This window comes from Lontra canadensis, unplaced genomic scaffold (genome assembly GCF_010015895.1).
Source record: "Lontra canadensis isolate GAN:19392208 unplaced genomic scaffold, GSC_riverotter_1.0 scaffold139, whole genome shotgun sequence".
In the NCBI taxonomy this organism is placed as follows: Eukaryota; Metazoa; Chordata; class Mammalia; order Carnivora; family Mustelidae; genus Lontra; species Lontra canadensis.
In genome coordinates, this window is record NW_022631133.1 from 272,335 (window position 1) to 416,513 (window position 144,179).

A 144,179-nucleotide genomic window follows, 5' to 3' on the forward strand; every position below is an offset into this window, starting at 1 on the left:
TTAAAACAGTTTTGGAAACTCACCTCAATTCATTTATGAATGAATTACAACAGAGTTCTTCACTGTGTCTTATGTGGACCCACGTGATCTTTCCGAGGCTCATATTTAAGTTTTGTTAGGACGGGTCTAGAATAGTCTTCAGTCAGGACAAGTGTAGCTCTTCTCCTAAGATGTGGCTTTTAGGGAGGTCTCTCTTGAATGCTCAGAAGCTCAGTGAGATGTCTCCACTCCGGGTGGTTGGAATTCAAATGTCTTTCGGCCCCGCATAAGCTCCAGGATTTGTTCAGCTTCTAACTCCCTTCTTGTTCCTTCCATGATGTTTAGTAGCTGCCTTTGTAGAGTCTCACCATATGCATGGACAGCTTTGTCATTTAGCTAAAGACTTCAGGGGATCCACGAGCTAATTCCTGGACCTCTTTCTCTATGTACATCCTTCTTCTCCAGGACTCTGCCTGCCAGTTCCCGCTGCCTCAACTCCCTTGAGCCCTGGCTTTGTCTCTTTGGCTCAACAAAGCTGCCATGTTCCACTTGGACACTCCTCCCTTCCAGGCAGAGAGCTGGGCAGTCACTGTGGTCACTTTGTTTCTCTTATCTCTCCTTTCTGTCATAGTTCTGCCCTGCCCGTTGTCTAGTATCTGAAAACAGTTACTCATGGATCTTGACTAGATTTCTAGTTATTTGCTGTACTAGCTACTCGTTTGGCATTAGTTACCTCCATCACGGTTGAAAGCAAAAGTCCTCAGCCAAGTCTCAGAACCCTCTGCTTGCTGACTCCTGAATCCTCAGTGCCTCTGCGAAAACCTAGAACATCATCCGCCCTCAGTAATAATATCTGTGGAATGAATGAACCTGCGATTCACGCAGACCTTAGCTAACTTGGAAGTGCGTCAGACTTCCAAGCAGCAGTTGGGATGATGAGGACCACCTCCCAGTCTGCAAGCTGGAGAGAGGGTGGTACTTGGTACAGCTGTCGCTGCAGTTACCAGCAATAATGACCACTGGTCCCTGCATACAAAATAATAGCAATAATCATAACAGCCACCACTTATTTCAGACTGACATGTCTCGGGCTTTGAACATGAAACTTTAGCTGTACTGTTTTATTGAACTCTCACAACAGCATATGTTCATTTTCACTTTTAAAGTGAGGAAACAATGGCTCAGATACATTAAATAACTTGTTGGATGTCACTCAGTGAGTAAGTGGGAGTTGAGTTTGGACCCAGATGATCATTGTAGAATTTACTCTCTGAAGCATTGTGATGTGCTGCTTGGACCAAACTTCTATTACACCACAGGAAGAATTATAGGGAGACAGAGATCTTAGCAAACATGGGTGGCTGATTATACCTGAAAATTTTATCTCTTGGTGAAGATAAGTGAACTGTGAGTTTTTCCCTATCCTTGTGGGGATTGGGGGTATTCATCATGGAAGGAACTGGAACATATGTGAGGATGTGTTAATGACAAACCTTATAGAGAGATAGGGGATACGGTCCTAATTATAAATCCACCTGAAATTTGCTATTGATACATCATCAAGATTGATAATATCTAAACATATCTGAGGATACCAGAATCCACATTTAAAATGGATGAAATCCAACTCAACTAATAATCTAATGAAAATGCTAGATAGAAAATGCTCTTAATTGAACTCTTTTCAATGACCTGAATTTAATTGGATAAAATCCTTTTTGAGTATTTTTCTATTAAAGCTTTGGAACAAAAGAGTTATCTTTTAAATTGAAGTTTGTACATCATTTTTATGATGGAACGCCATGTCCTCAGCTTATTTTTCACAGGACTTCTAGGTGCAACATTTTCAAAAGAAGTCAAAAAAATAAAAATTCATTTTGAAGGGAAAGATTGGAAATAAAAATGACTGTAATTCAGATTAATGGGGAGTCGTTAATTGATAAACAGCAAAAACAGAAGTAACTTGTTTTAATTTTATCATAGTCAATTACAGAAACTAATTAGCATTATCCACCTTCATATCATTTCACCAGCAGACAATTTGTTGCACGCCTTTGCGCCTTGCAGATTTTCATTTCTCTACCATTAGCTTCATCAGGGGCCTATGACTAGAACACAACACTCCTTCTCCAAAGATCTTAAACCAGAAGACTTGACCGTGATTCATGAACCTCTGCAGTCTGCCTCTTAAACTCCCAAAAGTTCTTGACTGAAAGGCTCAAGAGATCAAGAATGGGCTGGAGGTCAAGGTAGGGACATGGAGACACTGGGGGCAGAGGAAGCTAGAGAGGTGGGGAGATTTTTAGAGGGAGAGCATAAAAAGCAGGAAAGAATCCTTGGACATAAGCCTTTAGCAAATATCAGCATGTAAGGGGGAAAAATAGAAATATAGAAGTCTATAAAAGAGATTAAGAAATAATAGCCAGAAAGGTAGGGAAAAGTGAGCCTCCCAGAAGTCAAGGTCAGAGGAAACTTTCTAAAAAAAATTTAAAACCCAATGTGTCTTTCTGTCCAGATGGAGGTTTCAGCATTTTTGGGTGAATTCACTGTGAGGAAAGGTTAATTTTTAAACTTTTTTACTTAGGATCCAGGAATATTGATTGATGTTTGCAAAATGTCTGAAACTTATTTATTGTTGGATATAATATATGTTATCTAGAGTAAAAAAAAAAAAAGCAATGGAAATTTTTGTATTTCTTTCAGGTAATTTCTTTGAAAAGATAGGAAGGTTTTCTCAAAAAGTTGGCTGCCTATTAGTCTCATAATCAATAAAATCATCTGCATTTATTAATGTTGTTTCCTTCCAGTACTTTGACAAAATCGGAAATAATATATTGCCCAATAAAAGTCATGTCTACTGCTTCTCATTCTGCCCATTAAAAACCAAAGTCATACCTATTGGGCAGGCTCTGCTGCCCATTAATAGAATTTTGTTTGCATTTACTAAAGTTCTAAAGTAGGCAAAATGTTATTTGGTACTTCTAGTGGTATGAGAAGGAAAACACCAATGAGTTGGTTCTCCTTTCCTCTCCACTTCCCTCCTGCCCTGCTATTAGTCATTTGACAAATATTTATATACGGTGACAGTTACTGTGCTAGAAATTGGGCAGCATTAAAGGATAGAGTGCACTATGACTTTCAAGAGCAAGAGACAGATGAAGGGGGAGCACTGCCATTTACTGGGACCCCATGTATGCCAGGCACCTTGCTAGGCCCTTTATATACCACATCACCAGGCAGATCCAGGATTTTGCAGGTTTTAAACATACAACATGAGGGCTTTCTTTAGAAAAAAAGAATACAAAAGTACAAAAACAAAAAACAGAATTACAAAAAAGGAGGCCTGAATAAGATCACATCACTTTCTTACCCATAAGTCTATAATTTAAAAAAAAAATCCTTTCACACTTGGAATAAAATTCAGTCTTTCCATTTTGGCTTTGAAAGTTCTATATCATTTGGCCCCTTGTGGAAGTCCCTTTTGGGGACTCTGTACTAAATAAGATTGTATATATTCCCCTTTGAAGTGTCAACCGACGTCTGACTGACAGGGAAAAAAATCGCTAGATAGTTGCCCAAATTCAATTTTCAGAAGACTATTTGGAGCACTCTTTCAGCAAAGAAAATGTAACTGATCTGGGTGGCCTCTGGAGGCTAGGTGCCCCAGATAATATACTACATAATTCAAACAGATGTGGTAGGAAATAGACCTAACAAAAAACCAGGATCTTCAATATTACCTCACATATTAAAATGAAACATCCCATTTGTTCATACAAAATAGCAATTTGAACCAGCAATGACATTTATTTTAAAGGTATTATTCTAGGATCTCTTCATAATGAGGCATGTAAATTTCTTTGAAAGAACACAGAGTAGTCACTAGAAAAGGATTGGGCAGGGAAATAAATGCCTTTCTAGAAAGAAATAGTGGAAAAAGAGGTTGATAGTATTTTTATTTAGAAGGGGGAGTCCTGCTCGGTGCCATCCGCTCGACTTCATTAATTTGTTCTCTCTGTCTTTGCCACATTCACCCAAAATCATATCATAAAAGCCAGCTTCATCTTCAAATGTAATATTTTTCTCTTATTGAGAATGCCATCCAACAAGACAGATGGCAAACTGGTCATAAAGAACAATGAACATATTAGAACAAATATTGCCAAATGTTAAAAGTAGAACATTTGACGAATCCCACAGGTACTGGTCAGTACCAACTACCGTTCACCCAAGGACAAATCCACATGTTCCTACCTCATTCACCTTGAAACAGACATAAATGCAGAAAAACAACCAAAAATCACCTGACATTTCAGGAAAATCAGTATCATGAAAGAGTAACACTGAACTCAGAAGAACTGACAACTGTGGAATCCAAGCTAATAGTGGACATGAACAATGAACAACCTCCAAAACTTTCAGGAAAATGTTGACCATAGGCAAGAACATCAGCTCTGACAAAGAAAAAATCAACTCTATACAAAGGATTTTTAAGAGAAGGGAACTCTTTGAAGTTTTAATTGAATGAATGGCTTTTGACTTCACTTATGTACCGGTAAAAATGTCTTTCCTCATGAGTTCTATAATGTCCTTAGAGGCCTTGTGAACTAGAGCAAATGTCAGAAGTAGAACACCAAAATGAGTTAAGGGTGGGCCTTATCCTTCTAACCACACTGGGTATCTGAAATTTTTTTTAAGACTTTATTTACTGGGGCACCTGGGTGGTTCAGTAGGTTAAGCCTCTGCCTTCAGCTCAGGTCATGATCTCAGTATCCTGGGATCAAGCCCCACATCGGGCTCTCTGCTCAGCAGGGAGCCTGCTTCCCTTGCCCGCCCCCTAACCCCGTCTGCCTCTCTGCCTACTTGTGATCTCTGTCTGTCAAATAAATAAATAAAATCTTAAAAAAAAAAATAAGACTTCATTTATTTATTTGAGAGAGAGAGAGAGCACGAGGTGGGGAGAGAGCCAGACTCCCCACTGAGCTGGGAGCCTGATATCCTGGGATCATGACCTGAGCCAAAGGCAGACGCTTAACTGACTGAGCCACCCAGGCACCCTGGATACCTGAATCTTGACTAAAATTATCTATTGATGTATCGAGGTATTTTCTGGTAACAATAACAATATTGGGATTTTGATTTGAGGCTCTTAACAGAGAACACCAAAAACTAGGGCAATAGAAATACAGACATGTTTTGAATAAAGACATATTTTGAGCAAAGTAATTGAAATGAGACCATAAAGCTTCTACATTAATCTGTATGCTTTCACAAGGGAAGTGATCATAGACCTTAAGTACCACTGGTTTCTAATAGCTTGCTACCCCAGATCTAGGCAATACTATATCATAAGAAGATCCATACTTTTTAAATACCTGTGGGAGAAATCCTATCATAACTGTAATTTTCTTGAAAATGCCTTTTTTTCTCCAGTGCTTTATCTTTGCATCTGTGAAGATAACACATGCACATTCTCTTCCTCTTTGCCCTTAACTCCTTGCTTCCCACTGATTAAACCTTAAAAAACCCTAAATTCTTTCCCACTTAATAAAAATGTCTTGCAAACTTAAAACTACTGAGAAATAATCTTGAAGTAGGAAATGTGGCTGGCACAATGTGAAAAAAACTCAACATAACCCTTTGGGAATTAAAAATAAAAATAACTTGGCAAGATTAATGAGTCTAGCACATTATGCCAGAAATAATGAAGAGGGGTTTGTTGTTGTCGTTGTTGTTGTTGTTGGATGAATAATACATAATAATTTTTTTTTTAGCTCAGATTTCTCCCTCCATATTTCTTCATTTATCTTTCATAAAGAGACATAAATTAGTTATCAGAATCACTCTGCTGTGTATGTTAACTGTTAGCTATAAAGTTTTAGAAAAAGTCTAACAGAAAAAAAAGCTTAGTGGAGAACTAATACCCCCAAAAAACAGAGTATCTGTGTGAATTAGGACCTGAGAAAGAGCAAGTAACGTGGACTCCATGGGATGTCCACCCTCATTGCTGAACTAAAACTCCTGAGGTTATCTAAGTGCTCAAAAATGACATTATTGGGCTTCTTGCTCTTTGAACTTCAGTCCTGCTCCACAAAGAACAGAATGAGATGTACTTAAGAACATGAAGGAACAGTCAAACCCAGAATGAAGAACTATAAACCCAACCTTCATTAGTATTTCAAAGCTAAGCCAGAGATGACTGAATTCTCTGTATCTTTGCCACCCAAGTGAGCCTTCTAGAGCTCTCCTACAAATATAAGGTTATCGCTCTAATCTGAGATCTTGCAAGCATCTATCCTAAGCAGTCTCTTAAGTACTTTGTTATTGGTGAGTGATCTGTTGACATTGAGCCCAGGGGCAGATATGAATTCTGCAGGACTAAGACCAAAGGAATCTTCCAGATATTATCTTCCATGTCCACTGGCTGCACCAGTGTTAAGACATCCACAAAAACATTTTTGGAAAGCAGATCAACTGTGAAGAGTACAAATGGAAAAAAAAAAAATAGAATCAGAGCAGACAAGGAGGGGAAGAGAAAAGCCTACTCATCTTTCAGGCTATTTTATGGCTTTACAAAGATTTCCTAAAGCCCTCATACCCCAAGTGGAACTGACTTTCTTCATGTGAGGCCCACTACACCCCCTTCTACCAAAGCCATGTACCCTTTTGTTGTGTTTATTGTTTACAAGTGAACAAAAATTTTCATAAATGAGGAATTTAAAAAACTGAATGAACATGGGGTGCCTGGGTGGCTCAGTGGGTTAAACCTCTGCCTTCAGCTCAGGTCATGATCTCAGGGTGCTGGGATCAAGCCCCACATCAGGCTCTCTGCTCAGCAGGAAGCCTGCTTCCCCCTCTCTCTCTACTTGCCTCTCTGCCAACTTGGATCTCTCTCTGTGTCAAATAAATAAAATCTTTAAAAAAAAAAAAAAAACAACCTGAATGAACAAACAAAGAAGAATGTGTTTTCATTTTCAATATCTTAAACTTAATATTCTTGCATGGAGTTTTTTTTTTTTTTCCCTCCAAAATAATCATGACACATTGGGAGAAGATCAAACTCAAGAAAATAGAGTGTCAGGGGCGCCTGGGTGGCTCAGATGGTTGAGTGGCCAAATCGATTTCAACTCAGGTCATGACCTGGGGTCCTGGGATCTAGGCCCCTGTTAGGCTCTGCACTCAGCAGGGAGTCTGCTTGAGGATTCTTTCTCTCCTGCTGCCCTTCCCTCTGCTCATGTGTTCTCTCTCTAAAATAAATAAATAAATCTTAAGAAGAAAAGATAAGATAAAAGAAAGGGGAAAAAACAGAAAAGAAAAGGAAAAACAAGGGCACCTGAGCGGCTCAGTCGGGTAAGCATCTGCCTTTGGCTCAGGTCATGATCCCAGGGACCTGGGATAGACCTCCACATTGGGCTCCCTGCTCCGAGGGGAGGCTGCTTCTCCTTCTGCCTGCTGTTCTCTCGCTCTGACAAATAAATAAATAAAATTTTTTAAAAAATGAAAAAGAAAACAGTCTTAACATTATGAATTGTCTTAGTCTGGACATCAAGGGAGGGCCTTTCTGTTAAGTTTTTAAATACAGCTTCAGATATTTCAATGATTTTCTCTGAATCCAGTAAGGCATATAACTTAGTACGTCTCTTTTTTTGTTTCTAGTTGGAACATTGCTGGAGAGAGAAATTTGGAGGTATTACTTAACAAAGGCGTGCTACTACCCAAGACCCTGATGTTTATAAGCCTTACAAAGACTTGGTAACTGGAAAATATTTGTTCAATATGACAAATGGCAACTGTGTTTAATTATTTGATATCTGTTTATCTATAAAATTGTATAACATGACTTGCTAAATATGAAAATATGACTATCTTCCTTTGGTGAGAATGAGTCTCCAGGTATTTTATATTTTAAGAAATGAGTGTGTAATTAACCATTGTAGACAAATCCAACAATAGTTCAGTCATTACAGACCATCTGTTAACTGTCAAGTTAGAGCAAGTTTCAGAAGCCATAAATAGCACAGTCGTGTTCTTGCCTTGGGACTAGAATATTCTGTGTGTGTGTGTGTGTGTGTGTGTGTGTGTTGAAGTAGTGATAAAAAGTAAGTGAAGGGGAAAGACTGGTATTCCAAACTGGGCATAGAAGCAGAGGAAGGACCAGGGTTTTGCTCCAATGTTTCCAAGTGAATTGATTTTCTCATCTCACACTTTTTTTCCCCCCAAACTTTTTCATATTATTGAAACACAGGGAAGCAAAAATATTCATTTATGTATAACATATATATTATATATGTTATACTTATTTAATATGTAATATTTCTGTACTAACTGCTATCTCTCCAATATTTCTCTAGTAACTGCCCCTCTAAAGTCAAAACTCCTTGCCCATTTGGTTTAAAAATGGAATCACCCCATGTTGGTGTTTCTGTGTTGAATTGGGGGACTGTCTATCCACAGGATGTTCTATAACAATAACTTAGAGTATGAATCTCAAAGTGGGAATCTAAATTGGTATTCATGGAAGTTTGAGGGTTCTCTGAGAAATGTTAAAACATTTTTTTCCATTCATTATAATTCTTCCCTTGAGGAGGCAAACATTTCTTTAAGAGAACATGGAATGCACTAACCACAAGAGAGAAAATCGATCAATCTGAAATTCATTAAAGTGAAGAACTTCTTTTCAACAAAAAACAAGACACCATGAGAAGAGTGAAAAGGCATCCTGAAGACTGGGAGAAGATATTCACAACACATGTGTCAGTGAGAGGACCCATGATTAGAACAGAATTGCCACAATCAACAAGAGGACAACCCAACTTTTAAAACACAGCAATGTGTTTAAGTAGACATTTCACAAGAAGATGTCACGTGGCCAATAAGCATATGAAAAGGTTTTCAACAGAGTTAGTCACCAGAGAAGTGAAAATTAAAACCACAGGGAGCACGTTGGGATACAGTCTCCAAAGGGTTACAATTAAAAAGGCTGAGAATACCTAGTCTCTGGTGGTCTGTTGCTATGACTTTCAGTTGTTGGATTTTGAATATATATTTAGTGGTACAAACTAATGTCGAGCTAAAGCAGCCAGACCCAAGTGAGTGTGTTCTGTAGGGTTCCACTTAAATAAAGTTGATCAACAGGCAAAACTAATCTACAAGGATAGAACCAGAACAGAGGTCACCTCTGCAGGGTTGGGCATTAACTAGGAGAGGACATGAAGGTGTCTTCAAAGATTCTAGAACTGTTTTCCATTTTAATCAGAATGATTGTTACATGAACATATGCAGATGTAAAAATTAATTAATCTACACACTTAAGATGTGTGCCTGTTTGCATGTTTGTAACTCAATAGAAACATCTTTTTTATTTTTATTTTTTTTAAGATTTTATTTATTTATTTGACAGGCAGAGATCACAAGTAGGCAGAGAGGCACACAGAGGGAGAGAGGAAGGAAAGCAGGCTCCCTGACAAGCAGAGAGCGATCCCAGGACCCTGGGATCATTACCTGAGCCCAAGGCAGAGGCTTTAACCCACGGAGCCACCCAGGTGCCCCTAGAAACATCTTTCTTAAAGAAAGGACAGAAAGTAAAAGCACAGTAGAATCCCTCCATTTAAGAAAATGTGCTATAGCAAATATACTATATTTATGTGCAGGAGAAGAGAAACATTAATATTGAGGAGAAAATTACTTAAAAAAAAACTAGAAATGCATGATGTTATATATTACCTTGAAGAGAAAATGAGTTGGCATTATAAATATTCACTATCTGTTAGAATATATTTAACATATTTAAATAACATTCCCAATTCTCTCACAATTATAAAGGCAGTTTATTTGCATAACCTGACTTTCGCAAGGAGCTCAGTTTCCATCCAGAATAAATCTGGATCTGTTCCCTACGTCATTTTCACTTCATTAATTAACATCTAATTTATAGGCATCTCAGCAGTTGAAGCATTTTTGCAAATAGGGCAAACTAAAATAAGTCTGGATGTATTTAAACATCTTGGCAATCCAAATGGCCCTTTCCCTTCCTATTTCATAATTGCAAAACCCCTTCCCCTATGAAGCTTTCCTGACCTGCTTAATCACAAGTAATCACTCCATTCTTCATGTTCCTGTAACATTTTGTTCTAACCTCTATCATCGCACCTGTCTCTTGATAAATAATATTTGCTAAACTGAGATCTTCGAGGACAGAGAACAAGTCTTATTAATCTTTTAATGCATTTTGCCTTGTACTCTGTGGGCATTCAATAAATGTCTGTTGAATGACTGAACGCATTAATAGACCATTCTCTCTAGAAACTGCTGAGTCTTGGAATGCAATCGCCAACTTGGAAAATAAAGACTGAGAAACTCTGCCACTGGTCCCCGAACTTCATGGTCTGGCTCACGCTGTCTTTCAGCCTGGCATGCTTTTATCCTTCCTATCCACCCCCTCCTAACTTCTCCTTGCTCCCCACAATTCGGCATGGCAGTCGAGAGCCTCCGATCATTCATCTCCGGCTGGGTTAGACGTCACGAACACGCGTGTCCGTGAAAGCAGATGTGAGACTCTAAACTCACCTTTTAGCAGACCGAAATGTTTTCTGCTTTATATATCTGCTTCCCTGCTGTACTCTGCCAGACCTCAAAATCCCAGTCCAGGCTTGAGGGCCAGCAAAGGTGCAAAAGGGATTCAGAATAAAGGTACAATTGAGTAGCAGTGCTGCTTCCTGGTGCCTGGCTCATTATCAGCAAAGAGCATCTCAAGGACACAGACAATGGTCCCCCTGGGGTAAAAAAGCCTCTGGGCTAGAGAGCTCAGAGCCCTGGGCTCAGTCTCTCCTCTTTCCTGGGGGAAGAGCCTTGCCAGCACACCAGGGGCTACTCTGTACCAGACAAAACACATTACTGCCACCACCTCAATTCAGGGCCTTTTGCGGGGACCCACCGGTGAGGCACCGCAGCTCACACTATCACTGCTCACTCACTACCAGGGCACAACTGCAGGTCCTGCACTCCTTACCTCAGGCTCCTTTTGCACAAGGGCTTCCCATCCCTGCCATTACTCCCAGGCATACACTCCCTAACCTTGGACCTCTTCCATTCTTGAATTTGACAACAGCTTAGAAGGGTTATGACCACCCTTTGCCCCTTTTGCCTTAACAAAGGGGCTCAGGCCTCTTTCCGAAGACAGAGCTCTGGGCATAACTGACCAGCTCCACTAGATGATCATGACAGCATCACCCCTGTAACCGAGGCTCCCCGCAAGTCAACTAGCCCAGCCCCGGTTACCGTGCTCATGCATGGTTCTGCGTTAGCTGCTGCTGCAAGTCTGGATGGATGTTAGTCCTCGGAGGGGAGAAGCCACAATCCCTGGGCCTCCTCTCCCATGGGATGGGAGGGACCCCTGGGGCTTAAGAGAGAGGTTGTGACAATCAGCAGCTGGAACAACGCTCAGGAAGGAGCTAGGGTCACTGCCACCAACAGCATGGAAGGAGACGCCTCTCTTCCCAACCTGGCAACCTCAACCATGTCCTCCTTCATCCAAACCTTTTCCAAATTATCTGGATTTTGCTTCTATTTGGGGCTGGCCACAGGGGGACTGGGTTGTGACCATGGGTCTTCTACCTCAGTCTCTGGGCCAGAATGCTGTGGGCTAAAGCAGACCTCCCTGGAGGCTGGGATGGCCGACTTTTACCCCATTCTTTTCACTCTTGCTAAAGTGCACCTTTTTCTTGCCAACTCGACTGACTGCCAATGAACTGCACCAGGCAATACACAACTGGTCCAAGATCAAAGACGGGAAGAGTGACAATTAGTATTTCAGCTGCTTTTACTTTTGTTTTCCTTCAAGCGAGTAATGAGGCTATGTAACAGATAAAGTTATAGAGAATGAGCTGAGTGGCCTCACCTCCCCACAGCCTCCCCCAGTCCTCAAAGAGGTGCCCCAATAGGAGTCTTGGGTAGGAAATTACCGGTCATGGGCTTGGTGGGAAGTGCGTGAACTTGTCTTTTAATCATTAGCCTGGAACCCCAGGCTTCACCAACCATGAGATGAGGCAATTCGGTGCTCTGATCAACGAGCCTACAGGTTTGGCCCTGGACAGCACTCATGGGTCTCTGTCCTTCAAGCTTCTTGAAGGAAGGGGAGCCATGTCTTGTATCTCTGTATTTCTGGCCTAACACTCCAACAAGCCCATAGGAGGGGCCCTGAAAATGTTTGTTCATCAAATGAGCTGACTGTTCTGTTTTAGTTCCATACCCTGGAGTATATGAAGTGTTCCTGGAGAAGGTGAACAAAACCCAGGATCTTTGGTCACATGGCCATGGGGGTTTCTCCTTTGCACTAACGTTTCTAGATCTCCATTATGTAGGAATAGCAGCTCGGGCTCTCCCACAGCAACAGCTGGCCTTCAGAGACCTGAGGAAGGAAATTTGTGTCCTGAGCTAAAGTCACTCCCAGGGCATGATGAGCTTTGCTACAGAGCCAAATGGCAAGAGGGGGACAAGGACAGGAAGACATGGGGGGATGGGCCTGCAGACGCTGCATGTAGCTTCTTTTTTTTTTTTTTAAGATTTTATTTATTTTATTTATTTGACAGACAGAGATCACAAGTAGGCAGAGAGAGGAGGAAGCAGGCTCCCCGCTGAGCAGAGAGCCCGATGTGGGGCTCGATCCCAGGACCCTGGGATCATGACCTGAGCCGAAGGCAGAGGCTTAACCCACTGAGCCACCCAGGCATCCCTGCACGTAGCTTCTATGAGGAACTTAATACATTAATTTTCCTTTTTCTTTTCTCATGAAGCCAAAATATCTCAAGTCCTGTATCCCTCTTGCTTGTCAAACATTTTCCCATAGTATTGGTGTGAGATGAAGTTTTCACAGATTTACAGAAAAATAATAAAATTAAGGATATTGCTTTCATTAAGGAAAATGTATTCCTTTTCAAGAGAGTTACTTAATATAGAGATATATATTTCCTTGATTGGGGGGGAAGGGGGAGAAAGGGAACTGTTCTTTGCTGTTATGTTAGTGGGTAGCATTTTTAAAAAATGTCTTTAGTTGACAAAAGTTGGCAAACTTTACCAATTTCCCAATTGTTTGTTTATCTGTCTTAAGTTTACTGGTCTGTGATATCTGAAAGTTTGGGCACCGCTGATATGACCTTTCTTATAGATTTTATTTTGAATCTCACTTGTATTTGAAGACCTTCTACAAACTTTAGACATATTTTCATCATTGGCTTCAAGTGCAGAGCAGCATACAAAGATTTGCGTCCAGCTATCTTCTCAACATCCTCAAAGGCATCCCAAAATTAACATGTCCTAAACTGAATTCATAATCTCTAATGCCCCAGAGCTTTCTCCTCTGGCCTTCATGTATCTGCGATGACACTGTTATCCATCCAGTTGCATAAGCCGGCGACCTCTGAGTCTCCTTTATCCTACACATCCAGTCCATTGCCTAAATACACCTTGAATCCGACTTGTCCACTGAAGCCAGATTTAAACCTTTTTAAAATGCAAATCAGATCATGTCTCTTATTCTTAATCTTTGAATAAAGTATATAAATGATGCACCCTGAGTACCCATATTTCTTCTCTGTAATAGTTCTCTAGAAAAGCAGTGTCAATGGGATTATACACACACACACACATACACACCACACATACACATCACACACACACATACACACACATAAACATACCACACCACACATACACACACAAACACACACACACACACACACACACACACCGACACACAGAGAGGAAAGAGATTTATGTTAAGGAGTTGGCTCATTATGGAAGCTGGTAAGTCTAAAACCTTTAGGGTAGAGGCTGAAGACCCAGAAAGAGCCAACTTCCATGCGCTCTCCAGATGCACCCACTCTCCCAGCACCTCACGTGTTCACCACCCCAGTCACTCTCCAGATGCCACACTATGGGATTTTTATGAAAGGCTTCATCACATAGGCATGACTGATCAATAACTCCCTTCCTAGGCCCTTTCCCCTTTCTGGAGAATGGGGATGGGACTGAAAATTTCAAGCTTCTAATTGTGATTTGGTCTTTCTGGTGACCACGCCTGTACCCAGGAGCCCACCAAGGGTCAGCTCATTAGGACTAAAGATACTGCTATTACCCAGGAAATTCCAAGGGATTTAGGAGCTCTGTGTCAGGATCCAGGGTCAAAAACCAAATAGTAGAACAAAGGATGATCTTAGCGCTCTTATCACTTAAGAAATGACAAGGATTTTAGGAGCTCTGTGCCAAGAACTGGAGCCATATATGTGGTCTATCATATCATAATAGCATGACAGAAATATCAGCAAGTTTGTCTCTAATGAAATAATAATGGCCACATGATGGCTGTCAGCTCATTCCAAATTAATTTTTCATGACCCCTAGGTTAATGATTAATTTTACTGCTCATGATATGCACAATGCTCTGCTCATTATAAAGTAAAAATCTACCAGATTGATTTAAGATATTATAAAAATAAACTAATATCTGTGAGATGCTTACTTATTGATGAATATCAGTCCATCAATAGCATGGGTTTGAGAAATTACTTCTGACAATATGAAATAACCTTCATTTTACCTTAAGGTAATAATCAATGTTACTTTAATAAATAATATATTAAAATAACATTTTGCCTTGCAGTGGCTAGTTTTCTATTCAGAATTTAGCAAAGACATGACAGTAGTCCAGCTAGGAATAGTCCCTCGGGCCGTCTGCCCATTAATAGGTTCATGTTCCTTCCAGAAACAATGGACTCTTCCCCCTCCAAACAGAAATCTCAACTTGTTTGGTTTTTTTTTTTGGTTTTGTTTTGTTTTTTTTTTCAAAAAGGAGAATGTTTGAGGTTTAAGCATCCTGGACATTTAAGCATTCTCTATTTTCATGTCTCTAGTAACTTATGCTTCAGGGATACAACATGTACCACCAGTTCCATTTGTGACTGTGACTTGTAACTCTTCTTTTCATTAACCGCATCCTTCCAGTGATTTGCCTAAGAGCAAAGGACAAATCTACACCGTTCATGGTGGGCTAATCGAGGCCACCCATTTATAATAAAGGACAAAATATGTTTATCTGATGGTTCCTCCTAATTCCTTGCTCATTGGACTCTTGCTAGCTGCAGAGCTGTTTGCAGGGTCATGCCAAAAAAGAGTCTTCCAAAGTCAAAATGGAAATTTAGCTAAAACAAATTTTAGCTGCAAGCAAGTGAAAACACCTAAATTATGTGCAAGATAGGTCTGTGTGCACACACCTACACACACACACACAGAACTGTAGCTGTTGGAATGCATAGACACACACTTATATCTTAGCTTGGTCCGCTAAGAAAGCCTGGTGTGAGCGATACCACAGTTGCAAAAAGGACACCTTGCACCCAATCATTGGTTTCTTAAGAGCACTGTCTACCCAGGACACCTGGTGGCTCAGTGGGTTAAAGCCTCTACCTTTGGCTCAGGTCATGATCCCAGAGTCCTGGGACTGAGCCCTGCATGGGCTCTCTGCTCAGCAGGGAGCCTGCTTCCTCTTCTTTCTCTCTGCCTGTTTCTCTGCCTACTTGTGATCTCTCTGTGTCAAATAAATAAATAAAATCTTTAAAAAAAAAAAAAAGAAGAAGAAGAAGAGCAGCATCTACCCTTCATTCTTAAATACCTGAGTAGAGCCCTGAAAGTTATGATACTCCCTGCTTTGCTCCGCAGGTAGGATATTGATATATGAAAAGCTAGAGGCTAAGAAATGCAACTAAGACACAGAGCGAGTCAATAGAGGGAGCTGAGATTTTAGGAAGCCTCTGACTTCTAAGCAACTGAGCCTTGATAACCTCTGACACGTGCATCCTCTGTCTTGCTTCGAATTGATGAGGACGAATTCATGTTCCTGGGCTGAGTTCATTACTTACTTCACAATCAGCGATTCCTTCCATTATCTCTGAACAGTCCCATCCTGATGCTTTCAAAGAATGGGATGAAGCTGGTACAGCCGAAACATATTTAGAAGTTATTTCTACAAGACCCGTCAATGTCTAAGAGCAGGAGGCATTTGGATAAAATGCAACTCACGAGAAAGACATCATGTGTTTAAGGTAAAAGCAGCCTTTTTTTCAGAAATCCAACAAAGTGAGCAGGATTCCAAATCTCTCTCACTTCCTTTTGAAGCAAACCCTAATTCCCACCCAAATCTGAACTGTAATTCCCCCTGGAAATCCCCTCTTGGACTGCATGTGAGGAAGAAACAGGCTCCCCCTTATGCAATTAAGGTCTGGGGGTTAATAATTTGTAGTGATTATCCTTCCATGATTGATGGAAAAATTGGTACATACCGCTTAACCAAAACCTAAAGTCTAACTTGCGTTCAGGCAGTGAGAACGGGGAGATGCTGAGAGAACGGGGCGGCGGGGGGGGCGGGGCAGCCTGAAGATTCAGGTTGGAGTGGGAACAACACATTTCACCTGGATGGTAGTCCCCTGGCCATGGCACTAATACTTCTGCACCAGTTATATGAAATATCTGATGTTAAGCTATCAAAATACTGGCATTAACCATGCCTAACATTAACCTTAGATAGATATCCTCACATTGCCTAGAATTGGCATTTTTATCCGAAATTAGGTGATGATGTAAAATAAATATATAGTGACTGGCATTTTAGTTTATAAAGTATTCCTATATTGTATGCCATTTTGAAGATTCACATTTCCAAAGTCAGAAGATTTATCACGATTGTAATAATATGCCACCAGACTTTTCTATTCTAGTTACATGAACATAGTGCCCTTTTTAGGAACATAGTCTAAGGATGGCTATTCTCAGTGAGCCATTATAGAAAGCCTTGTGTTATGAGTTCTGAAAAAAATTAAACTCCAATTCTATAAAACATCCCTGAGTCAGTTTGTTATTCCATTAACTAAGATAGAACAAGACAGTTACGGCTTTCTACAACTCCTTAAACCAGTATTCCTGCAATTGTCCATTTACTGGCACACATAAAAAATGATAAAATTACATGACCCAGTGGAGAAAATGGAGGAATCTGCTCGCAGACTGAGATGAATGAACTCTGGCCACCTAAGTCTCCCCTGGTACAGATTAACGAGATCAATAGTTTGGCATATCTGTTAACGTGCTATGTACCATCAGATGAGAAAGTCTGCTATGTGCCTGAGATACAGGATTAAATTAAAACATTAAGACTGTACAAATGCCCATGAAAAGATATACAACATCATTAGTCATTAAGGATATACAAATCAAAACTGCAATACGATACAACTTCACATCCACTAGGAGGTCTGCCATACAATAAAATTTAAACACAAGACAAAAGATAAGTGTTAGCAAACATGTGGAGGAACTGGAACTTTTGTATGTTGCCAATGAACATGTAACATGGTGCAGCCACTGTGGGAAACAGTCTGACAATTTCTCAAGGAGTTAAACAGAGAATCACCATATGGATTTAAACACAGAATCACTGTAACACAGGGTCATATGGTGATTCTATGTCCAACCCCCAAAGAGTTGAAAACAACTCGTTCTCAAACAAGAATATGTACTCGTGTTCACAACAGCACTATTTAGAATAACCAAAAGGCAGAAACAACCCAAATGGCCATCAACAAAGAGATAAACAAATTGTGGTATGTACACTGAATGGGCTATTATTTGGCTGTTGAAAGGAATGAAGTCCTGATGTACAATGTGAATGAACCTCCAAACATTATACGAGGTGGCGTGATTCCATTTACAAGAAATATGCATAACAAATCAGTCCCTTGCCACAGAACACAGATTAGTGGTGCCAGACGGAGGCTAGATGGAAAGACGGCTTCATGGGTTAGGGTTTTACTTTGGAATGATCCAAATGTCTTGGAACCAGACAAAAAATGGTTCTTGCTTGACACCGTGAGTCTACTAAATGCCAACGAATTGTCCACTTAAAAATGATTAATTTTTTCTCATGTGATTTTACCTTGATAAATTATTTTTTAATTATACAAGTGAAGTAGAAGTGGAGATTTTACATTATACAAGTGAATTACAATTATAATTACAATTACAATGATACAAGTGAAGTAGAAGTAGAAATTTTAAAATTCTCCAAAAATTTGACCAATAAATGCTAAGGCCAACAACTCAGGTGCAAATTTTCTATAAAATGTATCTGTATGTTCCAAAATGTCTTATCCCATTAACTGGAAAAACTGTGTCAAAGAAAAGATTGATTCCACTTCATTCAAGCATACTTTTTTTTTTTAACTTTTTTTTTTTTATTAACATATAGTGTATTATTTGCTTCAGGGGTACAGGTGTGGGATTCATCAGTCTTACACAATTCATAGCACTCACCATAGTACATACCCTCCCCAATGTTCTTAATATGAGTTATTTTAAAAAGGAAAAGAGGTCAATTTATTGAGGTAAATGGACAAAGTAATGAAAACAAAGTACACTGGAGAATAGGAAAACCATGCATTCTCTACTTATTTTCCTACCCTTTTCCTAAAGCAGGACATGCTCATGGTCACTGCATTTGGTTTTTTTCATGGAGCTAGATAATGTTAGAAATAAATGGGGCATTAGAAATCTCTCTCGGACTATAGCTTGACTATAGCCAGGCTCCACTTTAAATTGCTTCTTCCATAGAGAAACAAATAGTGGTTGTATCATTTAAATTCATGAGAAGCAAATAAAATATACCCCACTGTGATGGTTAATTCTTCATGTCAACTTGGCAAAATATGGTGCCCAGCTGTTTGATCAAACACTAGTCCAGATGTTACTGTAATGGTATTTTTAGATGTGGTTAATATTTATAATCAATTAACTTTAAGTAAAACAAATTACTCTCTGTAATGTGGGTGGGCCGCATCTAAACTATTGAAGGCCTTAAGACCTAAGACTGAGGTTTCCTGGAGAAGAAGGAATTCTGCTTCCAGACTGCAACATACAAATTCTGCCGGAGTTTCCAGCATTTGACTCAAGACTGCAAATCTATTCTGACATGTGTCTAGCCTGCTGGCCTGCCATTCAAGTGTGAGACCTGTGGTCTCCCCAGTCACTTGAGCTAATTCCTTAAAAGTAATATCTGGATAGAGAATGGTAGATCCATCAATTGACTGATCCTATTGATTTTGTTTCTCTGGAGAACTCTAATACAACCATTTCAACCTCATCCTCTTATACTGATCTGGGGTGCTGCTCCTAGCTATTAAGCTAAGGCACTGCCACCTCACCAGTATTCATCCCCCACCCCCCACCCCCCACCCCAAGGCCATTCTATCAAAAGCCAGGGTTTAGCCCTCCCAGGTTTATTCACCTAAGGCTCACCCAGAGAAACCAGGGCTTTATTATTTCTCTTCTTTGATTCATGCTGTTTAGCAAGACAAGGTTTAACAATACCAAACCACGGAAGGGTGGTGTCATTATGTCTCAGTGACAGCACACTTTAAACCAAAGTATATTCAAAGGCTAAGTGCATTCAATGTAATATTAATTCTTCAAAGAAAATAAATTACAACATTCAGAAGGAAGTGGCTGACAGCTATTTTCTTTTCATTATCCCCTAAGATGAGATAATAACAAATAGAATTTTAACAATCTCCCCTGTGCAGACTGAATCAAAGGAATTTGGAAGTGGTCAGAGTTCTACTTCATCTTATTTGGGGGAGACAGAAAATGTGTAATGCAGACATGTGAGAAAAAGAGCAGGGATCTACACTTACGGGTGGTGTGTAGTAACTCAGCCAGCTTCCTCAGGGGGAAAAAACCTTCAGAAGAGACCAAGAGAAAAATACGGTTTTTAGGATTTTTATATAATTCAACAATGAAGCTTTTTGTCTATGATGCTCAGTGTTATCCGTAGTCACAAAAAAAAAAAAAACAATAAACTGGAAAAATAATGAAACCTAAAAGCCATCTGATCATTTCAATAGATGCAGAAAAAGCTTTTGACTTTTCTTGACTTTTATCTATTGACTTTTGACTCTTTTTGACTTTTCTTGACTTTATCTATTCATGATGAGAGCCCTCAACAAAGTAGGTCTAGAGGAACATACTTCAGCCCAATAGTGGCCAAACATGAAAAGCCCACAGTGAACATCATACTCATTGGGGAAAAACTGAGAGCTTTTCCCCTAAGGTCAGGAACATGATTGGGATGTCCGCTCTTACCACTGCTGTTCCACACAGTACTGGAAGTCCTCGCCTCAACAGTCGGACAACAAAAAGAAATACAGGGTATCCAAATTGGTAAAGAAGAAGTAAAATTTTCACTATTTGCCAATGACACAATAATATACATAGAAAACCTTAGACTCCACCAAAAAACTGCCAGAACTGATAAATGAATTCAGTAAAGTCGCAGGATACAAAATCAATGTGCAGAAATCTGTTGCATCGCTATACAATAATGATGAATAAGCAGAATGAGAAATTAAGAAACCAATCCCATTTACAATTGTGCCCCAAAGAATAAGATACCCAGGAGCAACCTAACCAAAATGGTAAAAGACCTGTACTCTGCAAACTATAAACCACTCATGATAGAAAACTGAAATGACACAAAGAAATGGGAAGATAGTCCATACTCATGGATTAGAAAAACAAATATTGTTAAAATAGCTATACTACCGAAAGCAATCTACACATTTAATACAATTCCTATCAAAATACCAATAGCATTTTTCACACAACTGGAACAAACAATCTGAAAATTTATGTGGAACCATGAAAGACCATGAATAGCCAAAGCAATTTTAAAAAAGAAAAGCAAAGCCTGAGGTATCACAACTCCGGACTTCAAGTTCTATTACAAAGCTGTAGTGATCACAGTGAACACAGCATGCTTCCGGCACAAAAGTAGAGAAATAGATCAATAGGACAGAATAGAGTATCCAGCAATAAGCCCACAACTATATGATAACTAATCTTCAACAAAACAGGAAAGAATATCCCATGGTAAAAAGACAGTCTCTTCAACAAATGGTACTGGGAAAACTGCACAGCAACATATGAAAGAATGAAACTGGACCACCCTTTGCACCATACACAAAAATAAGCTCAAAATGGATGAAAGACCTGAAGCCATAAAAATTCTAACATAGAGCACGGGCAGTAATGTATGTGACATTAGTTATGCAACATTTTTCTAGATATGTCTCCCCAGGCAAGGGAAACAAAAGCAAAAATGAACTACTGGGACTATCTCAAAATAAAAACCTTGTATACAGAAAAGGAAATAATCAACAGAACTAAAAGGCAACCTGTGGAATGGGAGAAGAGATTTGCAAATGACATACCCAATAAAGAGTTAGTATCCAAAATATATAAGGAACTTATACAACTCAACACTCCAGGAAAAAAAAAAAAAAAGTCCAGTTAAAAATGGGCTGAAGACATGAAAAGACACTTCCCCAAAGAAGTCATACAGGTGGCCAGCAGATGCATGAAAAAATGCTCAACATCCAACTCATCGTCAGGGAAATGCAAATCAAAACCACAGGGAGATATCATCTCTCACCTGTCAGAGTGGATAAAATCAACAACACAAGAAACAACAGGTATTGGGCAGGGTGTAGAGAAAAAGGAACCTTCTTATTCTGTTAGTGGGAAAGCAAACTGGTGCAGCCACTCTAAAAAACAGTATGGTGGTTCCTCAAAAAGAAAAAAAAAAAAATAGAACTACCCTATGACCCAGCAATTGCACCACTGGGTATTTACCCCCAAAATACAAACACTAATTCAAAGGGATACATGCACCCCAGTGTTTATAGCAGCATTATTTATGATAGCCAAATTATGGAAGCAGCCCAAGTGTCATCAATGGATAAATGGATAAAGAAGAGGTGATACATATTTATCATATATATGTGATATATATTTATATATATATATGCATACATACATATATATATGTATGTATGCATATATATATATAAAACCCTTATTCGGGATATATATAATAATATCCGTATTTGGCCATAAAAAAGAAAAAAACAGTGCCATTTCCAATGACATGGATGGAGCTAGAGTGTATAATCTTAAGTGAAATAAGTCTGTCAAAGACAGATACCATATCATGTCACTCATATGTGCAATTTAAGAAACAAAACAAGCAAAGGAGAAAAAGAGAGAAAGAATGGCAAACCAAGAAACAGACTCTTAACTGCAGAGAACAAACTGATGGTTACCAGAGGGGAGGTGGGTGAGGGTTGGGCAAAATAGGTGATGGCAATTTAAGGAGGGCATTTGTGTGACCAGTAATGGATGATGTATGGAGCTGTTGAATCACTATATTGTATACCTGAAATGAATATGACACTGTATAATAACTATATTGGAATTAAAATTTAAAAATAAAGATGAGATAATGAAAAAAATTAAGCCATTATCACCTATCAGATTTATAAAAATTAAAACATTTATAATCACAGTGCTGATCAGGATGTGGTAAAACTAGCACCTTCACACACTAGTGATATCAGTTTCTATTGTTAAAACATTTTGAAAAAGAAATCCATCACTGTCTATTTATTTCTATTAGCACTTACAATGCACTCACTGACCTAATGATCCCACTGGGAAATAAAAGTGAACATGAGGATCTACGGACAACAGTTACTTTTTATTTCTTTAAGATTTTATTTATTTATTTGACAGACAGAGATCATAGGTAGGCAGAGAGGCAGGCAGAGAGAGAGGAAGGGAAGCAGGCTCCCTGCTGAGCAGAGAGCCCAATTCGGGGCTCGATCCCAGGACCGTGGGATCAAGATCTGAGCCCAAGGCAGAGGCTTTAACTCACTGAGCCACCCAGGCACCCCATGGTTATTTTTTAAAGCATATGTGTAGTTACTTAAAAAATACTGAAAATGATCTACATGTCTATAAAGAAAGAATGCTTGAATAAATTTGAGTATCCACCCTATAACATATTAACCATCTATTAAAAATAATGAGTTACACCTGCAATTATTAATGTAAAACAAACACAGTCAACTGAGAGCATAAGTAGCAGAGAGATATATAGGGTGCGATTCCATGTTTATTAAAAATATCTCCTCCATTTGTGTCAATATGTTTGCTTTCATATGTTCGCAGAGAGAAAAATGTGGAAGAAGACACACCAAAGAGCTAACTTTACTTCAGATAAGGTGTAAGGGACTTGGGGGAGGGCATGAGTGAGATTGTTAATGTTCCATTTTTAAGCTTCTATATTGTTTGACTTTCTATTATTTATATCTAAACATTTTCTAGATACTATGCTTTGACATCTTAAAATGTCTTTCTGGCTGAAGAAAGATAGCCCTCCCTGGGCTAGCCAGTCCTGGAGATGGTAAAAGGCTCAGCAGGAAATGAGCCTTTGGTGAGCAAACTAATCAACTCAGAGACACACCTCCTCTCTCTGGTCCCTGTACACCAGGGGGCAAGATCCCTCTGCCTTCATTACCTCAGGCCACGCACCTAAGGACCATCCCTATAAGTTTACAGCCCTCAGAAAGTATTCAAACTAGTCAGTCCTAACATGTTTCCCCCTCCCTGCCTTACCATTCCTAAGGAATGCCCAATACAGGCTCTGGGTCGGGTTTCCCCTTTGCTCCTGCTTTCTGTCTCCTAACTCCCAGGAGATGTCCCCGTGGCCCTGCTGGGGGTGCTGCGCTTCCTGCTTCTCAGACCTGTGAGAATAAGAAACTCTATTTCCCTGAGCCTGTCCCGTGTCCCCCTTACGACCCTACCTGACTGACCATCACACACCAAAAAACACAGAACAGACCTGTTACACAACCACGTATAATTTCTGTCATTTAAAAAAATGGAATATTTAAATAAAATAAGCTTTAAAATGAAATGCTACTAGATACATTTAATATACAATTAAAATGGAAGGTGGGGATTCATTTCTACCTGAACAATGAATCTTAGAGTCTTGGGTTTTTATGACAAACGACTAAACAATGGACACCACCATGAGGCCTGTGGATTTGCATCTATCCAATCTCTTCTCTGTTCCAGAGACGGCACAGCAACCCCGCAACTCCTCCACCCTGACTCCGATCCCACTAACCTGTATTCTGCTGGGAATGGTGAAAGGCACCAGCTAGGGATGTTCTAACATCATTAGCACAGTTCCCCTCTCTGGGTCTCACTTCTCAACTAAAATGGTGGCTACAATAGAAGACCTGTGTCTCGATGCCCTCACTAATTAACAGCACCCCTTCCATTGAGTCCTTGATACAGGATTATTTCAATAGAAGTATAAGCCGCTGGTAGAGATATTTAATTTTAGCCTCTCATTCTTTAATTTCAGTATGATTCAGCCTATTTGTCTCAAGCTTTTGGCTTCATTTTAGGAAGCAGATGTTTAACCTCCTGTTCCTTGAGCTAGTAATCTCTATAATTACGAGTTCTGAAAGAATACTGGAAGGGGTACAACCTAGTTCTTGGATAAAATTATATCTGCGCGTGGGAACTGTGTTTCCTTCCGATTCTTTAATTATAATCTTGTGCGTCTATAGCATTTGTTCAGCCTTTACACTTTAACAACAACAAAGCTCCGCTCGAAAAAAATTGCAGAGTTTCTTGAATGACTTCTTCCAAATTCATCTTTTATTTTCAGTTACATGTTTGCAGCCAGTGAATTTTTATGGATTTTCAAGTTTTAAACGTTTAACAGACTAAGCTAGGCAATGGCTTGGCTCTGCCACATGAACAACCAAACCCCGGAATTCGAGTGTCCCCAAAGTGAGGTAAACCAGTTGACCCTCCTCACTTTCAGATGGTGCCATCTGGTGTACAGGGCCTTCAAGGTCACCCTAGTAGGGCAAGAACAGGTGAAAGGGGTGTGTGAGATCTTTCATGGGCCAGGACTTCAAGTGATTTGCTTCACTTTCCCCCAGATTCTAATGGGCGCAACCCAACCGCAAGAGACGCTGTAGACATGTAGAGGGATATTTGTTAATCCCAAAGATTATCCAGAAGAAGCAGCAATGGGTGGAGGTCAAACAGAGGGGGGCTATGTTTATGAAGCACTATCAGTTTCTACATTAGATCGACATATTTAAAATCAGTCCACAAAGTAGAAGAACAGAGTAGGACAAGGACAATTTTAACAATGTGACTTTTCAGTTCGTTTGATACTGTTCACTGGATTCCAGTAAGGATACCAGGAGCACTGATTTTTACTTAGACTATGTGAAAGGATCAGGGTACCTGGATGGCTCAGTTGGTTAAGTGTCTACCTTCAGCTCAGGTCATGATCCTGGAGTCCTGGGATCGAGCCTTGCATGGGGCTCCCTGCTCAGGAGGGAGTCTGCTTCTCTCTCTCTCTCTCTCTCTCTGCCCCTCTTCCCACTCATGCTCTCTCAGTCGCTCACTCACTCTTTCTCAAATAAATAAAATCTTTAAAAAATGCACTCCATAAAAAAATAGGATTTGTGAAATGATCAAATTTGGTGGCTACATGTAGAGCAGTGAGTGTGGGTTCAGTTTCAAATGAAGTGAAAGTTATGAGTGGCCCCTGCATAGGGTGAAACCAAAGGAAAATGGGCTATAGTGTTGGTGTATGAAAAGAGAACATTATTCAAGTAGGAGATTTACAGAAGTAGCTAGATTTTCAGGTTCAGAAGTTTTGCTTTACACATTGCCCTTTCCCTCATTTTTATTCCTTATGATTGCTTCAAATTGCCCCTTTCCATTTCTCTACTTCCCCAGCCTCCCCTGATTGGTCATAATTTAAAAAAATTGAACCTTTCATCCAAAGGAAAAAATGTAGAAGATTAGAGACAAACTAATGTTGCCCCAATTTGTATAAAGAAAACAGTAATACAACCAAAAAACTCAGAAAATGAAGCCTGAGGTTCACTTCTGTCATAAAATATGATGAATAAAAATAGTCCCTTTCCTGAAGTGGTTCACAATCTCATAGGAGGAGGGGAACTGTGATTATCACGTAATATGACATGGGACCTAAGGGCTCTATAAACAGAGTACAATGAGAGCTTAAAGAACACAGCAAGGCTGCCTGCGGTATGGGGACTCATCACGGGACAGATACTGGAGTATATCGCAAAAAATGAGACACATGCAGAGTCAAAGAAATCTGAACTAATGTGACTTGGTCTATAAGAATGAGCCGAGTTGGATGGGGGGATATGACGGGACAATGCTGGAAATACAGGCTGGGGTAACAGGCTGCCAGCCTCCCCAGGCCAAATTAAGATATTTGAACACTGGGACACCTGGGTGGCTCAGTCAGTTAAGCATCTGTCTTCGGCTCAGCTCATGATCCTGGGGTCCTGGGATCGAGTCCCATGTCAGGCTCTATGCTCAGCGGGGAGCCTACTTCCCACTCTCTCTGCCTGCCTCTCTGCCTACTTGTGATCTCTCTTTCTCTGTCAAATAAATAAATAAAATCTTTTAAAAAATTTTTAAAGATTTTATAAAAAAAAAGAAAAAGAAAAAGAAAAACTGACATCTCCATTTCCTTGCTGGTTATTGAGCAGGAGTTGCTCTGAGCTCCCAGAGGTCCCTTTCACATTCCTTTCCCATGGCACCCCCCCAGACAGTTCACAGAATGGTTGCTTGCTTTCTTTTAGGCCAACCAAAATACATTTCTCTCCTCTCTTCTCTGACCAGAGGTTCATGTGATTGGGGCAGGCCCACCTGGACAATCCTCCTATCTTAAGGTCAACTGATACAGGAGTTTAATTGTATCCGCAAAACCTCTTCACTGCAATAAGGCAATCAGTATTTGATCGAATAACCCTGGGCCAGGAATCTTGAGGATCTGGTTTAGAATTCTGCCTACCACAACAAGCAACTTTTTTCATCAAAAATCTTTTAGAGTGGGGCACCTGGGTGGCTCAGTGGGTTAAAGCCTCTGCCTTTGGCTCAGGTCATGATCCCGGGGTCCTGGGATCGAGTCCCGTATCGGGCTCTCTGCTCAGCGGGGAGCCTGCTTCCCCCTCTCTCTCTGCCTGCGTCTCTGCCTACTTGTGATCTCTGTCTGTCAAATAAATAAATGAATCTTAAAAAAAAAAAATCTTTTAGAGTACCACAAAATAATGTTCCCACAGCCACCCAGTCTGGTAAAAACTGGACTGAGTGTTGTAGAAAGAGCACTCTGGAAATTGGAGACTGAGTGTGTGCAAAAACCACACTAAACATCGCAGGTATGGACACATGGAAATCGGTTAAGAGGCTCTTGTGGTTATCAAAACAAGGCAAGGGGTGCCTGGGTGGCTCAGTGGGTTAAAGCCCCTGCCTTCAGCTCAGGTCATGATCCCGGGGTCCTGGAATCGAGCCCCTCATCGGGCTCTCTGCTCAGCAGGGAGCCTGCTTCCCTTCCTCTCTCTCTGCCTGCCTCTCTGCCTACTTGTGATCTCTGTCTGTCAAATAAATAAATAAAATCTTTTTTAAAAAAGGCAAAATGAGCACCTTAACTAAAAGAGTTTAGAGATAAAATCAATATCTCTTGATAAAAAAATAGGAAAAGGAGGAAACTGAAAACTTTCAGGTTTTCAACCCAAAAGATTAAGTTAATTGTGCTGAATCAAACATAGTAGAAATGCAGAATATAAAGTGTTTTTCAGTATATTGTTTGAATTCTGTGGTAAAAATGGGAAGAAAAAGTTTGAAACCTTGCGGAAAGGGAGGGACGGATGATATACATTACGGAGTCATTACAATTGATGAGAGTCGCTAAACTAAGTGACCCAAAGGAGAATGGAACAGGACTGTGGTTGGAGTGAGTAAATAAGTTCACTAAAACACAAGCAATGAATGCCAAGTTAACCCCATAAAATCATTTCCTTATTAGGAGACTGCTATAGTCAACTTTATGTTAATACCAACAAAGTATGTTACAGAAGAATCCATGATATCCTTGCAGGTTAAAGGAATGCAGGGGCTCTAAGACCCGCACTGATATCTGTACTCAAACAGGGATGATTCATGATTCATTATCAAAGCAATCAGTGAAAAAAAGCACTGATCTTGGAGTCAGGGAAGACTCTGGGCTCTTCCACTAACAGGGAATTCACATAATAGATTAAACAACACACACACACACACACACACACACACACACACACACACACACACATCTTAAGTAAATGAAAGATGAATTGCACGCCCTTGAACCCACTTATCAGGTCAATATGAGTGTTGCATTAGATATTCTGAAAAATGCTTTTATCTCCAAAATTGTAAGGATTATGAACTCCAGGGGGTGAGATGCCTTCCTGCAAAACACCATGGAATTCTCATCTTTGTTCTAAAGTGTTTCGTATTCTAATCTGAGATTTGGATAAGTTAACTTTTAGCAATTATTTGGTTGAAACAAATCTGAGAGACACACTAAGCAACAGATGGCAAAAATCAATATTAAGTTGTTGGCAGGAATCTGGAAACAAAAACACAAATAATTAGCCAATACTCTGACTAAATAAAGATTGTTGTTGGAACCTAGACTATATTTCTCAATAAATATAATTTCAAAGATTGTAATATCCTAAAGTCCTAATTGGTCAATGCCTGAGCCCTGGGTTACCCAAGCTCATGTTCTATGGGCTCCCGTGGAGCTCTGGGTAGAAACGTCACCTCCCATTCCCCTGAGTGTGGTCAGTGTTCTCCATCCCACTGCTTCTCATGCTCCCAAATCACTTACTATCTCATTCCTTCACGCATCTTACCCCTCAAGTCAATATTTGCATCCAGTCGATCTCAACTAGATGTTCTTCCAAAATACTTTATTATTTTTAAAAGTCGTAAGTGATCATGTTAAGACAACGGTTACACCTTCCTTGTTAGCAGTGGGTTCTAAAGTTAACATGTAACTAAAATATCCTATAGTCAAAATTACCACTGAGCGTTCTGCAGGAAGATACCACACTGAAGACCAGCCCATGGTTATTTTGTAAGCCGGGCCTCGCTATCCCTCCGTCATTGGAACACACTGTTCTTTCTTCAGTTAAGCCTCCGATGAAGCAGTTGGCTTACATTCAAGGGCCAAGTTGTACCAAAAAACATACCTCTTAACCTATTCAACCCACACTGAGCTGCGCACAGCCAGGGGCTCTTTCTGGAGGCCACTGGCTTTTCAGTCCCTGAAATTATTGAAATCAGTATCTATCTTCTGTCCATCTCAAACACACTCCTAACGGGGTTGCCCTCTACAGGCAGATAAGGGAAAGTGTGTGTGTGTGTGTGTGTGTGTGTGTGTGTGTGTGTATTTTTTTTAATGTGTCCGGAAAACAAGTTGGTATGCTCTCAATTGAACAGAAATTATGAAAAACCCCTAAAAGGAGATGGGATGTTGGACCGAAAAAATCACAGCCTGAAATACAAGTGAGAGAGCACTGCAGGGGAAGGTGGATTGAAACGCACTTTGAGGTGGTTAATCGGAGAGCTGGAGGCAGCGTTGGGGCAAATATCAAGGTAATGGTTGGGGAACAGCAAAAGAGCTTTCAGGCTAGTCAATCTCTTCCTTTCTCCCCGGTGCGCCAAGGAGTACAAGGCAGAATCACCTGTCCGTGTCCACAAGTCCTACGACTGGCGTTCAGGATCCTGCGGCCCATCCCAACCCTCCCTGACAACCCTTATGGATAGGCTATGGTCTTTTTAAAAAATACAAAACTCACCAGGTTAAAAAAAAAATCAACAATCATCTAACATTTAGGGAAAATTTATATAATAAAAATATAGACCAAATTTGAATTTTTTTTGCTTCCAAATTTGGCAACTTTAAAAAATGAGTAATATCATACACGGTAGGGAATGTGAAGAAATAAATTCTCTCTTAGAGTATCGGTGGGCGTATGATTATTACGGACATTTCTGTGGGCCGCTTAGCAGGATTTAAAAAACGTTAGAAGACAAATATTCGTTCAACTCTGCAACTTCCCTCTGTTATATGTATCAAAGAGAACATCTCACACAGGTGCACAAAGAGAAAGTCTTACAGCTGTGCACAAAGAACAATGCACAAGAAATCTCACTGTGGCATTATTTGTAAGAGCCAAAAAAAAAAAAAAAGTGAAAAAAAAAAACCACCAAAAACCTTAAATCGTTAACAAGGCATTGGCTAGATAAATTACAGTACTTTGTTACTATGTGTATTAGTTTGCTCAGGCTGCTGTAACTATGTACCCCAAACCCTGCCTTGCATGACTTCAGCCACACTTTTCTCACAATTCTAGAGGCCGGAAGTCCGAGCTCAAGATGTCGGCTCTGGGGAACTTCGCAAACCTCCTTCCCTGGCTTGCAGATGGCTGTCTCCTCCGTGTGTCTCACTGCTGTGTAGGTCTGCTTCTGTGGACACTCACCCTAATTACCTCATTTTAACTCAGTTACCTCTTTAAAGACTCTATCTCCAAATACAGTGATATTCTGAGGTAGAGGGGATTAGGACGGCCACACATCAATTTTAGGGGGACAAAATCAAGCTCACAGTGCTACTGATGCTGTGTAATAGTTAAAAAGCAAAAGAGGTGGGGCTCCTGGGTGGCTCAGTGGGTTAAAGCCTCTGCTTTCCGCTCAGGTCATGATCCCAGAGATTTGCTCAGCAGGGAGCCTGCTTCCTGCTTCTCTGCCTACTTGTGATCTCTGTCTGTCAAATAAATAAATAAAATCTTTAAACAAAACAAAACAAAAAAAAGCAAAAGAGGACGTGTGCAGACATGGTTTTCTGTAGGGTCTAAACTTAAGTCTCTGTGCCGATGGTTCCCATTTACCCAAAAAAACAGCATTTGTTTATGAGGTGATAGCTTCTTCCTCAGAAGGAGAAGCTGGGCTGGGAGAGATGATCAAGTTTGTTTCAAATGCATTATTTGAGTTTTTATGAGGAGACGGTATTTCTGAACTATTTGTGAATCCTTCTCTGAAAAAATTCCAAAACCAAACCAAAACAAAATAATACATGCTCACTGTAAAATCTGATTTGGAAACAGAGTCAGTAAAGAAGAAAAGTTCTCCCCTGTGACTTCTCCAATGGACAGTTTGGAGTGGACCCTCACACTCGGCTTTCTACACGAGCGGACACAGGCAGGGAAAGGCAGCACAGGATTGACTGTCGGAACTGGGACACTTTCAAATGTGGAAGGGGCAGAAATATTAATTTCACTTGGAGAAAAGGCAAACTGTGAGCATCCTAGCAGACCTAGAAGAAAGGTTCCTCTGCATAGCTTTATTATTTTTTTTTAAATTTTAAACATTTTATTTATTTATCAGAGAGAGAGTACGCACTAGAGAGCACAAGTAGGGGGAGGGGCAGGCAGGGGAAGAAGCAGGCTCCCCGCTGAGCAAGGAGCCAGATTCGGGACTCTAGTCCAGGACCCTGCGATCATGACCTGAGCCGAAGGCAGACACTTAACTGGCTGAGCCACCCAGGCGTCCCATGTGTATGATTCTTTGCCCCCTACATAAATAAGATCATATTATCTAAATATACTGGAACTATTCTGGTCATTGGGTGTACCTCCCAGAATCATTCCTACAGAACAGACAGGTCATCCTTCCTTACTCGCCCTTTCCAATGGCCGAGTAGTATTTTCTGGTTCAGATGTACCGCAATTTATTTAAGCTGTTATTGATGAGTGACCTTCTAAAATTATTTAGAAGCTTTTAAAATGGAAAGTAAGATTCTCCCCGCCTAGTCACATTCTCCTGAAGTCACCCCTTTCTCCAGCTTCTATTTGACAGTGTTTCTGGTGGTGAACTTCATAATTTCACACAATTTCATACTTGGCTGATTTCCTAGATGAAAAATTTGGTATTTATATGAAAGACGAGAAATAGAATGGGTTTATACTGCCTTCCACAACCCATCCCTGCCTCCAATTTTCCAGCATATTGACATATATGGTATATATCATGTATCAGCTCGGACTCTCTTTACCAATGTATATCTGTCTATCCATTTACAAAGAGTATGGGGAAAGGGATGGCAAGACTCCCCCAAGTGCCCTCCATCATCTCCATAAAAGTTACTGCTTATGCACACCTATAGGCATCAAAGCTGCTTTCATGGAGTCTGTTTTATAGAAGTCAAAGCCCGAAAACACCACTGGTATTTCAGATGTGTGTCCTGCCCAGTACAAAACCTCCCCATCAGAGAAGGGAGATGACTCAAGCCCTAGGCTTGTCAGTGTAATTAGATTTAGAAATGAATGATTGCATTAAAAGGATTACAAATCTTTTCAGTTACCTTGATTTAATCTTGTCTATTAACTTAATAGAAATCTTGGGCAGAGGACTCAATCCAGAATATTATGTCATTTGCTAATGAAAAAACTGCATCAAAATAACAAGAGAGATATGCCCCCGCTGAATGTATACAGCTCCGGCACGGCATAGTAATACAGTCTTATTTGTTCCTTTTTACAGATTTAGGAAGGAAGGGAGGAAGGAAGAAGGGAGGGAGGAAAAAAGGAGGAGGGAGGAAGGAAAGAGGGCAATAAAGAAACAGTTTAGCTAAGAGGATTCCTTAGCCCTCATAACTACTGATTTATGCAGCTAAAATTATGCCTCACTAATCCAGCCCTTGAATGAAAGGGGATTTCAGGGTAATATTCTAGAAGTTTCATATCCCTTAAGGATCCTGATTCTATGGCTCACACACAGATGTATCTTTGTGGGCTTACTATACATGTGGAGTTGGGTTGACGGCCCAATGAGCGTGTTGACTGGACCGAGTTTCCTCACTTAAGACCAACAGAGGATGTCCCTTGGTCCCAAATGTGTGGACCCTGGACTCAAGAGAGGAATGTGTTAAATTTGAAAAGGTGACATTTGAGAGCTAGAGCTAGAATAGGTAACTCTGAATGCAGGGCCACATTTCAATAGATTAAGAGAGTCTCTGAGGACACCACGTTTTCTGCGACAAGATGGACGATCACAGGGCACGGCTGGTTTTAAATTCTTACATAAAATCTTCGGTTTGCATCCTGAGATGTTAAGATGTAAATGCAGGAATCTTATTTCAAAGTTGTAAACACCTTCAGGGGGCTCCAAATTTTGGGTTTCGTCAGTATTTGATTTCTCCTTTATGCTTAAATATTTGTTGAGTTCTTTCTACCATGTGCAAGGCCCTATGCTGTATATTCCAGAGGCTAGAAAAATGAAAAAGGCAGGGAGGTCTTCAGATCTGTCTCCAAAGGGAAGATGGGGACAGATCTGAAGGGCAAGGAAGGGAACAGTATTTGGGATACTGGAGGGTGGCAGAGATAATGCAGAATGGTGGCTGGATGTGACTTGGCAAGCCAAAAATTCCGGGTCAGAACCCTCACAGGTAGGTGTTAGCTTTAAAAAATTATCTCAGCATCGGATTGTTAAGGGAATATATCCCCAGACCTGGGGGCTGAAGAGAAGATTGAGGAGCGAGGTTAAGTTAAAAATCCATTTCGGTGTCTGGGTTCCACGTACCGAGTTCTGCCAAGTACTATCAATATCTTGAATCAATAGTTACCTCCTCTCTCTGTAGGCAAGTGCACGCTTCAAACGTCACAAACGAACTGCTGGCTGATGAGGGCTTTCAAGAAGTACCTGACCTGACAGCTGAATCCCTCCAACAAACTGTATCCAAATCAAGGTCTTCACGGACCAATGAGACGAGTGCATTTTAATATGTCCTTGCTGGAAATCGTCTGACAGAAGCATCTCTGTGAAATTCCTGGAACCGAAAGACTGATAGACTTAAATATTTTACTGGCTGTCAGGTTGGAAGGCTCTTGGAACATTGAATTTAAGCTAGAACATTAAGTTTAAGCTTTTCAATCTCTTAGCTACTGGGTAGGAACGGACTGATTAGGACAGTGAGATGGAAATGAAAATATATCAAAAGAGCTTTCGATCGTCTTTACTATACTTTGATCCATCATCCTGTTGCCTAATGGTCGGCTCCCAGGGCAACCAGTGTAGGCAATCAGAACCCACTTGTGAGTCCTTGTCAACCATGTCGAGAGGGCAAAGAACACCAGGCCGAGTAAGACTGCTTCTTTGGGAATGCTACCCAACTGTGAATTAGATATTTTCTAAGACTCTTCTTGGGGGGCACCTGGGTGGCTCAGAGGGTTAAGCCACTATCTTCAGCTCGGGTCGTGATCTCAGGGTCCTGGAATCGAGCCCTGCATCGGGCTCTTTGCTCAGCGGGGAGCCTGCTTCCCCCTCTCTCTCTGCCTGCCTCTCTGCTTACTTGTGATCTCTCTCTCTGTCAAATTAATAAATAAAATCTTTTTTTAAAAAAGACTGTTCTTCTAACAGAATAAGCTAAAATCATCGATCACAAAAATTGTGATCTGGGAGTAGGGAGGAGTAAAAACAGATTTTTAGGCTGTATGTCGGGCACCAGGCTAAGCACGTGACATTTCATATCTATTTACTCCTCCAAACACCCACAAAGGTAGATGGTCTTACTACCTTGTTGGAAGACTCAAGCTAAATGTTTGCATCCTTTTAAATCCCTTGAGTGTTACTCAGTGTAAATTCTGTTCACCTGAGAGCCCGACGTTGGCTGAACTTGAGATGTGGCAGAAGTACTACAGTTTATAGGGAAGATGTCCAGGCAGAGAGCTCTGCTTAGGAGAAACAGAGAAAGAGAGGAAGCATAAGAAGAGTGGAGGAAAGGGAAAGAAAAAGTTGCATGGGAGCCCATCCAAGGATGAAGGGAGGAAACAAAGAGGCTAGTGCCGAGAAGAGGTATCAGGATGGAAAAAGAATGTTTGTAGGATTTTAAAATGGTAATTCACTTGTTAAATGATCACATTGTAAACCATTTCCTCCATCTCTACTCCCTTCTTTAAAAAAAAAAAATAATAATAGAGTTGACCTTGAATTTGCTTTGTGGAGAAATGTGGAGTCTTGCTTCAAAGGGGGTGTGGAGTGGGAACAGAGGCTGCCAAGGCCGAGGGGTGGGGAGTAAGCAGCTTTTAAAACTCACAGAGTTGGGGCAATTGAGACTCTAAGAGCTTTGGTGACCTCCTCAAGATATCAGACATAGGAAGTGAAGTCCATTTCTCTTTTGTCAAACCAGTGGGTCACTAGCACGGCCCCCCGGACCTGCCGTAGCAGCAGCAGTAGAATGCGGGAACTTGCTAGAAATGCAAACTCCCAGTCCCCACCTCGGGCCTGCTGAGTCAAAACTCCAGGGGTGGGACCCAACAAGCTGTACTTTAACAAGCCCTTCAGGGGTCCCTGAGTGGCCCCATCAGTGAAGTGTCTGATTCCTGATTTTGGCTCAGGTCATGATCTCAGGGTTGTGAGATGGAGCCCCGCAATGGGCTTTGTGCTCAGCTGGGAGTCAGCTTGAGATTCTCTTGTCTTCTTCTCCCTCTGCCCCTCCCCTCACGTGCATGCATTCTCTGTTTCTCTCCCTAAAATAAAATAAAATTAAAAACAAAAACAAAAACAAGCCCTCCAGGTGATTCTGATCCAAGCTCAAGCTTAAGAACCACTGTTCTACAGTAAAGACTACACCACACTGTCCTCCCTAGGGATTTACGCATCATCAAGGTCAACCTCTTCATCTACAAACAGAAAGCTGAGATTCAGAAAAGTGAGTTGACTTGTCCAAGGTCAAATAGCTAGTTTTAAATAGCTGAAACTAGCACTCAGATTTTTTTTTAAAGTTTTAATCCAGTTAACATTCCAAATTCTTGTCAAAGTCTCCAAAAAACTCGATATTGCCAAGTCAGATGGGAACTTCTCCATTGCATCTAACCAGACCTCTTGGCCATGTTTTAAAGAATTGGTCACTCTTCCCTTCTTGAATCATCTTGATCTCTTGGCTTTGATGACAACATATTCTCCTGGTTCTCCTTTGAGAAAGAGGAAAGCCACCCCTGGTGTCTGGGAGCTGGCCTGATGTGGCCAGTCAGGCCTTGCTGCAGTTTAGGACCTAGACCTGCATTCATAGCTGAGCCCTGGTGTTCCCCCTTGAACATGAACCGTTTCATAGAACATCAACCTCAGACAAGGTCACTCTGTGACTACTAGGCATCAAAACAAAGAAAGAGAACTGCTTCATAAATGTGGCCTTAAGAGAGCCCCTCCACGTGAACACTGTCCAAACCTACAAAACCCCAAACATCCTCTCTCCTGGCTACTCCAAGGGACCGCTGCCTCTGTATCAGTGACAGCCTTGCCCTGGCTCTGCCCTTCCCTTCTTCTCCAGAGATTTGTTCAGAAATCTAATCATAGAATTCTCCTCCCTTCCTGACAGCAGCTAATCAAAGCCAAAAAGCCTTGCTTCACTCCCCAAAGTCACCGGACACAAGCCCGAGTCTTATAAGACAGTCATTCTAATACTCCTATTGAGATGTCCGTGGTTCCCCAAGGGGGTCCTTTCCCCTTGCTGCGATGGGTAATTAACTCTACTTTGTTCAGCTACGGTCATGTCCCTGGTGTCTTTGGTTGGAGAGCATGGACACTGCATACCTCACTGCTGGTTTTCTCTGTCTCTTTGCTCAATCACCTTCCTCTTTCTGATGTCTAGTGTTCTGTTTTTCTGCATACTCCCCTCCCATGCCCTCCCCTGCTCTTCTCTTCTCTCCACACACCCACTATAGGCAATCTCATCCATCATAGTATTTGCGTACTGATGATGCCCACATTTATATATTCTAGTTTTAGCCTTTCCCATAGACTTTGATCTCTTGTGTTCACCTGTCTATACCATATATCCATGCTCATCAGATTTTTTTCCCTTCACACCTGGCCTACCCTCAAAGTTTGGCATCTTAGAAAATGGTACCACAGTTAATTCAGTTGTCCAGGTTCAAAAGCCTTGTAATCATCCTTGACCAACCTTAGTCTCTTTCACTGAGCATCTAAGTCATCAAAATCCCAGAATAAAATATATTCTGAACTAAACACTTCTCACCACCCTTCCCTGCAGCATCTCACCCTCATCTGTTTTGCAAGGGTAAACAGCCTCCTAATTAGGCTTCCGATCTCCACCTTGGTTCCCTCTACGGAGGCGGAGACCAGAATCTAATCTGTGAGCCTAGCAGAAAGAATTTTACAAGAAGGCATTTCAATGGCTTGCAGCATCAGTAGGAAGACTGAAGAAACAAATGCCAGTTTGAGCCCCCATCAAAACTTGGATGATCCCCTGCGGAACCAGGCCACCAAGGGAGCTATTAGCACTTCCGTAATCACATCAGCTATCAAGCACATGCGTCCAGCACTACACTGCTTTGCCGCAAACAAAAAGCCAGCGTGATCAGGAGAAGCCACGTGTCCTGGCAATGATACTTCCCAGTGGAAAATAGAAACACCAAATGGCTCATGGTCTTTCCCTTACTAAATCTCATGCAAATGCATCTGACTGGCAGAACCTCTAAGACGGGGGATGTGGTTTTTAGCCTTCTCGTCTCTGCAGAATGGGGAGGTTCTCTAGAAAGAGGGAGGGATGGATACTGAGCCCCAGGCCCCATTATACTCCCTTATTTCACCACTCAAAAGCCAGAGCAATTCTGTTAAACATAAAACTTTTTCATGCACCACTCTGCTCAGTACCATCACAAGTGGGGCATCATCATGCTTGAATAGGATTCAAGCCCTTCCAAGTCCTTCCAAGACTTGATCTGGCAGTAGGCTCTTCTTCCGTGCTTTTCCTTGCTCTGTCTGCTGTAGCCACTCTGGCCTCACAGGTCCTCAAACACGCTAGAACATCCCTGCTTCCAGACCACCTGCCGTCCTTTGTGCCCAGAGCAGCCTGCAGAAACTTACCTTGCTTGTGGCCCCACTTCACACGTACCTCTAACCGAAGGCCAAGGCAGCCTCCCCTGAGTACCCTAGTGAAATCACACTGCCCCTCACCCTCCATCCACACCTCTCCTACCTCACCCTATCCCCCCGATCGCACCTCTGTCATTTTTATGTGTATATCGTGCTTCAGTTTTCTTCATATTTGGGACTGTATTTATCTGCTGAAATGCTTATAATCTGCCTCACCTCATTAAAATCTAAGCTTCACGGCTTTGTTTTTGTTTTTTGTTTTTTTTTTTTTTATACTTGGGAAAGAATGACAGGACCTGGTATGTGGCAGGTGCTCCGTATATACTTGTCAAATAAACGGATTATTCAGTCCTTCAAGATAATCCCCGAAATGTGTGCTACAACATGTAGGTATCAGTAACGAAGTATGTGTAGTGCAGATCTACAATTCCTTATCTTTGATTCTGAACTGGAAAAACCTCTATTAATGCAAAGTTTGATTTTTAAAAAATAACTCATCTACTTTGCTTATGGAGCACTATTTTTTTTTTAAGATTTTATTTACTTATTTGAGAGAAAGAGAAAATGAACGGGGGGAGGAGCATGGGGAGAGGGAGAAGCAGGCTCCCCACTGAGCAGGGAGCCCCATGTGGGACTCCATCCTGAGTCTGAGATCCTGAGATTATGACCTCAGCCAAGGGCAGACGCTTAACCAACTGAGCCACCCAGGCGCCCCATGGAGCAGTATTTTTACTTGAAAGAACCAATTATAGAACACTACGGTTACTTAGACTTGGGTATTTGGTAAACATTTTCTTGAAAATGGAAAGAAGTAGACCAATTGCTTCAAAGAAAACAACTGACAGTGTTTATTGCTCATGACAAAATTAAAGCTTTTAAGTTAAAGCTTTAACTTAATTTTACTTAATTTAACTTAACTTTAATTTAAAAATTAAAGCTTTTAATTAAAATTAAAACTTTGGAGAACATGTATTTGCATACATTACCTTATCAGCTTTCTAATACTTGAGAATTTTTCTGATGATCTCAGTGGTGATATTAATGAGTAGAATTTTTAAATTTTGTTTAAGAAATGTGTTAATATTTGGAAGGTCAACATAAGTCAATAATGCCAGATGACTTATGCATCATGTTGCAAAAAGTATGGGTAAAACTCTAAGTGCAAGGCAGATCAATGGATTTTAATGAATTAGACTACAAAAATTTCATTGATAACATTTCAGATTCCACATTTTTACTAACCTCATAAAACTACTATATGTCAAGTTGTGGTGCAGTAGCAAAGAAAAATATTCACACTTATCTGAACATGTTATTAAAACACTTTCCTTTCCCAACTACACATCTGTGTGAGGCCAATTTTTTTTTCACACATTTCAATCAAAACAGCATTATCACAGTGGATTGGATGCAGAAGCAGATATAGGAATCCTACTCTTTTTTATGAAACCAAACATTAAAGAAATTTTCAAAAATGTAAAATATTGGAGCCCTTGGGCGGCTCAGTCAGTTAAGTGTCTGATTCTTGATTTTGCCTCAGATCATGATCTCAGGGTCGTGAGATCAAGCCCTGCATTGGGCTCAGTGCTCACCAGGAAGTCTGCTCAGGATTCTCTCTCTTCCTCTCTCTCTGTACCTCCCCCCAGCTCCCTCTCACTCTCTCTAAAGATAAATAAATAAATCTTTTAAAAAATATTTTAAAATAATACCACTCTTCTCATTATTTTTTGTTTTTATTATTTTGGAAAATATAGTTCTTCTTTCTTCTTTTTATTTTTTTAAAGATTAATTTATTTATTTGACACAGAGAGAGAGAGCACAAGTAGCGGGAGCAGCAGGCAGAAGGAGAGGGAGAAGCAGGCTCCCCGCTGAGCAAGAAACCTGACATGGGGCTCAATCCCAGGACCCTGGGATCATGACCTGAGCAGAAGGCAGATGCTTGAGCCACCCAGGCACCCCCCCAACACACACTCTTTTTTTAAAGATTTTATGTAAGGGGACTCTTTCTCTCTAAAATAAATAAAATTTTTAAAGGAATTTAACAAGGAGGATGTAGATTTCACAAAATGTTACAGTGAGTACGTGAAGAAAAGGTTCCAGGCTGCATTTCCAGGAATGCCTACCAAAGCCACACCACAGAACTAAACAGCCAAGGGAATGACGCGTCAACTGCAGGAAGAGGCTACACAATCTGGAAACTATGAGCGCAGCTGTGGCTCAGAACCATGCCCCTTTGCCCTCGCAGCAAGCTGCCAAAGCAGGAATCTATCTATTAGAACTAGGCGCATTCCTGCTGCTTCTAGAAGTTCTGCCTCCACCAGGATCCAAGCCTGCAGAGGAATGCCTATGCACTTTTCTCTCTCTCTCTCTCTAAATAACTCAATTCAAAATACAAGTCTTTTCTAAGTACCCCCTATTGGTAGAACTAGACTCACATTTCCAAACTCTGATTATATGGGAGTTTAGAAGGCGGGTGGTATGGCCATTCAGTGAGGCATTCCTTTCCCTGTGTTGACCACAATTCGTATCACACACCATAACAGCAACAATAACAAAGAGGCATTATAAGAAAATATAGGCAAAGATTTTATAAGCCAAAATACAAATCCCAGAAGCCATTGCTCAAAAGATTGATAGTTTTAGGGTTTTTTTTTTTCATTTTTTTTAAAGATTTTATTTATTTATTTGACAGAGAGAGAGACAGCGAGAGAAGGAACACAAGCAGGGGGAATGGGAGAGGGTGAAGCAGGCTTCCTGCCTGGCAGGGAGTCCAATGTGGAGCTCAGTCCCAGGACCCTGAGATCATGACCTGAGCCAAAGGCAGATGCTTAGCAACTGAGCCACCCAGGCGCCCCAAGATGGCTAGCTTTAACTACCTAAAAATTTAAAGTTATTAAATGACCAAAGATATAGAAACAAAATTAAAAAGACTTGTAACTGGGAGAAAATATTTGCAACATTTATAGCAAACAAAGGTTTATCTAGAATTTACTAAGTCTCTTTCAAATCAGTAAGAAAAAAAAAAGGAAAACCCAACCCAGTAAAATCAGAGAAAGTAAAATGAGTAAGTAACTCACAAAATAACTATTATATGGCAACAGAACAATTAGAGGAATGCAAATGAAAGCAACAATGAGGGTTTTTTTTAATCTAGAAAATTGGCAAAAAAAAAAAATATATATATATAAGGATTTTTAATGTCCAGAATTGACAAAGGAGTATTCTCATACTAATTGGGACAATTCATAGGTGGGTTTTTGTGGAAGGGCATCGAGGACCATTCACCAAAATTTTACATATACTCTTAATATCCTTTGATATTCATACAGATAGTCCACTTTTCGCTTTCCAGTCTGCAGGGATCCTCATACACGTACACAGACAAATGCAATGATTTTTTCATTATGGCAGTTCATCATGATAAAGTCAGAGATAATGTAAATCTCTATCAGTAGAGAGATTCTTTTTTTTTTTTTTAAGATTTTACTTATTTATTTGACAGAGATCACAAGTAGGCAGAGAGGCAGTCAGAGAGAGGGGGAGGAGGGAAGTAGGCTCCCCGCTGAGCAGGAAGCCTGATGCAGGGCTCAATCCCAGGACCCCAAGATCATGACCCGAGCCGAAGGCAGAGGCTTAACCCACTGAGCCACTCAGGTGCCCCAGTAGATTCTTAAATAAAATGTTGCAAGTCCACACAATGGAGGCCACGCAGCCATTAAAAAGAACGAGGCAAAGCTACGTGTACGAATTGCAGAGTTTTCAAGACACGGGTTGTGGACTAGATAAAACAAGCTGCAGAACAATACTTGCAGACACAGGGCATTTGGGGAAGAATGGCTCCCCATCGCACCCGTCACGTGTGCATAGGCAAACATGCACTGGTGACCTCAGAGGAGTCCAGAGTGACAACAAGCACCCTTACCAAAGGTTACTTCTGGGAAGAAGAGTGTATGAGGTGAGAAGGAGTTTGTGAAAAGGGCTTTTTTTTTTCCTGTATCTCTTCCTTATTACCGAAATATTATTATTATCTCTTCCTTATATACCGAAATAATACTTGGATATTAGTTGTGCCATTAAAATGGAAAAGCTTATTTTGCTGTCCTTGTAATATTTGGCAATAGAAACATATTTCTACATTTTAGGGCATAATTTGGGGCTGTTCAACACAGCCATTGCCATGATGGGCATTTTCAAGGGTTAGTTCTGTTCCCTGAAATCGGATTGTGTTTATACTTTGGATAATGGCTCTATTTTCCATAATTAATTTCATGTAATTTTCACCACCTTACTTATGAGATATATATTTCTTGATTTTTATAATTGGAAAATACGTCATATTTTCTTTTCTATTTATAGGGCTAATTACTGAGCCTTCAGTAGCAGACCCAGCATTACCTACTGCAGCCTTCCTAACTTCTCCCCAATAATTATATTCCCATTTTTCCACCTGCATACAAGCAAGAATCTGTGATCAATTACAGAAACCACTCAGGGAAAGGAATATATGATAGAAGACTCTAAAAACCTTGTCTTTCCTGAAATCATGCAGTGGTATTGATTTAGAGCAGTTGAATCATTACTATCTCTTCTGTAAATACATCAGTCAGACAGAAATAGCTTATGAGAGCTGAACTTCCTCCTGCTCAAAAGTGCTTTGAGTGTAGGGTAACCAAGAATCATGGAAGGCTTGAAATAATTTAGTGATAAATTTCCCATCTGTGAAAGTTATTAAATATTTGAAGAATTCTAAAACTCCACTGAACACCTCATCTAAGAAAAAAAAATCGCACCTCTATCATTGTCAAAGGCACATTAGCCATTCCCCAAACATTTATTAAGTGCTTCCTGTGTGCCAAGTTCTATGCCTGTCACTGGAAGTGTAAAGATAAATGAGCCCTGATCCTCACACAAAGAATCTGTTAAACCTGTGGAAGAAATGAAACCCACTCATCTCTCCTTCCTTCCAACCATCCTTCCTTCCATCCATCCATCCATCCATCCTTCCATCCTTCCATCCATGCATCCTTCCTTCCATCCATCCATCCATCCATCCATCCTTCCATCCATCCATCCTTTCATCCATCCATCCTTCCATCCATCCATCCATCCATCCATCCATCCATTTGTTGACAAGTATTATTGGGTGCTAATAAAGGCCAACATCCCACCAAGCTCTAGGGATACAATGGCGACCGACACTCACCTAGGAACATAGGTAATATAACAAAACTCTGTGACAGTTTAGAAAAACTATTCTGCCTCTGATATGAAACAAAGCTTCAAACAAGGGACATTTGTGCTGAGTCATGTGTAGGCTTTTAATGTGTGAGGACATGGATGGAGGGAACATGGGTGGAAGAAAGAGTAGGAGCCAAGGGAAGAGAAACTCGGTAGGAGAGCACATTCTGGCATGGTGCTTCACTGAACCTCAGTACACGATGAACACGATAGGATATTTGATGCCACACAAACAACCCAAGCCTCACAGTCAAGTTTAGTATGGAGATCCACGAACCTATGATTCTAGGAATTCTGTTTTCCATACAAATTCTGTGTACATTTGTGTGTGTGTGAGAGAGAGCGAGAGAGAGAGACAGAAAGAGAAGTCACGTCACAGAGGAGGCTGTAGGGAGTAAGGACCAACACTGCAAAGGCATACATCACTTCTGTCCACATCCTTTTGGCCAGAATTAAGTCACAGGAACATGGTCCTGCTTAAGAGAAAATGAGGCTGCGCTGAAAATGAGGCAGTCCCCCACCATGTGCCAAGCAGATAAATGGAGCTGGTTTGTTGATCACTAAGCATTATCTCTGCTAGACTCAAGATTGTCTATAAAGGCTAATTCACATAAAGGTACCACTGGTTGGCATTTAAGTATTTAGGATTAAAGAACTGCTACACTCAACAGAATCACCATCGTGCATATTGCAAGCAAATGTTGAATAACTCTTCTGCAAGATGGAGTGCTAGATTCAGAAATGCAAGAAATAATATAATCTGAAGGGGTTGACAGTTGAGGCCGGGATCAGGACTAACACGATGTGAGATATGGTAAGTGCCAAATTACACAGCAACACTTCATAGGATTTCAGTTTATGAATCATGTCCTATTACTATAAAAAACTGGAGACTGTGTTCACTGTGTTTCCATATTTAATTATAGGGTAGGCTTATCGTACTCCCTGACACAGAGACCAATGTATTGCCCATTTAAAACTCAGAGCTGTGAAAAAGAAAATGGAAGATATTGACCAGAGAGAAGTATTTGTTCTCTGAGGAAGGATGCAGTTCGCAAAGCTGTCTGGTGATTTGTTTGTTTTAGAAAGAGAGAGGGAGAGAGAGAAAGTGTGTGTGTGTGCCAGTGCGCACTGAGCAGGAGTGGGGAGGGGCAGAGGGTGAGGGGGAGAGAGAGAATCCCAAGCAGGTCCCACCCTCCATGTGGAGGCCCATAGGGGCTGATCCCACAACCCAGATCAAGTCACGGTGATTTATCCCATAGACTTCTGCAGGAAATTACTTGATTGCTTGACAAGCTAAAAAATGGTTTTCGACATGTACTTGGATCATTTCCATTTCTCATGTAGGGATGGTCTATTGTCATCATTGAGAGCACTGGTGTTAGAGTTAGAACCAAATTGTCTCAAGGCACAGCCTCATCGCATATCGGCTTTGAGTGAGTTACTCTACCTCCCGTACCTCAGTTTCCTCATTTGTGAACAAACAAAAGAAGGACGGTAGCAAGAATGATAATCACGCTGCCTTGGGCTCTCCTGCAGATCACAGGAGTTAATGCCTCATTATACTGTATCCGTCACCCGGCCCATGATGCATATTTAAAAAATGAGATATGATGACAATGTTAAAATCAATGTTTTTGGAGACGACTTAACAGAATGAAGATGTTGCACAAAGATACAATTTAAAGCAAAAAAATAGATGTATCATCCTATTTTTGATTTTAAAAATATCAGATGGACAGAGACAGACAAGAACGAAATGCACCAAAATGTTAACAATGCTGTCTTTAGGGACACCTGGGTGACTCAGTCGGTTAAGCGTCTGCCTTCTGCTGAGGTCATGACAGGCTCCTGGGATTAAGCCCCAGAGCGGGTTTCCTGCTTAGTGGAGAACCTGATTCTCCTTTTTCCTCTGCCAGCTGCTCCCCATGCTTATGCTCACACTCTCTCTGCCAAATAAATATACAATCTTAAAAAGAAATGATGTCTTTAACTGGTACGGTTATGGATTTTGTTTTGTTTTTCAAATAATTCTAAATTTTCAGATCTTCTAAACATTTGTTTCTTTCACATGCTATTATCTCAAAAAGCCCTTACATCTTTTAAACTTAGTATGCACACATAATTACTTTATTAACACTATGGGATTCTTTTATGTTATTTTCTCATAAAGACAGGAAGACTTCCCTGAGGACACTCTTTGCTTTACTCTTATGTTAGTATATTTGGCCAGCAACATTAAAAATTAATCCCCTAAGAAGCAAATAATTTTGTTTTGTTTGCTTTCAGATTTTTATAGCTCCATGGTAAAGAACTAAAATATGATTTCAAGTCCTTCTTTTCCCCTTGTTTCTCTAATATGCACCTGGAGTCTTAATCAATATGTGCTGGAATAATTCCAAATAATTTCTAACGTAAACTCTAACAGTTGAACTTGACCATTGGAGATATAGAGTTCTAGAAAGAACTCTAAGCCATTTCAGATTTTCTTCAAAGCTGAGGCTTTAATACACTGAAATTATGTATATACTATAATTTATGAATTTAGGTATAAATTGAATATATATTATTCAGCGTATTAGGTATAAATTGAATTTTGGGGGAAAAAAGTTTATTTTTATTTCCATGCAAGATGACTTTCTCTTTCAGAGGAACATTTCTTCAGTCAAGTTAACTCTCATGTGAAGAAGATTCTGTTAACATGCATTCAGTTTGGACACAGAAAATTGTGCTTGACATTGCTCTTACCTCGTCCTCTTCCGCTTCTGCTAATCTGATTTCTGATCAGAAAGAATTGAGCTCATGAGGGAAGGCTACCGATATTACATTACACTTGCGTGTTTGTAGCCAGAATAGTTAGTGTGGGAAAGCTTTTGCCTCAGGGATGGAAGAGCCACTGTTGGAAATGACGGGCACATTCTATCCTGCAGTAGTAGAAAATGCACGGGCAAAGGGCTTTCCTACCTGTCTGGCCCTTGCCAGTGACTTAACCTCCAGGCCATTTCACCTGCAACCTTCCCCTTAGAAAGACATCTTCCCCTGGCTCATTATTCTTGTTGGGTGATAGCTATTTAATTTTGCTTTTAGACAACACAACACAACAGAAAACCCCCCCAAACCCAAATATTCTAATTGGGCTTTTTGTGATTGTTTGGCTTGCTCAATTGGATTTTTTAATGCTTTTAATCACCTTCTTACTGATTATTTGCCTATTTTATTTCCTTCTCTTTTTTCACGTTAAATGAGAAAAAGGAAGTACAAATTCCGGGTCAGCAATAAGAGCACCGTCTTACGCCAAACCAAGGACATGGTTTCCCCTGACTACGTGGGCACAGGGGCTTTGTGGCTGCTAAAGCATATTCCTTGCTCTGGTCTTAGCCTAGCTCTTTTTTTTTTTTTTTTTTTTTTAAGATTCTTATTTATTTATTTGGCTGAAAGAGAGAGAGTACAAGCAGGGGATGCAGCAGAGGGAGAGGGAGAAGCAGGCTCCCTATTGAGAAGGGAGCCCAATGCAGGGCTCGATCCCAGCACCCTGGGATCATGACCTGAGCAGAAGGCAGAGGCTTAATGACTGAGCCACACAGGCACCCTCAGCCAAGTTCTTAATAATGAGCTGAGACCCCTTCCTATGTTCTTTTATATCTTGGCTTGACTGCTGTTTCCAGACATAACCAGTGTCATTCCCATAATACAGAAGATGAAATCATCTGGGGGAGGAAGGAGAAACTAGACTTGCAAAGGCTGGGGTGTGAAAATACCAGCCCCATTCTTTGTCCAAACACCTGAACAGACTTTGTATTCTGCCACGGCTCAACACCCTTTATCAACAGCACATCAGAGAATCCCAGCTCTGGAAAGGACTCTGAGGTTCCTCTGCATGGCATCTTCTCTGATGTGCGGATTTCCTCTGCGAACACAAGCAGTAAGTGAGCTGGCCTCCTTGTCTGCCTGTCCAGTGACAGAGAAGTGCAACTTTTTAAATTTTTTTAAAGATTTTATTTATTTGTCAGAGAGAGAGAGACAGAGACAGAGACAGAGCACAAGCAGGGAAGTGGCAGAGGGAGAGGGAGAAGCAGGCTTCCCGCTGAGCAATGACCCTGATGTGGGACTCAATCCCAGGACCAGAGACCCTGAGATGGTGACCTGAGCCAAAGGCAGACACTGACTGCCAATTGAGCCACTCAGGCATCCCAAGAAGTGTAACTCTTCAAGTAGCCCTGCTTTCAGGCAGTTCAAAGTTCAGAAATACCTTCCTCTTGTTGAGTCTAAGTGTTCTTCCCTACAATTCACTTTGGCTGGCCCGAGTCAGCCCTCCGGAGCCTCTCAGAATTTGTCTTTCCTCTTCCACACTTCAAGTTCTTCAGAAATTCTTCTCATGAGTTAAATAGAGGCACTACCAATTATTAACTCCACTTCTGAGACTTTGAAATCCAGCTTGGAAGACAGGAAGCTCCTGCTCAAATTTCTCCGACTCGATCTACTTCTCCATTGTTCTTAGAACTGACTTGACTGTAAATGAATAAGTTAAAGAAGGCACCAGATCCCTTCTTAACTTAAAACTTACTAGATCCAAAGAAAAATGCTTTCCGTTTTGGGGTGCCTGGGTGGTTCAGGCATTGAGCATCCAACTCTTGGACTCAGCTCAGGTCCTGATCTCAAGGCTGGTGAGATGGAGCCTGGCACTGGGCTCTGTGCTCAGTGGGAGTCTGCTTGGGGTTTTCTCCCTCTACCCCGCCCCTGCTCTCATGCGCTTTCTCTCTCTCAAATAAATAAATAAACCTTTTTTAAAGATTTTTTTTTTTTTAAAAGAATGGTATGGGGCCCTCAGTGATCCCATAATTTAACTCTTACTTTTCAGGTAAGTAATCTAAGATCCAGAGCTCCTCGTTCAGATTAGGATTAGAGAAATCTGTTTTTTTACTAGGATTGTGGTAGCATGGTATTTATTGTGTTGCTTGTTCTCAGAAGATAATAATTGTACTTTGACAACTGCAAATAGTTTTCTAATAAAGTTTTCTTATTGTATAGTTTTTGAAACTATTTTACAGTAAGTTAACTTCTGGTAGCATAGATAAGTACCTAATCTTAAATGTAAATTTATTCTAATTTTTTAAAAAGTTGTAACCCCAAAGGTTCCAAAAATATCAAAGAAAAATAAAAACAACCACATCAAAAGTCACCTGTCTTTTTCTCCAGACTATCAAATCCCCAGGAACACACACACACACACACACACACAGAGGGCACAGATAGGCACACATACACAGAGAATCTACTCCATTTTTCCTAAAACTGACTTTCATATGAACTCAAGACTACCATTACTAATAGGTAGATGCAACCAAGCTACTTAGCCAGGGAGGCAACATTTTACTTACCTGACAAACACAGTGTAACACGACAAGTAGCTGAGCTACAGGACAAGATGGGGGACATAGGCTGTGTCTTTGACCTCACCATGAGTAGCTTTTTGGTAAGTGAATGCTGTGGTATTGTGAATTCTGTATTTAAAACACACAGACTTACTTGCACTACTGCACTCGAGAATGTAAAGTAATATTAAAGAAAAGGAACAAGACAGCTTTCCACATGTTGATACTGCTTCTCACATACTTGACTGGAAACAGCAGGGATACAATATCAATGAAATCCATAAGGACAGAGTTGTGGCTACAAATAGGAATAATTTTTGTTCCCAAACTACATATAATCCCTTTCTTTTTAAAAAAAAAAAGGGGGGGGGGCGCCTAGGTGGCTCAGTGGTTAAAGCCTCTGCCTTCGGCTCAGGTCATGATCTCAGGGTCTTGGGATCGAGTCCCGCATCGGGCTCTCTGCTCAGCAGGGAGCCTGCCTCCTCCTCCTCTCTGTCTCTGCCTGCCTCTCTGCCTACTTGTGATCTGTCTGTCAAATTTAAAAAAAAAAAAATCTTAAAAAAAAAAAAGTATAAAAGAAGGGCATGGCTCATTTGGTTAAGTGTCTGCCTTGGGTTCATGTGGTAATCCTAGGGTCCTGGGATCGAGTCCTCCTTTGGGCTCCTTGCTCAGTGGGGAGTATTTCTCCCTTCCACTTTGCCCCTGCCTTCCCCTGCTTAAACTTGTTCTCTCTCAAATAAATACGATCTTAAAAAATGTACAGAAGAGTACAAAAATGAAAATTCCATCACCTAGAGGAAACCACTATTAACATTTTGGTGTCCTGTATTTGCCCCATACATATATGTAAATATGCAATGTATACAAAATAGTGATCAAAATGCTTTCTTATTCAGCATTATATTCTATTTCCAGGTCACTAAATTGTCTTTAAAATCATGGCTCTGTATTTTCTCTACATGCTAGATTTTTTTTTTAATAGAACACATTCCCTGTTGTTGAAATTTATTTTTTATAGTCTTTCTTTCCCTACCATGATGAAAAAAGTCATCTTTCCCATTTCCTCTCCACTCCAAGCCAAAAGCAAACAACACATATCCCAAAAAATCATACCTGAGATTCTGTATCTGAGAGTGCTTCTTGCAAAAGAATTATGCAACAGCACAGTGAAAGAGAGAGAGAGGGAGAGAGAAACAGACCAGGAGACATGTGTCACTCACTGTTCCAGCTAAAAGCTGACTCCCAAAATTACAAGATTACAAACAGAAGCTTATGAAAGAGCAAAAAAGCAGAAATTAGAAGAAGAACGCCGAAGGAATACCCAAATTATGCCAGAGATGGGGAGGAAGTAGGAAAATGACACAAAGGATAGTGGAAGACGACACAGGTGCCCCCCCACGCAAAAGGCACAAGGTTGTTTTACATCCTTGGCAAACATTATAAATTAGAAGGAAGAAGGATGGTGGGCTTGTGCTGGTAAGAGCAGCATAATATGGATGAGAGTGAGAAAGAAAGTTCTTGACAACACCGCTAGAAGCACAAGAATTTACATGTTGTCCTGCCGGCAGAGAAACAGGGTGCATTTGGAGATGGATGACCCTTGGATCTGTGGTAACGGAAACAAAAACAAATAGGTTAAGTGGCGGCATGTTGAGACCAACATCCGAGGAAGCACCTGCTGGTATTTTAATCCATCGCTGTGTGATACAGAAAGCGTCTCACACTCATACATCAGAAGGAGATGGAGCTGTCCCTTCAACAAAAGCTCATTAAACACCTGGATTGTCATGGCTCCAGGCTAGCCTCTGAAGGCACAGGATGAATCCATCTCCCGAGTTCTCTTTAGGGAGAGATGGGACACAAGAGTTTTGATGACATTCTGTAACCTTCCTTTCAGGGACTTGATTCAGCTGGGAACTACACATTTTTTAAAAAGATTTTTTACTTATTACTTGACAGGGGGGGTGGAGAGAACACAAGCAGGGGGAGCGGTAGGCAGAGGGAGAGGGAGAAGGAGGCTCCCCGCTGAGCAGGAAACCCAACATGGGGCTTGATCCTGGGACCCTGGGACCATGACCTGAGCTGAAGGCAGATGCTTCACCAAATGAACCACCCGGGTGCCCTGGGAACTACACGTTTTCTTTGTGATGTCTGTAATTATTTGATTAATTTTTTAACAATCTGATTAACTATTTGATTACTGGCCATCATCCCACAAGACCGTAAGTTCTATGGGGGTATATTTTATCCATTTTGCTCACTGTTGTTTTCCTAGCGCAGTGCCTGGCACATAATAGATGTTCCATGAATACTTGTTGAATATATTAGTGAATGAATAAGTACTTTTTATAAAATTTATGATAAGCATCTTATATAGGATATACATAAAGACTGCTGAATGCTCGGGACGGAGGTTAATTCCAGATATAAGCTAAAAGGTTTTGAGGAAGAGATGGCCTTGTAAGTCAGGAACCCAGATTCAACAATTACTATACTCATCTTGGTGAGAAGTAATAGGACATCAACATCTAGAGTAGAAACAAGAAGAAGACAGAGAAGTGGATAAGTGAAAGTATTACAAAGGCAACACAGGCAGATGGCGGCTGCCAATGGGATAAGAAGGACGAGGAGAAGCCAAGCATGCAAGGGTTTCCGGGAAGAAAGCAAAGAGTCACTGTCTTAGGTCAACAGGGCCTAGGGTCTCAGATGCAAATGTACTGAGGTCCCCCCCCAGAAAGACGTCAAGCAGAATGCCAGCAATGTGGATCCGGAGGTTTATGAGAAGACCAGCTCGGAAGCAGATCTTTTATTCATCCACACAGAAATTCTGCTGGCAGTTATAAAGGTAGATGAACTGTCCTGGGAAAGACTACAGAGAGAGAAAAGCAGAAAACCAAGGACACGTGCTTGAGAAGTATTGCAATTTGGGGCAGGGCTATTGTTTCCATTCAGAAAGACAGAAGGCCAGACAGAAGACAGAAGGCCCATAAAACCCTATCAGATCAGACACTGTCCCACCCTCCATGCTGGGAAATTCACTGTTTACCCCAAGGAGGCCTGGGGCCCTATTCTCCTCGGGTCTAGAGAATACCAGTTCTTTGGTTAAAGGCAGCAACTCCAGACTCTGTTGGCCCCAGAGTGGCTGGGGACGTGAACGGTTTAGGACGGAGGTGGAGGGCGTACTGAACTCCACCATCCTCGTCCCAAATGCCAAGGACAGCTTCTGGTTATCGCTTCCATCCCTAGGATGTGCTGATTTATAGTATCAGTGGCGGTGAGCTTCTTAATCCCCAGGCCAGTCTGACTGGTTTATTATGGGGAATCCTTTGAAACCAATGAGGCCACAAAGCCTTTTCTATCCCTGGTGTCAGACTGTTTTATATCCAGTCTCCTCCGGTGATCATTCTGGAAGCACGGCTCAATTTCTTCCTGTGATCTGCACACAGCCCACCTCATCTCTGTTTATAATTCTACCTGTTGAGAGCTCCCATTTTCTGATATACCAAGATATTATCATACTAAGCTTGGGAAAATCACTCAAAAATACAGAATGACTTTGAAAGGAGGAGCAATGAAGGGAAGATAATTTCTTTTGTAAGTCTCCATTATGGTAATAACAGAGAAGTACTCAGACCAGAGATTTTCATGTAGCAGGTACCCAGAGCTGACATGACTAAAATAGTTACATAAGTATCATGCAGTATAGTTTGAGGCTTATCGTGATATGTGCAAATTAATTAATTCAAATAAATGCAGTAAGCTCTAACTAAATGCTAAGAACAGTGACAGGCAATGAGAACCAAATGAATAAATAGTCGCGGGCGCTAAGAAAATAGCTGACAGAGGTAAAATGGCGGGCTGGTGGTGAGCGGCTGTCAGGAATGAAAACAGATATACCTTGAAGAAGATTTTAAAATCAGTTCCTCTTCAGATCATCCTCTTTCATACCACCTGATAAGCATCTTGATTCACCATGGCGTTAGCAGCAGTAAAATGGGTGATATCAAACAGAACTATCTGGAAATATTTATTTCCAATTCAAACCGGAGCTTTATATTGTGTTTGTCATGAATCCACATATTCTTCTCTACCAGAAGACTATAATTGCAAAGTAGAGCTCGCTTTGACATCTGATGGCAGGACGAGAGTGTGCTACCACCCTTCTGTGGACATTCGTAGGAACATACTCAACTTATCCCTCGGCCAGCTCCTCTGCATAATAATGAAGAAACACATGACCGAGTGCTGAAAAGCAGAGTAGAAGAAAAAAAATGGGCACTTTGAGCAATGACCCGTGATAGAACAACTTAGCAAAATGTTCTTTACTACGAAGCACCGTTGGTATCCTCGTGGACAGTATCATAGATGTCGTAGGAAACGATCCTCCAAAAGACAGATGATACTGAGGTTTTCAGGAATCGAAAAGATGTTATCTTGTGTCTCATTTGCCATTTGAGAAAATGCATTGAGTACATTCACTAATATGTTATATAGCAAAATAATAATAAAATGTGTTCCTCTATTTAAAATAAAAGAAAATAGCGGACATGCATTTGTACATAAATGCCATAACTTAAGAAATTAGAGGTGTGGAATTGAGGGCTGAATAAGCTGGAGAAATCTCTAGAGAGGTAGGTCGGGGCGAGGCTGTGAGGGGCTCTGTGGCCTGTTCTCTGGGACATGTGGTATTTAGAAAGCAGCGCAGTGTTGCTCTTGGATCTCAAGCAGAAGGGAAATACAGTTTTAGGATTTATCGATCTATTAGATTCCCGCCCCCCATGTGTCCATTATATCAATGGTGAAAAATAATAACGGTAAATTCTGGATATAATTTTCAGAATGGTGCAGAGAAAACAAATGTCATTTTTTGAGAAAAAAGATTTACTGTACTAGAAAGATTTTCAGTTAACAAATGCGATTTGATTAGCAGAAATCTGTTTTCAAATGACATCTCTAAGAACTCTTCTGTTTCTATAGGAAAAGAAGACCACTAAAAAAACAGAGCCACGAAGAGGATTGTTAGAGCTCTCCTCCGTGTCACCGCGGTGCCATGGACGGCCAGGATGCTGTCATACAGTTGTGCTCATTCAGGTTATAAAGAAGAGGAACAGTTCTCTACATGGATATCAGTTACTTATTCTGAAGTGACACAAGAAAGTAGGGAAGAACAAGCAGTGCTCTCCACAGCCACAAGCAATCAGAAGGTTCTGGAAGGTCTACAAGGAAATGCAGCCCCAGGTAGGGTAGGGTGAGTTCCTCAGCTGTCAACGCATTCCTTGCTGCTCCAATGTAACTCAGTCATGTGTTTGGCTCAGTTTAACTCTGTCTTTGCCTCTCTAGGGGCGGTAAACAGAGTGGTTAAGAACACAGGCTCTGGAGGCCACTGCCTGGGTTCAACTCCAGGCCTTGTGTCTAAGACACTCAGGAAAAGATCTCATCAGGCCTCATCCTCTTCATCAGGTGTCTATCTGGCAGCATGCTCCCAGCCATCGTCTCACAGGCCACAGGACAGACTAGACAAATCCTTTAAATGGACACGAGTCCTTTGTTGGGTTTGTCATGTGATGGTAAGTATGTTACCCATGTGTGAGGAGCCCTGTCACTGCCCTTCTCCAAAGGGCATAGGACAGATCCTGAGAGACCCTTGGTCTGCCATCTGCTCCTCAAGAGGCACAAGCCAGACCCTGAGTTAATTCATAAAGGAACTGAGCTGATTAAGCTATGTAATTAAGCCATGTAATTAAGCTATGTAATAATCACATATAATAACATAGCATAGTACATAATAACATATAACAGACAATATCATACATATTTATATATTCACATTACATTCACATTACATATTTTATGTATTTGCATTCATTATATATAATATAGTCACTTATATTTATTTTATATACAATACATGGAATGTAAAATGTGATATATAAATATATATAATAATGAAGGAATTTAACAAAGCAATATAAAATGAAGTTATGTATAAATTTAAAAAGAAACAGAATACTTGCTAAATGTTCCACAGTGGTCTAACTTCCGTTAAGACCATCACCAATACTCCTCATAATCAACTGCAAGAGAAGACCTATTGCTTCTAGATAGAATCTACTTATTAATAATACAGTCATTCCCCCTTCTCAACTGGGGCTACCTTCCAAGACCCCCAGTGGATGCCTGAAACCGGGGCTAGTACAGAACCCTATGTACACTATGGTTTTTCTTACATACACGTCTCTGGTAAAGTTTAATTTATGAGTCGGGCACAGTAAGAGACTGACAACAACTAATAAGAAAATGGAATAATTATAATGATATACTGTAATAGATGTTACGTGAAAGGCTGTCTGGCTCAAGATATTTGATTGGTCTTTACTCATCCTTCTTACGATGAGGTAAGATGAGAAAATGGCGGGGATCGGAGAGGAAGTCGAGAGAATGACCCCAGCGCCCGGAAGCAGCGTCAGGTGACCACTGATGTTCTGATGCATCAGGAGGAGGACATCTGCTTCTGGATGGCAGTTGATGGCCAGGTAACTGAGACCACGAGAGCTGAAAATGTGGATAAAGCGGGACTACTGGAATCTTGGGTATGGCATCACTGTCATACTGATATTTTTCCTTCAAAATTTTTTAATATAAAATTTCTATTTTAAGGGGCACCTGGGTGGCTCAGTGGGTTAAAGCCTCTGCCTTTGGCTCAGGTCATGATCCCAGGATCCTGGGATCGAGCCCCGAATCGGACTCTCTGCTCAGCAGGGAGCCGGCTTCCTCCTCTCTCTCTTTCTCCCTGCCTCTCTACCTACTTGTGATCTCTGTCTGTCAAATAAATATTTTTTTTAAATTTCTATTTTAACAAGCCAAATTAAGAAATGTCATAGAATTGGTTATGTCTACTGGAGAGTAAAAATTAATTAAAATTTTTTTCATGATAAATATCCAACATCACAAATAAAGAGACGATAATCCAATACCTGGGCCATCCTCTCCCTCCATGTTCCCACCTGCCATCGACAACAGCCAGTGTTTGACAGTCATATTTTTGTTTATCTTTTTGCTGAGAGATGAAAGTGAAATTCTCAGGTACAAAAAGAACACAAATACTATGTCCTAGCTTCAAGTTCCTAGCTATACTTCTCTAGTGTACAAATTTCCTTTAGAGCATACTTTCTTTCTATTTCCTCAGTCAGTACCCAAATGCTGTTGGTGGCCATGGAAATGCCTCTTATGATGGCCTAAAATAGAATAATCTTTTTATTTTTCTTCCTGCCTCCAAACAAGGAAATGGTAACTCAAGTCTACAGACCTCTAGGGATTCCACAGATCTGCTTTAGCCAGTGTCTGAAATTCCAGAAAATGTATGCAAATCTTTTTACATTTGCTCTTTATATAGGAGAGTTCCAAAGCTTCTCTCAGATTTTTATATGAACCTATTACCTACAAACTGTTAAGAACCTCTGCCTCTGCCACATCTCAAAAGCATAATAAACAGACTTTCTTACTTCCATTCCTTAGCTGATTCTCCATATCAAGATTCTGTACCTGTCACCACCTCTAGGATGCCTTCCCTGACTACATCATCTATAACCGATTTCCCTCATGCTTTCCTGAAGAATTTAAAACAGGCCACTTTTGTAGTTATCACAGTCTGTTGAGACCCCATTTGTCTGACAAATATTTATTGGGCATGTATTATGTGCAGGTCACTATACTAATTGAGGTATGCCTTGTTCTCTGCCACACTGTCAGAAGATGGCAAGGAACATTCCAGTATCCAGTATAGATCTTGCACCCAAGGACATATTGCATTTATAGCTCCATTGAATAGAAATAAAAATGAGCAGTGGCACTTTAGTGGGCTGACATCCAGCTCAAGAAAAACATGTAAAATCAGGCTCATGATTTTTTGTTTCCCCTTTTAAATGCAAAAGGCAGAGTTCCACAGAAAAAGGAAAAGTCAATTTATCCTGAGCATGGTGATAAAGATACCCAAGCAAAGGTTCCCTTCCCTACCCCAATACACTCTTGCACTACCAAATTATTTCAGAATCACAAACTATGTATGCTGATTTCCACCAGCCCTTGTAGTAGCATCTCAAATACACCAGTGTCCATGCGAGCCCTATAGTCAGGTCCGCACAAAAAAAAACACGCCTGGAAAACAGCTCAACATGAAGTTCCCTTCCTCCTGCTTGGAATCAGAAACACCAAATTCATACACGAAGGGCAAAAGAGTGATTACTAAATATGTTGATTTTTCAATTTTGGGAACGTGCATTTTTTTTTTTTTAAGTACTCAGGCCTCTCATGATTAGTGAGTTGTCTACAATAGGGGTTGACGATTATCACCCTAAGGACCTGGCAGAGAGTAGTTAAACCCTATTGTCACAGAAGCAAGGGGGTGTGCTTGGGGGTGGGGGAGGCGATGTGTCCGATTTCAGCACAAACTTCTAACCTAAATCCCTTCCCTCCTTCTGATAGATGCTATTTTGATGGGGACTAGTTTTGCAAAACTCTTAACAGATTAAGCACCCTGTTTCAATAAAAAGATCTGGAGACTCTAGCACCTTGGACTTAATGCCTTTGATTTTCCATTATCCCACAAACCCGATGGGCTCATCTCCACGGAAGTAGGTGGTTGCAAGAATCAAAGGAGAAAAGACGCGCTAAAGCGTCACGTCGTTGTCACCCCAGGTACTGCGTTGCGGTGCTCCCCGCCGGCCAGGTGCACTCGCTCGGCGGCGTCCTCTCCCCCGGAGGACGGGCCACGCCGGGAAAGACAGACGAGAAGAGCCTGGGAGGAAGGCAAGAAGGTCACCCCCATCCCCAGGCCGGGCGGGAGTCGCAGAGCCTCACTTCCCGGGCACGTTCGGGAGGGGCGTTCCCAGGGCACCGGGCAGGGAGGCGACACTCCCCGGGCTCCGCTCCGCGCCCGCCGCCCCTCCGAAGCCGTCCGCCTTCCCGGCCTGGAGGCGCCTCGGGCCTCGGTCCCCGGACCGCCGGAGCCCGAGCGCCGCCTCCGGAGAGGTGAGGGCGGGGCGGGGAGGCGGGGATGGCGATGGGGGCGGGGAACCGCGCGCCCGGGGCCGCGGGCTGTCAGGCCCCCGAGCCCCGGGAACGGCGTTTCCCGCGCACGGCGCGCGCGTAGGAGGGCGGCCGAAGCCTGGCGCCGGGCCGCGGCGGGAGGAGCGGGCGGAGGGGCCAGCCCCGATCTCTGCGCGCCGAGCCGCGGCCGGGAGGCCTCCGGGGCCCTCGCGGTAACTTCGGAAGCCCCGGCACGGCGGGCGCGCGCTCCCACGCGGGCACGCGCGTCCCGGCGCCCCGCTCCCCCGCGCGCGCTCCGTCTGTTTTTCCCGGTTGCTTTCGCTCTCACACTCTGAAATAGGTCAAGGGGTGGAATTTACACCAGGTACGGCCCCCGGCTCTGATGCAAAAGCGGCTCTCTCTCCCCGGCTCCGGGAGAGCCTTGCAACTAGTCGGTTCCCTAGAGCCTCCCGCCCCCATACCGTGCAGAGAGCGCCGGCGACCGTGGCGCGGACCATAGTCTGCAGCGGGGAGCCGCGGCGAGCCTCGCTCCCACCCCAGCTCTGCCGGCCCTGCGCCCGCCCTCCCCCAGCACACCCGGAGGAGGGGGCGCGACGGGTCGCTTCGCGCGCTCGGGTCCCCGCGCCCGGGGTCTGACCGCCTAGGTGAGTTCGTGCTCTTCCCCCGCCGTTCCGGTCGCCGAGAGTGACCTGTTTACCTTGAAAACTTAGACGTGACCAAAACGGGCGAGCCTGCCCTGCCGTAGGGGGTTGCGGGGTGTGCTTCAGATGCGAACACCGGGTAAATCAGAGATCAAGAGCTGCAGGGGACATGTTTAGTGCCTCAAAGGTGACAATGAATTCGTGTTTTCATGGAATACACGCGTCTCTCTCCCTTTAGAAGCTACCACTTGGAAACTGCTTTTTAACTAGCAGGAGGCGGTGAACTAAGATAACTTAAAACCAGAAAGTTTATCAGAATATGTTTTAGGTCATCTGAAAGAACTTGCGGAGATAGTCAAAGCCAACAACAAAAATACAGTTTTAGAAGGAATTTCAAAACGAGATGGTAGGATTTGCATAGTATTTGCCGTAGGTGTATCTCATGGTATTACCTGGGTTCTTCGTGGTGAATATCGTAAGCATACAAACGCTTTCTGTAGAAAGAGGGTAAGGCTGAAAACATCCACCTGCAACGCTTTACATCCTTTGGTATGCATGAATTTAAATGTGTATTGAACATTTCGTGTGGGCAGAGAGCTAGAAAATATATCGTGTTGAGGTTTAGGTTTTTAGCAATATAACAGGCAATGGTTGACCTTTAACTCCTTTCAGTGGTTACATGTAGAATCCGTCATGGGACTGAGTTGCGTCTGGAATCCTTGACGTGACTGGCTCAGGAATGGTTAATCTGGCCTGAAGTTTAGAGAAGGGAGGACTGTAGGTTTTTCTGTCCTTAATGCCTGACCGAAAATGCAGTGTAAAGGACTCCAGTGCTGGTGAAGGATTTTTAAAGGAGCTCAAAGGGGAAGATCATTTGAGAGGAATGAAGGTGACTCCCTGATGGCCACTGATGGCACATACCTTCTTCTAAAGGACAAGCTGGAAAACGTCTCCTCACTAAGGAAAGCACTCCAGAAGCTACTGCTTTCTTAATGCATTTGGTCAGACTTGAGAAGGGAGTTCTCTATAGGCTCTTCTTTTAGTTCAGAAGAAAGCCTGTCTCTAGAAATGTTCGATTGCTGTAATGACGTTCTCTGGAAATAATTTGTCCTTTTGCGTGTGTGTGTGTGTGTGTGTGTGTGTGTGTGTGTGTGTTAATATATCCAAATCTCCAAGGCAGTTCAAGTTTTTAATAAAATTTTACTTACCGGCAGGATATGAGATTGATAATACTATGCATGGTTAATTCTGTTTCCAAGTGGGAGAGGCAGACATGCTTTCCCAGTAAATTTTAGGTCTCTGTTTATGTGGGTTTTCTAAAGCCAAATCTTACCAGGGATTAAGAGGACTCTAAAGAAGGTATTAATGCTTATGGTATTTCCGGCAGGTGGATACGTGAATACTTCTAGGCTATGTCATTGTAAATAATTCTTAGGCACCTTTAGAGAACTAGTATCCAAAATTTGAAACACATTTTGATGAAGGCTCTATCACTGCTTCGAAGAAGGCACAAAGCACCAGACCCGCTTGGCAATATACAAGACCTTAATGCTGAGAAAAACGTGCAGCTAAGTCTTTGTGTTTACTGCATGGTGATGCTCTGATGTGTATTTTAAATAGGAATTGAGTCAAGCTGTCATTGTGATTTAGCTCTTGGTCTGATGCATTTTTGAGATGAGGCTGTCAGCACTGGTCTGGGCAATCTTACCTTTCTACTTACAGGTAAATGAGAAAGCGCTCTAAGACTGGCATGAAAGTATTAAGATGCTGGGGTTTTATTTAAGAACAGACCCTGGGCACCCGGGTGGCTCATTCGTTAAGCTGCCGACTCTTAGTTTCCATTCAGGTCATGATCTCAGGGTTATGAGATCGAGCTCCAGGAAGGACTCCACACTCAGCAGGGAGTGTGCTTGAAGATTCTCTTCCTCTGCCCCTCCCCTGACTCACAGTCTCTAGATCAATCAATCAATTAATCAGTCTTAAAAAGAAATAAGAACAGACTGAAGGAATTAAAATGGAGCCCAATTCTGGTATAGTTTGGGCCCTAGAAGGTCTGCAAGCAGAGTGGTGCTAAGTGGCCAACTGAAGGCCCTTCGCTGTTGTGAGTTTCTTCTCTTGATGCCGTAAGAGCACACATAGTAGCATCAAGCCCCTAGCTGAGAGGTATCCGAAAGGAGTTGACATCATTCACCTTGGGTACTTACTTTCCATCCAGGCAAACATCTAACCCCTCAAGAGAAGGAATTTAGAGTCCACACTGGATCACCTGGAGTGAATCCCATCTCCAAGCCATTTCCTCGTCTGTGAAATGGCCACCATGACACTTCCCCACGTGGCTGTGAGAAGCAAATGGAATGATTTGTAAGGAATGCCGAGCATGTAGTCAGCACACTGTGAGCCGTCCTACAAGGAGAAATTTGTTGAGTTCGATGTCATCTCCTGGGGGCTGCGGAGGGGTAGCTGTATAATTGCCAGGAGCACTGATTATTCAGGTCAATGGGTCATTCTCCTGGCCTGATACACTTTGTATGCTCTCCTAGTATACACTATAGTATAGGCTAGACTACCAGGATTAGTGTCCCTTGGGAGCTAGAAGCTCACCCTGTCCAACTTGCATATCCTCCACCTTAGGCCTTTGGCTTCTCTAGGGTTAAAGAAGTTACGGGTGGTGGTTTTTTGGAAATAATGATGAGATAGTAGGGGGAGGATGAGATGACCAAGTGAAATTGTAAAATAGAATTTAAACATGTTTGTGTTTATGCCATTAGTAGTTATGGCCCTCCTCAAATGATGATAATTCCAAGTTTCCCCAAGGGCAGTTATGCATTTTGGGGTATTGGACTTCGGGGACGGGGCAGCAATAACATTCCGTCAGCTTTTCAGTTGTTCAGCATTGCCTGGGGACGTAAGGCACCACACTTAGCCTTCAGAAAGCAAGAGCGAGAAACACAGCCCTAACCGCCCATGGGACACAGGTGTGCTGCGAATACATAGGTAAACCTGTAATTACACTTGTGCTCAGTGCAAGGCAGGAAAAATGTCAAGGGCAGAAACAGGGAATTTGACCTAGTATGGGAGGGATGTCAGGAATGCTTGCTTCCGGCAGTGATGTTGGGGTTGTGAAGGGAGATCCTTTCTTGGGGGAAGGAAGAGACTTTAATGTGTAAGGAAGAGCCCCAGCAGAGACCCCCCATGATAGGTACACTGTAGGGGGACTCTGCACACTCAGGTACTATAGGGGGACTCTGTGCACTCAGGTACTATTAGGGGGGACTCTGCATGCTCAGGTACTATAGGGGTGGGCCGAGGAGAGCACAGGGATCTTTGAAGAAGGGGCAATGTTGTCAGTGAAGCTGGAACATAGACCTCTGCTGTTGAGACTCATTTTCTTTTCTATCAAGGATTATAGCCTCAATAGAACTCATAATTGTTCTGTGTAAACATCTTACCTTAGGCTTTGAGACTACTCTATTGAATTATAAAAATATTTACAATCATTTTCTTAAGCAGATCAGAACCTAAACCTAATTGACTAGTTTGTCAGCTCTTTGCATTACTAAGTGTCTGACTTTAAAACCATTGGGATTAATTTCCTTTTTCAAAATCTAATAGATTTGTGTTTAATATATGAGCTTTACATATTTCCAGCTATCCTATATACGTAGATACAAATTGATTTGTCCTGTATTTGTATACAGGAGAGCTGGACGTAAACAAAACACATATATTGATCCAGAGTAAATCTATAGATCTATCTGAGAGCTCTCAGGACTGATTTGCTTGCATTTCTCCGTGGAAAGGCCTCCTGAGTCTGGATGGGGGAAGCCTGAGCCCAGCTCTGAGAAGCTGTGATGCAGGCTGCGGGCAGTGGTGGGGAGCAGCGTGTCTCCTTGGTGGATTGCTTTCCAGCACCATCCAGGCAAACCGAGTAAAGAATCTGGCGTCTGAGTCTCTCCACCATATGCCTGGTTTTATTCGCTCTTATTCCCTGTTCCCTGTTTTTTCCTTCTCCTTTCCCTTCTTTGCCATTTTTTCCTTTATGTTTTTTTTTTTTTTTCTCTCTCTCTCTCTTTACAGTCCCCCATAATGATTTCTCAGCCTTTATAATTATGCTCTGGCTTTAACCTCAGGCCCTACAATGTTGGCCGCATTTGGGTAGTTCTGAATCATACAGCCCTTGACCTTCCTGTTCTTCATGGGTAACCGTAGGTCTCAGACGGACACAACCTTTTCCTTCTTGCAGTTCTCCTCAGGTGGCAGATGTGCTGCCTTGTGCACTGAATGCCCTCATCTCTCCCTTCTTCCCTGGATCAGGGAGGCTGCGGATAATGGAAACTATCTGAGTTACTGGAAGCAGAACAGGGTTTCATATGGGAATTAGGCGCTCACAAGAAGGTTGGAAGAAAAGGTTGCCAGTGAAAGGGGAGAAGAGGATCCAGGCTGGGCTCTTAGGGTGACACCCAGACAACACAGCTGAACTGGGTGCCCCCGGGGCTGGGGGCAGGGGATCTGCTGCCATCACTGCTGCCTTGTGGAGGCTGAGAATCAGGGCCACCTCTGGAGCTGCTGACCTTAAAGAACACAATGATCAGAGAAGCTGCTACAAAGTGCCACTCCACCCAGGAAGCAGGGAACTGAACACAGCCACCAACAACAAAACAAACTAGCAGACATATCTTTTTTATATACTCTCTCCCTCCCTTCTCACCCAGCTTATCTCCCCTGCAGAACCTGATCTGTGCCCGGAACCCTAACTGCAAGGAACTCTGGGAAATGTAGTTTCTACCTTCCCAGCCTCCCAGATCAAGGAACGCATCTTTGAAGGAGACAGGAAAGAATGCGGAATGACACCCCATCACATCTTACATATATCTAAAACATATTTCATCAGAGCCTTAGCTAGCATATTTCATTCAAGGCAGGTGGATGATATATTGTAAGAATCCAAAAAGGATCTAGTTGCTAACCAATTTCCATTTCAAACAGATGGATATTATAGTCATTACAGTCGAAATTGCTGGAAAAAGCATCAAGCAAATAGATAACTAAAAATTAGCAAGCTCCTGCCTCTGCATGTGGTTCTGTTTGAATGTGAAATAATTTTCCTTTGTTTGGGTGTAGTAATCAAAGCCAAATACAAGGAGAATTGATTACTAAAAAAGTTCTCCCCACCAAAGTCCCAGATAGTCTACGTTTAATAAATGGCAACATAGAGGAAGAACACAATGTCTGATAAGAGAAATAGGTCCCGACAGCTGACTCTTTCATTAGATGAATTATCTATGTATCTCTGTTTCTACCGAAATCTTTCTTTAACCTATAAGTTGAATGGTGCTTTTTTCCTTTCTTTCTTTCTTTTTTTTTTTTAAGGATAACAAAGATAGAAATGATCTATTCATTGGAGATTAAAATAAGAGTATTGACTCTAATCACTTATTTCATACGCTGGTGCATGTCAGGTTCTGTTCTTGCATTAAAGTAAATATGGCTGACTCTCCATAGTTAAGTAATAAATTATCATTTATCGGCAGTCAGAAATTCCATTTGCGCATTTAGGAATGAATCTTGATTATTGAATGAAGTCATTTTGTATTTGCCTCTGATATTGAGAGCTCGAAAACGAGAGCAGAGTAGCCGAAACCAATGGAGTAACCTGGTGAATTTGTCAGTCTATGACATGTATCTATTTTTAATTGATTTTTATGTCTCAAAAGGCAACACTCCATTCAGAAATCTTCTCTGGTAGATGATGAAAGCATTTAAATGCAGATTTACAAATGGTGCCTGGGGTAAACCACCTTATAATATGAAAGTGTTCTTCCAAATACAATGGTCACTCCCAGAGTTTAGCCACTACTCTCCAAGCCACGAAAACTAAACATAGTGCTTTTGCTCTGTAAATGCAGCTTCAAGACAAATCCACTGTCTTCTATCCTGACCCCCCTCCTAAGCCCCACTTACCATGTGTTCTCAGGGGGGAACTGTTTGAATCTAATATTACACTATTACTTGATTAATTGTAAAGGAAAGTAAGTAGTATTAATCTATATTACAGTAACACATTAGGATCTCTGATTCCCCCTCCCCACAGTTTTTCTCTTTCATTCGTATTTGAGTAAACAGTCAAGAGAAAAACCCGGATTTCCCTCCCACTGGGTTATGGGGGGATGGGTTCTCATCTTCAGCTGTATGGAGCTTAGTTGCAATTTACGTTGTAGGTCACACCTCCTTTTATGGATTGAAAATCAAAGTCTTTTGATTTTCCAAGTGTATTATAAAGTCAGAGAACATCCAAATCTGAACTCACTCTCTGGTTAGATCATTGATGGACTAAATTGAAATGGGAGGTGGGTAGAGAAAGCATGGTTTTGGGGTTTTTTAAAGCAAAATTTGAGGACCATCAAGCAAGACTAGTATTTGAACATCATTAAATGATTGTTTAGTCACTGACTCAAGATGTGGATGTTAAGAATCTCTTTTGTACCAGGATTGGTGCTGGGTTCTAAAGATAGATGGCTCTGCCTTTGAGAGACTGATACTCAGAGAGAGACAGTTATAAAGGGTTATATTAGGTAAACTGGTACTCTTATTGTGAGTATGGAGATTAGTGGTTTTCTCAAAGAAAAAGTGGGACATTTTCTCATGGTAAAGTGAAAGACAGAGTTAATTGAAACCTAGACATATTTCTGATTTCAAAGAATATTTACTGATATTTTTGACAACAGCAAGACAATAAAAAGGCAGCCAAGAGAGGGAAAAAAATGTCAACTGTCTCAGATGGGGTCTTTTATCTCCTCCTTTTAACCTACAGAAACTGAAGTGAGCTTGTCACAAGTTAGAGGGTTTTAGTGTTTAAAGAAATAATGAGTTTATAAGAAAAGAGGACTGCTTTTGGTTCTTTAGTCAACATTCAGAAAGTAGTCTTTTATCTTTAAAAAATTTAATTTTTTAATTAATTAAAAAATTAATTTAATTAAAAAATTTAAAAAATGTTAAGGTTAGTAGTATGGAAAGGGGGACCTCAATCCTATTGGGGACTTCCATCCTATGACTATAAGAAATTGAATTCAATTCCAAAAATGGGCCTGGAAGTAGATTTTCCTCCCAGAGCCTCTTATGACAGCTCAGCCTGGCCACTCTCTTGATTTCAGCTTTGTCACATCCTGAGAAAACTCAGCCATGTTGTTCCAAACTCTGGACCTACAGAACTGTGAGCTAATAAATGGGTGTCATTTTAAGTTTAAAAAGAAAAAGATCAGAACCAGTAACATTCTATAGGACATTGAATTTATAATTAGAGTACTTGAGAAAATGCAGGCACATTCTGAATATTAAGACATCTGCAAATGAAAAGGTCAATGCAATGATTTATGCAATTATGAAACAGATCTAGGGTGACCAGATGACATGTTGTTCAATCTGGGACACTTTTAAGAGTGAAAGGAGTACTATTAATGATTGCCCTGGGAAAAGAAGCAGAAATAGGGACCGAGGCCAGCAAACCAGGATTTATGGTCACCCAAGATTAAGATGCTGGTTGTATAACATTATTGCATTAACTGCAATATTGATTTCTTAAAAATTGTGGTAAGTATATACATAACATAAAAGATTTAAACCATTTGAAGTGTACAATTCAGTAGCATTAAGTATATGCATACTGTTGTACAGCTACCATCATTCATCTCCAGAATTTTTATCATCTTGCCTTGCTGAAACTGTACCTATTAAACAGAAAGTCCCTGTTCACCTCTCCCCTTCGCTCCTGGCAACCACCATCCTACTTCCTGTCTCTGAATTTGCCTACTCTAGGTACGTTACATTTGTGGAGTAATAAACATTCTGTCCTTTTGTGACTGGCTTATTTCACTTAGCATAATGTTCTCAGGTTTTATCCATGCTGTAACTTATATCAGAGTTTCCATTCTTTTTAATGATGAAAACTCTTCTACTGTATGTATTTCCACATTTTGGTTATCTATTCATTCACAGATGGGCACTGAGTTGCTTCCACCTTTGGCTCCTGTGAATAATACTGTTATGAACATGGGTGTGCAAATATCTCTGTGAGCCCTTTCTTGCTATTGTTTTGGGCATATACCCACCATATTAGTTTTTAAGTGGAGAAATTAAAAATGGAGGGAAAAAGAGCATTCTTTTTTTTTTTTTTTTTTTTTTTTTTTAAAGAGCATTCTTTACAGGATCTTTCTGGTTGTACTTCTTCAGTACGGTACTCTATCAGACCAGAGTCCAGCAATGCCTCTATAGACGTCATCAGAAAAATCCATTGTTACAGATGACCTGCTGAAAAATACACCCAGGGGTTCAAATTCCATCAGCACACAAGAAAGGAAGCTAGTATTTCTGTCTCTGCTACCATGATGCATTGATCTCGGATGTTTCTAAGTGAAAAGGGCTGGCATTTAGAACGCCAGAATCTGAGTCAAGTGAATGGACTTCAGCAGCATAAGGAACCAGAAAATGAACAGCATGAGACTGAACAACAGGAGGCTCCATGTGACCTAGAACATCTTTGTAACGCAGGGGACCATGAACTTCCTGGAAACAGGCCACAGAACCAACTGCCATCTGTTGATTTATAAGCCGAGATGAAAGGAGACAGGCTACAGGGGAATGTGGACCTTCCAGATACTGAGAAAAATGTTCTCTTGGCGGTAGAAGTAGATATGAGAACGTCAATGTCAAGAACATTGGTCCATCTGATCTCAACTTAGATAATCCCTTCATGGAAATGGGAGCATCAAAATATAACTCTTCATCTCAAATTTTAAGCATTTTCATTTCCACCAGGGATTTATAGACCTGGAAAGTAATGTCGACAAGTCTGGAACAAAAAAAGAATTACCACATGCCTCTCTAAGTCTCTTTGGCAGATGTCAGCCTTCTCTGCAGTCAATAAAGAAACTAATTCATCTGTAACTGCAGCCTTGAGGGAACTTGATAAACCTTTGGTCGTCGGTAAGAGCCAAGCTTCAGAAAATACATCTGCAGAGGTTAAACTGCCAATCAGAAATGGTAGCCGAGAGCCCAACAGGTATTAAGGAGCTTTGAGTAAAATGGACCCAAAGTAAACATCTTACAGCTTTCCAGAATGAACAGTGCCTGCCCACAAGTCTGTTCTCACCAGATCACGCCTGTATCAGTGGGGGCTGAAATGCTACCAGGCAAGTCCACATGAAAACCTGCACACAAATGTTTATGATCTGAATACCCCCAAATTGCAAATAACCAACATGTCCTTCAGTCGATGAATAGACAATCTGTGGTATAGTCATGCAATAGAATGATACTCAACGATGAAAATACCTATTACGCCATGAAAAGACTTGAAGGAACCTTAAATAAATATTGCTCAGAAAAAAGAAACCATTCTGAAAAGGCTAAATGCGGTATAATTCTGAATATAGGACATTCTGGAAAGAGTAGTATATGAATCAGGATCGAGATAGTAAAGAGGCCAGTGATTGCCAGGGATTTTTAGGGGGAGATAGAAGATCAATAATGGAGGATAGGGGACTTTCAGGTCAGTGAGACTATTCTGGACGATACTGTCATTATGGACACGAGACATCTTGTATTTGGCAAAACCCAGAACAGTACAATGCGAAGAGTGAACCCTAATATAACTATTGGCATTTGTTAAAAATCATCTATCAATATCGGTTCATCAGTTTTAACCAATGTTCCACAGCAATGCAAAATGTTAGTTAAAAACTGCATAAAACGTGTCTCAAAAAATGAAGACACACTTCACTTGGTGTTAGTGCAGAAGATGTAGCAAATGTTACCCGCGGGGATCCGGGTGGTGGCATGTCGAGGGCAGGGTAAACTTGGCTTCGAGTCAATGAAGGGAACAAATGAGAGCAGTTCTGTCATCGATTCCCAGCTGAAACATCTACTGGCTACACTGTACCAGACTGTTCACCCAAACTCTTACCAGCTGGCCTCTGAGCAAACTGCTTCCCTCCCATATCAGTTAAAGACTTGGGTCTGGGCCTCCGGAATCCACTGACACATCTGAAACCAGAGAAGACGGGAGTCCTGAAGAGACCCAGCCATTCCCCAGGTCCTGCCCACAGACTGCCATCAATTCCCCCCCCCCCAACCCCCGGATGCTGGGACCCCACTGAGATTCTCTGTGCTGGCTCTCTGTGGGAAGCTCTTGAGCCCTTGCGGCAAGTGAACGGAAATGCAGACCCAGCTTTTCCTGTTTTTCTAGCAAGGAATGGGGTCATTCCTACAGAGCTCTGGCAGAGTGGGCTAGCCCATACACCTTGAAAAAGCTATATAGATACACACGCACACCCAGATGTGTCCATATATGTAGAAACCTGCACGCAGCATATCGAGCTGGGTATTTTTAGGTTTTTGTGATTTATTTTTCTCCAAAGTAATTTGTGATCTTTTGTCTGATAATCTGCCCTACTTGTGAAAATTTGAGCCTTTTGAAATATATGAGCAGTATGTGCATCCAGAAGCTTTTAATTCTCATGGAGATGATATATTCTGGCATAAAAGTGATGGTTTTGTGTGTAGCATACCACCTTACAATGATCGTGAATCTTCGAAAAGTGGAAACTACTAGAAATCACACCGCATGTGCAGCTGAAAGCAGATGAGCGGAACACTGGCTCTCTGTGCTGTGGGCAGGGAGTGCCCTGTTGACTCAACTGTCAGCTTGTAAACTTTAAACCACACAGTTCGGTGTTTTGAAGGAGTCCCGGTGCTCGGGGGGTTAGGATTCATGCAGGGGAAACAGGACATCAGAGAATAATTGGTCAGTAAAACAGTGAAGGAAAAACAATGCTCTTTTGACACAAAAATGTTTATTGTAGGTAAACAGAAATCACTAAAGCATTTTTACAGGTTATTGGATCATCTGTGCAACAGCTGCTTCAGTCAAAGCCGGGACCGAGTCACTCCCATTTTCCTGGATCTGTTTAAACTAGACCATAGTGGGTTTGCTGGGTCTCTGGATTGATAGGATCAGTACATGCGGATTCCTGTCCATAGTCCTTAAGAAGGTTATACGGTTTCCTTTTCTTTACCAGTTGGCTCTCAGGTGTTTATAGGTGACACCAATGGCGTTAGTTTGCACCTACTCTGACACAGAACTTAAACCTCTTTCCGCGCACACAGCTACTGGCCCCACCTCAGCACAATGCTGTTCCCTCTGGCCCTCAGGCCCCGTGCCCACCTCCTCTCTGCCTTGCTCAGCATCCGGGGTCCTTCACTTGACATTAGCCGGGTGAGGCTTCCTGCTTGCGGGATGACCAATGGCTTCAGAAAGAGTACACTGTGGTCCCTGTCAGTCCCCAAAGTGCCAGTAGAATGACCAGCCTGTGCAGTTTCACCACAGTTTTCTTCAAAACCGTGGTGTTGCTATAAAACCCAGTGTTGGAAGCCTGCAGCAGGAAACCGGAGGGTCTATGGGGGTGGAGGGGTGTCCTAGAGCAGAGGGGCTGCAGGGGGCTGAGAGAGGGATGAAGGACAAGGAAGTAGGCAAGGCTTGCGGACGCCTCTTAGAAAGGAGGAAAAGCGGGGTATCTAAAGATTGTGGGCAGGTGGGGGGCTGAGAATGGTTGTCCTGGTGTGTGGTTTTCTGTTCCTGTATCAGGAGAGAGGAGGTCATTGGGGGAGAGGCTGCAGGTGGAGAGAAAGGATTGGCCAGGGGCCAGGAAAGATGAGATCAACAGAGAGATGCCAGCCTTTGAGAGGCATCTTGACAGTCCGGGGAGGAGAAGGGATGTGAGAGACCGGGGGTGGCAAGGAGGGAAACTGAAGGAATTTGCATTTTCTTAGAGAAGGAGGAGCCAGAGTTAGCCGGATAAGGCACTGTTTTGTCAACATCTCAGGCTTTCTGGGGAAATTGAATTAGGATCCCAATGCAAACGATACAACCTTAAGCTCTGGTTTTATATCTCTTTGCCCATTTTTTGGCTCTCGTTTTCTCACACATGAGCTCTGCAGCATCTCATTCTCTAAAGGTTGAGGAGGCCTTAAAAGAGGGATCGGCTGACTGAAGCAGACAATTGGCCTTTCTGAGGAAAAAGCTGCGTTAAAAAACTTAAGTCGTTATTGTCATCTTCCTGATTTGTGTTCTTGAAAAACTCTTTTTCTAAAATACCGTATTTCAACTTTGCTTTTTTAACATTTCTTGTTTTAATGACACAGAAACTGGGGCACGGCTTACAGTTGAGGGCGTCTTATCCACTTTCTTGGCACAATAAATATGCGTGTTACAAAATAGATGGTGTCTTAGGATGGGCGACCCGGACAGAAGAGCACAGACTGGGTGCCTTAAACAGTGGATATTTATTTTCTCACAGTTCTGGAGGCCGGAAGTCCCAGAGTAAGGTGCCAGCCAATCTGGTTTCTGGGAAGAGCCGTCTTCCTGGCTTGCAGATGGCCAACAGATGGCTACCTTCTTGCTGGGTCCTCTCATGACCTTTCCTTTGTGTGCACATGGACAGAGAGCCACCCACGCCCGACCCCTGGTGTCCTTGCTTGCATTCGTTCTTAAAGTAGGCTCCACAGCCAGCGTGGGCCTTGAACTCACAACCCCAAGGTTAAAAGATGCATGCTCTACTGAGCACACCAGGTACCCTTCTGGGGGTCTTGTCTTCCAAGAACATTCTAAGGACCCCACCGTTATGACTTCATTTGACCTTAGTTACCTCCTCATAAGCCCCCGCTGCAAAGACAGCTGCATTGCAAGTTAGAGCTTCAACATGAATTTTGGGGGAGACACAAGCTGTCAGGCCATGAAGACAGCAGCCTACACTCCATTAAGGAGTGGATGGCCGTCACCAAGAAATACCTCCCTCAGCTTCAGGTTAAATCTTTGGTCTTATTTATTCTTAGTTTTTAACTTGGAATCAGACCTCTTATATTTATTTTTTTAAGGAGATTATGATACAACCCAGTGAAGGTTCAAGAATGGTATTTATCATTGGAAATTTGCAATAATAGGCTGTGCGTCCTTATAGGCTTATCTCTGAAGAGACAAACACAGTTATAAAACGGGGTCTGGAAACAAAAAAAAATTAAACTTTCTGAAACAGTCTGATTTATTCTGGGCACAGACTTAATAACTCCTGCTGCTAGAAGAAGTACAATTTACTGCCACAGCAAAGCTTAAAATGTCAAACATATTCTTACAAAATACAATGCAAGCTGCCTGCAAATTAGACCATCCTCTTAGCTGGCGTATTTCCTACGTCTCCGCAGCTTTCATAATTGTGGCACTTACTGAGAATGGAAGGCCTCTGTGCGTGAGGCAAACATTCTAACTCCAGTAGTGTGTCAGTTGCCATCGGTATTGAGCAGGTAAGGGTTGCTACACAGACCCTGGAGGGAACTAAGAGATCCAAGCTATTAGGAGCTCCGGATAAAGGAGACAGAACTAGCACGGAAGCGAACACAGCAAGGAGATGGTGTCAGAGAGCTCGGGTTACAAAGCAGAGGCTGCCAATCAGAAGGCCAGGAGCCAGGGACTTGGCAGGAGGTCACAGCAGCTGCGGCCTTTTCCAGCATCCAGCTCCGACTCAGAGCCCACGAGGGATGAGAGTGGTCAGCACAGATGTCACCAAATTGGTCTATCCAAAGCTGACCCTTCTGATGACTCAGAAGTCTTTTCTTCCCGTTTTAGGTAGGATTTAGAGGTTTAGTTGCCTGATTTCTGTTAGGCCAAAAAAAAGAGTGAGAAGTGCCGACAGCCAGGGAGGACGGAAACGGTGAAGAAGTACTCCAAACTGTGCCACTCGGTGTAGGGGCAGACACTCCATTCAGCCCCGGAGAGCATCACTCTTACACTCTGTCAGACTTAGCGCTCACGTTGCCAATTTAAAAATAGGCCATTTAGGGGCGCCTGGGTGGCTCGGTGGTTTAGCCTCTGCCTTCGGCTCAGGTCATGATCCCAGGGTCCTGGGATCGAACCCCGCATCGGCTCTCTGCTCAGCAGGAAGCCTGCTTCCTCCTCTCTCTGCCTGCCTCTCTGCCTACTTGTGATCACTGTCCATCAAATAAATAAATTTTTTTTAAATCATTAAAAAAATAGGCCATTTATAGGGGCGCCTGGGTGGCTCAGTGGGTTAAGGCCTCTGCCTTCGGCTCAGGTCGTGATCCCAGGGTCCTGGGATCGAGCCCCGCATTGGGCTTTCTGCTCAGCGGGGAACCTGCTTCCCCCTCTCTCTCTCTCTGCCTGCCTCTCTGCCTACTTGTGATCTCTGTCTGTCAAATAAATAAATAAATAAAATCTTAAAAAAAAATAGGCCATTTATAGGCTATTCAGGAAGACCTCAAAAGCATGTATATTATGTTAGATTTCCATAAAAGTCATTAAAATAAATATAATACTTTGATCAACCTCAGCTATTTGTAATGTTAAATTAGGTGATCTAGGTTTTCATTTAAATTGACCTGATTTGGAGTTCAGCACGTATTTATTGGACACAGGCCTTCCCAGACTCCTACAGGAGAGGGACGGCACATGTTAATTCCATCCGGCACCATCCCAGAGGAGGAGCAAGATGGTGCAGAAGCTCAGAGTGACCCTGCCATCAGGGGAGTCAGCCCCTCCAAGATGAGCCAAGCCTGTTTGTTCAGAAGCTGGGCACAGTGAGGAGGTCCACGGTGGAGGGCTAAAAGCTCCATTTCCCTAGATCACAGGAGCGGGAAATAGAGGTCACAATATGTTCCTTACCGTGTTTTCATTTTACAGTGTTCCTTTTGATTTTATGTCATGAGAATATAAAGGCATTTTAGGATCGCCTAACATTCCTTATCAGCACAGACACCCAATGGTCGATACTCCAGAGGTATGGGAGGTACAAGTCATAAAATTCTAGGTAGCATGAAAATAACCTTTTTTACAGTGCCTGAAAAATTGGATTGAGAAGCAGGAATGTTCTGTGGGTTCTATGTTCGAACACTGGTTCATTCTAGGGTTCTGGGTAAATCATTTCCTGTATTTATTTTCTCTCTGAAATGATCGTCTAAAGATACATGCGGTGCCCTGAAGTCTTTATCAGCTACATACTAGCATGTCGGGCAAAAGCATGTGCAAAAAACCACCCAAAGTCTCAGGAAAAAGGGTAATCCGTAATGGGATGAGGCAGTGGCAGAGCTAGGTCTTGACCTCAGGACCTTGGGTCTTCAAGGTCACATTCTCGACTCCTGCTCTCCCCTACCGCTTGCACAGACTGAAGCTCTTCAGATCACAGTGAGGTCATGGGGACGAGGATAATGATGGCTTGCTGACCCCAGGGGTTTTTCTTGTGGTAGAACTGACATTAAAATGACTTTCTCCTCCTGGCATTTGACCCATGTAAATTATTTTAAACTTTTCTTTACTAATGCACGACACCTAAGCTTATTCCTTTCTAACACGAGCTGTCCTTAAACATCGGTAATTTCCAGGGAAGGCAAAGCCGCCTGAGTTTTCAATTTTTCTTGTTAATTAAGTATGGAAACTGTCACTCTCCTAGGAGAATTACCATCACCAATCCACTTAGAATGCTAGCAGAGTATTAAATATGTTTTCAGAATATCATCTTAACTCCGAATGGTGTGAGTTTTGAATTTGTTTGAAGCATTGTGACACGTCATTGTTCAGGTAGAAGGATCTTGTAATACAGCTTTCAAAAAAGAGTGATAAAGACGAATTTCTATTTTAAATGAGATGTTCCTCAAATCACAAAAGACATACACTCACTAAACAACTATAAAGGTCTGCAGAGCTGTGTGACTGTCTTGGGACACTGCCTGTTTGATGAAGGTGAGGTTGGGAAGGGGACTGAAATGGGCAGACGTTCCTGATTTCTCTTCCTTTAATCTGGAGAGCCACCGGCTTGCTCTATGGAATTTTCTTTTCATAAACGGACATTAATTCATTATCAATTTCTGATTCGTGTGTCCTGGAGAGCTACTATAGTTTCTAATTAACTATCAAAATCTCTTCATGTCCTCTGGTCCGAGGTCTGAATTTTTATGGAATGCCACCAGGCTGCGAGGAATCTTAGACAGTGACATCTCGAGGTGTGAACTGGGCTGCATGTTGATGTTTAGCTGCGCCTTCCGAGGAGGACCAGTCCTCAGGATGGTGAGGACGGCCAGCCCACAGGGGACACCGGGCTCACAGGGGACAGCGGAAGTGCACTTTCTGATTTAACAATGCCTGTTAGTTGGGGTGCGTGGGTGGCTCAGTGGGTTAAGCCTCTGCCTTTGGCTCAGGTCATGATCTCGGCGTCCTGGGATCGAGCCCCGCATTGGGCTCTCTGCTCAGCGGGTGTCTGCTTCCTCCTCTCTCTGCCTGCCTCTCTGCCTACTTGTGATCTTTCTCTCTCTCTGTGTCAAATTAAAAAAAAAAAAAAAAATGCCTGTTAGTTACTAGAAGAGCGGAAGCATGACAGACATGCACCAAGCCCTTTATTCCCTGTGCTGGCCTCACCTGACCAGTGTCCCTGAGAGTCAGCAGGGATGTGTGCTCCTACTTATGGAAAACCAAAGTCCCTCCCCTTGGGATTATAGCTGGATTTCCATCCGGGCTCTCTGTCTATACAGAGAGAATTATTTGAGATCCTAGGCTCCTTTACTGATACCAAGAATCTCTTCCCTTTAATTTTGTCCTGGTGATATTTCCAGTAACTACTTAGTTTTCTTCCAGGTAAGAAAATTGTATAAAAACATCAAAAAACGAACTTAATTGTTAACTTTTGGGGACATCTGTTATTAGTAAGGAGACAGGTTAGTTCTTTCACTGTCCTTGAACTTTGGGCTCTGAGATCTATTTTTTATGTGACCCTGTTTGTAATCTGTCCTCACTTTTTACTTCGAAAGTAGCATTTGACTGGGTTTTTTTATTGTACCGTATTCTTACTCACACACAACAGTCAAGAGAACATGTCGATGGCAGTGGCAGTACTTAGCACTGTCCCATGGTCCCAAAAAGCCCTCGAGGCTCTGTCTTGGCTGCAGGGCTCCTTCCCCATGAACATGAGCTCCAGTGTTCGCCTCCCGCCTGGTGCCTTCTGCAACCTTTACCTGTCATTGAAATCCAAGAGTTGGCTGCCCTGACCTAGTCTTCTTTGAGCTTTGTAACGTATTCCAGTGTATTAGACATTGAACGCAGCTGTCAATGGTAATGCTAGTCCACAGATTCGGTTCTTAAAAGTAGCGAGCAAAGTTGAGAAAATATCTGCCGCAGAAAATGATGACCTCATCTGGAACATGAACTAGGACCCGGCACCGGAGCTGCTTCTGAGATGGCCCTGCTGCCCGTCACCGCGCCCTCCTCCTGGCTCCCACCGTGCGGGGTAATGTGTGTGGGGACTGACAGGAGGGGAAGTTCAAGTTTCACAGGCTGTCGGCGCTTGACGGTCATGTTGCAATTTGGGGATGTTAAGGCCCATTTCTATGTGACAGTCAGAATCGTAAGAGGACAGGCACTCTGTATGTAGGAGGAAGTACCGCAGACCTGCAGAAGCTAAACGACTTGCCCGAGGGCGCGCACTGGGGGCAGAGCTGGGCCTGGGCCTTCTCCCCGAGACTCTTCATCACAGCGAAGTGCTGAGTTCTGCTCCTGAAGTTCTGTTTGTGAGGATGCATGCATTCAGGCTTCAGCTTTCAGGCTGCATGTTTTAGCAACTGAGTGAACGGGGAGGACAGACACCCTCCCGGGAGGCTTCTCGGGGCTCAGTGCCGCCTCCACCTTGCTTCCCCCCAGATGTGTGGCGCGGCTCACATGTCACGTGATTCTGGGACAGCAGCCGGGTGCCCCGCCATCACCGTCTACCTGGAGCTGGGCTCAGATCCCACAGATTAAGGCTGCAGTCCCACAAGGCCGCCCCCTGCCCCCACCGCCGACCCCAGTTACAGGTCCAGCTCGTGTCCTGTGCGCCTCAGGTGTCCCCACCGCCACCCCTTCTGGGCTTTGGCTCATTTGCTAGAGTGGCTCACAGAACTCAGGGAGACACTTTACCTACCAGATTCCCGGTTTGTTTTTTTAAAAGATGTAACTTAGGAACAGCCAGATGGTTGAGCTGCCCGCAAGGCCCGGACCTCACTAAGGCCCCAAGCTTCTGTCCCCTTAGAATGTGAGGTGCACCACCCTCCTGGCACGAGTGCGTTCTTGTCCAGCACAGGGCAGCTCTCTAAACCTTGTCCTTCGGGTTTTTATGGAGGCATGACTGATTCAATCATTGGCCACTGATGTTTGAACTTAACCCCCATTTCCTCTCACTTCCTTGGAGGTCTGGGGGATGGGCCTACAAGTCCGGCCCCTCTGCTCCCCTGGCAACCAGCCCATCCTTACGGGTTTTCCAAAGGTCACCTCATTAACATAATGAACTCAGGTGTGGGGGAAAGAGGCTTGTTCTTTGTTAATAACAAAGGATACCCATTTCACCTTTATGCTCTGGAGCTACATCAGGAATAGCTAGGAACAAAACCCTAAATATTATAACAAAAGATGTCCCTAGGGCTCTTTAAAGTTCAAGGGTTTTAGGAGCTATGTGCCAGGAGCAGTGGTCAAAGACCAAACATTTGTTTCTTATTCTAAATCACGTATCCTACTGAATGACTGTCTCATGGATAATATGCCCAGCCACACAAGAAAAAAATTGGGAGAGACCCCCACTTACTAAATAACTAAACAAAGACAATGGGGAGGAAAAGGGGCAGGAAAAGGATATTGTTAAGATTTTCAGAGAGTTTTGTAGAGATCCACTACTTATTTTCCTCCAAATATTGGCATGTGGTTATGATGTTTGCATATTAGAAGCCTATTTTCATGACCAAAATTATTTTGTGTTTTATGTTTGCATGAAATATGTCCCATTCATTTATCCAGTGAAGATGACTGAGCATCTGTTGTATGCCCAGTGGTGCTCAAAGTGCTGTGTATACATCAGGGAACCCCAAACACCTGATTCCATGGTGTTCACAAACTAGTTGGGGGACGCGGTAGTAAACAACTCCAGCAGGATGAAGACATGGAATTTTCTTGCTTTCCCTTTTTGCATACGAGTGCAGAAAGACAGCAGTGTCATCTTCCGTCCCCTCCCCCAGTCCCTGGCAGCCACCATTCTGCTGTCTGTCTCTATGGACTCAACTACTCTGGGGACCTCAGATAAGTGGGTCATCGATTTGTCCTTCGCTGTCTGGCTGTATCACATAGCCTGTCTTCAAGGTTCATCTGTGTTGTAACATGTGTCCAAATTTCCTTCCTTTTTAAGGCCTAATACTATGAAATCTGGTTTTGTGAGCCTCAGGCCAACCCATGTTGAAGAACTGGGACACGGTTGAGGATATATTTAGAGAGAATTTTTCGGCGTACTGTGGGTGCCCCTTTCCGTGTTCTCCCTCCTCCTCTCTCTCCTTCTCCCTCTCTCACACACACAGACATACCCACACACACGGCATCTTGGGAGAACAGATGGAGATGTTTCTCCCATCCTCGAGGCAAGTGGCAGGACTTCAGGGGAACCACACAGAAATCTTGGTCTGTGACCCTGAGGGCGCAGGAGTCTGGGGTCAAGCACACGCTCGAGAAATGGAGAGGTTGGTCAAAGCAGCAGAGCAGGAGGTATTGTTTGGGAAGTACCAGCCCTCTCACTGAGGAGGGATGAAGGGTATTTTCCTGGGGCCAGAGGTGGGCCACACAAGATAAATGGCATTGGCCTAGCTGCTGCACACAGTCTGGTGCAGGCGGCTGACAAGATGGCGGGTGAAAATGCGGGAGGCCTAGAGCAGGAGACCAGCTGCTGAGAACCATCATAAGCTGCCAGGGCAAGAGTGGGCTCCTGTCAGGAAACGACAGGTCAGAGGTCTGCAGTGATGAGGGTCTACAGGAACCCATGCAAGTGGTCCGTGCAGGCCACCAAATGCTGCGTGAAATAGAGAAGCAGCCTTCGGTTCCCTGCATGCCCAGAGATCATGGACATCAGCTCTTGCCAGTTTCTGTCAAAAAGGGACTTTCCTGGCTCCCTCACATCGCCTTGCCAGTCGCCCCTCCGAGCACTCTAGCACTGGAAGTTTTGAAGCAAGCTGGGCCAGAAAGTAGGTCCAAAAGAACTATCACTGCTCTCCACCTTTCCTGCCACGGATTTCACTACGACAGCGGGCCCAAGCTGGGAAAGTTCCAGAATGCAGTGCAATACGGAGTTTGCTCTTACACTGGGCAGGGAACCTTCACTTCAGAAATCAGCATGTTTGTGGCAAAGCGAGCTGGAGAACAAGAGCAACGGAAGTATGAGTGCCATTGAGTAGGTCTCTGGGGACATCACGTCACCTGCATATCCCTCTTGTTCCACATGACAGTTCTGCTAAGGCTGGCGATGACACAAAGCGGAGTGTTGCAGTCTGTGCTCAAAGCCATGACTTGGGGTTGGTGGAAAGGGACTGGCCCTCTGATGCATTATTGGGAAAACGAAAAGCATTTTACCTCTTTCTTGCATAAAAGGGGGAGAAAAACCATGAGGGACTCTTAATGCTAGGGAATAAACAGGGTTGCTGAAGGGGATGGGGGGATGAGGTAACTGGGTGATGGGCCCGTGATGTGATGAGCACTAGGGGTCACATGCAATGGGTGAATTACTGAACGCCACATCTGAAACTAATGGTGTACTGTAGGTTGGCTAATTGAATTTAAAGAAAAAAAATTGGGGACAACAGCAGCAAAGTTGGTTTTTTTTTTTTTTTTTTTTTTTTTTTTTTTTTTTTCCCTGAACGTAGCTTCCCTGACTATTCCATTTGCTGGGTCCAGCACTGTGGTCTAGGGTTAAGAAGTGTTTTATGATCAGTATGATGGTGGAAAATTGGGCAATAAGAGGGAAGCCCATGAGTAGACACAGCGTTTTTGAAGAATTTTGCCATAAAAGGAAGCAAGGAAATTAAGGCTTAAACTGGACAGTGATCTGTGGTCATGCCTGGGAAGGTTATATCTTTTTAAGAGACATTAAAAGATATTGAACCATATTTTTATATTAATGGGAAAGATTTAATAGCAAAGGGAAAGTTTTGTTTTTTAAGAGATATTGAAGCATATTTTTATATTAATGGGAAAGATTTAATAGCAAAGGGAAAATTGATGGTTGGCAAGAGAGGGGAGAGATGTGCAGGATGGAAGCTGTTGAGCTGTCAGCATATAGCTGGTAGGTTTGTTTTCTAGGTTACTATGAACAGTTCATCCCTTGTCTTTCTTCCAGGAGGAAGGAGTGTATAATAAATGCAAATAGGTTAGCATGAGCCCATGGAAATCAGAATGTTCCACACATCCCCAAACAATTTATATCATATGGGTATCAAGCATTTTGTTGAACATATAACTGTTGAATATATGTAGACCCCAGGATAAAATTTAGAACTTATCCAGAACTACATCAAAATAAAAGACACAATCTTTTCTGCATCAAAAGACACAATCAACAGAGTGAAAAAGCAACCTACAGAATGGGAGATAGTATTTAAAATTATACATCTGGGGGCACCTGGGTGGCTCAGTGGGTTAAAGCCTCTGCCTTCAGTTCAGGTCATGATCCCAGGGTCCTGGGATCGAGCCCCACAACGGGCTCTCTGCTCCGCAGGGAGCCTGTTTCCTCCCCTCTCTCTCTCTGCCTGCCTCTCTGCCTACTTGTGATCTCTCTCTGTCAAATAAATAAGATCTTTAAAAAAAAAAAAAATCATACATCTGATAGGAGGTTTATATCCAAAATATATAAAGAGCTCCTACAAATGAATAACAACAAGGAAAGAAAGAAAGAAAGAAAGAAAGAAAGAAAGAAAGAAAGAAAGAAAGAAGAAAAAGAACAAGCTAGATCACCTGACTTTAAAAATGGGCAAGGGCGGGGGGGCACCTGAGTGGCTCAGTGGGTTGAAGCCTCTGCCTTTGGCTTGGGTCATGATCCCAGGTCCTGGGATCGAGCCCCATGTCAGGCTCTCTGCTTGGTGAGGAGCCTGCTTCCTCCCTCCCTCTCTGCCTGCCTCTCTGCCTACTTGTGATCTCTGTCAAATAAATAAATAAAAAATAAAAATAAAAATGGGCAAGGGAATTGAATGGTTTTGTTTTTTTAAGATTTTATTTATTTCACAGACAGAGATTACAAGTAGGCAGAAAGGCAGGCAGAGAGAGGAGGAAGCAGGCTCCCTGCCAAGCAGACAGCCTGACGCGGGGCTCAATCCCAGGACACTAGGACCATGACCTGAGCCGAAGGCAGAGGCTTTAACCCACTGAGCCACCCAGCTGCCCCTTGAATGGGTATTTATCCAGAGATGACATAAAAATGGCCAACATGCATATGAAAGATGCTCAGTATCACTAATTACTAGAGAAATGTAAATAAAAACAATGAGATACCACCTCACACCCAATAGGATAGATAAAATTAAAAAAAAAAAAAGAACAGAAAATAGCACATTGGGAGGAGGTAGCACCCTTGCACACCATCAGCAGGAGTGTAAAATGATTGAGGCACTCTAGATAACAGTATGGAATATCCTCAAAAAATTAAAACTATCATATGATCCAGCAACCCCATTTCTGGGTATTTACCCAAAGAACAGAAAGTAGAATCTTGAAGAGCTTTTTGCACACCTATGTTCTAGCGGTGTTGATCACAATACCCAAAAGGTGGAAGTTACCCAAACGGCCATCAACAGATGAAAGGATAAACATCGTGGTGTGTACATATAATGAAATATTGTTCAACCTGAAAAAAGGAAGGAAATCCAGAGGTGAAACTTAAGGTCATTATGCTAAGTGAAATAAGCCAGTCACAAGACAAATACTGTATGAGCCCACTCATATGAGGTATCTAAAGTAGATAAACCCTTAGAATGATGGGTGGTTGATAGGGATTGGGGAAGGGGAAAAGGGGAATTATTATTATTTAATGGGCATAGAGTTTCAGTGTTGGAGGATGAAACCTTCTGGAGATCTGCTGAAGAACAATGTGAATGTACATAAGGCTACTGAGTTGTACACTTACAAGTGGTTGAGATGATAAATTTTATTTCACATGTTTTTATCACAACTAAAAATAAAAAATTTTAATTTATGACTTATTATTTGCCTCTTTCCTTTTAAAAGTTGTGAATCTAACAAGAGATTTTAACTGATGCTTCTAGCTATTTGGAAGCACTCATTCCTTCCCTTGGCAATTGTCCACCACCACCAAATCTGCCAGATACAGTAAGAGATATTATGGGTAAAGAGATGAGGCAGGGATGGTTCTTGTCCATACAGAGCTGAAAGTTAAGTTGGAGGAAATAAACATAAACACGAGTACAGTATTGTCTTTTCAGTTCCGTGTGATCCGTGCTTCCTGACAAGCGACAGAAACGGACATTGGTGATCTATTGGCTGATTAGGAATTTATTGGAAGGATATGGAGGTCATAGAAAGTCAGAGAATCAAACTTGGAAAGTAAGTGCACCCTAGGGCAGCTCCAGAACTCACAACCCTGAGGTTCAGTCATCAATCTGACCAGGACTCACTACCACCAATGCAGAGGCCTCCTGCCACACAAGGCTCCGTGGCCATAGTAATCGCTGGAGTGTGAGGACCTCTAAACTCGCAAACCCAGAGCCATAACAACAGAGAGAACATATTTTAAAAATAATTAGATATAATTATATGTAATAATTAGATATAATTATTAGCAGCATCACTCTAAATTCTCCCTTCCCTTCTACCTCATTTTCCCAAAATGGACCTATAAGAAAAAGAGAGTGTCACGTATCATATAGATCAGAATCATATATACAAGCCCCATCTCGCAGTCACAAGATATTGTTTCCATGTGGACCTTAAGTAAGTCTTTCTTAGGCCATTCTACTGTTTAAAAAGGCCCGAAATTTCTAGGTCCATGGTAAGATCAGTGATAGGACATCATTTATTACTTCTTTCACTGTAAGGTATGTTTCTTGGTCCAAAGCAATGTTGTGTGAGATACCATGTACTTGTTTCATGAACACCATGTGAGGCAGCCAGGATAGACCAAATAGTGGCCCCCGTGGTGCTGGTGTTGATGTGTATCCATGTCATACAGGGGGAGGAACAAGAGGGCACAAGGTGGTGAATCTAGCTGGGGGACAGGAGAGCCTTCATAGAGAATATGGCACAAACAGACCCTTCCAAGATAATTGTGTCTCCCAGGTATCCCAGGGGAGCAAGGTAGTTCCAGGCAGAGGGAGCAGATGAGAAAAACCATAAAGACATCAAATGTCTAAAGCATTCAGAGAAATTCAAGTCGTAAAGGTACAGCATGACATGAGCTAAGGAGCTGGTCCTGGACCACAAGTCAGCTAAGGATCTACACCGATTCCTTTATTCTTCATCACAGCAAGAATTTCTCAATGAAAGAAGCCATCATTGGTTTAAGTTCCGGTGCCAAGTCCTTATGGCAACAAGCAGTTTGCTGACTGGCTACTTTGAGTGGAACATCATAGTGGGAAATGCTGAAGCATAGGCTGGGGTCACATCTTGGAGGGCTTTATGTGACATGCTGAGGTATTCAAACTTGCTCTTTAAGTCCGAAGAGGAGTGAGATGTGACCTTGACCAAGCTGTTGAGGACACATTTTAGGGCACAGAGCTGTGAAGCCTGGGGGACTGGTGGGTCTAGAAACCATTGTATCAACCTGGTCCCCAAAACTCAGCCCTTTATTTCAGTGTTGGTTTGTGATCAAGCTAATGGAATGAGAAAATTAGAGGAGGTTTAGTCAGTTTTCCACAAAGCTAAATATTATTCAATATTAAAGATATTTCTTTAGTTCGAAATTGTGGGCCTCTCAACTTTCATGGGGGTAAATTATCCATTCATCTATGCAATTATGGTGACAGTATAAAATTGGTGTTAAAAATGTGTGTGTGTGGGTGTGTGTGTATGTCCATCCTAGCTTCAAGTAAAGAACCAGCTGGCCCCTCTGGTTCTCCAGATGTCCGTCTGAGATTTTTGGGAGAGGTCTGTGAAATCCATAAGAGTAGGAATTCCAAGCTGAGGCATTGGGGAAGGAGTGGGAGGCACATAAGAGGTGAGATGCAGATCGAATCTGTAGGAAAAGATGCTTGACCGTCCAGATCTTACTGTACTTTGTGTGCATGTGACCCTCTTCCTGAATCTCAGATAATCCAATTTTTTTCATGACAACCCTATGAATACCACTTTTGGATCAATGGTATTATAAACACCTTTTTATGAATGCAGAATACATCTTCACGTTTATCCCCTAATCCTATTCTTAGAGAATCATCAGATGGTATCTCGTTTTACATTGACACCATAGCCTTCATGTCAAATTCCATCTTGAACCATCATTTGACAGTAAGACCAGTGTGGAATTCCTTATCACCTGACCTGCCAAAACGTTCTTTCCTACGAGTAAAGAAGACGGGTCACATTCTGCTTCTCTTCTGGTGTTGCCCTCCTTCAGCATCAAAACAATTTTCTTCCAAGTTGCCATTCTGGAGATTCTATTATGTTTATCTTAACGCAGACCAGAGCTGGTTTTGTCAAATTGACACCCGCAGCAAAGGCCTGGAGGAAGCCGGGTGTTATAGTTTCATTTTTCTTGAATCTCATATTTGACTTCCTGGCAGTCTCTAATCTACAAAATCAAAATAAACCATAATAGAGCTCAATGAAGCAGGTCTAGTCATTCATTGCATGTGGAGGTGCAGCCTTCGGGAACATATCTCATCATCAGTACTGTGCTGGGAGCTCTTTGTTCCCACTTTGTATCCTCCTCCCGTAACCACCCTCCCTCCCACCCACACTGACCCTCTTCCCCAGACTTTGAGGACCTTCATTTCTGTCACTGAGACTGTGGAGATGGTATCCTGCCCCTAAATGGAGTCAAGTTAGACATGTAAGCTTTGAAATTTTTCAAGGAAAACAAAGTATTCTTGGGAATATTTGGTCTTTGTCCCAAGATAGATTTCCCTCACATCGTCTGCTTTCTTTGAACCTACACTGACTCTGGGGTGACCTTTGGACCCTGTTGGGATTCTGAAGAGTGCCATACTCTCCTAGGGCTACATATGATGTAGTTTGGAGGCCCTGAGTTTGTTCTGCTCATGAGATTTTAATTAGCAAAGCTAGTTGTTCCTTTTCTTACCATTTCTTCTATAATCTCTCTGGTGTGTCATTAAGGGCTTCTGTGTAGGATAGGGAATATTAATTAGAAGAACATCCTGTTTCACTTGCCTCATTACGTCGAGGGAATAATACTCAAAGTGTCACTCCAAATTATAAAAGCTAATATTACTCGCTATCTATACTTTTTATCAATAAATCATGGGCTTGCTTCCTGCTGCTCTCATTCAGTGATTGTTCTGTGCCTTCTATCAGCCTGGAGCTTCTTGAGAGGAGGGACCCACCCATTTTCTGCTCCTCTGGTAGCTACCAAAGCACCTGTTCCCTAGTAGGGGATGTATGAGGTTAAATATTTGGGATCCGTGGTGTTCTAATCTCATTCCTGTTCTCAACTCTGCATAATTTCTTTTGATTTGATATATTCCCATGGTCCTAACTGCCAAGATGTAGGATAATGATTTTTAAATGATCTTTAGTCCAGCCTGTGCTCTGGAACTCCATATCCATCTTACTTTGTTGTCTTCCAAACACGAAGGAAGCAATATATCCAGCCCTGAACCCTCCTTCTGATTATTTCCTCTGATGGTGAACCTTAGCACCATCGAGAGGACCATCTTTTTTATTCTTCTGCTCTTTTCTACACACATGTATACGACAGACTTTTATTGAGCACTGTGTAATTTGCAGTCCCCATCAAAGACATCAGCCATCGTGATCCTAAGCTCTATTGTCCCTAGCTGGAAAACACTGCATTCAGAGACCATAAGGAGTATGGACAAACAGCCCGTGCCAGAACACGGAATATAACCTGTTACTGATCATGGCAGTTCAAAGTCAGTTACCAACATCCAATCCCTCTTCTATCCTATTTCCCGTAGATGCATAAATCTTAACTAACCTTCTTTGATATATTTACATGTATTCCAAAAAAGGTTCATCAGTTTATATCTGGTCATTACCAAAGTTTCATTTTGTTCGGCTTTCGTTGTCTCTCCCACTTTGTTTTAGGATGGTGGTGGTCCCTTTTACAATGTCAGCATTATTATTACTACTGCTTCTTCTTTAGCATGCTCTTCCTCGGTCCCCCAGTCCTGCTAATCTGATCATTTCTCCTTACATAATATCTTTTATATTTGGCCTTACACGCTTAATATCATACCTAAAATATTTAACTGGGTTCTTTCTCTGTCTTCATTGTGAACTCAGCCAGGAAACATGAGCCTACAGTATTGCCAAAGGAGATTTTCTGAAAATTTAATCCCAGTATTGTTATCATACAGTGTTATGTTAATTTCAGGTGTACAATACAGTGATTCAAGAATTCCATACATCACCCGGTTGTCATCACAAGTGTCCTCCTTCATCCCTGTCACCTGTTTAATTCATCCCCCCCACCCACCTCCCCTCTGATAACCATCAGTTTGTTCTCTATAGTTAAGAGTCTGTTTCTTGGCATGTTTCTCTTTCCCCCGCTTTGCTCATTTGTTTTGTTTCTTAAATTCCACATACAAGTGAAATCATATGGTATCTTCTCTTACTGATTTGTTGCACTTGGCATTATACTCTCTAGCTCCATCCATGTCATTGCAAATGGTAATATTTCATCATTTTTTATGGCTGAATAATATTCCTGAGTGTGTGTGTGTGTGTCCTCTTCTTTATCCATTCATAAATCAGTGGATATTTGGGTGGCTTCAGTATCTTGGTTATTGTAAGTGATGCTGCTGTAAACATTGGGGTGTATGTATCCCTTTGAATTAGTGTTTTGGTGTTTGGGGGTAAATAGCCAGTAATGAGATTACTGGATTATAGGGCAGTTCTATTTTTCACTTTTTGAGAAAATTTTCTACTGTTTTCCACAGTGGCTGCACCAGTTTGGATTCCCACCAACAGTGTAAGAAGGTTCCTTTCTTTCTACATCATCCTCAACACCCATTGTTTCCTGTGTTTTTTATTTTAGTCACTCCAACAGGTGTGAGGTGATAGCTCACTGTAGTTTTGACTTGTATTTCCCTGCTGATGAGTGATGTTGAGCATTTTTTCATGTGTCTCTTGGCCATCTGTATGTCTTCTTTGGAGAAACATCTGTTCATGTCTTCAGCCCATTTTTAATTGGATTATTTGGGGTTTTAATGTTGAATTATGTAAGTTTTTTTATATATTTTGGATACTAACTCTTTATTGGATATGTCATTTGCAAATATCTTCTCCCATTCCATAGGTTGCCTTTTAGTTCTGTTCATTGTTTCGTTTGCTGTGCAGAAAATAAGTTTTTTACTACTAACTATTCCAGAGATATATGCCATATGATAAAAGGACTCATCTGAATTCAACATTTTTAAAAGACGGACACTATCCTATTTTGTCTTTACCCAGCAACTTCTTGGAGAATACCAAATTCACATTTTCAGTGGGGGGATATTTGGATCATAATTTAGTAAACATAAGGAAAGTCAATTACACATGTAGGTATTGAAGGCATGATTTTGGCGTACAGAAAATCTTCCCCACCCTGCTCCCATCCAAAGAGCTCACAAATGCCTTCTGCACTGTCTACAATTCCTTTCATTGGCTAGTGTTACGGACTCATCTTCAGGGGCATATTGGAGAAGGTTAATAGATGTAGGCACTAATGCCTGAAGGAAAGGCACATAGCCAAGTTGGCACTCCACGGAGGGCCTAGGTCAGGGCACACAAGCGTGGATCTAAGTAGAGAGCATTTCTTTTCAGGACTAGCATGAGGGCTCAGTAAACCACATCATCTCCTTTATGATAAAGGCAGGCTCTAAAATTGCCAGAGGAAAGATGAGGTCCAATGACAAATAGCTCTCTCAAGACCCTTCTTAAATGTTCTTCCTAAAAAGTCAACCCTTGGGGCTCTCAGTGGTACAGATCATATATTTGATACAGTTGAGAGATGACTGGGGTTTAAATGTATAGACATATTCTGAAGACCCAAAATAAAGCTTTCCAAAGCACCCCCATATCAGTGATTCTTAGATAGGGACCAAGACTGGGGTGGGTAAAGAGCAGGGGGAAGCCACGTTCATGTCACTCCATCATCCTGAGATCACTGCCTACAGTAGGAGGTGCAATCTGTGGCAGTGAGATGTACATATAAGGAAAATGAAGACTAGGGAACATGGTTAAGAACTGTGATCTAGATTAAGGTCCATTTGCTTCATTTACAGACAAGGAATCAGGTCCCCGAGTATTACAGAATTGGCTTTTCCTATCACACCAGGCAGTCCTCCAGATCTCATTTTATACCCCAAGACTTCTATATTACGAAGTGCTCTTTGGCATACAAGGCCCATCTTTATTTTCAAAAGTAACTAAGAGTCTTCTGATGAGTTTCATGACAGACCCACTGTGTGATGAGAAAAGAAAAGAAATGTGAACAACGAAGAATAAGTAGCAGTACTTCTCAAAGTGATGCTGATATTATGAACAAATATTGAGCAGTTAAATTGTACTGGAATGATTTAATGCAGTTTGATAATGTTGTCTTAAATAGCATACATTTCCTTAAGCCATGGGATTCAGAGTTGACCCTCAGTGCTTGTCATTTTTCTAGGAACAAGATGAGATCAATCAATGTAATTTTGGGAGAAAGTACTGCATATTTTATAGAAAGCTTAGGAATTAATTCAGAAACGGCTCTTACCATGGCTGGAATTCTCCACATATTCCCAGTTCTTTCTAATCCCTTCTTCTCTGGGTAATTTATACATGGGTCAAGAGGTCAGCCTGAGCTATGGCTGGCTCAGTATTTGTCTTATGTAAAATGACATTGAGCATTTGTGCTTTCCCGAATAGGGCCTGTGTTCCCTTTGGAGACTCATGCAAAGTGCGTCATCGCGTGAAGGACCTCGCTGTTGGATTTCACTCGACTACTTTTCATTTACATTCCACACTGACAAAGTCATGGGCAAAAACTGTCACTCTCTGAGGGTAAAAACTGCCATGCTTCACAAAGGCAAGAAGTAATTTTCCTGTAATCACAAGATGACTCAGGTTAGTAGCTTTTAGCTCTTACTGTAATTCAAATAACAGAAGGGCACTGGGGCACTGGGCAAACCTCATTAGTCCCTATCTCGATAATTTTAAATTTATGATAATGTGATATAAAGTAAGTTGGAGTTTATTTTTGTACGAGGTGGTAAAAGAATTTAAAAATAGTTACATAGGGTGAGGTCAAATTACAAGAAAGCATGTAGTATTTTTTAGATGCGAAATGCTTTTCTAGTAAAGAGCATTGCTAAGTGATAGCTGTCATCCTATAAAAGTTTGCAGTATTGTCTGTACTTGAAAGTAATACGTAGATGTTAAGTTTGAAGGATCATGGATTAAAAGGTAAAAAAGACAAAAAACCTGTATCTTGTAGTTAAGTCTTTGGACTGTCCTGACCAACTTGTATTGTTATGTTAGACTTGCAGTTGGAGGGGCACCTGGGTGGCTCAGTGGGTTAAGCCTCTGCCTTCGGCTCTGGTCATGATCTCAGGGTCCTGGGATCGAGCCCCGAATTGGGGTCTCTGCTCAGCAGACAGCCTGCTTCCCCCTCTCTCTCTGCCTGGCCTCTCTGCCTACTTGTGATCTCTCTCTCTCTCTTTCTCTTTCTCTCTGTCAAATAAATAAATAAAATCTTCTTAAAAAAAGAGAAATCAGAATCTCCTAGGGTATTAAGCAGAAAAACAAGGTGATGTAGCTCAGTCTGGCAAACTAATTAGGGGGAAAAAAAGAATTGCAATTGGAGTAGGTTTTTACAATTTAGAGTTTATGTTTGCTTTTTTTAATATTGCATCCTCTGTGGCATTTATAATGGGAGAACAATCTATATGCTTACATTTGCTTTTAGTTACAAAAATGTGACTTCTGCCTGCCTGGGGTACATGTGTGAAACAGCCTCTGCCAGGGCAGGAAATCATGAAATAGAAAAGACAATTGGGGAAAAGCTCGGTCCTTGCCCTGTTTCCTGTTGGTCTCAGCAGGGCATTTATGATTTCTGACCCCGTACTTGAGGGCCAGTTTGTCTGGAGTAAATTACCATTGTCTTGCAGAAGGAACTAAGCAACAGTCTCACAGATGCATTGGTTCTGCAGGTAGATGTTGAGTGACTGCTCTGTGTTCTGCATGATCCAAAGACAAAGAAAGGTCCTAGTCCCGTTCCTGCCCTCCTGGAGCTTCTAATCTCATTAGGCACATATACGAAGTTGAGAATTCAAGATGGGATCAGGAAAAATGTGAGAAGAGTGATATAGATCATAAATACGCAGAACACAGGAAGAGTGGGGAAGGCTGGTAAATATCTATGGCTCTGCCTCAAGTCTTTATGGAGGAGGAAAAAGTCTGCTAGACTTCAAAGGCCAGGTAAGATTTTGGAAGGGGAAGGTGATAGAGCATTTCAGATGACAAAGGACAGTCTGCTGGCTTTGGCAAAGACCCGAATGAGGAGCTGTGGGACACCCACTGACAGAAGGGTGAGAAGGGGTCTTCAGGTAGAAGCTGAAAGCTTGAGACGCGGTGGCTCTAGGAGAGAAGACTGGGAGGACAGACTGGGACCAGGTTGTGGAAGGCTCTGAATGCCAGACAGGGGAGTACAAGCTTCTTCCCACAGAGAATAGAGACCCCTGAGAGGCTTTCAACACTATTAAATGGCTTTTATCCGTTATCTGGAAAATTATCCAGGATTGGCATGAAGCAGAGATTCTAGATTGCTTTTCTTGAGCTCATGGAGGGAAAATGACAAATTGCACCATCAAGCCAGGAGTAACACTCATACTTTGTAGTCCCTGCTGTCCCCTTTTACCACAGGGACGCACAGGGTCTCCAGCAAGCAATGATTAATGGAGGAAGGATGGTGCAAACTCCCAGCCTTAAGGATATATAAGATGTGGGGAGTGGGAGAAAGGCCAAGGGGCGGGGCAGAAAGAGTGGAACCTGTAACAACAGCTCAGATACTAGGTTGTGGCCGTGCAAAAAGAAAGGCAGAGAGACAACAAAGATGGCAGTGGTAGTATCACAACTCTGACCTCTAGGCTAGCGCTGGTTCCCAGAAGACGTTGCCATCCCAGCATGTTCTAGTGCCGCCCAGCTCTAGCAAGGGTCTTTTTGTCTATTTGTGGCAAGTCCTATCGGGAACTCTGGTGGCCACAACGCGATTCGTCCACTGTGACACCCCCTGAGGTGGGTGCCGTGGTTGCAAAGACCCATCCAAGTCTGTGATAAGGTCTGTTGGCAGCAAACATCAAAACAAACTCCTCCTCAGGCAAGAAGGAGGGATTCATTGGCAATGTACTAAGGAGCTGGCAGAAGAAAGAGCTACAAACCAAACCCCAGGAAAGGCAACAATTGGAAGAAACCTGGGCATCTTTGGCTTGTGCCATCAGGAACTGGGTTCCAACTACCTCTTACCAGTTTCTCAGGGGAGAGAGAATGACTGTCCCAGATTGGATTATATGTCTACCCCTTCGCCTTCGCCTATGTGACCAGCAGCCCCGGCATCATTGAAGTCTGATATGGGCAGTTCCTCAAAGGAAGAGAGGATAAGCAGAAATTTCTAAAAAGTATTTAAGCTCTGAGGCGCCTGGGTGGCTCAGTCAGTTAGGCATTTGACTCGTGATTTCAGCTCAGGTCATGATATCAGGGACCTGGGATCAAGCCCCATGTGGGGCTCCACGCTGAGTGGGGAGTCTGCCTGGGGTTCTTGCTTTCCCTCTCCTCCCCCTACCCCTCCATGAGCACATGTTCTCACTCAAATAAATAAATAAATAAATAAAATTTAATTTCTAAAATGTCTGGGGATACAAATAATGGTCATAAGTGTGTGGCCTCAGGCTTGGGGAGAGATCAGCTATTTCACAGAATCTCAGATTTCCAAAATGATTTTTTCACAACTACTTCTGCTCTTTCAAACTAAAGTCTTACTGTTTATAAACAAAGAAACAAACAGATACTGGCCAGAAATTATCCTCAGCAGTAACTTCATGCCTTCATGTTTTGGGTTCCACACATTAGTGTCCTTTCTCCTTCCCTCTCTCCTTCCCATCCTTTCATAGCAGTCAGACCTTCAAACCCATCGGGTAACCTGAAGTGATTTGATTTCTGTGCCTTAGCTATGATAGAACCTTTAAGTTTGAGAGAGAGAGAGAGCACACAAGCAGGAAGGGCAGAGAGAGAATCTCAAACAGACTCTGCACTTAGCGTAGGGCCCGAGGTGAGGCTCAATCTCACAACCCTGAGATCACAGCCTGAGCCAAAACCAAGACTCAGGACATTTAACCGAAAGCACCATCCAGACGCCCCCAAAGGGCTTTAAGAAACACAGTGGCTTGCCCAGTTTGGGTCAGTCTTTGAATAGATACTTATTACAAGTGCAATTAAATTGAATTCTAAGGTGACGATCCCAATTTCTCATGCATTCATTTGGGGATGTGTTATTCTACATGTAAGCAGGGCTCATAGACAGTTTCCTTTTTAACAATTTCCATTTACTCTGGAAATGAACATAATATATTAAACTCCAGCATACTACAATTCTAGACTTCTAGAGCAAGAGTTTTTAAGCTTCTTTGGTGTGATTTTGAATTTTAATTTTTTTTTTGAATTTTAATTTTTTAATACAAAGCTTCAAGCAAATTTCAGTTACAAGTTGTCAAATCTGATTTCTGTTAATGATTGATTAATGGCAATGCATTCTACAAACAGTGAATATTAGAATCTAAATATGTAGTTCTGAGTCCTAATTGGAATAGATATAAATTAATAAAAACATACAGCTATGTATTTTATCTCTTCTTTATTTTTATCCCTATAAAGTTGGGACTCTTAGATCTTTATCTACTTTTCCCACTTCCCATGTCTTGCTTCTTTTGCATTAACATATAGGAAGCACATGAGAATCATTCAAAATATATTTGTTGTCCATTTTTTTCTCCTTCTTTTCTCTTCCCCTAGTGCCTTTCCCCTTCCTTATCATTCCATTTTGCTCCCTTAAAAAGAAAAACTACAGGGGTACTTGGGTGGGTCAGTCATTTAAGCATCTGACTCCTGATTTCAGCTCAGGTCATGATCGCAGGGTCATGGGATCGAGCCCTGCATCAGGCTCCATGCTCAGTAGATAGTCTGCTTGTCCCTCTCCCTCTGTCCTTCCCCCTGCTCTCTCCCTCTTGAATAAATAAACAGAATCTTAAAGAAAAAGAAAAAGAAAAGAAAAACTGTATTGGCACATATTTTTGTCTCCTTCTTTGTTTTATGGGGAACACTGTTTCTTCTATTACAACTGTGTTGTTTAGGAGATTAACCGTCCACCTATCGGTTAGGCTCCAAATTGCTGTTTCCTTGCTTCTAAGGCTTATAAATATTGTGAAATCATTCTGAAGGATTTTATTCTCCCATAAGCTCGGCAGGTTTTTCCAGTAAGTGCCCTTGCAGATAGCCACATCGACAGCTAGCTAAACCTTCCAGCTGGTCAACATAGGAGTAATAAATCAGGAAATTTCAGTTTGTCCAAACATGTCGAACAAGGCACTGACATATCCCAGAATTTTCTTAATGGGTAACAATAGAATAACAGAGTAATTAGAGAATGATTGTAAATAAGAAAAGGACCCACATGCTGTTATAAGCTAAGGCTAAGGCAGCATCTTTCCTGGATTCTTTACATAATTTCTGTCCCCATCCATTTACTGAGATCCACAATCCTCTTATATCATTGTAGCTGTGCTTCTTGGAGGCTGGAGCTAACAAAATTCATCCTTAATTTCACGTTGAATATTTAGGTAAAGCTATTCAGTTATCTAGTAAGCACATGAATCTAGGGTTGGTAAAGTAACTTTCTTTTCTTGCAGCAGACCAATTAGTCATTAACTTGCTGCCCTAATATGACACCTTTACTGAGGGCAAATGGACTTTATTCTTCACTGGTTACTGGATAACCTGGCATGAAACATTATCTTATTTAAATTAGTACAAAATCCTCAGAAAATTTCCCTATGCCATGTCCTTAAGGGTTATTTGTGAATCAATTTTTAAGTGTGTGGTTGTTGAAGTCAAGTTGGGTCCACATCCCAAGCATTGGGTTTATTTCTATTTGTTCAGGTCTTTTTTATGTTCGTCGAAAGTTTTATAGTTTTATTCCAAGAAAAAAGAGGAAAGGAAATCCTTAAATTTTGTCCTTAAATTTCTGACCTAAAAACTCTCTCAACAGTTTCTGTATATATTATTACATAATCTAATTTCATGGGAATACTGCCTCAACATAGTATCCTAACTCATCTTCTACCCTAGTGATCTCCAGTTTCTAGGTCTCCCCCAGGAGGCACTAACTAAATGACATTCATTCATCCTGGCAATGGCAGAACACAGCTGAGAAAGGATATTCTGCTCAGCTTTGAGTTTTAAAATGCTTTAAACCTCATAGCAAGACAATTGTCTGAAAGTGAAAGGATTTTCTTACATTGAAATATACAGGGAAGTACATATAAGTGTACACTTAGGTGAATTTTCACAAAATAAGCACACTTGTGTAACCAGAACCCAGATCAAGAAATAGAATATTACCCACACCTGGGATGGTGCTTCCCCTGCTCCTTTGCTATTACCACACCCCCAGGTAACCACGATTTGATTTCTAATTGCACAGATTGTTTTACCTGTTTCTGTACTTTGCATAAATGGAATCCTACACTCTCTATTCTTTTGTGTCTTTCTCTTTTCACATTATATTTAGGAGACCGAGCCATCTCATTGCATACAGTCACAGACTTTTTCATTCTTATTACTCTCCAGTATTTCATCATATGAATCCATGGCAATCTATTTGATCGTTCTATAATGATGGACTATTGATGATAGACATAATGCATGGTTTCCAGGGTAGTGCCATTTTGAAGAGTGCTACTGTGGAAATTCTAGACTGTCTTTTAGTGAACATTCATGTGCATTTCTTTTGGATACATATACACGTACATAAAGAGTACAATCTCTGGGCCACAGGATGTGCAGATGTTTGGCTGTAGTTGTCTCTTGCCAAACAGTCTTCCAAACAGGCTGACACGATTTATACTTCTACTAGCAGCGTATTCTAATTCTGGCAGGTCCATGTTCTCACCAGGACCTAGTACCCTCTGTATGTTTCCTGTTAGCTGTTCTCTCACTTAGAGTGTGGTATCACACTGTGGTTTTAATCTGCAGCTGTCTGATATGAATGAAGATGAGCATGTTTTCATATGTTTCCTGTTCATCTCCTGCCCACTGTGCAGTTCTGTGGATTTTTTGTCCATTTTTATATTGGGTTGTTTGTCTCTTGCTTAATGATGTGGAAGAATTCTTTATATTCCGGATATAAATTCTTTGTCAGATGTATGTAGTGTGACTATCTTTTTACATCCTATGGGTTGAATTTTCACTCTCCTACTGATGTCTTAATTTAATTTATTTTTAAAGATTTTATTCATGTATTTATTTGAGAGAATGAGAGAGGGAGGAGTGTGAGTGGTGGGGTGGGGGTGGGGGACAGGCGGGGCAGAAGGAGAGAGAGAATCGTAAGCAGGCTCTATACTCAGCACAGAGTCCTGATGCAGGGCTCAATCTCATGACCCTGAGATCATGACCTGAGCCAAAACCGAGAGTCAGACACTTAACAGACTGAGCCACCCAGGTGCCCTGTGATGTCTTAATTTTAATAGTCCAATTTATTTATTTTCCCTTTTATGGTTAGTTCTTTCTAGGACCTGTTCAAGAAATCTTAACCTACCTCAAGGCCAAACAGAAGCTCTCTTTTTCCTCTAAAAGCTCTATTGTTTTACCTCACAGCAAAAGGGTATAATTCAGAAATGTCACCAGTAGATATCTGGAGACAGAATTAAATAAGAAAACAAATGAGTATGTTTTCCATTGAGCCAGAACATGGAGGACTGATCAGAGAGAAAATAATGGTGTAGAAAGAAACTCCCATCACAAACAAAAGACAAATCCCTTCTGGTTACTGGGCTGTGAGCTTAGAACCTATTCTCCCCATCTCTGAGCTCCCTTTCTAGGCGTGGTTACTATAGGAACTGTCCTGAGAATATGCGGCTATGGTGACCCCTCCCTGGGGACAAGGAGACACTCAAGGGGACAAAACAAGGCCTCTCAGAGTCCTCTGTGCTGTGGGTCAAGTGCAGTGTCTCATCTCCTTGATGAGCTACTAAGAAAATCTTTTCTCAGAAAGCCTTTTCAGGTCCTCTGAATGTTTTTACTAATTATACATGCATGTGATAGGCATAGTTTTACAATGGTCATTAAGAGCAGTCTATTTTTTTTGCACCCACTTCAAATCTCAAAGTTACATTTGAAATTGTGGGTGTCGGACATGTCTCAATGTGCACCATCTCTCCTTGGTTCTTTGCCCAGGAACGTGGCATTAAGAAAGACTGCAGGGTGAGAGGGATGGCTTACAGACGGGCATAAGGAAACTTTATGGGTGATGGCTACATTCATTATTATAATTGTCTTGTGGTTCCCCACGTGCATATGTAGAAAACTTAGGAAACTGCACACATTAAATATGTGCAGTTTGTTATACTTCAATTTTACCTAAACTGTTAACAATAAAATAATTTAAAAATATTATTAATTTTCCTGGATTTTCATTTTTCAATTTACTCGTTAAACATGGTTAGTGCTGTTATATTTAAGACTAATGCTACATACCATGGGCTGACCAAAGATGCATATTTAATGTTGTTTCCTGAGCATTCAGAAACTGTCAGGAATTAGTAGATTAAGTAGAATTACTTAAGTAACTACTTAAATCATTGTAATACTTTGTAGACTATGAAACATTTCAGGTCCTGTGGAATTTAGGGATGAAGGAAGTTACATTTATTTGAGAAGTCTGGAGAAAACCACAGGCAAAAGTTGCTTTGTGGCTCACAACATCAAGTTTTAAAAGGCAGGATACAATACTGTATTCCATTTTCTCCCAGTTTTGTTACATCTGTAGTAAAAAGAAAATGTTAATTTTATGAAGAAAAAAAAAAAAAAGACACACTCACATAGTAACTCCTAATAGAATATGACTGATAGTTTTTACTTTTTCATTACCTATTCAACATTTCTTAGGTGAGCTGTTTATTCCCTTTTTTTTGGCTTAAAATGCCCATGCTGTGTTTCCATCAAGAGCAGTTGCTTGGGGACTTACGTGGCTGTTTCCATGATTTTGCAGAGACATGGAAAATGGTGCTGGAGCTACATGCTGGTCCTAAAGCTTCTGCCCAGACCCAATCCACATTTTTTTTGGTTTTTTTTTTGTTTTTCCTGCTCATATTTAATGGCCAACATCCAGGCTTTCCCCGAATAAAGTTAGGTGGAGAAGTGTTTTCTTAATCACATGCCCAGAACAAGACAACCAAATATTTGTGACTTCTTAATGATGACCCTGTTGCTAGAAAAATTGCTGAGATCCTTGTTTTTGTTCCTCTCTCCATGGGAAACACATCAGGCCACTGACCTCTTTTGTTAGTTCCCTATCATTTTCTTGCCTCTCCCATTTTCCAAGGAATACAGGCTAGACACAGAACAAAAACCAAAGATCTTAGTGTAAGAAGTAAGGCTGGGTTAGAGAGGATGCTTGTCGTGGTCAGGTCAGAAACGCCAACAAGTGTGAGTGCAAAGGGGAACTGATGGATTCCGAGGTGAGGAGGATAAGGAGTAGCCCCCAAGACTGTGAGAGCCAAAGTCTCAGGGAGTAGAACCGGGATTTTACACGTGCCATGTTTCCTTTCCTCTCTGTGTTTGTCTCTCATCCGTTTGCTTTGCCTTACTTCATTCTCTTTCACCTAAAGTCAGCTCTTCTCTGCATGGGGGAAATGTAGCCATGGGCAGCCTGACCTTCACATCTTTCTAGCTCTGGGATGCCAGACACAAGGCCACTGGTTCTTTTTTTTTTTTTTTTTTAATGTATTTATTTTAAGAGGGAGGGAGAGGGTGTGTGTGAGAGTGGGACTGGGGCAGGGAGGGGCAGAGGGAAAGAGAGAATCTTAAGAAGGCTCCATGTTGGGGGCTCGATGCCCTAGCCCTGAGATTAGAACCTGAGCTGAAATCAAGAGTTGGACGCTTAAGTGACCAAGCCACCCAGGCATCCCAAAGCTACTGGTTCTTTAGCTCCACACGGAGATCTCTCCAGGAAGGCCTCTAATTGGCCCACCTTGTATCACCTGCCCACCTTGGACCAATGATGTGTGCAGGGATACGATACCATGATCGGCCAGGCCTGGGTCACATGCCCATCTAGGAAGGACAAGATAAAAATTATCAGAATGAGGGGACTGGTGAACATGGTTGGACAAATATAAATAATAGCTACTCTAGTCTCCTTAGAATTAGATACGGCAAGGTCAGTCTTTTAAAACTGTAAATATTGTAAATCCAATCATGTTACCCACCCCCAACCCATCTACCAATGAGAACTTTCTACTTCCCATGGCACTTCAAGTAAGACCCAAATCAGTTCTTTGAATTTTCAGTGGTCCACTTCCTCTGTCTTCTCCTTACCTTTCAAATTATTTTGCCTTCTCTTCTGACTCACCAGCAGGCATCAGTTAGCTAGCTACAAGGGCCTAGAGTTTTACAGCACACAGGTTAAGAAGCCTGGCTAAACGAAACCCTATCTCCCTAGGTTCCCCTTGAACCCTGTGTTTTAGTACTAATCTCACAAACTTAATCACATTACCTCATTCAGAAGGATTCTCAAGGAATTCTCCTCTATGTATAAAATCTACATGAAAAATATTACAGGAAATTTAAATCCTGTGTTAAAAAAATATCACATGGGAGAGCCCCGACTCTACAAATCAGTTTCACAGTCAGGTCTTTACTCTGCAATATATAATCTTAACTGTAAAATACAGTAAAAACAAAATGGATTTCTGTTGTTCACACACTTTAAAATAGCTCTTTGTTTACCGTAGAGGCTAAGCAATTTGGGAGAGGACTTAGAGGAAGGTCTCCAAAGGGTGCTGTTCAGATACTACAAATTCTGAGCTTATAGCTGCAGCCTATTGAAGATAATCGAGTTTATGTTGTTTGCCACTTAACGTGTGCAAATACAAGAAAGTTAAATGTATTTGTTCTGGGGTTCCTCAAAATTGCATTGCCTGATTTGATTCCTCCAGGGGGAAAATGTTAAAGAGACTTAAGTTTATGGAGATTTTGATTAAAAAGAAAGGCACTCCGTGTTTGGGTCTTTCTGCTGTGGAGGCAGTTATAGACAGCCGTATGTTTACTTTGTAAATTGCAGTTGAGGGAGTAACATAAGCTGTTTCCAGTTTGGGTGGAAGTTGTGTCAGACCTCACAGATGAGATGTGTACTCTGTTATGAGTTTGCCAGATTTTTTGCAGGGGCTGTGGGCAGGTCCATGGTAATTAAGGAGAGTCTACTGCTAATTTGTTTTCTTAAGAGTAAATCCTGAACAGCTCCTCCTTGCAAGAGAAAGAATGATGGAATTAGAATATCATCATTTGGTGATGACTGTAGTACTAACTGTTTTGGGCAAGAATCACTGAGAGATAGGATGCTAAAATTAGCTGACAAGACTCTGAGAAACAGGATATTTATGTAGTCTCAAAGCATCTCTCCACAAGATATTTCTTAAATGCAAGGGGGAGTAAGAAGGGAAAGGCACTTTGTAGTTCCTAATGAGACAGCATCTTACTCAAGGGCTTCCTACTTTCCAGGGTGGGGGTGGTGAGAGGATGGAGGGTGGGGAGAGGCACACAGGGGCTGTCTGGAGACTATGCCCTTCTCCTGTGGCTCTCTCATCTGCCAGCTTGTGAGTGGAAAGTCCCTCTCTTCCCATACTCCTCAGGGTTACTCCCTCTTCTCGAAAAGCCAGTGCCACCTTCTGTACTCAGGATTAAATTCTATTCTGGTTATGTTTGTTGATTCGTTTATTGAGGGTCTGCTGTGTGCCAGCTCCAGGGGATTCAGCTTTAAATAAGACAAGCCCTTGATCTCGAGGATCTTCCTGCCACTGCTAGATGAAAATACCAAATAAACTATTGTAGCCCTTTGGATCTGTTGAAGTATGCATGAGATGCACAGGAGTATACAAGGGGCAGTAGGGCCCTTAAATGGTTGAAAATACTTTGGGGGCACCTGGGTGGCTCATTGGATTAAGCCTCTGCCTTCGGCTTGGGTCATAATCTCAGGGTCCTGGGACTGAGCCCCGCATCAGGCCTTCTGCTTGGCGGAGAGCCTGCTTCCCCCACACAGCCGCCTGCCTCTCTGCCTACTTGTGATCTCTGTCAAATAAATAAATAAAATCTTTTTTAAAAATTAAAAATGGAGCACTGGGTGTGGTGCATAAATAATGAATTCTGGAACACTGAAATTTTTTAAAAATTAAAAAAAAAAAAACTTTTATATTGACTGGTAAAAAGCCACACCCTGGACTCCTGGCCACTTCCCTGGGATACTCTTCATGGACAGGCCTCAAGAGAATAATTAAAAGATTAAACCCCAAACAGCAGAGGCCTCTAAGAATGCTTTTACATTTTCCCACTCCTTTTGATTGCCTAATCCTGCATGAGAGGTCAAACAAGGCTTTCTGGAAGAGGCAATGTGTGTGTCGAGAATGAACACAGGTAAAGCACAGGGTCTGTTCAGGCCCCCGGATCAGGCAGAGAATATGTCACATGGGAGAGACCAGGGTTCACTGAGTGGAACAGCTCATCTGATGGGGGGAAGGGTGGTGAGAAATGGCTTCAAGAGGTAAGTTAAGGCCAGATCAGAAAAGCCTTATCTGCCCTTCTAAGACACCTGAACTTGATTGGACAAGCTAGAAAATGCCTCTGAAGATGAGAAGCAGCACAATTCGATTTCTGTTTCAGAAAACCAGCTGTGGTGTAAGTGAAGGAAAGGGATTGAAGGGGAATAAAACAAACAAACAAAAACGCTGTTAACAGACTGTGGAAGTAATTCAGGCAGGAGATGAGCACCTTTTCTAAAGTAGAATCAGTACGGAAATAGAGAAATAGTTGTAATCCAAAAACATTAAAAAGGTAGAATCGATACGGCTTTGTGATTGGATTGGAGTGATGAGCTACCTGTTATAAAATTTTAAAACATACTTAGCATTAGACAGAATGGTTTTATCCAGAGTGAACCATTTGGTAAGCCTTTTACCTATGCTTCCAAAATGAAGAATTGATCTTGCGCAGAAACTTACAGTGACTGGCTCATTTACAAACCATTATTTTTCGAAGATCTACAGATAAAAACTGTGTATATTTGCTAGTCTCTGGACAATTATGGTGGGTTACGGTGCAGGTTTTGTCCTCTGCAGTGTACAAGAGAGTGTAAGGACAGTACAACCTTGACGCTTGTAGGTTTCCAACTTTAGGAAATGCACATCCCCCGTCAGCTGTCTCTGGTGCGTAGTCTAACCTGCATTTCTTGGGCTGGTCCCATTCCCAGGATGGATCATGAGGCTGCCCAGCTGGAGAAGCAACACGTGCATGATGTGTATGAGAGCACCGCACCTTACTTCGGTGACCTGCAGAGCAAAGCCTGGCCTCGTGTCCGCCAGTTCCTCCAAGAGCAGAAACCCGGCAGCCTCATCGCTGACATAGGTAACCCAGGCTTGTGCCTTGTGGTTGGAAATATGTTCTATTGTACCTTTCCTTTTCAGATGCGTTTTACATTTCTGGTCTAACCAGAAGCCTGAAATTGTGTCCTTGGCCTGCCAGTACCTAGACTATTCAACCTTATAGCAGAAATTCATCAAGTCAGGAAGTAGGAAACTTTCTGACATCTATATGTACACAGTGGCGACCTTTTCAAGAGCCTCTGTGCACATCTTCCAACGAAACTGACCTGGCATTGAATGAATAAATCATGACTGAAATGACTGCAGGCGAAATTGACCATTTAAAATTTGCAAACATTCACATTTATAAATAACAGTTGGTGGTTCACCTTTACAGGCTCTCATGTCTTCTACAGAAGATCCAGAATTGTGGGATGATACAAGAGGTCCCCTAACCTCTTATTAGTCTCATAGATCCTTTCCCTTAATGCTTCTGTAGGTCTTTCCTTATTAGAGCCTATCTTTAATTAGATCATAGCTTCATAATCACAGATTTGTCTGGAGGACTTTGGCTCAGTACCTTTCTGAATCAAGGAGTGGTAAACCACAATCCAGTAGATCTAAGAGTAAGGTGTAAGAAATGCTAGGATTCCAACTCAAGGCACAGCCACCCAAAACTGCTTTCCAGCAACCGCGTGCAGACTGTGCCCAGAAGAGTCCTACATCTGCAGTTACCAATCCCATCTGATTTGACATTTACTCTAAAAAATTTACTCTAAATATTAGTAAGAGAAACAGATGTGTGTCCATGGCTTTTAGCATACTAAAGATGGTATGAGTAGGGTGGGATCTGGGAAAGGGGAACAGTTCATGTAGAAATAGAGAGACTTTGAAAACTGTTTCTATCATGTCAACTTTTAAAAATTAACTGTGGTTTCAGAAGAACAGTGAATTTGGAGCTCTTACCACCTACAAGATCAGCAAAGTGCCAGAATCTTAAAATCAGTTAGGAAGAAAAGGAGCCAATCCATAAGTAGCTTTGGGACAACAGTGTAATTATATGCTTTCTCATGCCTTACCCCCCAAAATCCAAATGAAGCAAAGATTTAAGTCTGAGAAAACAAAATCGTTATAGGATTAGATGACTGACTAGATCATTTTAAAAAATATCCTCAGAGGCAAAAACCCCTTCTCTGTGTAACACCAAGGAAAGTCAGAAATCATAAAAGACAATTGTCATTATTCAAGCTGTCATTATTCACAGTCCCTAGGTTAAGTTGATAAAATTGCCATGAACATTAACTTCATGAATTCTGAATTACTGTCCCTAGAGGAAATGCAGGCTCAGGTTCCTGTGAGTCTCTGGTCACAGCATTCTTGTCAATGATCAACACCTATCCTTGTTTCATGCTTCTGTCTACTTAAAGACACACCATGACTATATAGTATGGATCTTTAACACTGAACTCAAGGCCAACACACCATAACTCATGCCTGAACAGAGTTTCCTGAGCACACATATCTTGTCCATTAAGCTTGTCATAGCCATCCTGGGCTTAGGAACCCCTCACAGCGCTTGAACCCTATACCCATCCACCGTCATCCAAAACCATGACGTCACTAACACAAAGCACAAAAATGCAAAAACTGTGGTCCTAAATAGACTACGTAGAGGGTCCTTGTTGATAGGATGAGAACTGAAATAAGACACAGGTCAGGCACCTCAGGCAACTCGGATTTTTCCAGACTGGTTGCTGCTGTGTGAACAGGCTTGTCGGTGAACCACTGCCCAAGTATTTGAGCATTGACGTGGGCTGGGTGGGGGGGTTGGTCATAAACTTTATCAAGTAGGTGAATATGCAAATATGGAACCTGTGAGTAAAGAAGATCGACTGTATCGATATCTTTGACCGTATGAAAAGTTGTAAGTTCTACAAGGCAAAAATCTAGACAAATATATAAATGAAACAAAAATTTAAAATATCTACAACTGGGGCACTTGGGTGGCTCAGTGGGTTAAACCTCTGCCTTCCGCTCAGGTCATGGTCTCAGGGTCCTGGGATCGAGTCCCACATCGGACTCTCTGCTCAGCGGGGAGCCTGCTTCCTCTCTCTCTCTGCCTGCTGCTCTGCCTACTTGTGATCTCTCTCTCTCTCTCTGTCAAATAAATAAAATATTTAAAAAAATAAAATAAAATATCTACAACTTATCTGATAGAAAATTAGATAACTTTCTTAATCTACAGACATTCTTCAAAGTCAGTATGAAAGAATAGGACCAAAATTTCCAAAAAAAAGAAAGGATAAGAACAAACAATTCAAAAAAGGAGGCATACCGATCGCTTAAGATTGTTTTGCTAGGTGATGACCTTACATGGCTCAATAACAAAGGTACCAAAGGGTATTCAGTAAAAACTACACCATCCCAGTCCTACAGCACAAAGTTAACCCATGCCAGAAGCAATTAGCTTCTTGTATGATCCTGAGACATTTAAGTAGAAGCTATGGGTGAATTCTCCTTTTTTGATTACACAGATGGTGGTCTGTAATATAAACTTTTACACACGTAGCTTTTGTTTCCTCTCATATATTGTGGAGATCACTCCATGTTTGTACTTCTAGAGCTGCCTCCTATTAAAACCTACATAGCAGCCTCTGATCATAGCACCATGTTAACTGACCTATGTTGTCTGCTCTATTGTGCTACTGCAAATTATGGTGCAAATAATATTCCTTAGAAGCCCCTGTGCAACTCCATAATAATATCTAGCAAATATTTCTTTACCCATTTGTATCTTTTGAATTTTGTGCTTTTACTTTTTTTTTTTACTACTCAATAAACAAATTGTACTACTTTGATTACACAATGAAGGGGTTGTTGTTTTTTTGTTTTTCTTTTTTAAAGATCTTATTTACTTTTGGGCACCTGGGTGGCTCAGTGGGATAAGCCACTGCCTTCGGCTCAGTTCATGTTCTCAGGGTCCTGGAATCAAGCCCTCCCGTCAGGCTCTCTGCTCGGCAGGGAGCCTGCTTCCCCTCTCTCTCTGCCTGCCTCTCTGCCTACTTGTGATTTTCTCTGTCAAGTAAATAAATAAAATATTTAAAAAAAAAATAAAATAAAGATCTTACTTACTTTAGATCAAGAGAGGCATTTTCTAGGGAGAAAGAGATTGAGAGTTGAGAGAGGGACAGAGAGAGAATTCTAAGCAGACTCCAAGCCCAGCATGGAGCCCAATGTGGGACTCAATCCCAGGACCCGGAGATCATGACCTGAGCTGAAACCAAGAGTCAGATGCTTAACTGACTGAGCCACCCATGTTTCCCAAAAGATAGATTTTTAAATAAAAGTGAAGTTAAAGAAAAAAATAAATGAAAAGAAAAGAAAGAAGACCAAGGAGATTAGAAGAAAGGAAGGTAGGACCAGGACACCTGGGTGGCTCAGTTGGTTAAGCATCTGCCTTTGGTCCAGGTCATGATCCCAGGGTCATGGGATCCAGTCCCACATTGAGCTCCTTGCCTGCTTCTCCCTCTGCCTGCTGCTCCCCCTGCTTGTGTGCTCTTTCTCTCTCTCTCTCTCTCATTCTCCTTCTCTGACAAATAAGTAAATAAAATCTAAAAAAAAAAAAAAAAGAAAGTAAGATAATTTGACTATCCCCAAAAGGAAATGTTTTTCTTTCTAGGTTTTCCACTTCACTAAAATCAATTGTTTGTTATGTTGGCAACTTGACCGATCATTAGATTAGCAATTTATACATAATTACTAGTAAAACTTTGCATAAGTAATAAACATCTGGAGGTAATTGGGTTCCAGTTGCCCATGCAGTAATATCCTAGGCTGTTTTCACTATTTAGGCAGTGCAACTTTCAGTTGACTAAAATTTTATTAACCTCCTCCCCCGATTCCCCAGTTGAGCTGATTTGCTGAGATGTGGGGGACGGGTTCCTGATGCAACCAAGTCTTCAGGGCAGGTATCAGGAATTAAGTAAACAGGAACTAGAGTCTAAGTGAAAAGAACTTCGATGATTCAAAGACAGAAGAAATCCCAAGTCTCTCAGGAAATGCTAGGATCTGTGCAGTTGTGGCAATGCCATTACCTAAAATGGGCTAGTCACTAAGGACATTAGATGGGGCATGGAGGGTGTTCTGGGGTTTGAGAGTTTTACTTAGATTAGTTTAGGAAGCAGGAATAAGACCGGAGCCTGATTCTTTTTGAGAAGGTTACTTTTTTACCTGACATCAGAGACAAATGTCTGTCCCAATAGTATTGAATAGTATTGCCTTTGGGGGTACATAATAAAAATGAACTTTTCAATAATTAAGATTCCCTTTACCTCTTGGCTGTATGTTCTTATTCCCAGTCTCTGTGCTCAAATTTGATTCGCTAAGTCATTCTCTATTTGCCATTCCTTCATTGAGTCAATGAAAATGTAGACCCTCTGATTTGTGGCCAGGAACAGAATATGCCTACAGAATAAAACATATCCCTTCTTCTCTGGTTTTAAAGAAATGTATAAAATGGGGGCACCTGGGTGGCTCAGTGGGTTAAAGCCTCTGCCTTCGGCTCAGGTCATGATCCCAGGGTCCTGGGATTGAGCCCTGCATTGGGCTCTCTGCTCCACGGGGAGCCTGTTTCCTCCTCTCTCTCTCTCTGCCTGCCTCTCTGCCTACTTGTGATCTCTGTCTGTCAAGTAAATAAATAAAAATCTTAAAAAAAAAAAAAAAGAAAAAAGTAATGTATAAAATGGGAAATAGACTATATATATATTTTTTTTCTTCTCTTTCCCCTGGGAAAAGAGAATCCTCTTTCACATGATAGTCTTAGCAAAAAACAAACAAAAGCCTCTTAATTTAAAAAATGTTGTTGTTCCTACAAACTTGAGAGGAAACATTCAGATTAGTTATTTCTAGCAAACACTTGCGCACCATGCGCCAAAACATTTTGTGCAACTGGGGCAAGTATCTGTTTTCTACTCTGAGTGTGGTGCAGAATGGAAAAAAAGAGGGAATGCAAGCCTGCAAACACTTTCTGTTAGCTCGCTTCAATACCACGGAAGGTTGTCCTTTCATGAGATTTTGTAAAGCAGCATGAGCGTTGTGTACTGGAGCTTGCCACAGTATCAGAAATGTTCTGATGTGCTTCTTGCACATTTAAGATAATGGGGTCACTAGGCTTGGCAGTATTCCCCATCTCATTAGGATAAAATCTTCCTCACTCTGGCATCCCAGTGTGTGCAGCTGGAAAATAAATAATGGCATCATATTTGGGAGATCCGCCACCATCCTTAAGGCTGAGTGCCATCGGAAATGAATCTGCAACTGGGATGCGCCTGGGTGGCTCAGTTGGTGAAGCGTCTGCCTTTGGCTCAGGTCACTATCCCAGGGTCCTAGGATGGAGTTCTGCATCGGGCTCCCTGCTCAGCGGGGAGTCTGCTTCTCCCTCTTCCTCTGCTGCTCCCCTGCTTGTGCTCTCTCTCTCTCTGACAAATGAAATCTTAAAAAATAAATCAGTAAATATGGGATAAATCAAGGGTACACGGGACCCAGAAGCCTTTCAGGAGATGATGAGATTTGAAAAGGCCCAAGTGGGTTCAGTATGCCTGATGCCCTCGGAACACCTCCCTCTAGCTTGAATGGTCCACAAACCTATTTTTTTTTTGTTTTGCTTTTAATTCCGGCCTCATTGATGGACAGTGTTATATTAGTTTTAGGTGCACAATGTAATGATTCAGCTGTTCTATACACTGGTCAGTGCTCATCATTATACTTGGACTCCTAATCCCCTTCGTCAGTTTCACCCATCCTCCCCCTCCCACCCCCCATAACCAGCAGTTTCTCAGGAACCTGTTCTTCCTTTGTGTCTCTGTAAGTTTCCATTTTTCTAAACATATCCCCTGAGCCAATTAAATTGAAAAAGCAAATGGATTTGCAAGACTATTTTTCTTCAACTATGACCATCATCTTTGAAATACTCAGGCTGCCATTTTAAAACACTTTGTGATTCCTATTTTCCCCATAACTCCCCTCAAATATTGGTTACTTTTTCTCATAAGCATTCTTGGGAACAGTGGCTATGAGATCTAAACTATTTCTAAGACCCCAATTGTTACACTGAAATAATCACATTGGGAATCTTATTTTTTATTCACAGACTCACCACTGTCTCATCTGCATTGGTGAACTTTAATTATGCTTTTAGTGTCTCATATAATTTTGAATGGCCTATTAAGAGGGAGTTATTAGAGCATTGTGACATATTTCAGAAGCAGTAAACTAAACATCCTTGAACAGTGGTAGATTTTTTTTTCAGGGAGAAAAATCTAGAGCTAATTCCAGTAGGCACGAATATCAGCTCTAATGATATCTTTAAATATTTCTGGAAAAGGAATTAGCTGCTATGTCTGTGGAAATATGATACTAGGTATCAGATCCTAGAAGGCTTTGTTTCAAAATGATTGCTCACTCCTAGTACTTCCTCCTCATTGTAGTATCAGATCTGATTGGTCTAGATAAATATTGAATTCTTTGGGTCTCTGCCACCAGAAAATGAATGTTAAAAATGGTCTAAGAAGAAAGTAGTTCTAAGAGTTGCATACTGAGTCAATAGAGATCGTTTAAAACCTAGAACTGACATTAGATTGGACGCAAGATATTGAAATTCCCTTTCTTTCTTTCTTTCTTTTTTTTTTTAGGATTTTTTAAATTTATTTATTTGACAGAGAGAGAGAGAGCACAGAAGCAGGGGGAGCTACAGGCAGGGGGAGAGAGAGAAGCAGACTCCCCGCTGAGCAGGGAGCCGGATGCGGGGCTCCATCCCAGAATCCTGGGATCATGACCCGAGCTGAAGGCAGACGCTTCACCGACTGAGCCACCCAGGTGCCCTGAAATTCCCTTTCCATTCAAATTCAGCATTTTTGAAAAGCATGTTTTATTGTATAAATTATTTTATTTATAGCCAATGAAAAAAGGTTGGGCAGTAGTTTGTTTTACACAGAAAGCAAGTGGGAAGAGGAGCGCCTTGGGTGGCTCAGTGAGTTAAGCATCTGCTTTGGCTCAGGTCGTGATCCCAGGGTCCTCGGATCAAATCCCACAGTGGGGCTCTCTGCTCAGTGGGGAACCTGCTTCTCTCTCTCCCTTTGCCTGCAGCTCCCTCTGCTTGTGCTCTTTCTCTCTCAATTTGTAAAATAAATAAAATCTTTTTAAAAATGTCTGGAGAGATAATATGAAAATAAACACTATCACGTACAGACCTTTGTATAACGGAATATGTATGTGAAGGCAGCTTTTGTACAGGACTGAGCCCCACTCCTGGGGTCCTAGCAACTCTCTTCTCCTGCTGTGGGCCAGCTAACAGTCTTTGGTTGTGCTAGCACACTAAACCCTGCGGGCACAGCCTCATTAAATGTTTGATAAATATCATTTTCTTTTTCCTGATTCCTCTCCCTCTTCTGTTACAAATGAAAACCTGTAAGTGCCCTCTGAAGGTCTTTCTTTGGCTGTTGTGAGTACCTTCATGCCGTGCTCTCGTCGGTCTTGGTTCATTAATACGAAGTTATTTCTCCCACTTGTCATAAGAAAAACTGAATGTTCCACTTCCCAGAAAGGACGGCACGTAACACAGGCTTTTCTCTTACAGGTTGTGGGACTGGAAAGTATCTGAAAGTGAACAGCCAGGTGTATGCCCTGGGCTGTGACTACTGTGGGCCATTGGTGGAGATCGCCCGGAATAGAGGATGTGAAGTCATGGTATGTGACAACCTCCATCTCCCCTTCCGAGATCAGGGCTTGGATGCCATCATCTCCATAGGAGGTAAGGCAGCCTGGGCACACATTCCCTCTTCACCTTGAGAATGACCTTACGTGGTGGAGGCCCTTCTCGCAACTCAACATGCATTCTTTGTCGCAATGTCTATGTGATTCATGTAATCTCATTTAAAAAAAAATTCCAACTGGATTATTGGACTAATCTCAAAGGTTCTTAATGGTGGTACACAGGATCGTATTAATGAGTCAAACCTTTAAACTGGTGTTGTGTTCTCTCCGATGACTCCTTTCCATTTCTTATACTTACGAGTAAGGAAGAAATAGGGGAATTTTACCCACTGAAATATTTTGTACTTTGGTATACTGAAATGAAGCCAGATTTTTCCAACATGAAGTAGAACATTAAAAGTCATAGTACCAACTTTAGGTCACAAGTGTGTCCCTTATTAGTAGATGCTAAAAACTGATGCACTGAAGGTCACCAGGCAGGATGTGTGGAGTAACCTACCGCTCACTGGGGCGAGGGCACCGGGGAAGATGGCCCCACCGGGTCCCAGACAGCATTGTTTTTATAAAGCCTGTCAGCTCTCTTAATGCCAGATTGTTCAGAAGTCCAGGGAATGTGCCACTCCCAGCAAGAGTGCCATACACACACACAGGCCACAGACGAAAAGAAACAACAAAAGCCCGTACCTGAAACATACACAGGTAAGGCTCATTTTACCCCGTACGCGTAATCCTGAAACCTAGTACATTAGTCATATTTAAATACGCCAGGGAAACGTGCAGCACTTTCTTTTTTGCAACGAGGACAATCTTTGGCCAAGCAAATCATTTGCTCCTATCCACTCAAAAAATGAATCTGTTTGACTCTAACAAACTTCGTCAAAGCAAGGTGAGCCTGCATAAAAGTGATCAGATTAAAAACTCATTATCAGAAAAAATACAGAGTAAGACTGCTCTCTCCTGAAGGAAATGAGGACTCCATCTGTTTGACCTTAGATGGGGACTGTATCTCTGCTTAACGTGGGAAGGCAGGCCTGGACGCCACAGCCCGGAATGTCCTTAGGACAGGCAGGAGACGGTTGCCATGGAAACCCACTCTAGGACAGCCCCGCTTATTTGCTGTTGAAACTGTGAAGTCCACTTGGGGCCTAAACATGAAGAGAAAGGATTCCTGCTACACCAAGCAACTCATTACAGTGTTTTGAATCTTGAGTGGAAAGAAAGTTTTGGGGTTGTTGGTCATCTCACCTAAGGAACGAGAAATCGTGGAAGGTCAGAGAAGTGGATTCTCCACTCTTTTTGTTTGTTGGCATTAGTTTGAGAGTCTGCGAGGCTCCCTGCGTCCAGGCCGTGCAACTGAGGCACAGGTGCGGGGTGGGGGGGGTTACTGCCCAGCTTTCCTGCGTCCGGGAAACACTCCGTGCACACACAGTTAAGCTTTTGTCAACTCTCAACAGAAGTCTCACCCTTTGTCCGCAGGAGAAATGTAGCACACCTGGTTGCCATCTTCTGAAGAAAAATGCTTCCTTGGGTGGAAACACACCATGTATTTTAGGAACTGTAACTATAACGTGACGCATCATTTTCAGCTGGGTTTCACATTTAGAACCATATTATGAAAAACTTTGATAGTTTGTCTGTCTTATGTCCATATATATTTACTTCCCTGTTTAGAATTCTGTATGTTGGCACTTTTTGCTAATCTTCACATGAAGAAATATATATTTTTTGCTTTTCGATGTCTCAATAATAATAATTTGAAAGGTAAGCATCATACCTAATGATACGTTCATTGTGTTTTATTGGCAGATTGCAAAAAGAAACACGCTTTCCACTTACTTTTAGAACAGCTTGACAAGTCTATGAAAATTTAGTGATATATTAAAACAGGGCCAATCAGCCATTTACTCTATGTCAGTGGTTCTCAACTTGGGGTGATGTTGCCCCCGCCAGCCTTAGGGGGACACCTGTCCACATCTGGAGACATTTTCGGCTGGCTCAGTTGGATGTGTGTGTATGTACAACCTGTTGCCCCTAGTGGGTGGCCTCCTACAACAAAGAATTATGTAGCCCAAAATGTCAGGAGTGCTGAGATTGGAACGCCCTGCTTTATGCTAAACCTCTTGATTCTGAATGCTTCTCCACAGAGATGAGACCTGTACACTTGAAAGCTACATAACAATATGTCATAAAATATCAATATATAACAGGACTTTAAAGACGATCTTGTGTAACTTCCCATTTAGTTCTAGAATCCAGTAATTGAATTCAACCTGCCTATTTTCTGGGGTCTCAGCAGGAACACATTGCTATAGGATCCCTCTATTGTGTTCTTTTTGCCTTTAAGTTGTGATTATGATTTTTACAACAAAAGGGGATTTTTTTTATCCGTTAAAGATTCAGTATAGTTTCCTGACATAATTGACGTAAATGTATCTCACATCCCATTTTGGCTACGTTTATAATGTTTTAAAATAGAATATACATATGTGCATATATAATACATTTTTAATATAATGAAGTTGTAAACTTCAGTTGTAAACTTTTCCCCAAAAAATTGGCCTAATGGTTACTTAGTATTACATGTAAAATATAAACATAAAACAATATAGGAGTGCCTAGGTGGCTCAGTTGATTAAGCATCTGACCTGGGCTCAGGTCATGACCTTGGGGCCCTGGGGTCTAGCCTCATAGCAGGCTCCCTGCTCAGTGGAGAGTCTGCTTGTCCTTCTTCCTTTCCCTTGCTAGTATTCTCTCTCTCTCTCTCTCAAATAAATAAATAAAATCTTTAAAAAAACTAACAACAATCTAAAATATTGAGATATTTCCTGGGTGATATTATGCTATTAAAAATGAGTCATCATAGGACGCCTGGGTGGTTCAGTTGGTTAAGCAACTGCCTTCGGTTCATGTCATGATCCCAGGGTCGTGGGATCAAGTCCTGCATCAGACTCCCTGCTTAGTGGGGAGCCTGCTTCTCCCTCTGCCTGCAGCTCTCTCTCTGTGGCAAATAAATAAATCTTTGAACAAAATATTTTAAAAAAATGAATCATCACAGAACAAATGTTTAAAAAATACGAAGTTTTTCCTCCTTTAAAAAGACTTCTCTTGAAGCCCAGAATCCTGAAATGTTGAAGACTTCTGTCTGAATCTGCTAAAAGAGATTATTATATTAAAGTAGTCCAGTTTTAAAGATGCTTTTTTTGGGGGGGGGCCCAAAAGGAACATGTCAACTCTCATTATTCATAGTAATTTTATTCTGTTAAGTCTCTGTGAACATTTCATAGTGAATATGGAGCCATGGCTCCCAGGGGAACTACCGGACTAAGTTCCCGTGAGCCTCTGGTGGTAGCATTTTTGTCAACTGATTAATAAACAGCCTTGTTTTACATGTGTCTCTGTTTAAAGACAACTTATTTTTTAGATATATTCTTTATTTTTTAATTTCCATGTATTTTTTTTTTCTCAGAGAATGAGCAAGCAGTGGGGAGGGGGGGGCGTGCAGAGGGAGAGGGAGAATCCCAGGCAAACTCCATGCCAGCCTAGAGCCTTGAGGCAGGGCTCCATCCCACAACCCCGAGATCATGACCCGAGCAGAAATCAGGAGTTCGATGATCAACCGACTGAGCCACTCAGGTGCCCCTAAAGAAAACTCATTTAATTTGAGCTCATGCCAACAGCCCGAACAAAGCTTCTATAACCCCTCTATTTTCTCTCTGAGACATATCCCGCCTTCTCATGCACTATGCTCAGGGATCATTTTAAGCAGCGAAATCACACACAAAATGCACAAAATGCAAAAAAACATGGCACTAAATAGACCATGAAAGGACACGTGTTGACAGGAGGCAAGACAGAACAAGGAAGCAGGGGTCACCTGGTTTGATCTCAGCTGGGAAGGTACACGCTGGAGTTTTTTGCCACCATGGGCATGTCAGCAAATGACCACGAAAACACTGAGAGTGTTACAAGGGGGCTACAAGTATATTTTGGCAAGTAGCAAAATTTGCAAATACAGACTTCACAGATCACAAGGACTGACCATATTTAGAAGATACACCCACAGAAGTTCTCCAGTGAATTAGGTGCAAGTCATGGGAGATATGAACAGCCATGAATAGTCCTAGATATGAACATTAGCATCATCTTAAGTCTTTGTCCCCCTGACCTCTGTGCCTCCTTTTAGCTTAGTGACCTAGACTCTGTCTCTCAAAATGTAAGCTTTCAAATGATCCATTATTAATGGCTCTGTGGGGACGGGGGTAGGGGATGGAAATTTGCTCTCTCTCTGCGGCAGGTAAACTAGAGATTTAAAACCACCACTAGCACCTGGATTATGCTGAGGGTTTTAGGAGCCGTCCTGGCCTCCCCTCCATCTCTCCTCTCCCTCACTACACATACCTGTGTAGCAGTGTCCAGACTCCCCTTAGAACCAACTTCCTACCTGAGACATGGGGTGGGCCATACCCCTGCAGGTGGAAAACAATCTGATTGTTTCTCTTGACATGGTACCGTGATCAAACTCCTCTTGGAACTAATAGACTGGCGCTTTCCACAGATTATTTGATTAAAATATGCCTAATAACATGGGACACCTGGGTGGCTCAGTTGGTTAAGCAGCTGCCTTCAGCTCAGGTCATGATCCCAGCGTCCTGGGATCGAGTCCCACATGGGGCTCCTTGCTCGGCAGGGAGCCTGCTTCTCCCTCTGCCTCTGCCTGCCATTCTGTCTGCCTGTGCTCACTCTCTCTCCCTCTCTCTCTGACAAATAAATAAAATCTTTTAAAAAAAAATATGCCTAATAACACACTTAAAGCTGGATAAAGGCAGTCCTATTTGAATCTTACTTTAACTTTGCAGGGATTGGAAGCAAAACAATGACATAGGTGTTGATTTTTGTTAAATACATACACAACCAATTTGTATCAATTTTTTTTAAATGATAAGCATTTATTTGGATTTGGACTTGGCTGGCTTATCTTTGCATTATCTAAATAGAAAAACAACCTTTAACATTCACTTCTATTTGCTTTATTAATTTTATTAACATTGATTAGTGGCGCTAACATTTTGGTGCTTTAGAAGTACCAATCATTCATGAAAGCAAAGAATTATTTCATAGTTCTTTCACTAGGGAAAGAACTTACCTAAGGTAGCGCTCCCATGAAAATTTCATTAATTCACACCAATTATCCTTCTAGTTAACAAATTTCATAGGATTTTGGAACTAGTAGGATTTGGAACAGACATATTATTTAAATGTCTTATTACAGGCAAAAAACCTGAAATCCATAGAAGTTAAATAATTGCCCCAGATTGTCTAAAAAGTACAGGAGCCAGAGATAAAAATTACGTCTCCCCTAAACCAAGGCTGTGCTGTTCCTACCATCTGTCCTGCCACATAGAAAATGAGGAGGTTTTCCTGCATGTTGAAATTGCATCAAGATCGTACAGAAAATACTAGTATCTGAATGCATTGGTTTACTTATGTGTGTACATACTGAGATCTAGTTTTTTCTTTTTCAGTCATACATCATTTTTCTACAAAACAAAGAAGAATCAGAGCAATAAAAGAAATGGCCAGGGTCTTAGTTCCTGGAGGCCAGCTGATGATTTACGTGTGGGCCATGGAACAAAAGAACAGGCACTTTGAGAAGCAAGATGTGCTCGTTCCATGGAACAGGGCCTTATGCTCGCGGCTTCTCTCAGACCCCAGCCAGCCGGGGAGAAAGCCATGTGCACATCCAGAAAGAAGCCGTCCCTACCATCCTCCATGCTCAGTCTGTAGCTGTTCTGTTTGTTTTAAAGAGCAGGGTCATTCACAGAGGTCCCACAGCATGGACTACGAGCCACTGATGGCTGGAACGTGTTGTACAGAAATTTCTAAAGAAGGGGAGGAAGAAAATGGATTCTATAACACATTAGGAAGATCTTTCCGCTCCTGGTTTTTCTCTAGGTCTTTGGATGAATCAACTCTGAGGAAGCAAATTGAAAGAGCGAGACCCTTGAAAAATACAGAAGGTTGGGCCAATAGCACTATATCCATCCAGCCTTCCAGACACTCCAGCTTGGACTTAGGACACCAAGAACCACTTTCAACAAGAGAGCAAAGTTTAGATGAAGACGTGTTTGTGGAGGCGTCTCAGAAACAACTGGAGTGGCTGAGAGCACCAGCCACAAGGAAACATCTACGTGGGGACCAACAAGGAGAAGTGAGGAGAAACGGAGATGGGAATTTTCTGGAAGGCGCCAATACTAGTGAGAACTGCGTGAATGAGGATGATGCGGAGGAAGGTCACCCTTCTGCTAGTAAAATCCTGAGAAGGATTTCTGCACTTGACTCCACAGATTCCAACTCGGAGGAGATGATTCCTGTTGAAGAACAACAGCCCGGCGTTTTGGATTCTAGAGCCTTTATGCGCTACTACCACGTGTTTCGAGAAGGCGAGCTCTACGGCCTGCTGAAGGAGCACGTGGCAGAGCTGCATGTTCTGAGCTCAGGGAATGATCATGGCAACTGGTGTGTCATTGCCGAGAAGAAGGACAACTGTGACTGACTGGGTCATTTTAGACAATGCCTCCAAAAGGTGAACCATATTCTTTTCACTGGGTTTGGTACATGGTTACCTGAATTTGTGTCCAATTTTGTTATTTTTAATCCATTTATGCTTTGGTTTGTAGAGATGATGAATCGGTCATCTAGTAAGTCTTTGGATGAACACAGAGCCTGGCATATAAAGCATTTGACAAAGGGTATTCGTAAATTATTAATTATAAGAGAATTAAAGGAGTAATAGGAAATGAACTTCAGTACAGATGGGATCTTCTTTTCCCTGCAAGGTGAAATTTTTATGAGGATACATGTATGTCATTTGTCAGTATTAGATGCTGATTTTAACAGATTCTGGTTGTTGACTTTTTATTACTATTGAAGTTGAGTCAACGTAAAATGTTATATTGATTTCAGGTGTACAACATAGTGATTTGACAATTCCATACAAGATTCCATTTTCATTTTTATAATGAAGGGGGTGGGTGAGTTCTGCTTCTCAGATTACACTTTAGATCCAAATGCAAGATAACAGGTAAACTGTTCCACCGTGCAGATGTAAACTGAATCACGTGATACATTAATTTGTTGCCGAGGCCTTGCTCTTACTTCAAGTCCTTCAAAAAGTGAGAGATGGTTGACAGAGATAAGAGGTGTTACAAGGACTTTTCTAAAGGATAAGCAGACTTGCTTCCAAATATATAAATAACAAGGTTTTCAATGTTGCAAGGAAGGTTTTTAAAAGCACTAGGAGTGTGTAGAGAGTGGTGGGTGTAGGTACTAGGCACGTGGCAAGTACCCGGGTGGTATCTTCATGACCTCATTGAAAGCAGGAATGTCTCGTTAAGATAAGACCAAGACTGACTAATGAGGAGTTTTCATCTAGAGTGATGCTTTTCTTACGAACGGAAGCGGTTTTTAGGAACTGAGAATCTGCTTGAAGCATCGTTTGATTTTGGTTCTCATTATAAATATACTGTTAAGGGGCAAGATATCTGTCCTTGATAGAGGATCTATTGTTGGATTGTTTAAAAAAAAAAATCTGGGCATTCATCTTATTGGAAGCGACATTTTATTCGTTATGTTAGGGATTTAGGCAGAATTAAGTCCGATTCGAGGTTGAATTTCTGCCACTTTGAAGGCAAACAAGTAGACTGGGTGTCATACGGTCACTGCATCTGTTTCGAGTACCCACGGGTCCGTTTAAATCTATGTCATGGGTCAGGAGACAAATATAATTGGGAATCAACATTTGACGGAAGTCTTTTTAATTTATGGACCACTGTAATACTAGACAAATATCCAATTCTTGTTTTGTATAAAATTTCATTTGTTTTGCATTCTTCTTCCCTTCCATGATTGTGCTCTATCTTAAGATAATGCTGCTATGTTCAGAGAAACCTAAAGGATTATTTTTAATGCTTATCTGGAAATGACTGATGTGTATTTCTCTTTTGGCTTCCAAATGAGATCCATCATCATCTTTTGCATGGGTGAGATGGTCTGTTGGACAATATGTGAGATATAGGATTTATAGTGTTTGGTGCACAGTTTGCATTAGAGGGACAATGAAAACAGACCCAGAAATGGAATATAAATTAAAGGTTAATTTAGTGTCTTCCATTTCTTATTTTAAACTTTAGGTAGTTAACATACAGTGCAGTATTCGTTTCTGGAGAATTCAGTGATTCATCACCTACGTACAACACCCAGAACTCATCACAACACAGGCCCTCCTTAACCCCCACACCCATCTCCCCAACCCACGTCCCTCTATCAACCCTCAGTTTGTTCTCTAACATTAAGAGCTCTTACAGTTTGTTTACCTCTCCTTTTTCCCCTCTTCCCATATGTTCATCTGTTTATTTTCTTAAATTCCACATATGACTGAGATCATATGGTATTTGTCTTTGTCTGACTTATTTCACTTAGCATAATATGCTCTAGTTCCATCCTCGTCATTGCAAATGGCAAGATTTCATTCTTTTTGATGGCTGAGTAATATTGCATTGTGTGTATGTGTGTTGTATTTTTATATATTTTATATATATGTGTGTGTATGTATGTGTGTGTGTGTGTGTATATATATGTATATATATATATGTATATATATGTGTGTATATATATATGTGTGTATATATATATATATATATATATATATATATATATATATCCTTTAAATACCACATCTTTTTTACCCATTTATTGGTCAATGGGCACTTGGGCACTCTCCATAGTTTGGCTATTGTTGATAATGTTGCTGTAAATATTGAATGTACCCCTTTGAATCTGTAGTTTTGTAGCCTTTGGGTAAATACCTAGTTGGGCAACTGTTGAATCATAGGGTTCTATTTTTTAAATTAGGACATTAAACAAGAGTATAAGTGGTTTTCTTGGTAGAAAGAAAATATTCTCTGAGTTGGAGAAGTTCTTACAATTAAGTCTTGAAGGCCTTTTTGTTCCAAGTGGGGTTTTCCTCTCCTTGAAGCTTGTAGTCACATGTATATTTAATGCCAACCTTGCTGCTAGAAATCTGCTTGAAGTCATCTCTTTCTAGGGGGAGTGTACCAGTTACACGGAACCCCACCTATTAGGCTGCATCGAAACAGCCGTGCCCTCACCTGTGTGAGCGACCTCCTACGTACACATCCTACTTTATATAAGATGATTCCTAGAATGGTTCTTGAGAAAGACTGGCACATAATTTTGAAGGGATGTAAATAAGAAGCCACCAATAATAGCAACCTTTTGTTCTTCATCTGCTGAGCACAACAATTCTCTGCATCCAGACATTTTTCTGTGTCCGAATATTGAACACTCCATGGTTGATACCCTCTCTTTGGTGTATTCACAGGGAAAGTGCTCTTAACTCTGACTTCCATCTCTGGAGATTATATATGTGTATGTCATCGAAGAGCCAAGCTGATGTAAATATCTTAATCTTTTAAAAACCTTGCTGATGTTGAGGATTGTCCTCAAAAGGAAATACAAATCATAAGCGATTTTAAGCACACACAGCTTACTTATGATTATTCAGTCTGCCTTAACTTGCTTAGCTATAGATTTTGCTGATCTGAAGTAATATGAAAACTTGGACTCCATTATGAGTACTGGATCAAAGAGTGTCTTCCCTGTTCCTTCTCTGTTCTTTGATGGAATCCCTGCAGAGTCCCAGTGTCTGAAGAAGCAGGAAGTGTTTGCCAGATTACCCGAAAGGTCCTCCTTGAAAGCCTTTGCTGGCTGGGGCTCCTGGGTGGCTCAGTCGGTTAAGGGGCTGACTCTTGATTTCAGCTCAGGTCATGATCTCAGGGCCCTGAGATTGAGCCCTGCCTCGGGATCCACACTCAGTGGGAAGTCTGCTTGAGGATTCTCTCTCTCCCTCTCCTTCTGCCCCACTCATGCACTCACTCTCTCTCTTCCCAAATAAATCTTAAAAAAAAAAAAAAAAGCCCTTACTGGCTTACTGATGCCTCACTGGCCTATTTAAGGATGACACACAGTCCAATGATTAGGGTAAACTGCATTAACATGTGGGAAATGATGCAATCAAAATAACATCACAGTGGCAGCCATGCACGTGATCTATTTAAACTATGATTTTTTAAATTGTCACTAAGGTGACGGAGTGACACCAGTGTGTCATGTTACTAACAAACCATGTGACAACTGTCTCAGATTATCATGTCGATCTGGTCCTCCTCTCTTGCCACACTGCCTGATACAGGATGCTGTAGGATTCTCGCTTCCAGTTTGCCCTTCTACATTCTTCCAAATTCTAGAGGTCAAGAATTCCTCAATGTTTTAACTGATCCTCAGCTGAATGGGCAAACATTGGAGGTAATCCAAAAAGAAAGTGATTCAAATCCAAATCATCCAGGAACATAAATGTAATTGTATATTCATAGCCACACAAAAAATAAGCACTGCTGAATTTTTTATAAAACTAAATGGGTTTGGAGAAGGACAGAGGGGCTAACCCAAGAGTTATGGAACTTGGTCACTTGGTTGGGGAAGGTACTCCCTAAAACAGAGCTCAGTTTGGGAGGGGAGGAGGAAACAGGGTCTAACCACTAGCCAAGCGGCTGCGGCCTAGGGTTGGGGGGAAATAGGGCAGGCCTGAGCTCTTCCCTGCTATTATGTAAAAAATATAAATGAATAAGAGCAGCTAACTTCCCTTGATATCTAACCGGAATTATTCTAGCTCTAATGCTCGTCACAGCCCTCTGGGACATAAATATACTTACTGTTTTCTAGGGAAACTGAGACAGAAAGAAATGAATTAAATTGCCTAATATCACACACAGAGCATGTATCCCCCATGTCGTAAGCGACAGGGTTGAGATTCAAGTGCAGGCAGGCTGGAGGCAGGCGGCTCCCGCCTCTGTTCTCAACCGCAATACTCTATGATCCCCCAGTCACGGTGCCGGGCAGATGACACGAGCCTTTCAAGGTAAGTGGGATCATCCCCTCTACAAACGAACGGCAGCAAAGTTAAGCAAAGATGTCACAGTTACACAATAACTGGATAGTAATCCTTGACATCTTTTACACCTATTGTTTTCTCACTTGTAACCCTGTTTCTATTTGACATTAATAAGAAAAATAGTCTGTCCCAAAATGCTCCGTGATCACGTCTCTTCCCAACTCTTCAACCCTTGAAATACTGTATTATTGTGTTTCCTTCTTAAGGATGAGAAAATTGAGGGCTACTCATTTTACTTGGTGACAGAACCCCGCTCTATGTATTGATCCTAGATACATAGGATATGAGGCCATGAACATCAGGTGTGTCGCGTATACGCAGAATATGAAAATTAAGTGACCCAAAGGAGCCAAGGCAGAACAGTTTCATTTTCGTTGTATACCTACCACCTCGTTGTACTTGAAGTAATACAGAAAATGCCCTCTTAGAGAACCCCCATGCGTATTAGCCTATGGAAGGTCTACCCTAAAATAAGTTTGACTTAATGCAACGGAGCTTGCCCTCGACACACAGCATCCTCTAGCACAAGTCTTCTGACGAGCATATTTAAGAAAATAAAGCGTTCGACGGAATGGAAGGTAGACCCCCCTCGGGTGGCACTCAGGCTCTTCATAAATTGGTAATTATTTTTCAGGCTCATCTCCTGTGACTGCACCCAATTTTTTTTTTCCTGTTCTGCAATCTGCTGTTTTAAACAACGCTTTTTATTAGAAATTGCACAGTGACAAGCAATTATCACATCCCCTAGATATAAACTTGGACTTCGAATGCCATAATTGTAATCCTTCTCCCAAGAAAAACGCCTGGCGCAGGCTGCATCCCGCCAATTCAAAGGGCGTATGAGGTAAGTGTTACCACACCCCCATCCAGCAGATGGAAAAACCATGGGAGTGAAGCGCGTTACACAGACTTCCCTAGAGCCTCAACCAAGACTGCTCCCCCTCCTCTTTTCTGGGCCCCGACCCCAAATTATGATGATTGGTTTAATCGCATAACCTCCATATTAATTGTCCTCAAAACAGGAGCAGGAATATCTCAAAAGAACGCTCACCAACCAAGAACTGGGGTTATAATGCAAATGGAAAGCATTCCGCTGGGCACAGAAAACACACAGAAACCTAAGAGCTAATCACAGAGAAAATACTAACTGTGATTTGTCCTATTTTTGCTTCCGCACGGGTCCCACAGGATGGGATGCCGCCGTAGGAACAAGAATCCTGTCACATTCTATCCCACCCCCATGAAGGCCTTCCTGAGGAGATGAGGCTCCAGGGACGTCCTCTGGAGGGAAGCAGTCTTAGCGTGCCATCCATCTGACCCATCTGGTGGGCCGCCTGGGAGAAATGACGGTCACACTGGATCCCTCCTTTGGCAAATAAGTAGATCTATTTTGTCTCTTCAACTATAGCTGGGAAACATACAGCTTACTTCAACCCAATTAATTACCAATTAATCCATACAAAACAACATATTTTCTCTACACAGAACATTGGTTTTTCTCTGGATATTATCTCCTCAGGGAGAACACCGTGGGTCACTACCATGCATCTGTAGCCAGTGTAACTGAGGGCTGAACTCCCTGTATAAGTTATATTCATATTTATACTCACTTTGCAGGGAATTTGGTTGAATGACAGGCATTTCTGTGTTGAGTGAATCATACCACTACCATTGGATTTTCTGTTAATGTATGTGGAGGGACTTCATTAGGGAAGCACTGGCAACTGGGAAGGGTCACAAATGTGGACCCTGGTGGAATTTCTGAGAAACTTTAAATATGTGTGAAAACTGTCCCATTTTCCTTAGGTGTTCTCTTAAATACGTATTCTGTAAATATACATATTTATTTGTAAACATCATGTATTTGTCATGAGTGATCAAGAAAAAGTAGCCCTGTATACTTGTCAAAACATTAAATTACTAATTACCATAGAAATATATTTCATTAATAGATTTTTTTTTGGTTTGTTTCATGGAAATTAAAAAATAGTTGTTAAATACGGTTGTGCTTCGTCTGAGGTTGACATGTCTATTGGTATCAAAAGTGCAAAAACTTTTTTCTACAGTATATACAGTTACTTCCACCTTCCCCAGAGGGAGCTAGCAATAGTCTTAAAAGCACAAATTAATGTAAGATATCTTGACTGTTGTTATAATCTGAAGATCTTTTATTTGCATTAGCCATTATGTTGAGGATCTTTTCGTAATCAGTATCATTTAAAATGGTGTAATTCCTATGCCCATCATATGTCTTAGGTAGTTTGTTTAAATTGTGTGTAAGCGTACTTTTTAAAAAGTGTTACTAGGTGAACAACATTACGCCTTTTATCTCCACTCTGAGTGTGACAGGACAGATAAACCTCCATCAATTCAGACAGCAGCCTCTCCTAATACTTCAAAAGAACCTGGCAAATTCAAATTCTACCATCTTTGTCTAAAGGAAACCAAACTTGCCATTTAATAATAAGTTGTCTTTAAAGGCTTAGTAGAAGAATATAATTGACTAAAAAAAAAAAAAAACTTTTAAGGTGAATAAAAACGTATTAGACCATCCAAAAGTGTGTGTGGAAATACGGTACCGCTATTGAAACACCATTTTTCCTGTTCTTGGGACACAAGCACCTTTTGGGACCCATTGTATCAGCTGGTTGTCAGCTCCTTAGCAGAGTGGGGTGTGAAGGGAGAGGGGGTGTGAAGGCAGAGGGGGTGTGAAGGGACAGGGGGTGTGAAGGGACAGGGGCTGGCGGTGTGAAGGAAGAGGCTGTGGGCCCAGGGCTCCTGTGGCCCAAATGCTGCTCAGCGGGAGTGTGTTTGGGTAGCAGCTGGTGCCCCATCCCGGCACCAGCCTGACCACCTCCCAGTGTCCGTGATGGAAGCAGCAAGCACATCTCCCTGAGTGTCCTTGTGGTGGCTGCTCAGGAGGCAAACATGAAAAGCACTAAAAACAAAATAAGTTCCGTGCCAATCTTTCGGCCAAAATCAAGGAAACCTTGGTCCCACCCGCCTTGTACTCTTCGGCCGAAATGTCCGTTTCAGAACATTGCTAGTTATTTGTCCTTAGAAACCATCACACCTTCCATCTTTGCGCTCGTCTGCCGTTTTTTGAAATGTCTAAACATAACTTCCTATGAAGAGCTAGATCCTTAACAGATTTGCTGGCAGATTTTACAGACTTCTCAATGGTTTGATCGGAAGGAAATTGCGAAGTCCATGTACCTGCTCTTTACTGCACACTCACTCCCCAGGGGCAGGACATAGAAAATAGTCCCCACGGGGCTGCACCCCAGACAGTGGAAAACTGCCAGGTGTTTGACCCACCAGGGACCTTTCTTGTCACTGACTCCGAGAAGGAGGGATATGCCTGAGCCAAGAAGCAGACCTGCATCTCCCCCAAGACGCCACGTTGTTTGCACACCTTGTGTTAGTTTCCTTCCTTCCAGACCCCCGCCTTACCGCAGCCCCCAGCCCAGACCCGTTATCAGGACCGCCTGAACTCACCGCCCCAGGCTGCTGCTCCAGTCACCATCTACAGCTTCTTCCATTCGGAGTATTTTACAGCTCTACTTGCCATATTCAGCAACCAAAAACCTTCCTGGGGCGCCTGGATGTCTCAGTGGGTTGAGTGTCCTACTCTTGATTTCGGCTCAGGTCATGATCTCGGGGTCATAAGAATAAGCCTCACTTTGGGACTCTCTCAAATATATAAATCTTAAAAAAAAACAAAACAAAACAAAAAAAACCTTGCAGAGTCATCCACAATTTTTTTTCCCTTATGTCTCTCCAATTAAAAAAAAAAAAAAAAAAAAAAAAAACAAACAAAAAAAAACACCAAAAAGCAGGGTGGGGGAGTTGACTAAGACCTTTCCAGCTCTAGCCACATTTCTACCTGGTGTCTTTGTCCTCCGTGTCAGCCCCGGCCCTGAGCTCCAGAAACAAAGTCACGTTTGCCATTTTAAAGGGCCTGCTACAAATGGGGTGAAAAGGAGCTCTCCCACCTCACCTTCAGCATTCTGGGGAGGAAGAGTCCAGCTCTGGCTGATGAATTCAGTTCCTGGGATCAGCTGGCTATGGAGGGACATGTCTCAACTTTATTTTCTCTTCTGCCAACATCACCTCTCCTCTTGGATCCTGTATGTCTAAGTCCCTTCCCTCACGGTCCTCTAAGATTCCCAGGTGTAAAGAATGAGAGTTCATTTATTCGTGAGATTTTTTTTTTTTTTTTACTATAGTCCTCCCTTTTCTGCCAGGAATACGTTCTGAGACCATCAGGGGATGCTTTGAAACCATGCATGTACTGAACCCTCTATATATACTATGTTTTTCCCCAAACACTCGTACCCGTGAGAGGCTCAGTTTATACATTAGACACAGTCAGAGATGACCAATCACCAACAACAAACAGAACCGTAACAATATACTGTCATAAAAGTTAAAAGTGGTCTCTCTCTCTCTCAAAATCTATTTATCAGAATAGTGTACTCACCCTTCTTGTGGTGATGGGAGTTGATAAGACGCCATGATGGTGAACTGAAGTGATGCTAATGACAGGTTTTGCGACGCTGCATCAGGATCACAAGCAGCAGCACCTGTTTCTGCCCGAGGCTGACCGTGGGTAATGGGAACCTCGCAGAAGGGGAGCGCGGTATTTGAGTACAGATAAAACCAGTGATGTGCGCTTGGTTCTCAGCGTTAACTGATCAAGGGTTAAAATGAAATCACCAGTGACCAATATGTAACCAATAGTTACTAGCTTTCTCTTGAAAAGAAAGGGGCCGGGGGAGCGCCTGGGTGGTTCAGTGGGTTAAAGACTCTGCCTTCAGCTCAGGTCATAATCCCAGGGTCCTGGGATCGAGCCCCGGCATCGGGCTCTCTGCTCAGTGGGGAGCCTGCTTCCTCCTCTCTCTGTCTCTACCTGCCTCTTTGCCTACTTGTCTGTCAAATAAATAAATAAAATATTTAAAAATATATTTTAAAAAAAAAGGGGGGCCGGGGTGCCTGGGTGGCTCAGATGGTTGGGCATCTGTCTTCGGCTCAGGTGGTGACCTCAGGGTCCTGGGATCGAGCCCCAGGTTGGGCTCCCTGCTCAGGTGGGAGTTTGCTTCTCCCTCTACCTCTCCCCCTGCTTGTGCTCTATCTCTCTCTCCCTTTCTCTCAAATGAATGAATAGAATCTTAAAAAAAAAAAAAAAAGAAAAAGAAACAAAGGGGCCACAGTATTTGGCTAAGTGTAAAATTAAGGGCATGCTATTTTGATACACCAAGGGAAATCCCTCCTTCCCACAGGCCATCCCTGAAAAATCAGGGCAGTCAGACCTCTGTGTTCAGAGCTCTCTTGCTCCAGAAGAAAAGCAAGGTAATGAAGTCAACCTCATCCATGCCTTTGAGAGGCCGGAACCCCCCCCACCCCGCCGCCCACCAAGGGTTTATCAATGGAGATGCTGTATTGGGAGGAAGGCTGGAGCAGCCCTACTCACAGGGGAGCCAGTCGGGGCAGTGAGCTGGACCCCCACTTCCCCTGGGAGGGGAAGGAACATGACTGGGGATAGCCACATGTGTACCACAAGCCTGAGCACTCGCCCCAGGTTTGGGGAGCATGGCAAAGATCCTGATGCCCAGACTTGGCACAAAATGGGAGGAGCTGCCACTTTCGTTTTGTATAGTGGGTCTCTTCCACGGACCTTGTTCCTGCGCGGTACGCGGGACCAGTGTGCCCATCCCGGACACGGGTAAGGGGTTGAGCTGCTGGGGTCATCTGCATCAGGGGCCACTGAAAATTTCTCATCCAAAGAAACATAGTTGGACCCCCAGATTTTGACGAAACAAGAAGACTCTTGTCTTGAAGATTGTTAAGGTGTCCTGACCCGGTCCCACCATCTACAGAAGGGAGGAGTTCCGTGTGTGAGCAAAAATGGCTTGCACACTTGCACACAGGGTACTCTCTTGCTCCTGGGCATGATGCGCAGCCATCCTGAGGAAACTCACCCTGCTGTCAGCCCTCAAAAGCACGTGATCTATATCTCTTTCTTCTTTTTTTTTGTCTTTTTTTAATTACTGTAATATTGGTAACTAATTCAAAAGAACCAGCCCAAGAAAGGTACTGAAGCCATAGGAACAGAACAGAAAAGCTTATTTTTCCATCACTCTAAAGATGGTGATTTGGGGGTGCCTGGGTGGCTCAGTAGGTTAAGCTTCTGCCTTCGGCTCAGGTCATGATCTTGAGGTCCTAGGCTCGAATCCCGCATCGGGCTCTCTGCTCAGCGAGGAGCTTGCTTCCCCCTCTATTTCTGCCTGCTGCTCTGCTTACTTGTGATAGTTCTCTCTGTCAAATAAATAAAATCTTTAAAAAAAAAATTAAAGATGGTGATTTTAAAACTCCTCATTCCTTTGTATTTTGTGGTAAATAACTTTCGAACAATTCCTCTTCTAGGTACTGTTAGACATTTTATGGGAATAAGATACAGTCCCTGGTCCTGTAGACTTAAAAGTGGGCAGAACAGATGTGCACAGTTCTCTCCTTCTGGAATATTCTTCCACTCTCCATTTGGCCCAAGTTAATCATGCTTCCAGCTAAGCTTTAATGCATATCTCTCAGGTGGATCCTAGGTGCCCCTGTCCTAACCCAGGCCATATAGAAGTTATGGTCCCAGAGCCATGTGTAGTCTTCCTTTTGAAATTCATCACACGCACTTATTTCCTTAGCATTTCCTTTGTCTACCAGAGTACGCATATCACAAGGGCCAAAGCTGCTTTGCCCCTCTCGCTGCAGGACCCTACAGTGTCTAGCAGCGTGCTGGCCAGGTAGAGAGTGCTCGGGAGGAGAGTTATTGTGGCCTGGCTCTGGGCTTGAGGGTCTCTGGGCTTGAGGGGCACTTGAAGGATGTTACAGAGACGCTGGGGGCCCTGAGGGAGAGGAGGGTTGGCAGAAGGCAGGCAGGACTTTAGAGCTCAGGGAATTCAGAGAGTGGCAAAGAGGGAGGGAAACTCAGAGAAAACAGACGGTGGCCAATAACAACTTTTGTCTTGTGGGCACTGCATGCAAAGAACTTTACACTTAACACTGCCCTTTACTTGTTACACCAACCTGAGGGGAAGGCATTACTGAGCCCCATGGATAGGTGTAGAAAGTAGGGCCCAAAGAGGTCAGGCTCCTTGCCAAAGTCACACTGCTGCGGGGTGTGCAAACACCCCTGTTCTACTCACTCCATGTGGGAGGGGCACTTTTGTGAGGCGGATAAGAGGCAGAGAAAACTGCAAAAGTAGGTGGTGGTTTGAGTTTTAAGGGCCCGAATGCCATGCTGAGGGGTTTAAAGATTTTATTTATTTGACAGAAGGAGAGATCACACGTAGGTAGAGAGGCAGGCAGAGAGCTGGGGGGAGGGGGGTGCAGAAAGCAGGCCCCCCTCTTGAACAGAGAGCCCGATGCAGGGCTCAATCCCAGGACCCTGGGATCATGACCCGAGCCGAAGGCAGAGGCTTTAACCCACTGAGCAATTCAGGCACCCCCATGCTGAGGGCTTTAAACTTGAACCTAGAATGCTATGATACTGAGCCTTTGCAGGTTTGTGAACAGGTGCTTCAGAAACATGACTCTGGAAACCAGCAAGGGTGTGTGTGGGGAGGGGACCTGAGATGGGGAGGAGTCTGAGGAAGGTAGAGGAGACACAGCAAGGAGCTGGGACAGGAGACTGAGAAATGAAAAGCTACATGCAGAACTAAGACAGAATGAACTAGAATCTGACTAGAGAGCCTGGAGAAGGACAGGGGAACATGGCTCCCAAGCTTCCTCCTGGCTGCCCGGCAGCTGTGAGGCCTTGGACAGACCCTGGGGGAAGGCCTCCTCCATCAACATGGCGCTTGGTCGCCCTCTCCTGGAGAAGGAAGCCACCTGCCGGCCGGGTCTCTGGTCTCCACAGAACCAGCGGAGGCCCCGAGTGGACACTAGCGGATCTTTTAAACACCTGGTAACTAACAAGTTGCTAACCAGGGAATCATTCAGACCAATCTGCACCTGCAGAGACAACCAACAGAAGGCTCTCGACGCAAATTGTTACATCTTCCAACACACACACCATTCCAGACATGGAAGCAGTTGGGCGACAACCAAAGAGATGTGTACTTGACTGAAAGCAGATATCATTTACCTGCGGAGGATAAAAGAAGGGAGATCTTTTGGAAATATTAAATACGTTTAGAAGTACTAAAAGACTGAAATCATGGTGGGTCTTCAGCTATTATTGATATTGGAATACCTCAGGCGATCAACTGTTGAAATGTGACTGGTTTGAACAACTTGAAAATATGACATGTGGAATTTAGTAAAGATAAAGGCAGTAGAAGAAAACAGGTTTGAATGGGGGGGACTCAGTTGAAAGTCTCCCGGACTTTTCTCGAAGCCTATGCCCCACCCCCCCCAGTGAGGGGTCGGCCTCCCCGCCCAGCCCCTTAACTTCCACATCCACTCCCGTGGCACGTGCCTGGCCTGAGCCATTGAAAGGGCCTGTGCAAATGGGGAGAGCCCCATGGTGGATAGTCCCAGAATGGTGGAAAGCATGGCTGCTCTGGCCTGGGAGTCATAAGAAGAAAATTGATGGTGACCTTCCAGGACCTACAGCACTGACCCAATTACCTTCTCATCTTGGCCCTTACTTAGCTTTCTTTGTTCCCTCAGCTCTAGAGTTACTGTTTCCTTCCCATTCCTCCAATATCTCAGGACTCAGGCAGCTCCGGTATTTTGCACTCACTGTTCCCTTTACTGGGAATGCTCTTCCCTGAAGTATAGGCAGTGTTCCCCTCACTGCTTTCCAGCCTTGGTTCAGATGTCGTGTGATCAAAATTATCCTTTGATCAACCTATCTAAATTAGCGCACCACATTCCTTCCCAAACACATGCACATACACATTCCCTATTCCCCTTCCAATGTTTCATTTTTCTCCATGGCCCTTATCATCTTCAAAGATTACATTTTACTTGTGTATGTTAGTTTTCTGCTCCATCCATCCCCAAGATGTAGAGCTCCAAGACAAGAGGCATTTTGTTTTGTCATCTTGTCCACTGCTCTCTCTCCCCACGGACAACAGTGTTCAGCATGAGGCAAACACTCAAACAATATTTGATGGCTTCCAGTTGGTTCTTGGATCAGCAATATCCAGTGTTCACCCACACGGAGACCACATGCTCAGCCTGGGGGTGACGAGGCTTGGGGGTAAGCCCAGGGGGAATCTTGGCAGCCTTTAATGACCTACGCCTTCTTTCCCAGACTGGGGAATCTAGTGTGGGGTTGAGAAAAAAATGTTGCCTTGCACCTAGACAGGAATTTTAGAGTTGAAAAACCAAGAACTGACCACCTTGGATTTTAGGTTTTGGAGGGACCTGTTTCTCAACAGCTGAATGTGGATCCCCATGGCTGTCTGCCTGAGAAGAAAGTCCTCAGGGACCACGTGGACACCACAGAGAACACGGTGAGCTTGGGCCAGGAGGAGGTGATGGAAGCCAATGGCCTCCCTGCTTTGTTACTCCCCATTCCTAGGTGCTCTCTTGCTGGGAGGGCTGACTGCCTTGACCAAATGGCTCGACCTCTCCTGAGTATCAATTTTCTGATCTGTACAGTTTCTTGAGCTGTAAAATCAGGTGAATGATAACAGTCCCAGGCAAATCAACATATAACTGGAGTCATATATATATATATATAGAGAGAGAGAGAGAGAGAGAGAGAGAGTGTGTTAGTTCTGAGTTTCAAAGAGTCAGGAAAGAGCTATCAAGGAAGGCCATCAGCACAGGAGAAAATGCAATATACTAACCAAATGTATGGTACAGACATCTGTTGTATGGGACTTACAGGTCAACGAGATAACTGGGGAGTAATGAAATTACCACATTTGTCCTTTTCCTTTCTAATTATAAAGCCAAAAATATAGTTCTCTACTGGGTAGGAAAACAAACAAACAAAATTGGAAGAAATCTAGGAAGCAAGCAACGGTACCATCAACAGGTCAAGTTCCAAATTTCTTATTTGCACAAAGGCATTTTCCTGATAACCTATCTGAGTAGGCTTGCCAGGTAGTGTTAGGACACGGTCAGGGCCAGATCAGGGCCAGGCTTAGGCAAACCTGGGAAAGGTCTCCACAGATTTTCACTGTGCTTACCCCACCCCGGCCCCCGCACTGTGTCCACCGGAGTTCCTCTGTGTCCCCAGCTGGCTGGCATCGGCGGTCCCATGCCATTCCTCCAAGCCCAGGGACTAGAGTGGGCTGTAGGCCATCCCTCCCAGGGAAAACCGCTCAAGCTGAGAGGAGCAAATGTCCAGGAGCTGGGCTCTCTCCTCACCTAACCAGGCCATCTAGCTCCCCCGGGCGCAACTCTTCCTCCACGTCAATTCAAGAGTTCGGGGACAACCTCAAAGCTCCCCCTCCTCCAGTGGAATGCAGGCCTGCTTCACCCACAGCAGCTGTGGGTCACCTCAGATGCAAACCGGCTATGAGGGCCTTCCAGGGGCACTCTTGTGCTCACAGAAGTGGTCCTCAGCCTGGCGGCAGGGGAGAAACACGTCTGGAGCTTTCGGAACACACTAGTTAACAAGACCCACCCAGAGCCACTAACACCGGCCCAGGCCGGTGCACGGTGGGGCCGGGCAGCCCGGCTTACAGAGCCCCCCATTCCTCTCCCAGCACACAGTCCTGTCAGGGTGCTCTCTCCTGCCTCAGCCCTCACCACCTTCTCCCCCTCCACTAACACCCTGCTGGTGTTCCCTGAATGCACCTCTCCATTTCATGCCCTGCAGGTTTTCTACACCCTTCTGTCGGGCTAGGACCTAACTCCTCAAAGTGTGGCTGACGGGCCGTGTCAGCCTCTTCTGGGAACCCAGAGCCACAGAAGCAGAACCCGAATTGCAGCAAGATCCTGGCTGGTTTATACAAACATTAAAGTCTGAGAAACACTCAAGATGCTTTCCTGGCTCACACCCCGGAGCATCTACACTCCCACTTCTGTCCCTAGGATCCCTAGCTCAAGTCACTCCTCTTGGCACAAGGCTTTCCCAGCCTCACCCTCTTCGCTCCCACCTGTCCCCTGGAAGGCACGAACTCGTCCCTCCTTCGTGCTGCCACTTTCAAAGCCCCCGAGAGCTGACACCAACCATTCCCTGCACCTGTGTTACCCAAGGTCAGGGTCAAACAAAAACCACCTAGCTAGTCACTTCGGGAAATACATGTTCCTAAAAGAAAAGGCTGTGAACCCACTAAACAGTTTACTTATAAGATTCATAGCTTGTGCATCAAGGGTAGCCTCGAACCCCTTACTTGTCTGTGCCTCTCATCCAGAGAAACCCACGAAAGCAGAACTCTGCCCAAGCCCGAGCAATTCCACCATGCAAGTCTCCCCAGAAAATCTCCCAGCCCAGTCCCTGAAGCCAGACAAATACCCAGCTCGAATTTCCTTTTCTGAGACATGACTGAGACAATCAGGGTGATGTTTACCCTCCTTGCAGGAGATCTAACAAACTTAGCTTTCTTCTCTTTTTTCTTTTCTTTCCCTTCCTTCTTCCCTCCCTCCCTCCCTCCCTTCCTTCTTATTTGTCAGAGAGGGCAAGCACAAGCAGGGAGAGCAGCAGGCAGAGGGAGAAGCCAGCTCCCCACTGAGCAGGGAGCCCAATGCTGGACTCAATCCCAGAACCCCAGGATCACAACCTGAGCCGAAGGCAGAGGCTTAACCGATTGAGCCACCCAGGTGTCCCTAAACTGCTTTCTAAAATCAAGTTTTCTAGCGGCCTTTTAGACAGTTGACAGGCAACATGCTCATCGCAGAATCCTGAAATTATTTATTTGTGTGGCAGATACTATCTTACTACCTTTTCATGACCCCTTCCAGGGTACACACACACACACACACACACACACACATGCACACACACAATACACTCACACAAAGAGCATCAAAACAATAGAACTAATGGGCAGAAAACCTGAGCTGCAGGCAAGAAGAAAGGGGTAAAGAGCAAAGGGAAGGAAGTTGAGCCAGGGAGGGGTTGGAAGAGAGAACGAGCAGGATAGGAGAGGTCTTCCACCATCACGAAAGAACCAGGCCCACACTCAGGCCTCCTGGGCTCCCAGTTGGCCCCCCTCCGTGCCCTTGTCCCTGGAGGAGCTGAGGACAATGGAAGTGAAGAGGGTAACAAAGCCAGTTTCAAATCCAGACAGCTGGGCTGAATTTCAAGGGTGCAATACTTAACTTGAACCTAAAATTAAAGACTTTTTTTTGTATCTTCTGTATGTTCTTAGAGATTATTTGTATGTGGCCTCAACTGTATATGTATATAATGAAATACAGTATATACAAAGCAGCTCAGCTGCCTTTGTGTAATATTGTTTCTATCCAACCGCTATTTATAGGGTCTCTCTCTCTCTCTCCTTCTAGTTCTTTGAAAGCTACCAAAAAAAGTCTGGGTAAAAATTAGATAACAGAGACAAAAGAACTTTTGAGCATATATTGGAAGGACAGGAGCAAGAATAATTGCAGAGCATTTGGAATTTCCATGACCTGAGTAGGAAGAAAACTTGCTTAGATTTATTCAAAACTTTCTTTCTAATCCAAATATGAATCTATTACCAGGTAATTTTCACCACTGATACATTAATTATCTCTTGCCAACAAATTACCCCCAAACTTAGTAACTTAAGGCAACAATGATTTTCGGTTTCCTAGGACTAGGTTCTGAGAGTGACTTAGCTGAGTAATTCTGGGTCTCTCATGAGGTTGTAGTCAGGATGCTGCCTGGGGCTGCTGTCATCCAAAGGCCTGACCGGGGCTAGAGGAACCACTTCTCATAAGTTTCACTCAAACGGTTGTTGGCAGGTCTCCGTGTCACGTGGCCCTTTCTAGAACACTGCTCATAACTTTCCTTGGAGCCAGTCATCCAAGAAGAAGAGCACAAGGAAGACTCAGTGACTTTTACGATCTGGTCTTTGAAGTCACACTGTTGCTTCTGCTTGAGCTATTTATTACAAGTGAGTTGCTAAGGCCAGCTGACCCTCGAGTACAGGCGAATGAGGCTCTGCCTTTTTAAAGGAATGTTAAAGAATTTGTGGACATTCTTTGAACCCTGATATTCTTCCCATAGGCAAAATACTCTTATTCCTCCTGATGCTGCCTGAAAGTCTCACCCCTGTATGGCATTAGATCAAAACCCAGGTTGTCACCACTTCAATCAGGTCCCAGTACAGGTAATTCTCCTGGTGTGCAGCTCTTTAAGTACAGTTCCTTTCTTTCTGAGGTCCGGTGAGCTAAGGACATTAACTGAAATGTCTATTAGTTATTCATCACTATGTAGTGAGTTACCCCACAACTTAATAAAGTGACAAACATTTACCTTCTCCGTTTTGGTGGGTCAACAATTCAGAAGTGGTTTTGCTGGGTGGGTCTGAGATAGTGTCTTTCAGGACATTTCAGTCAAGGTATCAGGTGGGACTGAGTCACCTGGAGGCTTGAGGAAGCTGGAGGAACTGTTTCTAAGATCACTCAGTGACAGAGCTGTTGGCTGGAGGCCTTAGTGTCTCACCATGTGGACCTCTCCATAGACATTCAAATGTCCTCATGACATGGCGGTTAGCTTTCTCCAAGGTAAATGATCCAAGAGTGAGCAAGCGAGATGGGAGCCATGATGTTTTTTATGACCCAGTGTCAGAAGTGACAGACCATCACCCCTGCTGTGTTCATCTGGTCTCACAGGAGAGACCACAAGAGACACCCACAGGACAACTCTGCTATGATATTGGAGGGGATTACACAAGAGCATGAATCCAGCAGCATGGCTCTTGGAGACAGGCCTTCTCACCTGCTAGGGAATTAATGTCAGAAGCTGGATTTAGGAGAATGGTCAGAAGTTGTAGATTCTTAACATGTGTTTGCCACTCTTCACATGATCCTCATACAGTAACAAAATTTGGGGGTACCATGAAAGTGGGGATCTTAGATAATAACTGTTTCTACCAGATGAATGATGATGCTAGGCTGATAAAATGACCGAAAGGATTTGTGTGAAAACAGCTCAGAGAAATCCAGGCATTGTAGACATCCATTTATCTGAGAGGGCACTCTGAAGGCTTGTGAGACTGACAATATGGTCTTGGAAAAATCACTGGCTTTCTCTTTACCTTGGTGTCCTTAATTTCAAAAGAGCACAATAATAGCTTCTTTGATGAGTTTTTATGGGAATTCAAACTTTTATATGTAAGGCAAATGGCAATTATTAATTAATCAATAAATGGTAACTACTGTAAATACTATTTCATGGCATTGTATGGTGACCATCTGTGTTGATACAGGCCTTTCGGGTTTTGGAGAGACATATATAAATGCATAAAAAAGGGATATCTTCCCCATTTAATAAAGCATATAACCATACTTCCAAAAAGTAATACAAACAACAACCAAAAAAAAATCCATTACCCTGCAGCTCTAACACAATCACCATCTTTCCTTCTAGTCTTCTTTTCTGTGTTCTCTTCCCATACCAAAGTCAAAGTATACATGAAAGTCTGCTTTTTATTTCTTTCACTTTGTATCTTAATATGGAAACATCTCACAGAGTCTGAGACTGAAACTCTTTGTGTGTGTCATGCTCAGAGCACTGAGCTGGGGGTGGGATAGGGAAGGGAAAGTGGGTGGAAGGAGGGGAAGCTGTGGGCCAGGAAATGCTCAACAACTTTCTGTCCTGATCAGTTGAAGCAGAGGTCCTACAGGGTATCAGAGACCAATGCAGAGAGATAGTAGGAGGTGCTAAAAGATTCTGGAAGTCTAGGGATGAAAGGTGTTTAGCCAATCTTTGGTTCGACTCCTCTTCCATAAATCATAGATGTTGCATGCACCTTCCATTACGGGGCTGCTGGAAGGGCTAGTCAAATTAGCATATGTCAAGTGCCCAGCACATAGAAAAAAGGTGTTATTATTAAAATGTCAACATTCCATGAATTGGGATATAGGATTTCCCCAAAAGTATCTAGCAACCTAGGAATTCTTACCACGCTTTTTTTTAAGATGTTATTTTTAAGCGATCTTGACACCCAACATGGGGCTCAAACCCACAACCCTGAGATCAAGAGTTGTATGCTCTACTGACTGAGCCAGCCAGGCACCCCCTTGACCGACTTCTGAAACATATACCTTATGTCCTAATATTTCATGACTAATTTCTATAATATAGTAAAATCCATCTGGACATCAGGCCAGTGTGGGGTTAATCATTAATGAAAACCATTGACAGCAAAGACGGATGGCTGCAGGAACTAGGTGGGCAACCTAAGGGCAGGATGCTGGGAGGAGCTTGCAAGGTGGGCAGTGTAACCCCCCTCCATGGGGGGCAGCAGCTACTGGGCTCACAGCTGCTCTGTAGGACTATAGGTCAGGGTTGCCAGGGGACAGCTAGTGAGCGTTTTTTTTCTACAGTCATCTGAATTAATGTGCTATCCCACATAAGCAAAATGATGCTACTACAATGTTCTTGGAAATTAAAAAAAAAATTTTTTTTTAAGTAGGCTCCACGCCCAGCCTGGAGCCCAACGTGGGGCTCAGATTCACACCCCTGAGACCAAGACCTGAGCCGACATCGAGAGTGGGAGGTTCAACCAACTGAGCCACCCAGGTGCCCCAATGTTCTTGGAAATTTACACACGCAAAAATCAACCATGGCTGGGTGACAGGGATTCTAGTAGAGGGACAGGAGTTCCTTCCTGCCTTATCTCTAGCTGTTGGGAGTTATTTTATTTTATATGTTCAAATACAATTTATAAATTACATAAAAAGTATATATTGACATACAAAACGCTTCAGAAGTCCTCTGAGACAGCCAAAACCCATTTAATTTTATTTAGCCCAGTAGATCCCATACTATTCGACCTAGAAGCTCTGTTTTCCACATAAAATGTATTCACACCTTATACTGCACACTCTGGGAAAGGCTTACTAGCTTTCAAAAGGAATATTCCAACAAACCAATCAAAAACAATAGACTGCTTTTTCTGTGCCATGTCGGGGCACCCCACAGCTGTTCCTGCAACAGTGCTGATGGGCTCTGGGCACCTGCCGGCTTCAGCTCAGCTGTGGGGACACAGCAGCTACCTTTGAGGACCTGATTCCCATCTCTCCTCACTGCTCATCTCACAGGGAAGAGGATGGGTTCCATATTAGAGCTTAATAAATGTGAGTTTCCCCCTGAATCCTTGGAAAACGGTTTTTTTTTTTTTTAACTTCTTCTCTAACAACCACCTTATGACAGCAGCTTAATGAGTATGTTAAAGACAGAGAAATATCTCCTCTTATGTGGCCTGAATACATTTGATATTGTCGGAACCTGGCAAGTTGCACTGCGTACTACACTGCAAATTCTGGGATGATGAATTACAATGACAATGCCATACTTTTCATTTGTTTCTCTTTTATCTTTTTTTCCTAGTTTGTAAACATGGAGGATAGGGTGGGATAGCCTTAGATTCCTAACCTTTAAAGTGAGCAAAATAATATTCATCTTGCACAGTTTGGTCAGCCAGAATTTTTGAAAGATCAAATAACGAAGCAGAAGTGTGTTAAGTGCCTAAAACAATACCAGAGATATAGCAGGACTCAGTACATGACAAGACAACTATGGGGCACTTGGGTGGCTCACTGAGTTAAACCTCAGACTCGGTTTCAGCTCAGGTCATGATCTCAGGGTCATGGGATCAAGCATCAAGTTGGGCTCCCCGACCAGCAAGGAGTCCGCTTCAGATTCTCTCTCTCCCCTTCTCCTTCTGTCCCCCGCCCCCCCGCCGCCTGTCCTCTCTGTCTCTAAAATAAGTATTTTTTCAAATGACAAGATAATTATTGGTATTATTTCTAAACTACCTGTTAACATCAAACTCTTGGAAGATGGGAAAAATCATGGATCTGAAGTATGTTCAGTCACTAGTGTAAATCGCGAAACTGAAATATTTGAAGTTGTTGACATTTTTAAAAGAATTGGAAAGGTCTTTAGAAATTATCTTTTGCAGATGACAAAAAGAGAAACTGAGGCTGAGAAAAATTAAGCAATTCGCCCATGTTTTTCACAGGAGCATGAATTACCAACACCCAACATTTGGATCCCACCCTCAGCATACAAAAACCACCGAAGAGTTACAAACACAACAGGATTCGTATCTGAAGTGAACACACCCAAAAGCCTTCGCTTTGCCCGGTCCCAGGGATTCGGTAACTTACACACATTTGCATGGTTAATAACAAACTTGACGTCTGAGCATACAGAGTGATCTGCTGCGAATGTTCCCAGTATTTTGTTTAAATCCCTGCTCGCCTGCTCAGGGGGACCAGGTTTTCGTCAAGCATTGTAGATCTGGGCAGCAAAGCCTTCGCCCATCGCACCACTAGATGGCGCCAAACCCACTCACGGAGACTGGGGGAGTCGCCGAGTGTGGGGGGAGCCCAAGCTGGTCGAAAAAGAAGTTTACCGTCCTGGTTCCATTTTAAACGTTCTTACTCGGACATGAAAGCAGATGAATTAAGTTTGCCATTATCCCGCCGACTTAAATCTAATGGAACTGGATAAAAACAGAGCAGAGCCGGAGAAATGGCAGCCAGCCCAGCATCTCCAGCCCATATTAGAGGGCGAGGGAGAATCCTGACGGAAGCCAATCTTCAAGCCCCTACCCGACCAGGGAGCACACGCTCTGCATCTCCTAAGCCCCTGTCCGAATACTGTTTTAGGGACAATGGGAGCCGAGCAACAGTAACAGCTGAAGGAGGACCATTTCTAGAACTTAAATAGAAGAGGCTATAATATAGGGATCAAAAGGGGGAATGAAAGAGGACAAAGATCACGCGGAATGTGAATCAGAAAGAAGAAAAGCGAACGCTTCCAAGCAGCCCAGTGTGGGCCGTTCGGAAGCGGCGGCTGGAGCTGGAACTCAGAGTTACAGAACTCCCAGGCGCGGAGGAGCCCTGCGAGGAAGCCGAGCGGGGCCCGAGGACTCCCGCGTTCGCCCGCCACCGCACAGGTGCTCGTGCTCGTGCTCGTGGTCGCGGCCGGGCGCCAGCCCCGCGTTCCCTCCGCCAGGACGCGCGGCCCTGTCCACGGCGGCTGCAAAGCGGCCGCCACGTCCGCAAGGAGCCCCGCGCGGAGACGACCGCCCGCGCGCACACGTGCTCAGCCGCGCGCTCCAACCGCCCCGGACGCGGACGGACGCCGGCTGAGACCCGGGCGGCGGCGGCCGCGCCGATAACGTCTCAAACGGGAAGCTGGAGATCGGCCCCGCTCGCGTTCGCACGGGACGCCCAGCTCAAGCTGTTGGCCCCTCGTTAGTAATCAGTTCCATGCTCACGAAGGAACGCCGGAACACAACCACACACACACACGCGCACACGCACAGCCCTTCCCCTGAGGAAGAACGATTCCAAGAAGTTCAGGGAAAGGCCCGACTGGTTTACGGAGCTTGGCAGGAAAGGGGGGGGGGAGGGGCTCTTCTGCGATGCCAGTGTCTTCGCCGGCCCCCGCAGGCCAAGCATATCGCTGGGAGAATTCAGGTGCGGAGAAGCCATATTTTACCTCAATGGTGCCCCTACTTTGGCTGAAAGTATTTGGGACCCAAACATTCCCGGCCGGTATCAGATGTATTTATCCGATGGGAAGTGCTGGCTGAGCTGTGGTTTGGGCACCGCTTCTGTTCCCTGTAGCTCGCGGGTTAGTCCTCCTGAGCCGCCGCCGCCTGTCAGAGCGGGACTGGATCACTGTTACCTCACAGGATGGTTCTGAGGAGAGCCTGACAGCAGACGTCCTGAGGCACAAAGGAGCCTCTGGAAATACCAGCCTCCTGCCTTCAGTTTAGTTTTCGAATTCACTATGTCCCTCACACTGTGAACCAGGTCTCCAGCTAAGAGAAGAAAAATGCCTGTGTCTCTGGAGGCGCTGCTGAATTCTCCCAAGTCGTGTCCCACCCAATGGCTCTCCAAAAATTCTCATCTGGAAAGCCACTTACCTCTTAAAATCGGAGGATTCCAAATAGCTTTTTTTTTTTTAATGTGGGTTATCATAATAGAAATGAATACTGAGAAATTTTAAAAATATTTAAGAGTGAGTGACCATCATAATGCATGACACGTTAATATAGATTATGACAAATAACTATTTTCCAAAACAGAAAACGTTTACTGAGAAGAGCGAAGTCATTGACGTTTTACAAACCTCTTACTGTCTGGCTTAATAGAAAACAGCTGGTTTCTCATATCTCTTCTGCTGCTACATTCTAACTGTTGTAGTACCTTGTTTTGGTAGAAGTTTATGAAGAAAAATCAGCCTCTGTGTGAGGGAGGAGTATTTTAATAGGTTTTAAAGATAAAGTGTGCATATTCTTTGATACTACACCCAAACCCAGTAAGTGCTAGCTTCTTTTAAGTTAATTTTAATGAGGAATCTGGAACCTTATCAATGAACTTTTAAAATTCTCTTCCATGAAACCCATTGATCTGTTTTGCACTTGGAATGGATCTTTTACCCACGCATGCTTTTGTGACATTCGGAAAATATTGGTTCACTGACTTACATAGATCTTCCGAATTTTGACATATTTTATTACACATACCCCCCCAAATCACATTAATATATCGTCAGCAGTCCCATCAGAATAATGTCTGTAAGGAAGTTGTCAAGCTCACAGAGATGGACCCAAGTTTTCCATAGTTCTAATCCTTGGCAACTGATATTGTCAGTTGTTTTACTTGAGGGGACAAGCTTATTTTATTCATTTTGAGAAAATATCCTTCAAATATCCAAGTCTAAACAACCATATTTTGGCTTTCACTCTTTACAATTTTAAAGAATAGTAGTGTTCCAGGGGGCATAAAATGCTAGTTCAGCTCACAATTCAATTGCCAAGTGTTCTTCCTCAAGAAAACCAACCCTTCATTATTCAGCGGAAATGCTTGATGTGTATTTTCCAGTTTATCACAGAGAATATTCAATGCACATGTACTCAGAGGTCAAGATTTACAAAATTAATAATTTTTACTGATTTTCCAGGGACATTTTTTTTTTTAAAGTAATCTCTATACCCAACATGGGGCTGGAACTCACAACCCCAAAATAAAGAGTTGCACATTCCACTGATGGAGCCAGCCAGGTACCCCTATCAAGGACATTCTTAAATGAAACTGGAATCTGTTTTACTGTATGTGGTGACAATTTGGTGCCACATGCCACATGCCAAGGAGGCAGCAGTTTCGCTCTCTGTTGCTTTTGCATCATCAGTAGAAATGTCACCACAGTGAAAAAATCAACACCTTAATATTAATATGAAACTAATTTTTACCTTACAGACTCTCTGAAAGGGTCTCAGAGACCCCTTTAGTCCCCTTCTTTCCTCAGCTCTCCAACCCCTGCGACCTCTGGCTACTCTTTACTTCCCTATTGCAGCACTCAATAGAATGGTGGTGTCTCTGAGTCTGTAAAGTAAAAACTATTTTCATACATTAACATTAGAATGTTTTACTTTGCCATGTTCTTGATTTATACTTGACTCCCCTATTTTTAAAAATAATAAATTACTTGGCATATTGATTACATGCCAGACACTATTTAACATAATAATACAGGAGTCAACCAGACAAGCAAGTCATTGCTCTCACCACTCATATTCTAGAATAGACAATAAACTTGTAAATAAATGAACACGCAAGACATAAGTCCTATAACAATTAAAAATAGACTGATGTGACCACAGGTGAGCCTGTAGTGAGACGGCTCCAAAATGAGGGTGTCAGGTTTGTGCCTAGGTATGAATAATGGTGATTCATGAGTAGAAATGAGGATGGGTAGTAGCCAGTAGACTGGCTAGGGTAGAATTGGAATTCTACCGGGATAAGGAAGTTGGGATAAGGAAGAGGAAAGAAAGCTTGGTTCCTTGTGTTTAAAAGGAGCGCCATCTTACCCCTTCTGGAGCAGGCGGTACCTCACCGGCTTTCCAGGGGAAGTAGCAAGGCATGATGGGAATCTCTGCAGAAAAGCAGCTGGGGTCTGGTACGAGAAACCACTCTGCCCTGCGAGGGCTGCTACAGCATCACTGGTGTCACTAGACGCTGCTTGCTCTGCCTTGAGGCTGGTGGGAGAAGGGGGGCAAAGATGGAACTGGATTTATTTGTAATTTAAAGACCTTGTTGCCCTGGTTGCAATACCCAGCCCACAAGGTCATCCCAAGGCCGGCCGTCACCGCTGCCTCAGAGTATTATAGAGCCACCTCTAGCGCACATTCACGCCTTTCCTCTACACCAGTAGTCACCTAAGCCAGCTCTCTAGAGCAAAAACAAATAAAAGTAAAAACAAAGAAATCACACAAAACTCAAAAGAATGGCTTGGAGGTCCTATCACGAAAAGCACTTTGCCATGGAGGAAATATTACACCATTCGCTTGAGAGAGTTCTGAGGACTCAGTTCTTGCCCTGTTTTCCTCTCACCTTTGCCCTGGCAAGAGGTCCCTGCCATTCCTGCTGGAGGCATGTGTCCTCTGCATCTCCAGGGCACGTTCCTGGTGTTTTCTTCTGATGAACCCCTCATATTAGTCCGGGGGTGGGGGGGCGGCATCTAGTCTTTCCTTGGATTCAACCCGCCCCTACTCCTCCCCCTGTGAGCTGGCTCCTTTGCATTAATGCCCCTTCCCCCATGCCTCCTGGAAGGGCCACCATTTTGTTTTCTTTCACATGTTTCCCATAAGTAGGAATTATTGTAACCCCAACGGAAGTATATTTTACATCCTTCATGAGTCCTTGCAGGCACTTCATGTTTTTCAAGAAGAGACATACTGGACAGGCTGTAAGTGTCTATGCAGAACGCTGTACTTTATACCACCCGTAGACGTTGGACATAAAACATGAAACATATCTGCACTCTAGAAGTGCCCACGCAAGGCTGTCCACTCAATCTCCTCTCTCCATTAAATCATAGCATATTCTCCCTTCTTAGTATAGCGTAACATTCTTGGGGGGGGTGGCAGGCACTACTGCTTGTCACTATGCAGCTACAGCCCCAGCTTTACAGATCATTGACACTTTTATTGTAAAGGTGTTAGAAAATGTGGTTCACTCTACTCCACAGAGGCAGCGGGGTGGGAGGGGTGGCCATGCACAGAGTGGAAGGGTGGTTTTTGCTCTAATCTCTATTCCAAGAGCATCAGTACTTCCGCTGTAACCACCCTTCCCCAATCACGTAACTTCTTGCATGGCCCCTTTTGGGGTTGGCTCTAAAGGGCTTACAGCCCAACATATACGCCACATTTAGCAACTCTCCAGGGGCTTATCACAAGTGTCTCAGGAATGAAATACATGAAAGACTTCGTCTTATGTTTCCCAGCTTCAGTGTCCTTCCGTCCTGATGACCACATCTTCATCACTGTTGCTCTGTCTTCCTTTTTCAACTTCGTTGTGTGTCTTGGCTAGATTTTGTCTCCCAAAAATAGAACCCCATAAATACTTTAACAAGTTGGTCCTGCATTTCTATCACACTTAAAAGTCACATGAATCACAGCAAGCCTTCCCTTGGGGCCCTGGGGAACACATTAGGGAACAACACGTTTAAACAAGGAAAGGGCGAGTCAGGCATAGGGAGCCAGGAGGCTCACACAGCTGCCTCCCCCAGTTCCAGCCAGCAGCAAGCACCCTACGTAATGATGAGTAATGCACCTCAAGTGTCTGTTGACTGGATTAGTTGGGGGTAGGTGGTAGTTATCGGGGTGGGTAGGGGCTGAGGGTGGCAAAAGCTAGCAGGAAATCCTAGAGAAGACAGGAAAGCTGAGGAATGGCTGTCTAGTTTTCCTTTGCTCATTCTTCTGACAGCACAGTACTTTACAGTAAATTCACACACAGTCCAGTGAAGCAGAAAGGCCAGGGTGCATTCTGCTCGTTTGCTTTATCCCTATTCATCTGGGATTCACAGTTTATAGCCAGCTTCTATCCTTAACTCCAGCTCTTTGGTTTCTGCAAGCATCCACTCACCTCTTAGCTTCTTGAAATGTTCCTTCCGTCTCCTTGAGTTGGCTCAATCCCTTGCTCTGAGTGTCCTTGTGCCCTTTGAGAACCCTGTTGAACCACTGGCTGTCACCACCAGGCTGACCCAGCAGCAAGAAGGCAAGGAGAGAAGACAACACTCAGAAAGATCTGATCAGGGGCACGTGGATGGCTCATTCGGTTAAGCATCTGACCTTGGTTTCAGCTCAGGTCATGATCTCCGGGTCATGATATCAGGGTTGTGAGACAGAGCTCCATGTAGGGCTCTGCACTCAGCCAGTAGGGCTCTGCACTCATCCAGGAGCCTGCTTGAGATTCTGTCCCTCTTCACCTCCCCGGCTCAGGGACACACACACACACACACACACACACACAAACTCTCTCTCTCTCTCTCTCTCATAAAAAAGTCTTTTAAAAAAAGATCTGATCAGTGCTCACTTCGGCAGCACATATACTAAAAAAAAGATCTGATCAGAAACAAGCTGTTTAAAAAGACACAGGGAGGTGCCTGGGTGGATCAGTGGGTTAAGCCACTGCCTTCGGCTCAGGTCATGATCTCAGGGTCCTGGGATCGAGTCCCGCATTGGGCTCTCTGCTCAGCAGGGAGCCTGCTTCCCTCTCTCTCTCTCTCTCTCTCTGCCTGCCTCTCCGTCTACTTGTGATCTCTCTCTGTCCAAAAAAAAAAAAAAAAATTTGTATTTATAAAAAGACACAGAATGGATAAAAAAACAAAACCCATTTATATGTTGCCTACAAGAAACTCACTTGAAACCCGAAGACACCTTCAGATTTAAAGTGAGGGGATGGAAAAGAATTTACCATGCTAATGGACATCAGAAGAAAGTAGGAGTGGCAATCCTTATATCAGATCAATTGGATTTTAAGCCAAAGACTATAATAAGAGATGAGGAAGGACACTATATCATACTCAAAGGATCTGTCCAACAAGAAGATCTAACAATTTTAAATATCTATGCCCCTAACATGGGAGCAGCCAACTATATAAACCAATTAATAACAAAATCAAAGAAACACATCAACAATAATACAATAATCGTAGGGGACTTTAACACTCCCCTCACTGAAATGGACAGATCATCCAGGCAAAAGATCAACAAGGAAATAAAGGCCTTAAATGACATATTGGACCAGATGGACATCACAGATATATTCAGAACATTTCATCTCAAAGCAACAGAATACACATTCTTCTCTAGTGCACATGGAACATTCTCCAGAATAGATCACATCCTGCGTCCTAAATCAGGTCTCAACCAGTATCAAAAGATTGGGATCATTCCCTGCATATTTTCAGACCACAATGCTCTGAAGCTAGAACTCAATCACAAGAGGAAATTTGGAAAGAACCCAAATACATGAAAACTAAACAGCATCCTTCTAAAGAATGAATGGGTCAACCAGGAAATTAAAGAAGAATTGAAAAAATTCATGGAAATAAATGATAATGAAAACACAACGGTTCAAAATCTGTGGGACACAACAAAGGCAGTCCTGAGAGGAAAATATATAGCAGTACAAGCCTTTCTCAAGAAACAAGAAAGGTCTCAGGTACACAACCTAACCCTACACCTAAAGGAGCTGGAGAAAGAACAAGAAAGAAACCCTAAACCCAGCAGGAGAAGAGAAATCATAAAGATCAGAGCAGAAATC

At 42.5% G+C, this 144,179-nt stretch overlaps 1 protein-coding gene and 1 pseudogene across 4 annotated transcripts; both read left to right on the top strand.

The window, feature by feature from the left end:
* The first annotated feature begins 52,295 nt into the window (after window positions 1-52,295).
* Window positions 52,296-52,770, top strand: LOC116858572 (annotated as a pseudogene).
* Window positions 52,771-57,036: 4,266 nt separating this feature from the next.
* TRMT9B (tRNA methyltransferase 9B (putative)) lies at window positions 57,037-116,624 on the top strand. Of its 4 annotated transcripts, XM_032843402.1 has the most exons (6): window positions 57,909-58,018; window positions 87,948-88,145; window positions 100,588-100,742; window positions 108,333-108,506; window positions 113,992-115,052; window positions 115,147-116,624. In XM_032843402.1, the coding sequence occupies exons 3-5, from the start codon at window positions 100,589-100,591 to the stop codon at window positions 115,020-115,022; spliced, it is 1,359 nt and encodes a 452-aa protein (XP_032699293.1). In that variant the 5' UTR covers window positions 57,909-58,018; window positions 87,948-88,145; window position 100,588; the 3' UTR covers window positions 115,023-115,052; window positions 115,147-116,624. The 4 variants fall into 4 exon arrangements, with proteins under 4 accessions (XP_032699292.1, XP_032699291.1, XP_032699293.1 ...); XM_032843401.1 differs by lacking the exon at window positions 57,909-58,018 and adding an exon at window positions 57,037-57,356 and having other exon boundaries at window positions 113,992-116,624; XM_032843400.1 differs by lacking the exon at window positions 57,909-58,018 and adding an exon at window positions 57,639-57,738 and having other exon boundaries at window positions 113,992-116,624.
* The last annotated feature ends 27,555 nt before the right edge of the window (window positions 116,625-144,179 follow it).

Bases quoted from the DNA above. Each gene is read 5' to 3' on its own strand.
- TRMT9B (XM_032843401.1), top strand. From the start codon at position 100,589: ATGGATCATGAGGCTGCCCAGCTGGAGAAGCAACACGTGCATGATGTG. The intron at 100,743-108,332 runs GTAACCCAGGCT...TTTCTCTTACAG, and splicing joins CAGCCTCATCGCTGACATAG to GTTGTGGGACTGGAAAGTAT. The intron at 108,507-113,991 runs GTAAGGCAGCCT...TTTCTTTTTCAG, and splicing joins TGCCATCATCTCCATAGGAG to TCATACATCATTTTTCTACA.